This window comes from Strix aluco, chromosome 5 (genome assembly GCF_031877795.1).
Source record: "Strix aluco isolate bStrAlu1 chromosome 5, bStrAlu1.hap1, whole genome shotgun sequence".
Classification (NCBI taxonomy): domain Eukaryota; kingdom Metazoa; phylum Chordata; class Aves; order Strigiformes; family Strigidae; genus Strix; species Strix aluco.
In genome coordinates this window covers 66,620,144-66,742,482 of record NC_133935.1, presented here as the reverse complement: position 1 = coordinate 66,742,482, position 122,339 = coordinate 66,620,144, and the positions used below count along the sequence as shown (strand labels likewise).

Sequence of the window (122,339 nt, the reverse complement as noted above, 5' to 3'; positions counted from 1 at the left end):
GAGCAGTTTCTTGCAGGCTGCTTGGAAAGGGACTAAGAGTTCTTTCTCTTACTATGCAGTCTATGATTACTTGCTCTAAGCAACAGTCACTTGCTCTGTTTATAAATTTAGTTTCTCCATCAAGTCCTGAGGTAACACTCCTCCAGTTTCCATAGAAATTACTGATGTCACTCGCTTATTAAGTTTTCTTCTCTCTTACTGTTTCTGGTATTTCTTAGCACACCTCTGTCACCTTTGAACAAAGTGGTTAGTAGCACTGTTCTAACAGAATACGCCTTCTATGCAGGACAGTGTTTCAGTTCAGACAGTTTCTGTAATACCTGTTATTAAGTTCAGCAGGCAACAATCTCATTGTTATTTACTTTATTTGACAGTAAGCTTTTTTAAAAATCATGTCTAAACTAGGACAATCTACCATTTCTACATAATTTGTATCCTGGAATTACAGTGTTCATTTGTTGTTTTCATTATGTCAGGTTACAGAACCCCCCTTAGACTAACATTCCTGCTAAAAGCTGGGCAGTATAATAGACCCATGTCATGTTTTTTAAAAACTATCATTTATGTAGAAGCATCAATGCATGTGAACTTTACATGGGCACTAGCTCTTAGGCTCCTGCTCAAATGGGACTCTCATTCTAGATAGACATTCTTACAAATAATTCCTTGACAACAGATTTCTTTTATTCCTTGTTCCTCACTACACCTTACCTATATTTTAATCAACACTTGTGTTGATGTTTTGATTACTTCATCCCTGAAGAACAGATGGTAGCAAATGATATATTATCCTGCTTCTACCAATGTTCCCTCCATCTTAAGAATAAAGACTCTTAATACAAAGTGCCTCCTTTTACCCTTTGGTAATATAGACACTTTGTGCCCTAAAGCTTTCCTAAAGCACTGGTCAATGATATAGAAAACTCTAAACATTTCTCAGTCCAAGAAGGTTTGAGTCCAAATCATGCACATTTCAGGATGGTAGCCTGGTTGCTCAGTTTTTTTTAATAAAATGCAGAGATAGACCCTAGAGTACAGAGCAAAATCCAGTATTTCCCATTCTCCATTTTCTCTTTGGTCAAGCCTGATCTCTGGACCATCAGCCCAGGTCCCTTCTCCTTAATTGCTCTCTGGCTTCACAAATTTTGCATGCTTGGCTACACACTTGGCCCATTTCAAGACAGACCACTAATATAATTCCACTGTTGCTCAAGTGTGTTCAAGGAGCATTACATGGAAATAAAAGTCAGGACAAGTGTATCACCAGACATACCTAAGCAGGCAGACATGGATTTTGTGACTTGTTGTGTAGGAGTTTAGGCACAGAACTCCACACAGATTTCTACCTTGACTACATATTTACTGACTCTATTGAAAGAAACATGTCAGTTCCTAGGCTGGAAGGCATATCCCTGTCACATGCATACTGGAGAAGTCCCAGCCTTACAATAGCCACATTCACACTACGTTTTTCAAGAGTATCCTGTGGCGCAGCACTACATACTTTCATGTCTCACCAACACAGGCACACGTATCTTATTATTATTATTCCAGCTGTCTGGAAATGAAGGGCCATGGCTGGCACAGTCCCATGGCTCCTCTTTTAACTGAGTGTGCAGTCGTACTGCCTGCACCAGGCAACAGACATCTTGCCTCAGGGTCACTCACATCAACCACAGGACAGCTGAGTGTTTACAACTTAACAGCTTCTTGTCATGTTAGGCAAGCTCTGGAGCACAGCCGTGTAGGGTGCTACTGTCATCATAACAAAATATTCACAATGATTCAGAACTACTTGGGAACTGCACTTTTCCTGGAGTGTGCCTATATCTCCTGTCAAGAGTGAGCCTGCGTGGCCAGGGCAGGTACTCAGCGAGGGTACCAGCAGAGCTCATAAGTTGCACAGAGCCACAAAACAGATTGGTGAAACAGGAGCTGCCCAGCGCTCCTGTATCCAGCTTGTTACTGCTTTATTGTCCAAAAACAATTGCTCCTTATTTCATCTACATGATCCAAGGGGACCCTCACTCTCTTCCCCCACCCCATCCCTTTCCTACAAGAGTGACAAGTATTCAGCAACAATGACAAACATTACAGTAGGTAGCACCTTAGGAGCATTGCCTACAACCTGTAGAAGCCATTGAAACACACACAGAACTGCAGGTAGAAGCTGGAAATCTCATTAATGCAGAAGTCTTCACTACAAAGGGTGAAAAAAATGCTCAGTGGGATGCAAAAACTCTGCTATTTCACTTGGCTTTTGCTGTACTATAAGCAGGCACTTATAGCTAGGCCCAGCGCTGATGAGATTACACAGTTTTTGCAATTATCCTACAATTATTCTGGGCCCCTTTGGAAAATGCAACTTTCAAAATATGGCCTTAAGCAGCAGCAGGTCAGGTGCACCAGACACCTAGGAATTAAATCCTATGTATGCAACTACTATTAAAATCACATATACTGTATCGAGGCAGCAATATCCCGTTAACTGAATTACTTCCAGGAAGAACTACTAGCCATAGTATTGTGTCCAGTGATATTGCTTCCCTGCTAAAGCAAGGCAGTTTCTCCTGTGAGTAATCAAGAGTTCCTCCTTGTATCTACTTCTCCTCTCACCACCCACAGTGCCAGGAAAAAGGCAGGAAAGGATGAAGCACCCCTGGAAGGTTGTCCCTTCCCTCAACCTTTCTCCCTCCAATACAAATATCCACATTAACAAACTTGTCTGCTGAGTACTCTCAGTGGAGTGCTCTGACCTGACAGATTCATTGCTGCTCCTCTGGACTAGTATCAGCAGTGTGATATTCACTAATACACTTTTTCACTTAGTACAATCAGGATCACTCTCATAGACAATTCAGGATCATTCTCATAGATGATGACATCTAATCGGCATGTGGTTTTTTTCCTCTGTCTGATAACTTTAGTTTTAGTTTCTTCTGTCCCAATTGCTCTGCTGCTTTTTGGATACTTGTTTTAATATCGAAACTGCATTTAGTTTATGTTTTTCCTTTATATTTTTTCTGAATCTTCCCTTTTTGAGGAAAGGATAATGCAAGGGTATGACAAAAGTGAGAACATCTGCTTGATAGGTAGACATAACTTTGGAGAGGCAAAAACCTGGACTTGGTAGCTGTTAAGAAGGGGAAAACAAGAGAAACATGAGCATTTTAGACATCTGAGAGGAGCCTGTGGGGCTACACAAACTCAGTAAAGATTGTGCAGTGGAAGGGGATCAGGGGGAATAGACAGAAAGGAGCCAATTGCATCTAAACAGCATCCAGTCAGTATGCATATGACCAAGCTCTGAGCTTGATGGGCCCAGTCTGTCCTATCTTCTTACTGAATCCTTTCTTAACCATCTCTCCATCATCTCACTCTACCCTGGGTGTGGAAATGCCAGCAAGGATGAGGTGCCAGCGCTTGGAGGGGCAGGCAGGACTGCAGTCGGTGCCAGGAAGCAGAGTCAGCCCCAGGGTGCAGGCAACCCTGGCCAGTGGCATCAGCAGCTGGAGCAGGTGGAGGTCTTGCCCACAGCCACTGGAGTGGGAACAGTGCATGTCCTAAAAAAGCAGCTACTGTGGGGACGGACATGAGTTAGTGGTGGTACGTCTGGGAAAATGTATTTAAGAAAGGGCAAAACGCTGCATAGCAGTGAGGAGTGCAGACAAAAGTGTAAGAAACAGCAGCCCTGTGACCATCAAGGTCTGCACTGGAGCAGAGACTCCCCTGCAGCCCGTGGAGAGACCACAGCAGAGCAGGTATCCACACTGCAGCCCGTGGAGAGGACCATGGTGGAGCAGCTATTTCCCTGCAGCTCATGAAGAGGGAAGGAAAGAGAGGAACCACTGTGTACCAACCATACCATTGCCATCCTCCCTGCACCACTTAGGATTGGGTAGAGGAATTGGGACTGAAAGAATAAAGTTCAGCCTGGGACAGGAGGGGAGGAAATGTGTTGTTTTAAGGTTTGTTTCTCACTACCTGAATCTATTTTAATTGGCAGTAAATTCATTTTCTCAAAGTCAAGTCTGTTTTTCCTGTGACAGTAACTGGTGAGCAACCTCCCTGTCTTTACTGAGATGCAAGAGCTTTCTTATCCTGTTTTATCCCCCTGTCCCACTGAGGAGAGGAGTGAGCAGCTAGAGTTCGGCCCTTAGCTAAAGTTAACCCACCACAGGTGTCAGACAGGCAGGGGGTCCATGCTGGTATTTGAGATGATCTGCAAGCGTAAGGGCACCTGTGAGATGACTGTGTGTGTGTTTGCTAACACACATCAAGCTGGACCAACTGGCAAGTAGTACACCTGTGAAGCAGGTAAGAGGACTTGGGATCTGGGCAGGAGTAGTAGACAGAGAAGCCACGCTGATGCTCAAGGGATCTGTGAATGTCCATGTGAACAGAGTGAGTGGTGGGTGGGTGTTCTTTGACTAGTGAGCTTCAATCCTGATGAGCTGAAGAGGACGAGAGGACTTGGCTGTCTGCACTTACATTGAGTTCTGGCAGTACTATATGAGGGTGCTGTTGAAGGCAGTGCCTCCTCATGGCAGCGTGTGTAGCCAGCCGTGTCAGTGTCCCCTGTGTGTGTGACTCCGGGACACATGCTCAGCCTTGCTGCTGGTTGAACCTGCAAACAGAAAAAGAGCAGCTGCGCCCATCAGCCTGGGACAGAGACCTCCGGGCCTCAGGACAGCCCAGGCTGGGCTCTGGCAGCCAGGCAGGAGGTTCCCCCATCCCCAGAGCTGCTGGAGGGGCAGCCCCTTATAACACATCCCTTAACAGACATTTAGCACAATCAATAGTTTGAACTGGTATGTATACAATTGTCTGCATGAAGTTTTTTTACTTACGAAGGGATCACCAGTTGATGGGTGTTTTCATCCCCACAGAATTTGTGAACTGTTACCATTCTTTTCCAACCAGATCTGTTTATAGAAACAGCCTCAGGTATGAGTTGGGTAAAACAAGCTGAGCAACTCACTACAAAAAGGACATTGAATTACTCAAGCGTGTCCAAAGGGCAACGAAGCTGGTGAAGGGTCTGGAGGACAGGTCTTACAAAGAGCGGCTGAGGGAACTGGGGTTGTTTAGTCTGGAGAAGAGGAGGCTGAGGGGAGACCTCATCACCCTCTACAACTACCTGAAAGGAGGTTGCAGAAAGCTGGGGATGAGCCTCTTTAGTCAAGTAATAAGTGATAGGACAAGAGGTAATGGCCTCAAGTTGCACCAGGGAAGGTTTAGACTGGATATTAGGAAGTATTTCTTTACAGAACAGGTTGTTAGGCATTGGAATGGGCTGCCCAGGGCAGTGGTGGAGTCCCCATCCCTGGAGGTGTTTAAGAGTTGGGCTGACGTAGCGCTGAGGGATCTGGTGTAGTTGAGAACTGTCAGTGTTAGGTTAATGGTTGGACTGGATGATCTTCAAGGTCTTTTCCAACCTAGATGATTCTGTGAACTCTTGCAGCTGAAGGGGCAGTGCTGCTCTCCCTCCGCACACTCCCAGCAGCACTAGTCTGACACTTCAGTAAGATGACTGAACTCTTTAAGCTTGCAAAAAAGCGCAATTGCCTGTATTCTGAGCTTTCCATACATAGAAAATTGACTACAAATTACTGACTCATAGATCTATCAGTTTTGGCACTAACAATGCTGCCAAATATGTAAGGGTTCTGTTTAAAACATTACAGGTTAGTTGTTAATGACAAATCATGTTCTTCTACAGCATTTTATTAAAGTCTTGCACAGTTCTACAGTTCTATTTATTAAAAAAAAAAAAAAACCCAACCAAACAAAAAAACCCCCAAAAAACCCCCAACCCACTCAGAAATAAACAGACCCCACATTTTTTTCAAAGACCAAAGTGCTCTGAATGATTTCAGATATATGGACAGAAAATAGTTCTATCACTTATCACCTTGTTCATCTTTTCTGGATTGGGGCAAGCATTCATAGATAAATATTTTTATATTTATCTATGTATTTGCAATATAGCTGAGCAAAACAAGCTGCAGCATTTACTTATTCTCTCCCACTTGAAAATATTTCCAGATACATTTATTCCGCTTATTACTCTGTATACCTTCAGAGAGGAAAAAAGAAGCCATGAACCCTCATTTCAGTTGGATTCTACTTGAAACTCAGCTTGAAAATACTTGTTATAGAGATGCACAGTATATATAGGCCATCATCATCCAAGTATAAGCGAGTGCTCTTAAGACTTTCAATGGGCTGTAGCTGCTTAAACTGCAAATTAGGCACTTTTTCCTCAGAAAGGAATCTGAATCCAACTTCAGATTGGGCTACTAGGGCTCTCTATATAGCGCATACAAAGCATGCAGAGGTTGAGAAGAGGGTCCAGAATTGCAAGCATCCTGAGCAGAACTGCCTAGTGCTAGACTATGGGGAAATGCTAACAAGAGGCTGTGCTTAAACCCTTTGCCCCCTCAAGAGTTCATGACTGCAAAGACATATTTGTTCACTTTTCAAACACTGCAGTTCTCTTAAAAGGCAATTATATCTTCTCTTAAGGCACTTAAACATTGGAAAGAAAAATAAAGCAGGGAATTTTGCATTAATAGTGATTGGATTAAAACCAAATCACGTACAAATGATATCAAAGCAAAGACTAGATACATATACAATCCACAGCAGCTTCCACTTTTACATGATACATCTATTTCAGCCCATTCATCTATGAACTGACAGCTCAGAGACAGGAGATACAAGTTGAAAATGCCTCCAAGCTGAGAACAACACTGGCTCCAAGGGCTCAGCCTCTCAGGTGAGTGCGCTGATTCCCAGGCTAGTACATAAAACACGGGCATCAGCACTTTATTTAAAGCAGTCACAGCCACTTTTTAAATGGGACCTGGACAAAACAGTGCATTAAACATGTTCCTGGAACAAGGCTTTTAGGTAGACCACCACCTAGACTCTTGAGGAAAGCTAACTTTCAACTGGTATTAGGAGACTGCCTTAAAAGAAAAAGCTGGAAAGACTGGAGCCATCTAGAAAAGTGAGGAAGCAAAGGGTGGATATGATACAGATGTACAATAAACTAGACAAATCAACTTAAGACTTATACTGTATTATTAGCATTATACTCACAAAAATGACACTTTAAAAAGCTCATGAACTTTAAAAAGTTCATATTTACTAAATAGGTACTAGCTGATATTTTAGAAAACTCATGTAAAGGCCAGTTAAAAGAATGCATTCTTTGAAAGGGAAGACATGCATGATCTGTTTTCCAGAAGTTTGCATCTTCTTCCACTTTGCTTTTATGAATAGGTGAGAAAAGTTTTGGATCTGGAATATTCTGTGTAGATTGTACAGGACACCTGGGGAAATTGGTGTGCCCAAAGGATTTTGTCTGTACATATTTTACTTTACTTTTTTCTCCAGTTGAGAACTCTCATACATTACAATGAACATTTTTAATTTTTCCATATCAACATTTTGTTTGCCATCATCTAAAGGTACCATTGACTCTCTTTGCTTTCAGCAGCTGGTTGAAAGACTCTTTAGGTACCCTTGATTCTGTAACATTAACATTAGTGGTGGGAACAGCCTTCTATCTTGAGATCTGTAACATTAATTGAAGATGGACTGCAAGTAGTCTGGAGAAAAACAGATCAGTGACAGATTCAAAATATTAAATACTGTATAGTCTCATCCACTAACTCTAAATGCTATCAGACAATTTGGAAAAACCACAAAATTAAGAACACGAGTATATAATGAACACAAAATAAAGCAAAAAACCCTGTATCAGCTTTCTTATTAAACTATTGTTAATTAATCCTACCAACCCCTCTGGACATATTTGTCTGTACGTTGCATCTTTTCTTAGGCCTAGTAGGTAAGTTTTCAACAACTGGTTGTTACCTTTGGTACTGGTCTGGTAATGTGTCCATGACAATGGGACTTAAATCTTTTCTTTAGCTTCGCAAACACAACTGTAATGAAAATAGTAAAAACAACTCCTGTCAACATATAGTATACTCAGTTGTGCAAACTGAATACAACTAAATTCTACTTTTAAATAAATCAAATGCAGGCATAAAACAAATACCAAAAATGTAATAAAATTAGTAACATCCTCAGTAAGATTCAAAAGCACAGAAAAAGTATTTTATTTCTTCCATTGTAACAAAGATTGTTGGGCTGAACTACACATTACAGAGTTCCCAAATAACTGATTCACTTGAAGTCATTGTCATGAGACCTGTATAATGCTGGAAGAAGGAATCTGTCAAGTTTCACATGAAGTCATGGGAATGTTCTCTTACATACACAACTGACTTCTTAAACACTGTTTTAAACTGAAGGTACTTATAGCACTAAAATATTTCTTAGAGTTTAAAGCAATTTCCAGAATGAGCTCTCCTTGACCAGAATGTAATGCTATATCCTCCATACCCATTTCCAGAGAAATTAATTTTTTTCTGTATCCTTGCTTTTTTCAATTGTTTTAGTATTGGGAACAACCTTGTTTGTATCTTCTTGTACTTGCATACATAAATTTGCTGTGACTGGGGCTGAAGGAAATTTGGTTGGACTGGTGTTGACTTCAGTCACCCATTGCTTAAAGACCTGGCCAAGAATAAAGTCTGCCCCATTTGACTCAAAACTGTTCTTCTTTGGTTCAAAAATATCTTGAGTCATCTTCATGGTATATCAACCTTTCTGTTTTAAAAATGAGATTTGAATTATAATAGGAACTTGGGAACCTTACTATGCTTTTCTAATACTTCTTCCTCCATTACTACTGTAACTACTATAAGTAAACGTGTACAGCTGTGTAAGAGGCTGCCACAACAAGAAATTCAAATTGCAGCCATTTAGGTTACATCAGTGGGAAAACAAAACAAAACAAACAACAGTATTTGTCCCTTTAAAAAGATATTCACTACAAGCTAATCCTTAGCTACTTTTGGAAACAAAACAAAATATAACATTGAAGTGCTAAGGCTTGGACAACCTGCCCAAGCCAGAGTTAACCTATAGATGAATCCTGTATATTTTATAACTGACAACCATTGTGCCAGTAGGTATTGTACTAAGTTATAACAAACCACCTGTTCTGATGTAAAAAGTGGAAGTATTGAAGCCTGAACAACAGGCCCTGAGCCAAATCTGCTAACTCAGTATGTAGTCATTAGTGAAATACGTATGGAAGATGTAGCTGTCTTGAATGTATCTTTATCTTTCTTTTGTGTGGATAACAGGGTCATGGAGACAGTTGTCTGGCCCTGTGACCAGATGTGTGACCTTGCTCATAATCCAATTAGATAAGCAGGGAAACTCCTTTAGCTTCTCCCTTGAGCCCTGGCCAGGCTCTGGGAGAATCTAATGTGAGATTGAAACCAGATATTTCTGCTTAAAACAAAGGTGCCAGCTATTCTGGCTTGCTGATTTTTAGTATATAAGGCTGGACCTGTTTGCAGTGACTTTGGATGCCTCACCTACGGGTGGACGCACCGCGTAGGATTTCCCACTTGCTGGGACAGGCTCTCCAAATCCTCGCTGTAACCAGGGCTCCCCAGTGACTGCGGATCTGGATGATGGTAACGTATGCAAGTGGTGATGTAATCTCTCTCATGTAGTAATGATTTGATGCATTACCCTGTATTTTCCTATTTGTTTAAGTGCACTATTCTGTCTTTTCTTTTCTGTATGTTTTCTGTATTACTCTGTTACATTATTTAGCTATGCCCAGTAAAATACGCCTACTGTTTTCACTCTGATGTCCGAGTTTAATTGGTATCCTTAACCAGCAAAACAAACATTACTCAAGAAATACCTTTATCTGGGTCTACATCTCTCTTGTTGATCTTTTCTTTGGCCTCCTGTGGTATTCTACTGCTGGCATTTAAACAACACACGAAGAAGCATACAGAAGCTGCTGTATTCCAGAAGTCCGCTAAAATAAATCTCATTATTGTAAGTTCTGTTTCACTAAATCTAATCGATCTATTAATAACTGTAAAGGAATTCCACTGCCTCCTTGCCCTCTGGAAATTAGACTCTGGTAAATCAATCCTTTGACTAACTCTCAACCTAGTATTGAAAAACATTCAGTTTGGGTAGTAGTCTGGCACCAGCCTCCTTACTCTGAGGCATTTCTCTAAACTATATAAAGCTCTAAAATTAAAACCCTGCCAAGTTTTTCTTCCTTATGTCATCAAACATTCATTTATTTGAAATACATTTTAAGAGACAGAATGCTATTCACATGCCACTTAAAAAACTTTAACATTCACTTTAAAAGTTCTATATGTGTGGGTTTACACATTTGGAAGACAGTAAATCCATGCCCATTCTTTCTGAACTGTTGCATAATCTCTTTGGGTTTATACTTAACAATCCTTCTAATGATAAGGAGGAAATTAGACTCTGGTGAAGTCCTATGAAACAACCCATTATTCTGAGTGGAAGTAAAAAAGGGAGGGATTTCTTTTAGAGACTGTATACACCTCCTAAGATCGTCCCATGCACTGTGGCCATTTTCCACTTCAACAACAGTGAAAAATTAGCAGCAATATGCTTCCCCTAACCCTTTTCATGGTGCAAAATCAGCACTGGTGACTCCGGCCAAGGTTTTAAAAAACATCAGCTGCTTCAGCAATCCAGTTGGCTGATGGATGAAGTTTCAGAAATGCCTAAGGCAAAAGTACACACTCTGTAAATTAGGTATTCAGTGCAGTACATACCCCGTCAAACTCTTTGACCTTATAACTGCTCTGTGTACTGCTTACGCATAGTCAGGTATCATGGAGGTTCTTTAGTACATGATATCAGTAAAATAAGACTATTTTAAATTAGCTACTCAATTATAAAACCAAAACACTTGTTTTCCCTGTGATGACAATTATTTGAAGTATCTGTCATGCAAGCAATACCCTTCAGTGGCAAGAAATCTCTTATTCTGAAAATGTTAAAAAGGAAGGCCTTGTCTTCAGAGGATGAAGATATTTTCAGCTTTAGCACATGTGAGCAGCATAGCTTTTAGAAAAGTAAGAAAAAAAAAAAATGTATGTACTTTTCAAATAAACAGCAGGCTATGACTAAGACCCACTAGCTAATCCATCTCAAAGGCATTGTAAAAATCACAACAGGCATGGAACTTGTGCAACTCAATAAAAGAAGCTCACTCCTCATGAAATAGAAAGAAAATGTTGCCTCTTTAAGGCCAAACTCTTTAGTTATGCAAATTATGATGAAATCTAAAGTTAGATAGCTGAATGACTAAGGATCTCACCTTTCTGAAAGATTCTAAGGATAAAGAAGGTATTTTGAGGATTAACATTTTTGTTTTCTCCAATACCATGGTAAGAGAATTACACTGGATTTATCAGCATATCTAAAACAGTAGATTTTGCTTATACGTATCTTCTTGCAGGAGTGAAGATACACAATGAAACAGCAGAAAGTGTCTATGTTTGATGTAGCAGGGTTTCGAGTTTTCTGAACCCAACTCAACACAGTATTTTAGCACATTTTCTAATGGTAATGGTTTAGAGCTACGCATGGCTTTTTTATATGCTAAGGCACTTTAGTAGATATGGGCAAGTGTTCAGTACATTCCTGCATTACATTGTAGGTACATAAAAATATTCCTGGTTAAATAGTCAAAGGATGAAAAGACTTACCTATAAAAATCTCACTTTTCATATTCCATGCAAATACCCTAAGAGTGGGGAAATAGGGTAGGCAGATTGGCTTGAGTGTACCAGTGTAAGTTTCTCAAATTTAGAGTCCAGTCTTAAAACAAATAAATACACACACACACACGTATATACACATTTGTTCTGACTTCGCCACCACGTCATAGTACCCAGAATGAGACAGAATATATATTGACACACACAAGAATTGAAATGTGTGTTTTTATTAAGTATGCAATTCCACTAAAAGGATCCTATTTCATGCTCTGATGATATGATACAGATTATCCAATTCTAGCTGCTTGCTACTGCAAAAGAAAGGCATAGTCCTGCTACTCCTGCTTCCTTCAATCTCAGCCTTGCTCATCAGACTACCTGCCAACATGATTAAATTTGTTGACCTGTCAGAAAACTAATCCATCCCAATAAACTGAACAGCTTCCTTTGGGTCAGCTAGCGAGTTAGCTCAGAAACACAAGAGCCTACAGAACAAGACAGTAATGCATGTCTGGAACCAAGTGTGGGAGAGGTAAGGAAGGATGTGAAACTGCTTCTTCTGTAAGAGAGCCTGATTCCCATACAATAATTAAAAGCTGTAACCGCAAGATTCCCCAGCATAATAGGCCTTCCTAAGAGACAGAGCAGTTTATTAAAAGATACTCCCTACCTTATTCTACTACCTAATACATTCTTAATTCAAATAATCCTTTTCCTTATGCGCAATCAACCAGTTTTAATTCAGAAAAGAATCTAGTTAATTAGCTAAGTATTTAAGACCTACTGCTTTCTAATTGTTAACATGAATGCTTTGATTATTCAGTAGTAAATCACCTGTAGTATGGAGTCTTCCCACCTAACTTTAAGATTATCTAAAAGCTGAGGATTCACATTATGTCTGAACCAAAATAACAGCTTATTTCTCTTCTCTCCTCCCTTCCTGGCTCTTTCCCCTTCATATTCAGTCGCACAATTTCACTCTTCCCTCTGCCATTGCACAGACTCTGGCACCCATTTCATCAAAACTGAATTAATTCAATTATTTCAAGAAGAAAAAACAAAAACCTATTATTTGCTGCATTAGTGAGTTAAACAAGCCTACCCTGAAATAAAATTAATACCTAAATTGAGTCAAGGTAAACAAAGGGCAGTGGTGCAGGGCAGGGAATGCAAACTGGGGAAGGGGAGGACATCAAGTAGAACACAGGTTTAATTTTTAGTCCAGCAGTTAACTCGGTCCAAACCATCTCATGAAACTGCAGTCTCAGTATGTAACTGATCTCCTTTGACTCCCTACCTAGCGAACAGCAGAAGACAAAATCTGAAGTCCTCTGAAGGTCCTTTTCTCCCACTTCACCACCTAGAGACAGAGCCTAATTTCCAAACCTGGGTACTAAAATGGAAGTAACCCAATAAGTTTGAAGTTATGATCAAAAGCCATAATGCAGTGCTGAGGCAAGTCCCAGAGCTAGGAGGCCTCAGCCTCCTGACACCTAACTGCCACTTATACTGTGCAGGTGATTCAGTTAAAGCACTTTGCACATACAGCAACTTAGCTGGATGTTGGCATGCTTTCTCAGAAAAACAAGTCCTAAGCCAAGAAAAGATTTAAAGCTAAACAAAATCTAACCCCTATAATTCCATTATTTATAGCTGCTCTCCTCTGCCATTGTTACTTAAACAGTTATTGAGATATTAAAATTGCAAATTACTTCTCAAGCACCTAAATTATTATCTTCTATCTGAAGCCAACAGTAGAGCCAACTTTAAATTCTGAAGCCAAATCCAAAGAAGTTATTTGAAATCTCACCATACATATTAACATACTTCATTTTATGCAAAAACATGTAACTGGGCATCTAGTTTAGGAACATTTGAGACATTTATGCAATATTTACATTCATGTTCAAATACAAAAAGCTGATATAAATATTTTAAAAAACCCTTGTGCCTATGACAATTACAGCTATAAATAAGAATAAGCAGATAACTTTCCATCTCTACCTTCTTTCCAAAGATTAATTATGAATACGTTATGAGCTTCGCAAAATGTGAAGTTTCACAAGGACCTTATTAATAGTTTTATGTGCATGGGTTCCATACTCATGTAAAGTTCTGGCTGCTGACCAGGCCTGCATAGTAAAACTGAATACATTGATACTTCTGTTAGGACTTTTAACTTCTTACCTCACTGGTGATCAAGTTTACAAAAAAATTGATCTTTTTCTACAAATCCTAGGAGCACTGGTAATTGTCATCTGCAACTTGGAGACCATGTGATTTCAGCAACCTACTTTAGCTGTGAAGGAGCCAGTTTTCCCATAATAATTCAACATCTGGTTAGAATGCAAGTATGGCAGTTACTAGTGTCCTTTCTTACAGTCAAGAACAGAGAGACATCTTCATTTCTTATCATCCTAGAGTGATATAAAAAGAGAATTTGTATTATCATCGTATAGATTTAAACCTTGGAAATTACTAAGTATATCAATATTAGGCTGGAAAGAGTTTTACACACTATTTCTGTATAAAGTCACAGAAAGGATGAACTACTGCACTTAGTCAGAAGAACATGTTTTTCCATGGAATGCTAGACCATCTTTATAACATACCTTCAGAGCTCTGGTATACGGGGCACTCGTTCTGGAGTGCAGAGCAGTCAATGCTGGCAGAAGACATGTTCACCTTGGCAGATGCAGGATGCCAAGATTATTCACATATAGGTACACACTTATAAAGACAGCCCAAATCTAGGCCACACACAAATCCCACCTGCCTTTGAGCCATACAACTCTAGAATGCTCTAAAAAAAATATCCTAAGGCACTCATCAAGCTACCATATTACTCATGTTAGACTCATATTACTCTCACAAAGCCAGTCACGGAAAGTAGCAAACATCTGGGCTAAGTGTAGGCCCAAGCATACCCAAAGGACTCAAACCATCTCTCCTCCTGACTCCTCAGAAGTTCTTAAGCTCCCTCAAAACCGGCACCTGAGCAGCAGTTTATGTTTACATATTGTGACTATGGAACAAGCTCAAGCTAATTTTTTAAATACAATATAGTCCACTGTACTGTCTATATATTGTCTGTACTGGCAGAGGAAGTCTTTTGGTTCTGCCTGCTCTCCAGGCACAATAAATCTTCACTTCTGGAAAATATACAAAGAACTGCATTCTCCCATTGTGGACAATAGGGAGACTGACACTGGCTTCTGCAAATATATAATAAGACAAGACATGAGCCACAAATGCTGATTTGGGTGGCACTTAAAATCAGCTCACTGCTTAACTGCTGCAAATTAGGCACAAATTTCTCCATCACTACTAGCTCTGTACTTACCCATACAATTCAATCTGATATGTAATACTTGATTCAACACAGGCTCCACATCCTTTTTATATTTATATATGACTCATTTACTACAAAATTACATGTTGAACTTATACAGTGCTAAGATCTTTCCAGCATAAACGAGTATTTACTGGCATCATTTTCTGCTAGCCTTCAGGCAAATATGTGCTCTGTGTCATGTGTCTCATTCTCAGCAAAATTTGGCCCATTGTGACTGTATAGCAACAAAAAAATAAATTTTACAACAGGCAGAAAATTAAAGAAAGAGTTGTCATGACAGATATTACAGGTAATGAAGATATACTTCAAAACAGAAAACCAATAGACAGGTATATAATCTTACCATTAAAGCATGAATGTAATCTGAATTGTTAACATAAATTGCCTCTTACCACAAGGTATTTTTGTTTCCTTAAAAAAAAAAAAAAACCACAGTCACGTATCGATGTTATGTTAGCATTTTAAAATCTTGTGGCAGGTACACCCAGCCAGTGAAAATAAGGCTTCTTGGTTGCTGAAGTGTAGCAACTATTGATTGCCCTTGTTCTCAGGGCTTCACGGTAGTTGGGGCCTTTGGCCAACGGGAGCTGCTATTGACTACAGATCAGATTCGGCCTGGGTATAAATGGAGTCCCCTGGGGGGGCCATTTGGAGTCAGTCTGTCCATCACCCCTCGAGGACTCTCCCCTTGGATCTGGATGCTGTCCAAGGAAACTCCTTGAGGTTACACAGGTCGGGACACTGCCCTAAGAAGTTCCTCAAGGTTGAGAGCCCTCACTTGTTAGGTAAGTGACAGAGTGAGTGATAGGTGAGTGATAGAGGGTTGTCATTAAACCCTGGGAAGTGATAGGATGTTTTGGGTTGTCAGTAAATCCTAGAAGTGATAGAGCGTTTTGGGTTGTTGTTAAACCCTAGGAAGTTGTTTTGTCTTATTCTCACGGATATTTAAACCTGTAACTGAATGGTTGCAGAGGGCTAGTTAATTGTGTTGATAATAAATTTTTAATTCTTAGTTGTTATTTGTTTATTTGAGAGCCTTCGTAAGAAATCTACTGGGGAAATTTGGGAACACAGTAAGGGCAACCCCAGAGGATTAAGAAATAGGCAAGAGACTGACAGTTCCTAAGACACTGTACAACAGCAGCTATGTGTCCAGGTTAGTTCCAAGTATCTCTGAGCATAGACAAAACTGATTATGCTGCTCTGAGTATGAGGAACCAAGCTGCTCTCATCATAGAGATGGAATGGTGATGCCCAAGCCTTGGTTAGATGGGTATGTCACTCATCAGCTGCTTGAGGGCAGAGAAAATAATCACTACTGTGAAAGGAACTACCATCACCTGCAGGCAAGGACCCCAAATACATCAGTCATTTAGAGAGGGCAAAGATATGGTATTCTATGGCTCTGGAAAAAACAGACAGGCCATGAGGTCAGTTGCCACTCAGAGGTCTGCTGCCCTATATACATCTGCCTGCTTTGCCTATGATTAGAACTAGCACAATTTAGCTCTGAAAAAGATACTTTGTATTTTGTTTTTCTTAAGACTCTCTCTCCACATCAAAATACAAAAAAGTTATACTGAAGGAAGAGACTGAGTTCTTTAACTTTTGAGGTTCAAGTTGCAAGGTTTTACTTCTAAATCAAGCTAGAAATAATACATTTTACATACACATAGTGTTCAGTCCCATGGTTTTCCCACAGACGGTATGCAGATTAATTTCTTTGCACAGAACAACTATCAAAAAATCTTCTCTAAGGGAGGCAGATGTTTAGCAACACTCATTTATTACCACTGACCTTCCCAGACATCTTTCCAAACAGGTGAAGACACACGCTATGTCCAGCCCATCATAGTTTTGCTTCCCAGCAGCTACCATGGAATAGTGATGAGGGGCTAAACTACTTTCTCTCTGTTCTGCTCCTTTTGTCACTTGTACCTTCTGTTTTCCAAACAAGACCACTTGAAATCAAGGTCTTTCAATTAGAAGTGCCAAACAAGCAAACTATATTTAATCACTGTGCGGATTCGGAAGGAGTCCCTGCAAGAAAATGGACGTGTGAGCAATCCTGCATATGAGCAAGACTGGCAAAGCCTCAGCTTCGGCAAGGATGTGACAAGGGACTGACCCTGAAAGAATGAGGAAGAACCCAGGAAGATAAACAATTCAGGGTGGGTTTGGGCGGAGAAGGAAGTTTGTACAATGTTGATGTGGCAGCTTCCATCCAATCAGAAGAAAGCTTAAGGTGCATGTGCAAAGCTAACTGTCCAATCAGAAAGAATTATACCATGTGATTATATCATGTGATTCTCAGCTGCATTATAAAAGGCTTGCTCCACCATAATAAAATTGGCATTGCTTAATCACTGTGTGATCGTTTGCATGTCTGTATCTCCCGCAAATCACTTTGTGCCAATCATGGCTATGAGTGAACAGATTTTCTCATCCACATCAGAGAGGCTGGTGAGGCACCCTACCATTCTTCCCAGGATCTTCACAACAACTACAATACAGACCATCCTTACCATCCTGCAAAGCCACTTGTACAAGGAAACATTTTCTCCACTCTTTTTCCTTAAATGTATATGAATTACTGGGTACAATCCACAGATGCTAAAGACTTTCTTTTTCTAAAATTAGAATCATCAGTCATAGAATGGTTTGGGTTGGAAGGTACCTTTAAAGATCATCTAGTTCCAAATTAGGTTGCTGAAATCCCCATATATCATTAAAGAAAAAAAAAAACCAAAAACAATTATTTACAAATTATTAAAAAATATTTTAAAACACTGTTAAAATTGTTAATAAAATTATTAAAAAGTGTTCACAAAAATCCTCTTAAAAAAAGAAAAAAGATAAAAAGAAGGGAAAAAAAAGCATATTCACACTTTTCCAACCTTTTTGTAGACATTCTATACTTTTAAGAACTTAAAGCTCAGAGAAACTGGAGTTATTAGCAAATATGGGGTTTTTGCAATTAAAAGTAAATGAATTACCAAACATACTTACCTTAATTGCCTTTCTAGAAATCTTGCCAAATTGTATTTGTCTGGTTTTGGGGTAGAAGGTAGTTCTTGGGCATTTATTTGGTTTAGCCCTATAGAATGAAAGAAGTAAAAACAACTATAATCCAAGCAGCCATAAATAAAAGCACTATCAGAAAATTTTCTCTCATTTCTGTACTAAGGACTACAACTATCTATTTAGTCAGTTTTACTACTTACATTAATACTGGCATACTGAAAGGCTTAGAGATCTGTAATTTTTCAGATTTGATACAAAACACTTCTACCTGAATTCTGAAGCTGCTGACTACTGTTAAGCAGGGAAGAACATAAACCCTGTGATGAATTACTTTTATAAGATCTGATTTTGTCTAGACTAAATTGTCTAATAATAAAAAAAAAATTAAATTTCTCAAATTCAGATGTATATACTGATTTTGTTATCATCACATATCCCCACAACTATATAATAACATTAATAACATTAGAATGTAAATAAAGCAACACTGCAAAAATGCAACACAATGTCCTGAGTTTATTATGGGCTTACATAAACCAACTTTTCTTCCTAAAGCAGATGAAAATTAGATGACCTGGTGTGGTGGTTTGACCTTGGCTAAATGCCAGGTACTTACCAAGTCGCTCTATCACTTCCCACCCTTCCCCCTTTTTTCTCAGCAGGGCAAAAAGGGGAAAGAAAATAAGATAGGAAAAAAACAACCCTTGTGGGTAAAAAAAAAAAAGCAGTTTTAATGTAAGCAAAGCAAAGCAAAGGTCCATGCGCAGAAGCAGAAAGAAAACAGATTTATTCTCTACTTCCCATGAACAGGCGATGTCGGGCCTTCTCAGGAAGCAGGGCTCCGATACCCGTAGTAGTTGCCTTGGAGGACCAAGGGTGACCCCACCCCCTTCCTCCTTTCTCCCAGCTTTATACTGAGCAGACGTCATATGGTATGGAATATCCCTTTGGTCAGTTCGGGTCAGCTGTCCTGGTTGTGTCCCCTCCCAAGATCTTGCCCACCCTGTCCCACTGTGGGGGGGGAAATGTCGGAAAGAGCCCTGGTGCTGTGTAAGCACTACTCAGCAGTAGCCACACCAGTGTGCTATCAACACCCTGCCAGCTCCCAACATAAAACACAGCACCATGAGGGCTGCTACAGGGGAAAACCAATTCCGGCTCAGCCAGACCCAGTACACCTGGAAAAAGAAATGCATTTAAAGGCAAGTTCTTAGGAAACAATTTCTCTAATATGAACTGCAATGCATATAATTTACCTTTTTTTTCACCAGACCACACCTACAAGTGCAACTAAGTACTTTAAACATGTTTTTCCTTCGATTTTATCAATAAAAAATATTAATTTTATCTGATTTGGTTTTCTGCTATGCCCACAATACTTTTCAGTCATGGCTGCTTAAAGGAATAATGCTAATGAGTGAATTAGAAGTTATCCTTACCTAAAGAGCTGTAGTGCATTTAGGATTCATACCAGTAGAAAGAACACAACCTGAAGCTCCTTATCCTGCCCACTTGTTCTCAAACGTGTGAAGACCCCACCTGCCAATGAGCCTTGATGGCACAAAATAAGATTTAAATACTAAATCCTTTTCAGTGCAGGCAATCACAGGTGACAGTAAACAGATCCAATTGCCTCTGCGGAGAATAATGTTATAACGATGCTACTAACTGAAAACACATTGCCAAAACCTTCTTGGATTATTTACCACAAGGTCTACTTCATTCTGGTGATCATAATTTTTTTAGGCTCTAGTTTGTTGAGGGGTCTCTTATACTCCATGACATTTCCATGATTAAGTCCTAGTGTATCATTATTGGGACAGACTTCATTTTAGAGACAAATACTCTGTGATTAGATATGAGATCTATGGATCAGATTATGAACAGAATAGATACTGAAGTATTGAGTCATGATACACACAAAAAATGGAGGTTAACACACAAGAGATGCTGCGCATAAGGACATCAGCAGTTCCTAGAACAGAAAGTAACCCTTAACCATCTGGAAGGACTGAAATAAAAACTACTTCCCAGCTATTGAAATTTCAGCTGAGGTCAGCAGAGTAAGATTTCAGATTTTAGACTGTATTAACACCAGGAACAAACAAGAAATAAGTTGAGTCACAGAAAGATGGAAAGCTGCTTCTCACCATGTTTTCCTTTCTCACCAAATCTAGGAAAAGCCTTTCCTTGAAAAGCATGGACCAGCAAAGGACAGTGAACATGGGGAAGTCTGGAAAGACTGGCAGAGTGGCAACTGTTAACAAAGTGATGCTTATGTAGCCCTCAACAGGAAGTCTAGGATAGAGTTTGAAAACGTTGTAAGCGGCAACAATGCTGGCTTAAGATAACACCCTCATCTGTTGTCCTGTGCTGTAGCATCTCAATCCTTCAGTTGAACTGAGGGTGTGGATCCACATTGTAAAGTGAATAAGGAAACCAATGCAGCTTTAAAACTTCTTCAGAACAAAGAGTCATTTTGTGTGATTTGAGTGATTTGGGGTTTTTTAGGCAGAACAGTTTGAAGCATCACAGGTGTCCTGGTGGAACTCAGTGCAGTAGTAGCCAGTATGGAGTAGGTTGAAATGTTAATGCTATCTTTTTTCCTTCCCATTTCAGTCTTGAACTTCAGTGTTTATATAATGCAGATAAAATCATTCTGATTTTATGTAACTTTTTATATAAATCAGATGTTGGAAAGAACATAAAAATAAATACAAAAACTCCAAGATGAACCATATTGAAAAAAATGAGACTCTTTCCATAGACTTCAGCAGAAATGGGTAAATGAGCAGCAGAAGAACATGAATAATCTAAACCAGGACTGCTGGCAAAGAGTACATATCCTCAGAACTGAGCCTGAGTCAAGGCCTCTGTCTAGAAAAATAAGCTCCAGAGTAGTTGATATTAATCCTGTTTATTTGTTAAATGGCGAGCCTGGGAATAACCAAGAACAACTCACAATACCTGCACTGTCAATGGGGGCCAGTAGGAAAGACAGGCTACACCCCCTACTGACAGTGTAGAGGTACAGAGGTAGGAGGTGTGGAGGTAGGAGGCACTCCATGGTGCTGGTGGCACTTCTGAAAACAAGCAATGTTGGGGCAACCTCCAGCAACTCAGCCCCTGCAGAAGCATTTGGTCTCTTGTAGCTGCTGGAAAGCAGAGCTGGCATACAGGAACACATCTCCAAGTTCCTTCTGGATGCCCACTCTGATGGCATAAAGCACAAAACCATGCAATACAGAACAGCAAATCATCATATGCACACAGTGCTTTAACACTGTTGCTTTCCCCTTCCAAGAACACACAGGTGGTAAGAACCCCTACAAACTCTGGATATCTGGATATCAGTTTCCATGGTTCACAATAAACAGAGGAGAAAAGAACAGGACCTGTTTAAACCTAAACACTCTGCTTTTGTTTGAGGAAATGGCCACTACCAAGCATTTATATAAAAGGTGTTTCTTGGATTAGGAGCTACATCAGATTTTAAAAATGGAGTCAGCTAGGGCAAAAATAGTTCAAAAAAATTAGCAGTTCTATATTTTTTCTTCAGAAACAGTTTATCTTTACAGGACAGAGAAGAATAAACCGTTCAGTAAAGAGGTTATAACTTTTCAATGAATGAAACAGAAAGGTTAAGGAGGAAATAAATTTTAAAAAAAATACTCTGAGCAAAACTCCAGTAAGCATTATATAAAGGTATTTTATACCTGTAGACTTTTCCTATCTTGAAAAAGGAAGTATGAAAAGCAATTTTTACTTATATCTGACGGTCATAACTTGATATTAATAAAATACTGATTAGCAAGTAATTGGCCAATACACACTGTTTTCACAGGCATTTCCTTCTTCATTGCTTAAAGCTAGCAGGCATGGGGTTTTTTTTGCACGAATCTGAGTCATCATAACACATTCAGCTCTATCATTGTTATTTCACTCCTTGGCTGTTTTCCCTATAAATATAGGGGCAGGAAAACAGTTTACTGTGAAATATCTCATATTAGCATTAGACAGGTAACATGAGATAAGGGGGGAAAAAATAATCCAAAACTCATCTTTTGAAGATACTTTATCTAAGATACTACTATTCATAAAATGGATGATACTAATATTTTCTTCTGACTGTCCATTTCTCCCTGAGGGACTCCCCACAAACAAAAGTACTTCTAACATTTGAAAAAACAGGAAATCATTATAAAACCAAATCAGTTGCCAGGGAAGCCTGACTACTCCAGTTTCTGAAACTAATTTAGATTTTATTATTTTGATCTCATGGATTCTCTTTAGAAACATAAGACCCAAATCACAAAACATGCGATTTTTTATTTGAGAAACTCCTTTAACTCCAACTATAATTGGCAGTGATCTACACACAAATGGATTACATGGTCACTCTGAAGTGTAATTCCTGGTACAGATCATGTACAAGTCTATGCTTTCAAATGGGGAATAGAGAAGGAGCATATGACCAAGGCAAAACATCGTCAAGGAATGTGATGGGGAGAGACAAGGGAAGTACTAACAAAAGACAAATGTTCTGTTGATCTACCTCCAGTGAGGTAGAAGTCCAATTCTACCTCCAGTTGGTATAAAGTCATATCCAAGATCTTAAGGAGGGCCACTATGAGTTTGCAGTGTGCTAAGCTGGCTAACTAAATCAGCAGGAAACTATTCATTTTTTTAACTGATAGATAGATTTTTCTGCCAGTTTAATAAGATACTAGCCACAGCTATCATAAGGGAAGAGGCCAGAGGAGACAATCCCTTTCAGCACTGAAATCAGCTCATTCACCTTGTAAAAATCTCCCCTTTCAGCTGCTGGAGATGAATGGAAGGAAAGATCTGAAAAACTCTTATCAACTCGAAACTATCCATGCAGAACATACATGTACATATAAAAACACACATGCACAATCCATTTAACATAGAGACATTTCTGGATTTAGAGAGGTCTGTATTCCTGTTGTGGGGTAGGCAGTGTACCACTTCTTCCAGATCTCTTATTCTAGTTGAGCACCAAAGGTACTTTAAGCACAGGTTCATAACAGGAGCTTAGGTCCAATGAAACTACAGACATACTGCTTTTCTATCCATAACTAGGCACATGTCTTAACGGAAAAACAGTAGATAGAAACACCAAAGGTGAGGCTTGATGAATTGGATCCTAACTGCAGTTTTCCTCCTCACCTGTCTGTTCTTATAAGGCAGGTTACTACTAAAAACAAACAAACAAAAATACATACCGATAGTCAGGTGTGTGTTCTTGTTCCTGGTGAGATGCTACAAGAAATTTGCCTGTAGGAGCAGAGAGGATTAAAAAATGCTCTTAAAACTGCAGTTTTCCCCTTCTGTTTTCCTAGCTTTTCCTAGCTAAATTGGTAGCTGAGGAAGGAGTTTTGCAACAGATGCACACAATTTTATTTATTTCAGAAGATGTTTCAGCCACATTTCTTTGTTTATTTTACCTAGGGCTACTTCTTTTTTTCTGTTAAGCTAGGACCCTAACTTCTCATCTAAACTAAGCAGCAGCCCATGGCATTAATCCTACTGAAACCCAGCAAAGCAGAAACCCTTGAAACATGGCACATACACTTGCTGTTATCTCACCAAGCTGACCCCAGAGGGATATGATTTTTGTTCCTTCTTACCAGCTGTGGTGTGGAAACGGATCATCTACCAGCACACCCTAATTAAAGCTACAAGCAATCAAGATTTACTTTGTGTCAAAAAACAACACACAAACTCCCTTGTCAAAGAGGGCTGACAGGGGGTGTTGCTTTGAATTACAAAAGCATTTATCCACAGAGTGAGATGTACAGCAAAGCTTTCTCTGCCTGAGAAAGGATATTTTCATGTCAGCAGCCAGTCCTACGTTAATTCTGGTTTTAAAAGCCTGCCTCTTACCTCCATGATTGCATGGGATGAGAACATTCAACCTCCAGAGCAGTATCCATTGTGGGGTACCTAGTTTACTAGGTGTGCAGAGAAAAGTCCTGGCATCTGGCAGATTGTGCAGTCCCCACTGTGCTGAACAGGGCAGGAAGGGAGCCATCGCCAGGCAGGGAGCCCGGGGGTGTTCATCTTCACTGGAAAGCAGAATCTATGGCTGGTAGTTCTATGACAACCTTTTTTTTTATTCCCATCTATTCCAATCCAAATTCTAACATAATCATTCTGTTTAGCCTGTTTAGTTTTCCTCTTTCTTTTTGATGAATGCAAGTTTCTTCACCTCTTATTAAAATACTTTAGTTCCCCAAAAGAAAGGTAAATATCCCCTATTATATCCTGTCATTAGGTTCTTCCAAGACACTCCTGACAGCAAAACAAAAATCAGTACCTGTTTAAAAGGTTCTTACTGTCTGGGGGAAAGCACCTCAAACCATATGACTCCAAAGAAAGTCAAAGTCCTTCAGCACCTTGTTAGTATAAGCATTTTGTGGAAAGGAAATTCCTTCAGATGTGAAACTTCCCATTAATTTCTTTTCCAACCAAGGTCAGTAATAGAAGTAGTATCTACTTATATCGAACTTTCTGGATAACTAAAGCCAAACATCATTTAACAGAAAAGATACAGATGATCTCTTGAAGATACAAATTCAGTTAAACAAAGGCAAGTGTGTTACCAGAGAAAAAAGAAAGCAAACCGTTAAGATGCATTCTACATATGACTCTATCTTTTCACTTTACAGTGATTCATGAAGAACTTCTACACTACCTACAGTCTTTGTCCAGTTTCAATCCATGTGTGACATTTAGAAAACTGGATTTTTATTTTTAGGTAGAATTGTCACTATTTCTTTGCTACTTAAAAAAAAATAGTGTACAATCATAAACTAACTTGTTCTATTTATAAGAATAGTAAGATTGTAGAAGATATATTATTATTTATCTGCCTTGTCGAGAGAATGTTCACACAAGTACCACCAGTAGGGGCATGAGATTTGGCAATATTTGAGAAGTGGCAGCTGCATCCTCTGGTTGTTGATGGACCAAAACCACACACAATATTTTAGGTGAACGGAGAGGCTGCTGTACACATGCTCTTAAGAAGCACTGCTCTATACTTGAAAGAGTATTCTCTATGTATTAAAATACAATAATAATTGTCAGCTTTTCCAAAAATAAAACATGCTAGCATACCTGAAGAGCTCTGCACTGCACACACCTTTCTCTCTCTTTATTTCCCATCCCCAAAAGCAAAGCAGTAAGCCTTGCAGCATGCTCTCAGCCACTATCACCCTAGTTACATGAAAAAGCCTATTAACATGGAAATTCTTAGTGTTCAAAATCTATACGATCATACACATAATCCAGCTAAGAGGAAAAGGCAATCTGTATGGGGGATATCCCTTGTTTGAGGGCAGCTAGGTTCTGTAAGTTTTAAAGATAGTTAAGAAAATAAATAAATGAAAAGTAATATACCTAAAAATACATTTTCATATGTGAAAAAACTCTTTTAATATCAGTAGTATCTCCTGTTATTTGGCTGATTGTTTCTGGTTTGAGGGGTTTTTTGGCTAGTAGATTTTGTGCCTGGTCACTCAGAAAAAGCCCCTTCCCCCTTTCACAGTCCAGAAATGGAAGTTTAATGGGAAAGAATATTCTGTTTTCACCTCTCCAATTAGAATGTCAGTCCACATTCTTGAGTTTACACATAATAAAGACTTTTATTTATATAAAAGCAATGAGATGCAAACCAACTTTACAACTCCTACAAAAGTGAAGTATAAGCAAAAATATCAATTATGACTTGTACTCATAACTTTACAAAAGCATTTATCAGTTACACTGACTGCATAACTGCAGTTATAACAATCTCTTGCAAATATATGAAGCCTACTACATATTGTCATATTTTACTTTGCCATCAGTATAAATCCATGTGACTCATTACCTTTTTTCTACAGCTATCTTCTAAAGCAACACTAGAATACAGATACCAACAGAAGAGACAAGATGCGTTAAAAATATTATCAGTGTATTTCAAAATTATTAGAGAGACACACTATTTACTGTGTTATTCCTTGGCTCCTACTGCTGTAACTATATTGCTGTTTATAAACTGAAAAGTTTTTAAGCCTTAATTCAAACAGTTGATTTGTATTGGACTGTACTGTATTGGCTGCATTTGCAGAATCCAAACTACTGAGCCATCTGCACCACAACTGCTTTCCAGGCTTTGTCTTTGTCAAAATCCTTTAAGGTATTATTGGAAACCTAAAAGTAAACAAATTTCAGACAAATGGAAACACGAAACAATGCTCTGTTTAAAAACTGAAGTTCAATCAAGTAAATATCTGAGAGAAGCTATGAGAGTGTAAACACGAATAGTTACAGAGTTATTAAAATATTCTATACACTGTAAATTCGTATAGTTTTCTTTATTGTATAGTATACATTTATGATATAAAATATAATAGTGTAAATTGTATAATACTTGAGACATTTTGGTTAAAGAAACTTGTTCAAATCCCTATTTTAAGCATGTTACTTAGGACATTTTTTCAAGATTTTTGCTAAATTGTGACTGAAAGGCCTAGCACCTGTATCTCTAAACCAACCGAAGCAAGATTTATCTACATACATGCAAGCAAACTAAGGTCTTGCCTAAGAACACAGACTTCTGAGAAGCCAAAGGGATCTGCAACTTTACCTGTAATATTATTCATGTGTTTAAATACTAACAGGTAAGCAAAAAGGTGTTGCTTTTCTGGACAAAGTGTTCCTTTTAGTATTTAACTGGCACCCAATTTCTCAGTGACTCACAAATTAGGAATACTTCAGAAAATAAGCAACCTATGCCAAATGCCCTCAGCAGCCTGAGGGGACATAAATCCACAGCTTCCACTTTCCATACCAGCTGTATAATGACTTGACTGAATTTCAGTCCCTGCTCCCAGTGCTTTCCATCCAGGGCTGTTTCAATGCAGATGCTCTTTCTAGAGCAGGGACTGAATTCAGCACTCTCTAGTGCCAGGCCATGCAGTAAGCATCCAGCTAACGTGAGTTATTCTCTCCTAGTCTTTAAGGATACAGCACTTTGCTCTGTACAGCAGAAGTGAGGGAAGTCTAAGTGCTTCAGTGCTGTGCTATGAAATGGATGTAGTTAACCCACACAGGCTGAAGAAAGCTGGGTTCCCCCGGTCCCTGAAATACCACTCTAGCCCTAAATGATTATATGAAAAGTGGTAACAGTAATACTGGCACCACCATGTTCTAAAAAAATGTATGTGATAAATATGTATCTGAAAGGATAGCTCGAACATGTAAGTACAGGAGGGAAATGGAAGGGAATATCAATTCTGATCTTTATCACCAACTTTGGTAGTGCAGTTAGGACATGGAAAGACCTGGGATGCCAGGCACCCCTCTTTGCGCACTACCAGCACATGTAGCCACTCACTCAGCTTGCCCGTTTTTGGTCCTATGCTTCAGGTTCTTAACTCTTCCCATTCTAAGTTTAGGGAATTTAAGAAAACTAACTTGGTTTAGTATATTCACTCCCCCACAGTAGGCCTTGGAAAAGTACAACTATATCAAGTACTCTCATTCCACAGCCCAAAACTTCTGCTCGCATTGAAAGGGTTAAATCCATTCCTTTCTTAATAGATGGCTATCTCATTATGAGAACATGGTCATGCAAGGCCCATCATCTTTTCTATAACTTCATTCTGACATAGAAATAGCAATTATGGATCTGCATCTTGTGCAGTAGAACTATCATTTTATCTTAGTACAATGACGAACCTCATCTGTAGTTGGGAGCCCATACTACAAATGTAAACAAAAGGGAGCTTTAACCTTACAACTGTTTTTCTCTTAACAGGACTTGTCACAGATTTACAGATATTGCGTCTGTCATGCCCCAGTTATCATTTAACCAGCAAAATATTATCTCTTTTTTACAAAATTCACCAGTGCATTAACATCTTCACAGTCTTACAGAGCAGCTTTTAATTGTGATCTGAATTAAGTAACATGAAACATTACCAAAACAATCTAAAATAACAGATTTTTAAATTTTATAATGGGTATAAATACCTACCTCTGTTGTTTTGTATTCCTGTTTCTTAACCTGTGATGCTGTCCATGACGAATCATGTAGTTTCATTTTTGTCTTGTAATTTACACACTGTATTACAGTTCCAATAGTAAGGCATGCCTGAATTAGCAGCATCAACATCAGAAGCAAGAGGAGTACATCATAAGATTGCTGAAAATAGAGACATGAATATGTTAACTACCAGAATAAAATATTTTCTGCCATTCCCACCCCCATATTCTTGAGATTTGTATCTAGATTTCATTTTTTAACTCAAATTATAATTTACAGTTTATTTCAGCATAAAGCTTCAATTAAAATTTGAGTGCCTGAGTTTACTCAAAGTAGAACAGATCAATAATTTTTAACAAAATGTTAATTTGCCAAATGATCTTTTCCTCTAGAAATAGAACAAAATTGAGGAAACCATCCTCCAAAATATAGAACCTCACTGCTGATTGGACTTGTCTGGCAATCACTGAACTATTGCCTGAACCTGGTTACCATGGCTGGACCTGCCTTGTTTTTCTTTTTTTGGTTACTGTAGGACTGCACCCCTTGCCAATGAGGTCACTGTCCTTGTCTGCCTTGCTGTCACCTTCTGCGCCCTTGTTCACCCTCCTTTGCAAAGCGGGCCACTCTTGCTGCATCCAGACACAAAGTAGTGTAAGAATGTAAGAAATGCTTGGCAAGGTCACACCAACTGTCTACAGTTCAGTCTTCTGTCTCCAACATGTGCAACAGAAGCTACTTAAAGCTGTGACCACTTCCTGAGGTCCAACCATACACTATGCTCCTCCAGTATCAGAATAGGATCACATACTCAAAAGCTGGTTTTACAGTCATTAAGATCTCAGTTTGATAAACATTTTCCCTCTCTTCTTCTGAAATTACAAAACTGCTTAAGGACTAGTGGGTACTAAGAGTCAAGACTCTTACTGACACTATTTTAATCCCCATAAATGGTGAACATCATCTCGGATTGCTAAACACTTTGACGGTAAAGCCCTAGAAAGCTCTTCAGCAATGCACTGGTAACACTTCATATTGAAATGTTTTAAGATTTGTAAATTTTTCTTCTCTGCCCCAATCCAGGCTTTGAATGAATCCAGGTATAAGCTTACAATCCCAACTGTTGGTAGACATCCTAAGAAACAGAAAAATGTATTCTTCAACTAAACCTAGAATCTTTAATATATATACTACAAATTTATAAAAACCTCAAGGAGTCCAGCATATTACATATTATTTTTACTGATTTTTTAGAATAATACCCCATTTTTTAAAACTATAATTCCAGGGCAGCAATAGATTTAACATACGTAAAATTGTGTAATTAGTTAAATAAGATTTTTTGAGTAATTTCTATAACATTTTATTCAATCTTTATAACGCAGTACCATGTCTGCATTGTCAAGTGTGTTGCTACTGTAATAGATAGATGTTAATTTTTCAATTGCATACAAATACATACTTTAACAGCAGGTGGGTAATTTTTAAAGATGTCAACAACTTGCATGATACTGAAGGATAAGTATGCAGAAGCAGTGAACAATAACGGAGAGGTAACACTGCTAATGGCAATCAGGACCTCAACCTAAAAAATAAGATAATAAATGTTAAATAAGAATAAAAACAAGTTAACACTTTGGTTTGTGAATTCTATCTCCTTGAAGCAAGCATAACAGAAGTGTGTAAAAGTGTATAAGATTACACATATGAGACAAATATTAACAGCCATCCACATTGCATGGAGGTACAGAAGCAAGCTTTGAATAAATTAAGCTTCCTAGCCAAAACTGTTGTTTTGTAATTCATTTTCCATTTAATATGGGTGATGGGTATTTTGTTTGATTTTAAAAGCCCTTTTCATAGGCAGACGGAGGAAGCAATACCCAATTTTGAGAGCCAGTACAGAAGTATCATTTATTCTTCAGTTTGTATGAAATAATGAGAATTAACAGCAGGTATTACAGATTTACAGCCTAAAATAACTATGCAAATAAATTTGACTGCTTTGAGGCAAATTTATTGACACACAATAGCAGACGAGTTTCCATTCAAATATCATCCCTACAGGATAAAATTCTGACTTCAGTTGTGGTCACGTATCATTACTAACTTAAATATGGTTGCATGACTATAACTTAGAACAGATGTTTTAAGGAGGCTTCACTACACATCTGGGACAGTCAAGGAATAAATACACTCTACTGAATATTCTTAGTCCTTGTTGCTAGTCATGCAGATGAGGAATTTGTTTTAAATAGGTTCTAGGTCCAGCAGCCTACACACCTAACTGTCTTCTTTCAGAAATCACAGCTCATAATGAAAGCAGAATGGAACAGAAGGGACCTCAGCTCAGGACCATGAAAGCAGTTCTGGGCACACCATATGAGATACGTCGTTTTCCTACAGTAATATCCATTCCCAAGGAACCAGTAACAAACAGTCCTTTCAATTCTTTTCTAGAATTGGTGGAATTAAGTCTCCAAAGGACCTACTGGATTTCTCTTCAGGAATATCAGCTTACAAACATGCTACATATTTCTGTTATATTTTGTAGAAGTAACTAAAAACAAGTAGTGCCCACTATCACAGGCAGGCTTACTTAGTATTATTCCACTCTAATGACAAAATCCAAGAATTTTACACACTTACCAGACATTTACTTGGATATTCAGCAGCTACATGACTTGCAATAGCACTGGGAAAGCACTAAACAAAAAAGTATAACAAAATAAATATTTACCTACTTGAAAATTACAAAAGTTACAATTGAGTTACAGTGATTCCCACTAGTCATGGATCACATCCTACATTTCCTGAAAAGGTAAAACTGTATAGACTTATTATGACAGTATTAGGAATCAATTAGTCAAATAGAGATAAAACTAATCTTCATTTAACTTGCATTTAATGAGTATCATGTATTAAACCTACATATACTGAAATATTGACACTTCTACATAAAAATCTAATGGACCCTACTGAACTTCATGAATTCTAAATGCTGAAAAACTTGTTTATAATCCTTTTCCACTTCATGCTGAGGGATTTTCCAGACATAGGAGCCATATATAAACCTAATGTTCATTGTCTTCTTTCTCAACTGGTTCAGTTCATGGCAAGCAGGGTAGCACAGCACCCTTTAGGAATCCACTGCTCCTAGGTACAGGTTGTTATTAGTGCCAAGGGTTACCCATCACAGTCTCAGGCTTTTAAGACAGTTAAGGCTGACAGGCTAAAGATGATATTCTAAGGATTCTACCACGATGCAACTAAACTCAACTTTCTATTTTGCAGCCTGACACATCCTAAAACCTAGGATTTGACTGACAAAACACTTCACTTGCAATACCCTTGTTTTATTACTCATTTCCATTTTACTGAACTGAGGACTGAAAATGTATCAGAACATTTTATAAGAATCAAAGTATTGTAAATCAAAATAGAACAAATACATTACACAAATAAGTATATTGAAGCACTAATTCATTTGCTAAGCAGCAATTGCGAATAAGTATTAGGGCCAAATAAATATTCCAGTACAGAGGGAGAAAATGAAAAAAAAAAAAAAACACCACGAAATTTTTAAAAAATCAAAGACATTGTTTTGAAAGAGTACCTTCATTTTGCACTACTTACAGCAACTAAGATCCAAAAGAATGTTACTGAAAGATATGGACCTGAGACTAGAACATCCATATTCAAAGCAATTATTCCACCAAATACTGATGAAATTCCAATAATCACTTCAACTACCTAAATCAAAGAAGAGCACACAAATTATTAACAGTGCATTTGAACACCAAATTTCCTATTTGCATATAGAAAGGAATTCACTGAAAGGAAAAAATGCATTTATGGTATTAGCTAAGCATAAAGTCAATGTTTTTCAGTTCTCTATGGCAAAACTTCAGCTGGCTTGAGTGAAAACAAGATCAGCCTCATTATACATATTTATGCTTTCATTTATTAGCTCCACTGAACAACCGTTAATTATACACTATTTATCCTTAAGTCATTAAGTAGTCTTCTTCCTATTATGCATGGCAGCTATTATTTGTCTTGCAATATTCTAAAAGCAAACATTTTAAGATATATCTCCATTTCTGTCTTTATTCTTTCAGGTCTTACCAACACTGATTTCTTCCTGGCTTTAAAGAAACTTAGCACTTCTTAGATGAAAGAACAAATTGATTTAATGAAATAAAACACTTTTCTTACTGAGTATGACTTCAGAATTCGAGTAGGAAAGCTGACATTGCTCAAAATGATGGTACTGTCATATGCAGTATTCTAGAAGGGAATAAAAAATCATGATCAAAAAACCACAGAAAGCAATACAGTCCTTTCTAATATAAGGTACAACCCGTTACAGATCCTGACAGTGGCATGCAATGTCTGGTTGGCCCACCAGAGCTGACAGTAACACCAGTGTCAGAACACATCAATCACATTAAAAACAAATGAGGTAGTCCCAGATTAGCTGTTATACAACCACTGTTCAACAATGAAATATGGTCATCTTGACTCCCCTTTCCACCTTCAAAATACATACTTTCTTCCTGAGCCTTCAGATTTTGCTGATGTTGATAAACAGTAACTGAAGGAGGACAGTACACTACACAACTTTATCTAGCAAGAAATACTTCCACTGGAACACAAAATGGCACAGCACGTTTGTTTTATTATTACTTAAAAGTACTACTGTTGTAGAAAAATGAGGGTAGGATTTGGGAGAGCACTTGTGACTAAAACAAATTTTACCTATAGTCAGATACCACCAAATTGTCATACATGATGAATACTTTCTCCGCCTTAGGCTTCAAAAGGCACTGCCTGCATACATACAAGTCACAGTATTCTAATGTTTCATATGTCATTAAGGTTTGTTCTACAAAACAGAAAGAAAATATTTTCCATGCCTGTTCATAAGATATTCAAACAACCCTGTGCTGTATTATTGCAACAGGTCATTTTGCAAGAAGGTCCACTGCACTCAAAGATAGAAGAGGCTATTACTGTTTAGTACGTTACTTTTATTTATTGTTCAAATCTAGTTTTACCATGTAATTTTGAAGTTACATACTGGAGTCACTAGTTACTTGCCAACATATGTAATACAGGAAAAATTGAACATTTTAACACAAAAAAAAAAAAAAAAAAGGACATTTTTAATCCTTAAGGGAGGGTACATACTTTGTTTCTCGTACAGCAGTCTTCAGTAGACCTAGCTGAAATGATCACAGTAGTTGCCATGAAGATTTCCAGCAGAATAAGTAGAATCAAGTTGAAATTTATCTGTCAGTAAAATCCCAGATATAAATGAGTTACATCTTTCATATTAAAAGGGGGTGGGGGTGGGATCTAGCAGGATCCAGCAGGCTATTTTCTGTGACACTGAGACATATCTGTTAATTAGGTACCTTGTTAAGCGTTTTCTTGGTTCTTGATGAATTTCTAGGACAACACTTATCTACATAATATTCAGAATACCTAATCTGAGAAAGAAATATTTATTTCATTTATGGGAATATTCCACCTGAAGATTTTATCACTGTATTCCAGAAGAGCACTTAATGACAAGGGGGCAATTGCTGGGTACGTTTGCATTTTGCAGGACCTTCCACGTGTAGAACACTGCAGCAAAGCATGGAAGATTCACAGAAACAGAAAGAGGACAAACAAGAGCAAGGCTGACTAGCCCAAGGGCTAAAGCAGTCCACTGCAGAGGGAAGAAAGGCCACAGGCTCCCAACCCCTATGCTGCAATCCAAACGGTGCAATACAACATCTAATGCTGGATGAAAACACAACCCAAAGAACTGGGCTGAGAATCTTAGCTCTGTGCTCTACCTAGTGCTAACAGAGTGCTGCTGAACACTCTTCCTGCTTTCATAGCTCTTGCAGGTCTAACAGACTACATTATTGTGCAAAAACATGGATGCTGCCATTCCTCCTGCCACTGCTCATCTTCAAGAGATAAATTAGTGAACGTAATAATTAACATTTCTCCTTGGTTCCTTATTATCTCATGAAAAGAGGTAAATACATACTCTACATGGGCTGAATAATTTTCTAGAGGCAGGCAAGTTAGGCAGAGTGGATCTTCCTCTCTTGCCTTCCAAAGCACCATGTTTTTCCACCAGCAGCCGAAGAAAACATTTGGTGGTTAGGTCAGGCCATTGGGCAAAGTACCAAAAGTTTAGGGAGAACTGACTCCATTCAGAACCTATACAATTATAGCAGACCATTCACTGCTTAATAACTTAGGACAGAATTATATTGTTCCCTCATGTCAGACCTGCTTTGCTGATGATCAAATCTCAGTTTTTCTCTCACACATATCTTGCAGCACACGTTTTTTGAAAGAGATCATAGGTGGCAGATTTAAGAGGCTTTTTGGGGCACTAAAATTCATCCTTCTCAGGAAATCATAATTGGAACTATGTGCCTTGCAGTACACAACAGACTGTACAGTTGTACTAGAGCCACAAACAGCAATAAATGTCCTAAGGGTAAGTTTCTAGGGAAAGAGTTAGCATGAAGAATAAAGATATTATTTGGCAAAAGAAGAGGTGTCAAACATGTGGCCTGCAGAACAATTTAATCCAGCCTGTAAATTCCCATTATTTGGATGTGTTTTGACACATAGGGTTGGTACTGACATGGGCTGGCAAGGCCACGCTATACAGTGCAGTGCCAAACAGACATACAAGTTTGAGTCCTGAAGCACTGTAACTACACTGATGGACTAGCTCATTTAGTGCTAGGTATAAGAAGTAAATAACAAAAAATGGAAAAGTAACAGTAAATAACTTAGATTTTTTAATGTAACTTTTATCTTTCCAGTATGCTTTTTCTGATATGACATGTCTAGAATATCAGGTAGAGCCTTCCACTGACAAAATTAGTTCAATACCCCTAAACCAAAGTAAAAATATCTCATCTCCAGTTTTGGAGTGTAGGTGGTTTTCTTGGTTTTATTTTTTAAACAGAAATACAGCTAAAGATAGAAATAAATATCTTTTTATACCATCTGTAACAATGGAAAATTCAATGTTAGATTTCTAAGCACTAAAGAACATTCTCTCTACAACTACCACTGTACATAAAATCTATCACCAGATGCAGAGAACTAAGCTGTGTCCCTAATCCTCTTCCTTGACTAAGGAACATGCAAGTGCAACTGGGTAGAAAGCAGTAGATTAGCACAACCTTAATACAATTTGCTCTAAACCTGCACCAGCTATTAAAAATGTGGCTCACTGAAACTGTATGACAGGGCTGAATCAATTTAAAGATAAAATAATTTAAAGCTGAATATAGTTGCTTAAATGCATACTTTTAACATGATTTAAGATATCCTCCAGATGTTTCAAGACATCTGCACAGGTCTGACAAATGACAGAAGACCATAAGGAAACTGATGCCCTCTTGGACCAGATGCTGGAGCAAGGCAGGACAAGCCAGCACAAACCTAATGGAGACAGACGCTTATGGTTAGGCAACCAAATCAAGCACTTACACTCCAGTATCCGTGTGCACCCATGTCGCCTAAGCTTCCACTACTGTCACTGAGGACCTAGTCTATACAGAAAGGACAGGGAACCCCAAAAGCTACTGGGACAACTAGTCACTTACTGAGACAGGGTTCAATTATACTAGCTGCTAGTGCCGTTTGAAATATTCAAGCATATTGAACATGCCTGCATGAATGGAATGTATGACACAGGACTGGGAGACTCTCACCCATCCAGAGTAGAAGCAGCAGTCAGGCAGAATATCATAGAATCATAGAACAATTTGGGGTGGAAAGGACCTTAAAGATCATCTAGTTCCAGCCCCCCTGCCATGGGCAGGGACACCTTTCACCGGATCAGGTTGCTCAAAGCCCCGTCCAACCTTGCCTTGAACACTCCAGGGAGGGGGCATCCACAGCTTCTCTGGGCAACCTGTTCCAGTGTCTCACCACCTTCACAGTAAGGAATTTCTTCCTTATGTCCAATCTAAATCTGCCCTCTTTCAGTTTAAAACTGTTACCCCTCATCCTATCACTACATTTCCTGATAAAGAGTCCCTGCCCATCTTTCCTGTAGGCCCCCTTTAAGTACTGGAAGGCCACTATAAAGTCTCCCTGGAGCCTTCTCTTCTCCAGGCTGAACACCCCCAACTCTCTCAGCGTGTCCTCACAGGGGAGGTGCTCCAGCCCCTAATCATCTTTGTGGCCTCCTCTAGGCCCACTCAAGCAGGTCCATGTCCTCCATATGTTGGGGGCCTCAGAGCTGGACACAGAGCTCCAGGTGGGGTCTCATGAGAGAGGAGTAGATGGGGAGGATCCCCTCCCTTGACCTGCTGGCCACACATCTCTTGATGCAGCCCAGGATACAGTTGGCTTTCTGGGCTGCGAGCGCACATTGCTGGCTCATAGTCAAGTTTTCCATCCACTAATACCCCCAAGTCCTTCTCCGCAGGGCTGCATTCAATCCACTCATCGCCCAGGCTGTATTTGTGCTTGGGATTGCCCCAAACCATGTGCAGGACCTTGCATTTGGCCTTGTTAAACGTCATGAGGTTTGCACAGTACCACCTCTCAAGTCTGTCCAGGTCCCTCTGGATGGCACATCCCTTCCCTCCAGCGTGTCAACCGCACCACAGCACTTTTAAAATAAGAGATGTCTAAGTTCAGGCCTGAGTTCAGATTCCTGCCTTAGCCATCTACACCAAGGATTGTATTGAAGGGTCCCAGTGAGTGGATCAACTCAACTGTAATGGAGGTACAGACACTCAACTTGCAAGGAGACAATAAATGTATGTACTCAGTTTGGAGTTAATATCAATCCTGTTCAAGATCTGAATGCTTTCAGTTACAGTGGCCAGCACGCACGAGGTTCCACTCATTTTTGTCCATCAGGCTTCCTACTCTGAAAGCTGGGAAAAACAGAGTGGCAGCAGTGGCAGTTTGCATCTTTTACACATCACATCCTTCTTGTTGGTAGTATACCAACTACAGACCTGCACCCTGCTGGAGTGGTGTCACACAGTCACAGTCTAGGATGTGGCTTGTATCTTGCATTCTATTTATATATCTAAAGTAATTTTGTAGTTATCCATCAATACAAGTAACACTAATGAAGAATTACCCAGGTCCTTAATAAAGCAGGGGAGGGGGGCAGGGGGGGAGTTTAAATGTGAATTGTCTTAATTGGATAAACTTACCCTTTTTTATGAGTCTTACTGCTTTTAAACTACTGGCAGTGATTTCACATCAGACCTAGTATTATTTTCTTGTGCAGTTTCCCACGGGGAGGGAAAATAAATATGATGATGAAAGAACAGTTAAAGAGATGGTATTCTACATTTTCTTTGTACCACATGGATAATGGAGAACAGCTGGCAATGAGCTGCCAGACAGTAAGACTGTGTCACTGAAACAGCATCCTTCAAAGAGGAGAGCAAGTCAGCACTACAAATAAGTCTTAAGACAGAAAGGTTCAAAAAAGCTTCAGAGCCAGCTCTGCACACACAGTTATCCTCACTTACCTTTATTCAGTGATCAATGACATAGTATGGACATGCAGTAGGCAAGTGAAAAAAATTAAAACAACATAACCAAGAATGCCTTGTGGATATTATTATAGATAATTAACATTTGGCAAAAAAGAGAATTTGCCTTGTTATAAATTTAAAGTTTGTCACTTACACTTTTCAAGTCTAATATAACCTCTTTTTTCAAATGGTTTAATCTGCTTTGAAAATACAAAAATTGTGAATATTTAATAATAGAAAATTCAAATTTTTATGCAATCAAAAAACTATTCACTTCAAAAGTATACAACTAAATTTAAGCTCTTACACACAGGGACAGCTCAAAGCTTCTTGAGAGCATAAGAAAAATTGATTTTGTCACACTGGGGCCCATTACAAAATAACTATTTATTGTGGTGGCAAAATGAGTCCCTTGGGCCCACCTTTCCTGAGCAGACATAGCGCTCCACTGTCCTGACAGCACTGTGATCCTGTCTACCAGGGTAAAGGGAATGCAAAGGGACTGGTAGTCTCCAGTCACGCTTCTCTGATGTTTTCTCTCAGAATGCTTGGACTAGTTTCTAATATTTGAACTCTCTACCAAGAAAGAAAGGGAAAAGGGAAAAGGCAGTACCCCCGTGTCTTGCATTTAATTCATTCAGACCCAACAGCCTAAGACACTTGAGGGGGCAAATGCATGAGGGAACTGCCACATTATCAATAAGCTAGCAAAGGCTGTGCAACGAATTGACTGGTATAAACTCTCCTGAGATACACACAGAGCCCAGGGGGCCATGACATTGTCCCATCAAACACAAAGCAAAACTGACTACATCTAAAGCCAGTACTGCTTGAATTCAAGTGATCTGACTGACCAGAGTACTAAATCTCCACAGCTCAAATTGACTACAGTACTCCATCTCTCTGAAAATTAGGCCAGCTGCACACAGATGTGAAGCTAGACTTAGTGAATTAATTTTAAAAGCAGGTTTGTAAGTATTGGCCTAATATACTGCACTTTCTAAGGGGAAGTAAGCACAGTTCATTTAAAAGTTCAACATCTATGAAACCTGGAGCAAACCACATGTTATTAAAATAGCATAGATAACTCCAAAGCAAACTCTATCTCGGCACTATTTTTCTGTTGGCAAAGTCTTTTGTTACTAACAATTCAGATCTGCTACATTATTATAGGGAGCCATTATTACTGCTGAGCTCTTAGTATCACAACAGTTGATATGACAGTGGCAAAAGAACTGAATAGCACATGAGAGCAGTCATTAACCTTTATACAAAATGTGTGATATAGTTGTATTGAGTACTGCTATTCTGTGATGCTCTATTATGAATATTCATCAGTAGTAACAATAATACCTATCACTGTGTTATTTACTCACACATGTAATATTCTTGTGTAGTACAAAAGTACAGAGATCTCAGAATGTTTTACCATAGCAAAAAAAACCAAAACTACCCTGTAGTTCTACTGTTGGGCTCTGACTACCACAGACAGATGTCAAAAGGTTGTGACTCAAATCCAGTGAACTTTACCCAGCATCAAATATGTGTGCTTCAAATGATGTAACTCCTGCATTCTCTTTGTTGATGATGTATAAGAAAAATGTTCCTCAAAAGCTTCTTTCCTGGTGGCCTCACAAGCAAAACTATCCATTAAAGCAGATCCAGGAAAGGATTATGCTTAATCTGATGATGAAATGTCCTAGAAGCAGCACTGTTTGGGACATCTTCTCATTTCGGTACAATTCAACCCTAAAAACTGACTAATCTACAGATGAGCTACTAATTTATTTTCAATTTTCTTTTCTGACCATGCTCTTTCACAAAAAAACCCCAAAACCAACAGAACTTGCTACAGTCAAGAGAAAAATAAAATCAGTTGATCAAACTGAATCACATTTGAAGATCTCATTCATGTTTTTGAACTTTGAATACAAGAAGATGGGAAAGTCGTTTCCATATTAATCTCCTCTAAGTTAGCTGTACCGTGCATCTTTCAGCCAAATAAGTTTTCATCGCTGATGTCAATTTTCCAGTCTTGTCTTAGTAAAGTTACTGCTAGATGGTCTCTCCTCACAGACTAAGTAAGAATACTGGGATATTGACAAGGTAATTACATGTGATTTCCATGCACCTCACCCCCACTTTTTTTTTAACAAAGATAAATGTAGCATTAATTAATAAATGTTTTAGTAACTTACATTTATAGCTGATGGATTGAGGACAAGTTTGCATCCAAACCAAATTAAACATGTTGTTGTAACAGCAAATGTAGAGACAAACAGAATCTGAAAATTGGGTATCTGAAAAACAGTTTTAGAATGGGTTTCTCTCTCATTTTAACCAAAAGGGGGAAAAAATATAATTTCCAATAAAATCTTATACTTACCACATTAATTTTATTCCTCGCTATAGCAAAGCTCACAACTGCTGATGGAATACACTGGGAAAATTAAAAGAGAAGACTAGTGGGATATTCTGCACAAAGAAATTTATATATATTTCTATACATGTATTTTATTTGGTCTGAATTCATATTTCAGTTGACTTAGACAAACAGAAGATCAGAAACTCTGAGGAAATTCTGTTGGTTTAAATATGCCTTCCACATCCCTCAGTTTTGACTAGCTACCCAGCACAATGTGATGAGTAAAGAAAAGAAAGAAAGTCTTTCATGAGGCATTTCATGCCTTTGTTAGTTTAAATTAACTCTAGAAGGCCTGAGATCCTTGAGCAGGAAAAGAAAAACACTGCTACTCCCAAACTGGGCCTCCACATTCTTTTAAACAGTCATGGTTGTGTAAGCTAAAATCTGGCCAGTCTCAACACCGTTCTGAAGAACTTTGTAAAAACTGATCTGATGAGTCAAATTACACTTCAAGAATTGTGCCTGGGATCTCCACTACATTCACTAGGAACTGTGTTTCTGTACTGAAGGGCAGAGCTAAACGGAAAAATCATGCATAAGTGAAAAGCTTCACAAAGTAATTTCTCTATCCCTTAGCTGTTCCCCACCACAATAGACATGGTACCATTACAGATCCAATTCTATTTTCACAAACACATAATGTTACAACATACTACTAAGCAAAATAAAAAGATACTCAACTAAGGGTTTTTTTTGAAGTTTCCATGTTAAATAATGAATCATGTCACAAATGCTGCATTTCTTTACTAATTATCTTTTGACACATCTGAACACTGATGGCTTAACAATGGAACTACTATAACTAGATTACTATTGACATCTAAAATTCTTGGCAGCACTTCCTTAACACCTGTAGTTAACATAATTAACATAATTAAAACATCCTTTTATGTCCTGGATACCCTAGAGTCTCTAGAACATTACAGGACTATGTTTAGGCAACTGAATCCTACTACTAGTTGTAGGAGTCTGGGCCGCGCTGGGAGAAAGTTAGTGCAGACAGAAGAATGCAAGGACGAAGACAAGGCCAGCAAAATAAGGCTGGCAAAAACACACAAGATAGCAGATAAGTGAGAAACACCTGTGGTCAGCAAAAGCACACAAGTCTGAGCAAAACAGGGTATGAGATAAGGGAGTTTTGGCAAGTTTTGGGCTTTACGTGCTAATTGCAATTAACCAATGCAAATGCTTGTAGAGGTGCGTGAACAGCGCGTGTAGATGACCTGTAGCCTATTAGAAGATAGATGAGTGCGTGTATGGAACTTAGTAGAATATAAATGTAACCAGGATTGGAATAAAAAAAAGATGGACGACCTGATCATCACATTGGTGTTGCGTCGTTTCTGTTCCCGCATGGAGAAATAAGGAGCCCGGCTAATGGTGACTCCGACAACTAGTCAAGTTGGTTAAAAAAGTCTAGAGAGCAATTCAGCTCAAGCTAAACTAGACACTTAGTGGTCAGGCACCTATACAGCTCTTTAGGCTCTTCCCACTATATTGACTCCGTTACCTGTAGTAGGAGCTGTAACACCTTACTCACATACACATACCCAAATGTACACATCTTTACCCACAGCAAGCCATTCAAACCCAATGTGATAACCTTCTGCATCTACCAGATCTTTGGTAATTCTCAATTCATACAAAGTTCAAAGAGACAAGATTTGGAACAGAAAAAGAGACATCTCTGTAACTAACACTAATGTTGCAGAGAGTAACACATCAGTGAAGTTAACTTCAAAAACTGCTTCAACTTACACTAACACCTCTAGCAGAAACATAAGTGACAACTCATTCACAGAACAAATCCTGGGACTTGTTTGTTTAAAGTAAAGCATGAGTCTTGCACCTAACTTAAAACAAATCTGCAAGTCAAGTTGTGAACATAACAATGACAGAACAGAATCTTGCCATGAACAAAGCAAGTACATCAGAGTCATCTTACGCACATAGCTCTGAAGTGTAGATTATGTATATATAATCTTATTATATAACCAACAAAAAAAATTTGAGTCCCTAAAAATATAGTAAAAAATACTGGACTTTGGAAATGTCAGACATCTTTAATGTGTATTTTACTAATAAAATAGTAATATTCAAGAGAATGTTAGTCTGCTTCAGTACTTGGATATTAAGGCAAAATAAACTGAAAGAGTAATACTTTGAAATACGATCTGAAATATATTCTGATACCTTTTAGCCAGGAAATTCCCCAAGTACTTAACAATGCAAATTTTCTTAAAATGGAGCACAGAAAATATGTTCATGCAGATAACTACTGCACACCAGTGGTGAGCTGGTTAACAAAAATAGTAGCACAAACCAGTTGTCTTTATGACAATCATTATTCCCTTAACCCTGGGATGAAAATCCATTTAATGAACTGTTAAACAGAATTAAATCTTCCATGAAGAAAGTTAGTAGTAAAAAGACAGACAGAATAAAAGACAATAAACCCACAAAAATTATTTACTGTTGATTTTGTTCTCAAACAGCCACAGCAAATAATTAAGAATGCTTACTGAACCTGCTGCACAACGTAAATAATCCATTTCAGATGGAAAAATATTTCCCAGATATAGTGAAAATCCAGAAGTAATAAGGAGGCAAGTCTGCAAAGCAACAAATAAGATAAATTAACATGAATAAAACTATTTTTAAAAAGCAACTAGTCAGATAGAAATCAGTAATTCCTTTCAAATTAAGCTACTGATGAACATTTAACAATGTGAATAATTTTGAAGAAAAATATCAAAACATGGTGAGTTCTGAAGGAGATGTTTTGCTGGTTACCAAGACTCAATACTGAACAATATAATCATGTCTGAAACAAGCATTGTGCCCTGACTGGGCAAACACCTAACAAAATGCTCAAAAGGTAATTGCAGCACTTAGTGCTAAAAATGTTACAGAAACCCCAACTAAGCCTCTATTTTGCATTCTCTGCTTGGCTCCACCAAAATTCATTATGCATATCAGCAGCTGGGCAATTATCAACTAGAATACAGTAACAAAAATAATATTAGGATACACTGATGAAGATTCTTCCACCTATATTGCTGCCTCCCTCCAATCTCTTTCTGCTGTGGTCCAGTGGCACACCCATAAATGTTCAACTCCTCCCGTTCCCTTCTTAACTATTCTGTTTATTTCATAATTATCGAAGTTACACTCTCAGAAATAAATGATTAGTGTATTCTACTAACATTTTTTCTTTTTGCTTGTCGTTCCTTAGTGGGCATTTCTTTGAAGGGGCTGGGGAAGATGAGAGACAGAATGACTCTTCTGTTTTATTGGGGCCTTTTTTTCATGATATAAAATTACAGGGGTCTTTAAAAAGTCCTTGTCAAAAAATGACAGAAAATAAGGATAGCGTATGTATGTATAAGCACACACACAGAGGATTCTGGCGGACTGGAAGACCAGTATTTATAGAACACAGCTTGAAATTGTGCTTGAAGGATATTGAAACATTCCTGCACAAGAACAGCCCATACTAGCAGTCACTCTGATGTCACTACAGTTTGCAACAGCTACATGAAGTAGACAGCGCTGTTCACTGTGACTTCTGTTGCTCAGCATACAGACTTTCCTTTCTGGACACTGCCTTTCAAAGGGGTTGAGAGAAATTAACCACTACAATATTTGGGAGAAAAATCTAATCGGAATTTATTGGATTAGTTTAACAAAACTGAATTTTCATTTATCCATAAAAACCATGCTTCTTGATAATATGACTTCAGGAAATGAGCATTAACCGTTAGTATCTCCAATCATTCACAACAACTCAGTAAAAGGGAAAAATCTAACTGAAGACAGTTGTTCTTTTTGACAATTAAGTTTGATAAAATTTAATGCAAAGAAAGCCAGTTCTTCTTTTGCTCTCTTTTTATGTAACAGTACATCTGAAAGGAAATCCAAGTTTTTCAAATTGTCAGAAAGGAAAAAATGTTCAGCTGTTTCCATGAAAATAAGGCAGTTCTTTTACTCACTGTGCAAAAACAAGTAATTACCATATTAACAGTGAAACATTTTAGCTCTTAATAAAAATTACTCTTCAAAACACACAAGCTGGCAGAAAAAGAAAAGATCAAATTCTAATTGCTATAATGAATTTTAATTAACTTGGCTCAGAACATGAAGAAGCATATGATGTAAGTGCAAGAGCAGTGTCCTATGATTCCAGCAGTGACACAAAAAGTCAAATCAACACGACGTTCATGTAAGAAACACAAGTATATACCTCACTACCTGAAGAGTCTACCAAATAACTATATGACTATTGAACCCTGAAAAATTAATGTGGCAATTAAGTACCGTACAAATTTTTCATGCCAAAATGCTATCATGCCAAGTAAAGTACTCTGAACAGTTAAAAATATGTTAAAAGGATGTACATGGTCAGGATACTTTACATCCTTTACCAAAAAGCAGTGCTTATACATATATATGGGTTGATATTTACCACTACCACACTCATTCTGTTTATGCTATATGATTAATATTAAAGAGAAAAATCAGTCTTCATACAGCATCTTTGATTAGTGCAGAATTACCCACAGAACCATTAGTCAATTAAGTGTTACACTCTAAATTTGCTAAACATGTTCCTTTCTGTACAAATATTTATATTCAATACTATCAGTGATGAAATTCTGAGTTCCCAAATGATGTGAAACAGAACAGATTACTCGGCACTGAGACCTCACCTACATTTTAAAATTTTGTATCATTTAAAGTACTTACTCCCATCAGCAAAGAAAAGATCCATGTTCTGTAACTAAAGCAAGGATGCAGCCTCTTTGATAGCTGAAGGTCACTGGATTTGATATCTGGTATATAATTTCCATTCTCTTGTTTTCCCCTCTCCAAAGTTGGCATCCTGTCATAGCTAAATTCTTCTCTGTAACCTTCTTCCCTGGTCATAACACTTCACAAAGGCAATTAAATAATAATAATGGAAATGCAAATGATGAAGAAAGACCAAGAATATAATTTAGTTCCTTCACATACTCAGATCAGTGCTCAGCTAGGTTTTTGTCTATTTAAGCTAAAATAAATAAAAGCATATTTAGTAACAAGCTGTATTTACATTTCAAAATATGTAAGCATTCTAACAACTCACTTGTGTACAATAAGTTACATCCTATAGCCACAGTTCATAATAATACAGTATAAATACCAACAAAATGAAAGTTTGTGTATCTATGATACCTCAATAGACTTATTTCAAGATCTAAGAACCATTTTTGGAGGTGTCTAGTATGGGGGTAACTTTATAACCAAAGCTTTTTTCTTTTTTTTTTTTAACTCTAGGACAGAAAATATATTTAACATATTTAGATATTAGCTTCTATTTGATTTTAACACTTCTTATCAGGTATCTAAAATGACAGACTTCACTACGAGTACGATGACCTCATATACTCACAATAACTCAGCTACAGCAAACTGTTTCTAATTTACCCAGGATGAACCATTTCTCTTGTTCACTTAGCCCTTTTTTGTTCATCTCACTGCTTGCCAACCTGTTCAAATACCTTGAGAAGTATCTTATATTAGAATTAAGTTACTGCATATTTTTCAACAGTTAAAAACCTTCATGCTTACCTTCAACTGAAAAGTTAACTGTCAGTTTAAAACAGTCTTGTGAACACAGCTGCCTGTACACTTTGTGATATTCTCACCGTTCAGTGAGTCATGCCGTCTTTGAAAAGTTCTCCCTTACACTTTGGCTTTCAACAACATCTATTCAGATATGGAACAAAAGCACAGCAAAAACTTCAGTTAAGCCAGGGAACAGGAAAATGCCTCCTGAATTTTAATTAACAGAACACACTGGAAAATGACTGTACTACATTCTCATAGGGCTGCTTCCAAATCAGACCAACAAATTAAAAAAGTTTCAAGTCTCTTTTATTTGCGTACTGCCCCTTACTTGGTATCTTAACTAAAACCTTCCTTATAGTTTAGCAGTTTTAGTTTTTATAATAGCCAGTGATAATGATATTCAACATTCCAGTTCTTATTTCAAAAGAGTGTAAGCTACTTACAATGCAGCATTCCCCTAGAATAAACTACAGATAAAAATTCAAGTATTCAAGTATCCCAACAAGTTGGGAGGTTAGAAAGTTTGAAGTTAGAAATCTATCAAGAATTCTATCTTCACTGTATAACTCTTTTTTATCTTTTTCTACTAACCCTAGTTTTCTAGAGAGTTCAGATAAACCCTGCACACTTCAATCATGCTGACATTCATACTTACAGAACACCATGACTAAACAACATATTTTAAATGTAGCAGGCAGTAGTGACATGCAATGGCCAGCATACATTGGATCCAGTCCTCCTGCTTATTAGGCACTAAAAAAAAAAAAAAAAAGAATGCTTTTATCTTGAAGATGTTGGCACCTTGACAGCTACAGCAATGACAGGGTCTTTTGTCTAAACTTTAAACACTCTTGTAACCAAGACACAATTAAATCTTCAGTATTCTGAAGGGCATCACCTTTAAAGTATGCTCGAAAAACTTTAGCACAGCACTACTTCTCAATTTGTACGGACTGTAGACTTTGCTCTTCTCATAATGTCAGCCAATACTGAAAGAATATTAAAATGTTACAATTGTTTTAATAGACTGAAACATGGAAATTAATACACCATACACAGCACTAAAGACAGCTGTAAACTGTGTGAGAAAAGGGGCAAAAAAGAGACTGTGTAGCCAAACAAAACTGTCTTAAGTAATTAAGCCCTTCTGTTCCTCTGTTCACAGAAGAAACAGTATGCAAATATTTCCATTATGTGTAACTTTTCAAAGACTATGGATTAATGGAAAATGGGCAATACTTCACATTTTTCAATGAATGCTAGGTACTGGTTTGCTCTAACACAATTACCATAGATATAAAACAGGATCATATTTTATCCCTTTTGACCAATTTAGGGAGATCAACTTATTTTTTACACAAAATTGGTGAGCTATTCAGGTATTTATTTGATCTAATCTCTCTGAATAAAAATAATTTGTAAGTCCTGTGCCACTGAACAGAGCAGAGCTCAAACTCTAGAAATTTTTGGTCAGAATTCCAAGTGTTTCAGCCAGTATTGTACCTGAAAGTTCCTTCTCTCAAGTGTGGCACTACAGTGTTTTCTCTGGTTATGGTGAAATTCCTTCTGCCCCTTTCCTGTGCGCTTGCCATTTTCCTTTCTGCACAGAGGTTCACGCAATTACTGTATCATCTGATTTGGCATCAGTGTCAACAAAAAACACTTAAACTTCACAGTTTAGTTTCTACTCTAAAAATTTTCTGGGGCCCTTATTTTAGGTTCCCTTCACTTCATGTTCTCAGTTCCATAAAAAGTCTTAGGTCATCTTTGTGTATACACAACCACAAGGCAAAATCTGGTAGCCAGAGCCCAAGCCACAGGCCAAGACCTTATAATGCTAGGTAACGTGCAAAGGTGCTGTACAGAGATTCCTCCTAATTATAAAGATTGCATAGGAAACTGCTGGTTTTGGCTGGGATAGAGTTAATTTTCTTCGTAGCAGATAGTATGGGGTGTGGTTTGGATTTGTGCTGAAAACAGTGTTGATAACACAGGGATGTTTTCATTACTGCTGAGCAGTGCTTACACAGAGTCAAGGCTTTTTCTGGCTCTCACCCCACCCCACCAGCGAGGAGGCTGGGGGTGCACAAGAAGTTTGGAGGGGACACAGCTGGGACAGCTGACCCCAACTGACCAAAGGGATATTCCATACCATATGACATCATGGTCAGCATATAAAGGTGGGGGAAGAAGAAGAAAGGGGGGGATGTTCAGAGTGATGGCATTTGTCTTCCCAAGTAACCATGCATGATGGAGTGCTGCTTTCCTGGAGATGGCTGAACACCTGCCTGCTGATGGGAAGTGGTGAATGAAGTCCTTGTTTTGCTTTGCTTGTGTGTGTGGCTTTTGCTTTACTTATTAAACTGTCTTTATCTCAATCCATGAGCTTTCTCACTTTTACTCTTCCAATCCTCTCCCCCACCCCACCAGGGAGGGGGTGAGTGAGTGAGCGGCTGGGTGGTGCTTAGTTGCCGACTGGGGCTAAAGCACAACAGAAGCCTACACAAAGACTGCAGGAAACATAACAATGCCAACAGAACGTTACAGGCTTCTGAAAAGAATTTACAAATTAAGTGGTTTTATTCTACGTTAGGCCAAAAGATGTCAAGGGATGACAATCAAATCAAATCAGGAGAGACTATGAAGAACTACTTACTTCCACCACTGAAATGACCACTGAACTGCCTGAAGCAGCTACAGCAGGTCATTTGTCAGGGCTGTGCCATGCGAGCATCCCCCCCAGTAACCACAAAAAATAAAAAACAGATTGACAATTATAACTGATCTGCCACAGGCTAATATGATAAGAAGGTACATACACTTGTCGTAGTCCTACTTTTGTATCAGTGATTAATAAAAAAGCATTCTGTCCTGGACCAGTATCCCTAGCACTGAACCCAGGCTCACACCCATGTTCCCAAATCTAAACACAAAAATACACAGCACCTGAAGCTTTGGTGAATTTTGTGTTTACCATGCTGACCAACGCTTCCTTTTTCTGATGAGTTTTTATTAGCTACACTACTTATGCATTCTTTCACGCAGTATTTATTACACTATTTTAGCTCATTACCTGTATTCCTTGTTCAATATTTTCAGCTCTTTTAAAATCAGCTCTTTGAAGTATTTTGCTTCTCAGTCCCAAGACACGAGCTGATTCCTTAATCCTTGTTTCCCCAGCTCATGTCTTGGGGCATGTACTGAATCAAGAGCAAAACATAGGCCCAAAGCTTCAAAGGGATATCTTGCTCCCCTAGTGTACTATAAACTTCTTTGGGTTTAGTCCTTCACATCAATCATCATCTGAAGAGTTTAAACAGGTTCAATCAGTATGTATACTATCCACTGCATGCTATTAAAATACAAAGTACTTCTAGTTTTATGCATTTTAAAGCATATCCATCCTTTTCTGCCTAGGCCATTTTCTTGCAGTAAGATTTCTGAGAAGCACAGCCTGGGAAGGCTGTTATAAACTACAGGATTTTCAGACAGGAATTTATGCATGTATAACTACTCCCCTCCCTACTCCAGAAAAACAATTTCTTCACCTGTCACGTTTCTGCCAACCAACACTCCTCTGCCTGCACTCCACAGGAAAGTGAAAGAAAACAGTAGTTACAGTGGTTTTAAATCAGCGTATCCAAAAGTGGAAGCTGCCACTCCCTCAGCACTCCTCTAAAAAGATCACGTACTACAGACACGCACACACATTTCTCCTCCCAAGAGCATCACCTCAGCTACTTCAGAGCAAGACACTGGAACCTGTATGTAATTACTGGCAACCAGAATTTCTTCTGGTCTAAGAACTGTATAGAACTCTATAAAAATGTTAAACAATCTGCAATGCACTTCTAGTCATTCTTTGCCTAAAGAATGCTGAGCTAACCATACAAAAATAAAAGGTTGCCAAAGACAACTGCTACTCTAGTCTCAGAATCTAATCACAGACTATGCTGTTTTTCTACAACAGGCATAAAGCAGTTTCCCATAAAAGTATACAGTGCTCTACCCAACTTGCTGAAACCATCTCCTTTAACAGTCTTACACAGCAGTTCCCATTGAAATTACTGCAATGCTGAGCTCATCAACTCAAAAACTATGCTTTGTGAAACAGTGTTTATTAAACAAAATTTAATGGGGGCTTATACAAGATACCTAAAGTGCATTGCGTGAAGAGAACTGGTAAAAATATCAACTATGGAAATGGTAAGCAACAGTCAGAAAAATTTTATCTCTAGAACCACAGCAGCTCTTACATCAATGCTATTAAGACAAAAATACTTATTTTTTCTGTTAACCCAGTTTATAATGTTCTAGAGTCTATGCTATCATTTTGAAACCGGCTGCTGCTGAGATTATAGCAATTCACCAACATGTCACTTGCATGTGCATACTCTCCCACGCACTCCATTGCACCGCACTGGACAGACTCCAGGGCTGACTTATGTCCGGTGCCACAGAAGCGCTGGGAGCCCTCAGCCCAGGTGAGCTGGCAGCCGGCTGCGGGTGTTGCCTGCTCAGAACGCCTTGCTTACAGACACCAGAATACCTGTCATACACTATGACCACAATTCCAGACAGCATCACCAGCAACCAACAGGCTTCACGCACCCCTCTGCTTTAAGCTTTCTGCGGTAACCACACGACACCACCTTTACAGAATCACAGAATCATCTAGGTTGGAAAAGACCTTGAAGATCATCTAGTCCAACCATTAACCTAACACTGACCGTTCTCAGCTACACCATATCCCTCAGCGCTATGTCAACCCCACTCTTAAACACCTCCAGGGATGGGGACTCCACCACTGCCCTGGGCAGCCCATTCCAATGCCTAACAACCTGTTCTGTAAAGAAATACTTCCTAATATCTAGTCTAAACCTTCCCTGGTGCAACTTGAGGCCATTACCTCTTGTCCTATTGCTCATTACTTGGTTAAAGAGACTCATCCCCAGCTCTCTGCAACATCCTTTCAGGTAGTTGTAGAGGGTGATGAGGTCTCCCCTCAGCCTCCTCTTCTCCAGACTAAACTACCCCAGTTCCCTCAGCCGCTCCTCCTACGACATGTGCTCCAGACCCTTCACCAGCTTTGTTGCCCTTCTCTGGACACGCTCGAGTAATTCAACGTCCTTTTTGTAGTGAGGGGCCCAAAACTGAACACAGTAATCGAGGTGTGGCCTCACCAGTGCCGGGTACAGTGCCGAGTACTTTAATGCCTCTGCAACCCCTGAGGTCCTGAAACCCTACTGAAGGAGATCCTCTCACCCTCCTTTCTGCCAGCGGTCCCACCGCTCGGCCCTACCAGGAGGTGGCCCTCTGCCGCCTGTGGTGAGGAGCCAGCGCGCCCGCCCCAGGGCAGCAGGATGACACCGCCCCGGCTCCGTCCCCTCGCAGCCGGGGGAAAGGCGCCTCGCGGCGGGGCGGGGCGGGCAGCCCCTCAGCGCGCGCGCACCGCCCCTGAGAGAAAGCGCGAGGCAGCCGCGAGCGAGGGAAGTGGGCTGCTACCGCTTACGTCACGTGACGTCACGCTCGAGGCGCGCGAACTGCGACGCGACTCCCCCAGCGCAGTGCCGGGCGATGCCGGGAGAAACCGCTCGCGCCGCGCCGCGCCGCGCCACGCCACGCCACGCCCTCCAGCCTGCGCGCCCGCAGCGGAAAGGCTGCATGGCCCCGCAACACCTCCTCTCAACACCTCCTCTCGCCAGCCCAATGGCACGTGGCGTGGGCTCTTTCACGTGACCAGGAGTGAGCGGCGTGATTGGCTGGCGGCGTCGTGGGGGGCTTGAAACGCAGCTGTAGGAGCGTGCGCTGAGGAGGGGGTGCGTTGAGGGCTGCTGTAGGATGCTCGGCCTCTTTTCCAAGGTGCTCTCCTACTTCTGGAGACGTGCAGATGATGAGGAAGGAGAGGATGAGAGATGGGCGACCGCAGGTAGGAGCTCCTGGGCCTACTGTGGGTTTGCAGGGCCTGTGTGCAGCTTCAGAGCCCTGAGGATGTTCGTGGCCTCTTTTCCCATGTGAGTGGGGCTGAGTGATAGACCTGTTTCCTTTAAAAGGAAATTGGGAAAAGAAGACACCTTTCTTTGACTACAGAGCACATGAGAGTGTACCAAGCAGTGTTTTTTTGTTATGCTCCTGGAGTAGGTCAGGTAACTGTTGCTGCTTAGTGTATGGAGTGAGGTGTAAGAGGAGCATTGTGGTGGTGGGTGATGGATGCTTTGGGCTTTCCCTTGCACTACTATCTTAAAACTTCATTTTTCTTGGACTGTAGGTGTGATTAGCTTTGATGTTTTGAGGCTCCAAAATAGTGTACATTTAAGACAATTTTAGTAGCATTATTCAATGTAGCAAAAAGTACTTTTTCATATTTATGAATAAAGAAAACAAAAAAGATTACTTACTGTATTATGGTCTTGATTTTGAGTGTAGCCAATAATGTGTTAGAAATCTAAACCAGCATACTTCAGTCCAACTTTAAGCCTGAAGTTGTAGTGCAGTGCTGTTTTGTGAAAGTTTGTGTGATATAAGTTGATACTACTTCTAATCCAAAAGACATCAAACTCCTAGGTCTCCAGAGAAACATCACCACATCTCGGTTCAGAAGTGTATTAACTGTAATATTATATAAACAAATTTGAAGGATTAACTTATATCACTTGTTTACTTTTCCTGCTTTTCAGAATAGACATCTTAAATGTATTGGATTCCCCATGCAAACAATATTGAGTACTTTCTTTTGCTCTGGAAAAACTTGAAAATAGTTGTTGGCCCGGAGCTTTTGGGAGAAGTAGTTTTGCCTGCAGGTATTTTTTATCTCAAGTTTTCCAACAATATACATATTATATGTACTTGGGTGCTGGATTCTGCACCTGAATGGGGTAATCCTGGCTTGGCTGAACAGAGAGCTTTGGCTGGAACTAAGGATAAAAATGAGAGTTTATGACCTTCAGAAGAAGGGGCAGGCAACTCAGGAGGACTACAAGGATGTTGTGATGTTATGCAGGGAGAAAATTAGAAGGTCCAAAGCCCAACTAGAACTTAAATCTGGCTACTGCCATAAAAGACAATAAAAAATATGTTGGCAACAAAAGGCAGACTAAGGAGAATTTCCATCCTTTATTGGCTGTGGTGGGGGAAACAGTGACAAAGGATGCGGAAAAGGCTGAGAAACTTAATGCCTTCTTCACCTCAGTCTTTAATAGTAAGACCAGTTGTTGTTGGCGTACTCAGCCCCCCTGAGCTGGAAGACAGTGACAGGGAGCCAAATGAAGCTACTGTAATCCAAGGGGAAATGGTTGGCAACCTGCTACACCACTTAAGACACACACAAGTCTATGGGATCCACCCAAGGGTACTGAGGGAGCTGACAGAAGTGTTCAAGCCACTTTCAATCATCTATCAGCAGTCCTGGCTAACCAGGGAGGTCCCAGTTGACTGGAGGTTAGCAAATGTGATGCCCATCTACAAGAAGGGACAGCAGGAGGATCTAGGGAACTACAGGCCTGTCAGTCTGACCTCAGTGCTGGGGAACGTTATGGAGCAGATCATCTTGAGTGTTATCACACAGCAAGTACAGGACAACCAGGTGATCAGGCCCAGTCAGCATAGGTTTATGAAAGGCAGGTCCTGCTTGACAAACCTGATCTCCTTCTATGACAAGGTGACCTGCTTAGTGGATGAGGGAAAGGCTGTGGATATTGTCTGCCCAGACTTTAGTAAAGCCTTTGACACCATTTCCCACAGCATTCTCCTGGAGAAACTGGTGCTCATGGCGTGGACAGGCGTACTCTTTGCTGGGTAAAAGATTGGCTGGATGGCCGGACCCAAAGAGTGGTTTTGAATGGAGTTAAATCCAGCTGGTGGCCCGTCACAAGTGGTGTTCCCCAGGGCTCAGTATTGGCACCAGGTCTGCTTAATATATTTATCAGTGATCTGGATGAGGGAATTGAGTGCACCCTCAGTAAGTTTGCAGATGACACCAAGTTGGGCAAGAGAGTTGATTTGCCTGAGGGTAGGAAGGCTCCACAGAGGGATCTTGTGGCTCTGAGACTGGTGTTACCATCAGGGCTTTGAATTTTTCAATCATGGGTTAGTATACAGGATGCCAGACCTTATGGCATCAGAAGGGATGCACCTGTCCCAGAGGGGGAAAAGGATCTTGGGGCAGGAGTTAGCTGGGCTCATTGACAGAGCTTTAAACTAGATTTGAAGGGGGAAGGGGACAAAACTGGAACTTCCAGACATAAGCCCCAGGGTAGATTACCACAGTTTGTGGGCTGTTGTGCCAGTGACGACCCTCACCCTGCTATCCCAGTGGAGGCAAGGAATGGAGACATGCAGCGCAACAAAAATGCAAGGGATATTGATGGATCAGTAACCGTGGTAACACCTGTGAAAGGTCAGGCCAGACTTAGGATCTCTAAATGCGAAAAGGTGCTGGGGACATCAGCCCATCTGAAGTGCATGTATACCAACGCACACAGTGTGGGTAACAAACAGGAGGAGCTTGAAGCCATGATGCAACAGGAAAATTACGATGTAGTGGCTATCACAGAAACATGGTGGGATGTCTCCCATGACTGGAGTGCGCCAGTTGATGGCTACAAGCTCTTTAGAAGGGACAGACAAGGAAGCAGAGGTGGTGGGGTGGCGCTGTATGTTAGGGACTGTTATGATTGCCTTGAGCACAAGTGTAGTGAAGACAGGGTGGAGTGTCTTTGCATTAGAATCAGGGGGAAGGCCAACAGGGCAGATGTTGTAGTGGGAGTCTACTATAGGCCACCCAACCAGGACAGAAAGGTAGATGAAATGTTCTATAGGCATTTAGGAGAAATCTCACGATCGCTTGCCCTTGTTCTTGTGAGAGACTTTAACTTCCCAGACATCTGCTGGAAATACAACACAGCAGAGCGGGACCAGTCCCGGAGATTCCTGGAATGTGTGGAAGATAACTTCCTGACACAGCTGGTGAGTGAACCGACCAGAAAAGGTGCCCTGCTGGACCTCCTCTTTGTGAACAGAGAAGGACTGGTGGATGATGTGGCAGTTGGAGGCCAACTAGGGCACAGCAATCATGAAATAAGAGTTCTCTATTCATAGAGAGGCCAGGAGAGGGGGCAGCAGAACTGACATCCTGGACTTCCAAAGGGCTGACTTTAACTTGTTTAGACACCTTCTTGACAGAATCCCTTGGGAGACAGTCCTGAAGGGAATAGGGGTCCAGGAAGGCTGGACACTCTTTAAGAAGGAATTGTTAATGGCTCAGGAGCAGGCCGTCCCCAGGTGGTGTAAGAGAAGCTGCTGCTAGAGAAGGCCACCCTGGCTGAACAGGGAGCTTTGGCTGCAACTCAGGGAGAAAAGGAGAGTTTACGGCCTTTGGAAGAAGGGGCTGGTGACTCACAATGATTACAAAGATGCTGTGAGGGTATGCAGGGTGGAAATCAGGAGGTCTAAAGCCCAGCTAGAAATTAATCTGGCTTCAGCAAAGATAACAAGAAATGTTTCTATAAGTATGTCAACAGAAAAAGAAAGACCAGGAGAGCCTCCATCCCCTGCTAGACCAGGGAGGAAACATGGCGGCGAGTGATGAGGAAAAGGCTGAGATGCTTAATGCCTTCTTGCCTCAGTCTTTAATAGCAAGACTAGTTGTACTGAGGGAATCCAGCCTCCTCAGCCAGAAGACAGACTGGGAGAACAACCTCCCAACAATCCAGGAGGAGACAGTCAGTGACCTACTGTATCACATAGACATACACAAGTCTATGGAACCGGATGGGATACACCCAAGGATGCTGAAGGAGCTGGCTGGGCTGCTCGCCAAGCCACTTTCCATCATTTACCAGCAGTCCTGGCTGACCGGGGAGGTCCTGACAGATTGGAAACTGGCCAATGTGATGCCCATATATAAGAAGGGTCAGAAGGATGATCCAGGAAATTACAGGCCTGTCAGCTTGACTTCGGTGCCCAGGAAACTGATGGAGCAGCTCATCCTGAGTACCATCATACAAGTGTGGGACAACCAGATGATCAGACCCAGTCAGCATGGGTTTATGAAAGGCAGGTCCTGCTTGACAAACCTGATCTCCTTCTACGACAGGGCGACCTGCTTATTGGATGAGGGAAAGGCTGTGGATGTTGTTTACCTTGACTTTAGTAAGGCCTTTGACACCATTTCCCACAGCATTCTCCTGGCGAAACTGGCTGCTCATGGCTTGGATGGGCATATGCTCTGCTGGGTAAAAAACTGGCTGGATTGCTGGGCCCAAAGACTTGTGGTGAATGGAGTTAAATCCGGTTGGTGGCCGGTCATGAGTGGTGTCCCCCAGGGCTCGGTTTTGGGGCCACTCCTATTTAACATCTTTATTGATGATCTAGATGAGGGAATCGAGTGCACCCTCAGTAAGTTTGCAGACGACACCAAGTTGGGTGGGAGTGTTGATCTGCTCGAGGGTAGGGAGGCTCTGCAGAGAGATCTGGACAGGCTGGAGCAATGGGCTAAGGCCAGCTGTGTGAGTTTCAATAAGGCCAAATGCCGGGTGCTGCACTTCAGCCACAACAACCCCCAGCAGCGCTACAGGCTTGGGGAGGAGTGGCTGGAGAGCTGCCAGTCAGAGAGGGACCTGGGGGTGTTGATTGACAGCCGGCTGAACATGAGCCAGCAGTGTGCCCAGGTGGCCAAGAAGGCCAATGGTATCCTGGCTTGCATCAGAAATAGCATGGCCAGCAGGACTAGGAGTTGATTGTCCCAGTGTACTTGGCACTGGGGAGGTGGCACCTCAAGTACTGTGTTCACTTTTGGACTCCTCACTGCGAGAAAAACATTGAGGTGCTGCAGCGTGTCCCAAAGAAGGGCAACGAAGCTGGTGAAGTCTAGAGTGCAAGTCTTATGAGGAGTGGCTGAGGGAACTGGAGTTGTTTAGCCTGGAGAGAAGATTCTCAGCGCAGGCCTTATCAGTCTCTGCAACTAGGTTGCAGCGAGGTTGGTGTCGGTCTCTTCTCCCATGTAACAGGTGATAGGACAAGAGAAAATGGCCTCAAGTTGCACTAGGGAAGTTTAGATTGGATATTAGGAAAAATTTCTTCACTGAAAGGTTTGTCAAGCATTGGAACAGTCTTCCCAGGGAAGTGGTTGAGTCCCCATCCCTGAAGGTATTTAAAAGATGTGTAGATGTGGTACTTAGCAACATGGTTTGGTGGGACTTGGTAGTGTTAGGTTTATGATTGAACTTGATGATCTTAAAGGTCTTTTCCAATGTAAATGATTCTATGGTTATACATACAAATTGGGGCATGAGAGGCTGGAGAGCAGCCCCACAGAAGGAGATCTGGGGGTTTGGGTTGATGGCAAGCTGAGTATCAGTCAACAGTGTGCCCTGGCAGCAAAAAGGGCCAACTGTGTCCTGGGGTGCATCAAGCACAGCACAGCTAGACGGTCGAGGGAGGTGATTGTCCCACTCTACACTGCACTGGTGAGGCCCCACCTCGAGTACTGTGTGCAGTTTTGAGTGCCTTGGTATAAGAAGGACATCAAACTATTAGAGTGTGTCCAGAGGAGGGTGTCCCAAGATGGTGGAAGGTCTCAAGGGCAAGACTTATGAGAAGCGGCTGAGGCCACTTGGTTTGTTCAGCTTGGAGAAGAGAAGGCTGAGGGGTGACCTCGTCGAAGTTTACAACTTCCTTAAGTGGGGCAGTGGAGGGGGATGTGCTGCTCTTCTCTCTCTGGGGACCAGTGATAGGACACAAGGAAATGGAATGAGGCTGAGTCAGGGGAAGTTCAGATGGGACATTGGGAAAAGGTTCTTCACTGGGAGGGTGGTCAGTCACTGGAACAGGCTCCCTAGGGAAGTGGTCACGGCACCAAGCCGGCCAGAGTTTAAGGAGTGTCTGGTTGATGCTCTTAGTCATATGGTTCAGTTTCAGGTAGTCTGGGAGTCTAGAGGAGCTGGAAGTTGGACTTGATGATCCTTATGGGTCCCTTCCAACTCATAATTTTTTTCATGCAACTTAAAGAATGTTGGTTTTACAATGTAGTTTTTATTTAACTAGCTTTCTTAATTGGTTGAAACCATAACTTGCCATAAGACTTCAAGATTTAAATGTGAAACTAATTAGTTGGCAACTGTATTTTTAGTTGAACAAGAGAATGACATTTTCATAGAAGGAATAGCAGGTTTGATTGCATTCATTACTTGTTGCATAGTTCTATAAACAAGCGATTTGTTCTTATGTCAACACTTTTCCTCTGGATGCAGGTGATAAAGAATTAAAAACGGTACAAGGAGTAGTGACAAGACTTTGCCATGATTACGGGATGATAGATGACATGATAATCTTCACAAAGGATGCTGTTAAAAAAAATATGCTGTTGACTGTTGGACAGGAAGTTACTGCCACTGTTGAAGAGGATAAAACATCGGGTGGCTTGAAGGCCATTAAGGTAAGAGGTGAAGATAAATAGTAGCCTCACTTTCTCTGTAAATCCCTTGAGACTTTCTTTTGGAGGTTACTATAGTTTTAGCCTCTCGAATTTTACAAAAAAAGAGAAATTGTCAGCCCTTCACCTAGTGGGGCTAAATTGTTTTTGGTTTTTTATTATAGTTTATTCAATCTTCTTTAAAGTGTTGTTCCTTTAATAATGATTCTTTGAGTATAGGTCTAGATGTAGTGAATATGAAACTGTTGGTTGAGATAATTGCATTAGAATTTGTTTAATCGTACCTAGTTCAAATCTCTGTGTATTAACTTCTTTTGAGCTTCAAAGTCAATTTTATGTCACTGTTATATGAATGGATAAGAAAATAAAAACAGGGGCTGCAAGTTTTACTTTTTTACACAGAAATGGATAAGAACGTAAATTTCAAAACTTCCTGTTGTAAAAAATCACAACTTAATGTCATGTCGAGTTATAAAAATGGAGATTTCAGTAGCTTTCTTGCTTAAGACTTTATTTGCAAACCTACTTCAAGCTTGATTATACATTGTCATAGCTTTACAGTAAAGTTATAATCATATGGGGTCCACTCTCAGGTGCCTGAGATAATCTAGCGAAGAAGCTGAGTCAAGTGGCCCTTCTCCATTTAGATATTATGTAAATAATGGTGCTTCGAAGACTGGCAGCAGTGCAGAAACAGTTGATAACTGTGTAGTAGAGAACCCATCTTCTTGGCTTGTATCTGCTTGGTTTAGCTGCATTACACTTGAAGTACAGCACTAGACTGGTGTACTTCATGTAATAAACTCACCCTGACCAAAAGTCTGAGCCAAAGCTTAAGCTACTTGTACAGAGGAAATCACAGTGTAACTAGTTTAAAAGTTAACTTGAGTTTTCTAGTAAAGGGATGTTTTATGATTAAGCATCTTATCAGCTCATACTGTCTCTAAAGAATAAAATCAACAACCGTGGTGGCTTCAGAGATCATGTTTCAGATAATAAGAAGGTAATGATTAGCCAAAGTATTCTAATGTTTCTAGTAATCTTAGTAGTAGAGTTCTGATACGCAGGTTTAATAAGAGTGTAACTTACCAGATAGAAGAATTTGTCATTACTGTGTTAAATTAGCAAGTGATACATAAACTGGGGAAAGGAGGTCAAAATCCTGCATTCACTAGCATAGTGTTTTTGATTCTTCATGCCTTTCTGTTATGCACCATCCTGATTTTGGTACTTAAGAGACATTTTAGTCAGCTGCCAGCAGTGTCCAGACACAACCAGCTGTCATAGGGAAGTGAGTTTGTACTATTTTGACACATTCAGTAATTCTGTTGATACCAAGTGGCATATATATTAATGGAGTGAATTATAGTTAATAACTGAGGCTGCTAGTATCTCTGTGGTGATGTAGTGGACACTTTTCAGAATTAGTCTGTTGACCAGTCCTGAACCTGTTCATACTAATGCTAAGTAGAGGCATACCTTTAAAAATACTTTCATCTGTCACCATGGAATTACTTCTTATTTATATTTCTTTTCCGTAGTCATGGCTCTCCTCTTGATGATAAACTTGAGCAGTTGAAGCTTCACTGGATTTTCTGTGCACTCTTTGGGAAAAGACTTTCATGGCTTTTAAGTAAGGCCCTGAATATCAGCAGAGGCATTGACATGTCTATGGAAAGCAAGGTTGTGTGGTGTACTCTTTCTTGCTCCCTATTCCCCCTGAAATTTGAGGATTTGATCCATATGTTTTAATTTTCCAGGTGTCTGAAGGTCAGGCTTACTCAAACTACTGAGCACTTGAAAATCCAGGGGGTCATGTACATGTGCAGAGGCATCTACATGTATCTGTGATGTGCAGGACATGTAACTGCTGGAGGCTCATTGCTGCATAAAACATCTAATTAAGACTGGGAGAAGGATGCATGTTTTGGAGGGCATGTGTTGTATGTACATGAAGCTCATATACACATCTATAACTGGAAGTATGATAGAAATTGTAACACTGCCTGTTGGTGATACTTAGGTTTTGAAGAGCTGCACTTAAGGCCAGTCGAGTCTCTGTAAAGGATGACCAGATACCATCGTGGGCTGCGTTGTGAGTGACCACATGAACAGTTTAGTCCAGTACAGTTCCCCTCACTGTAACGGTCTTCCTCTGAGTATGACTGTGTGGATGAAGGTTTGTCTTTGCCATGAGAAAGAGTTGCCTCCTGTAAAACACGTTAGTACAGGTGTTAGTCTAGAAGGTTACTTTGGTTTATTATATTTCTCAACTTTTTGGCCTCAAACTTGAAAATCTGACTAGGATTCAAAGCTCTAACTTCAGCCACTATAGCTGTTAATCTTAGGAAAAGCTCTTTATCTAATTAACCTATAAATAGGAAACCAATGCAAAGATGCTGAATGCCTGCTGAAAGCCTTTTTTAATCATTATTTGTCAATAATAAATATGCTTTTCATTTGAACATGATAATAGTCCATGAGATGTACACCAGGCTAATGGGGAAGACAAGTTCTCTGTGTGAGATAATGAGTTGCACATAACAAGCTCCTCCCTAGAGGCTGAATTTGAGCTTAAAATAAATGCATACCTCTGAGAATTTTTTTCCTTTAAGGGTTGAATTGGCAGTAACTGTACTGTGTCTGATAAAATGAAGTTGACTAGAAATGTGACTTCTCAAGTACGAGTAGACAGAAAATAAAAATACTAGAAGACTAACTTGATTTGTGGTTTACTCTGTAATGTTTGGGGGGAGTTCTTTGTGAAAATTGTGCCTCCAAGAAGTGCACCACACAGGTAGCAATAGCATTTAACAAGTGTAGAATTCTTCGTAATATTTTGAAGGGTGTGACTATAGGGCTGTTTTCCATCTGTGCACAAATGCTGATCTATAAGAGAAAGATGGCACTGTACAGAGCCTTTTGTCAGTGTATTAATTTTTTCATGTTATACATGAAGAAAATACTTTTCAGAGTTTCTAATATTTGTGTGGAAGTAAAAACACTACAGCTAATTTTTTTCCTCTTCTATCCAGTTGTGGCTTTTAGTTACACTCTTGTCTGCATTATTCTAGTTTTCCACTCAGTTTCTTTATTCTGGTTGTGAATTTACGAATACTTAGCTTTCTGAAATAAGCTGTTAATGATCTGACTTGTACATTTACATTACAGTTCATGGAAAAAGTTGTCCATGGGCATTTCATTCATTGTATTTGTTTAATCACTGCAGAGATACCTTGCACACTTTATTCATGCTTTCCTACAACCTTATCCTCATAAGCCTAAATAGTTTCTCTACATACCATTTGGAGTCAGCAGTTCTTGCTCAATGGTCATATGTGCTTCTGTCCAGTGGTATGGACATTGTTACTGGCCCTGACAGTCCTTGTAGAGAGCAGGGAAGCTCTGAAGAACAAGTGTTTGAACTGCAGAGTGGAGACTTCTGAACCTGTGATGGTGGTGGCCCTTTGGCACCAAGGAAGAGCACTTGCAGTTTTAGGAGCTCTAGTAATTAAGACCAGAGATGCTATATCTTACCCAAAAATAGCTGTGGTGGAAAAATGGTTTCTGCACATCAACAGTTTGTAGCTTGTGTTCTGCAGAGGGCTGTTTAAAAGAGTAAACTTACACTTGAGGTGGTGATATGGAGAGTCTGTAAGAAGCAGCTCTTTAGGGTTTTTTAGTCAAAGTGTTAAAGAATAACTGAGGGGCAGTCTGAAATACATACGGTGTTTATAAATAGCATCTTGAAAACATTTTTTTTTTTTGCTTTCTGAAATAGTGATGTTCTAGATCCACTTGTGTACAATCAGATTGCTGGGGAGGAGTCTTCTTGTCAATATGAAGACAATTCTGAAGTAGATCTAAAGCATGGGAAGCATGAGAAAGATTGGACAAATCAACATGTAATTACAGTAGTTGTCAGTGTTGCAGCATACAGCAGACTTAAAAGAGAAGTTACTGGCTGTTTGCTACTCATGGTTTTTGTGTACAAAAATGAACAAGTTCATATACAGTGAGTATAGAATTGTCTAATAAGGAGTTTGACTTCCATAAGCAGTTGAAACTCTGATATTTATTGTAGTAATATGTTTAACATATAATTGTGAGTATCAGCTGTTTGAATGTTGTGGTTTTTTGTATTAACAGGTAGATGCTGTCCAGAATACGTGGGAAGACTCCAATTCTGCTTGTGATGCTTCTGAACTAAATATGAAAATATTAATTGGCAGTATTACCTCTCTCTCTAAGGATGGTGGCTATATTAATCAGAATACTTTTTTTGCAATGGAAGATGTCTGTGACGGTGTGTAGGGCCTTTCTTGTTTGCTCTTTCTTAACTTTTTTATATGTACAATAGAAATATCTTCTGATAAACTCGCAGTCAACATCCCAAATAAGTTCTAATACAGCGTATGGAGTGAAACAAACAGGCATTTGGGTGAAGAAAGCTACCTTTCATTCTCACTGAGTGTAACTTGCATGCAGTCACGTAAGCATGGATTTCACGTAAGCAAATGTAGTTTTCTACTAGCATCTCTTACGTAGTTTGTCATAACCTACTGGGGGAAGAACTGCAAAGAGAAGTCTGAACTTGGTGGATCTCAATAATGCAGTGTTCTGGCTGGTCATTTTATTTAACTGAAACTGGTTCTGTATGGGAGTAATACAAATGTCATCAGTAGCAATTAAACTTGACAAATGTTCTGTTTTACATAGGTTTCAAACCTTGTGAAGGTGACTGGGTGCAAGCAAAATATTTTATCAACCCAACAACGTGGAACAGTGAAGCAGTTGCTGTAAAGCCTTTGAGATATAAGCGAGTAGACAAGGTAAATGTTCTGCACATTGTTTTTGTCAAGAGGAATTTTGTGTGAAGGGAGATTTTGTAGGTGGTTTTAAGTTGCTAATATTGGTAGATCTTCTGTAACACATCTTTAATTAAAAGATACAACATATCAACTAATCCATTTCGAGGATTATTTCTAAAATAACAAAGCTTTTTGAAAAAGCATACACATTTTGGTTGGAACGAGAAGAAACTTATTTCCTGGCTATCAATTGCTGATTTGGATGTTTATTGTTGCTTCAGTTACACTGGTTGCAATGAGGATTTGTGGATTTTCAAACTTTTTTAAAGTAGTAATGACTGGAATGTATTATGTTAACTTTAATTTATCCAAGTGTTTTGACTTAAAATCAACCATTCCACCTTTTTTATTTTAATGATGATGAAAATATTTGTTCCCTCTAGGAATACATATATTAGGTTTATATTTTATTGTATTTGCTTTAACTGTATATATTGAATAATAACTGCATGTCAAGTATAGGAAAAAAATTTCTTCTCTTGTGACTGCTAGTATTGAACTATAAATTAGGTAAGTTGGTAAGTCACAAGACAGGTAACGTGTGTACTGTAGTATGCACTTAGGTGGAACCTAATGCTTATCTTTTAAATCTAAAGACAAGCACAGAGATTCTAGGTTAGAGCTGTATGAATAACAAACTTCAGAATGCAGCTCTGTTGATGCTAAAATGGCTGTTGCAGGAAAAAATTATGCAATGGTAGTATGCTTGTTATCTTAAGCAGATAATATCAAGTAACACTGAATAACAAACTGTTACAGGTTCGCATTTCCAGCATCTGTGGAAGAAGTGGTACAGTAGATGAGAGTATATTTTTCACTTTGGATTCATTGAGACTTCCTGATGGCTATTCACCTTGTAGACATGATCTAGTGAACACAGTTGTGGTGGAGAGCAATCAGTCATGTTATATTTGGAGAGCTCTCTGCTTGGTGCCAGTCAGCCTGGATAGGTAATATTCATTCTTTCATTCACTTTCCACTCTTAACTACTAGAGATGAATTGTAATTTCACATCTTAAATTTTGTTGGATCTATTAAGTGAGAAGTATTGTGAATTCTTCACTAGTTGACTAAAAGGCATGATAGATCATTAGTAAGATCAGAGTGTGGTATATTTTGGTCCTTGCTTTTTCACCTTCCTTTCCAGAAGGTGAGGATATCTATGCTTACTACAGAAGTAAAACTAGTAGGAGCTGAGCTCAGGGATATTGCTAGCCAAGGAAGGAATTCTGTATGGTTTTATTAGAAAAATGCCAAGCTCATGCTCTTACCTCGTGTTTCCTCTATTCTGTGCTCTTCTAGTGAGATCTTTACAATTTGAAAACCATTCTCAGCAAAACTGATGTAAAATGGATGTTTCTTTAATCCATTTTGCTTAAGTTGTAGTGATTCTTCAGATATCTGTCCTAAGTGGAATAGCTTAATGATCTCAATACTAGATTCATTAGGCTTGCAAATATCAAACTGGAAGGTTCTGCAGGCATGTCAGATGACATATGTGGTGTGAGAAGGATCTGGACAGATTGCAGAAAAAGTTGAAAAAAGTAGATGATGTTCAGTATGGAGAAAAAGCAAAATTTTGTGAAATAATCAACTACACAAATGTAGAATGGGCAACAGCTAGCCAGTAGAAGTTCTGCAGCAAAGGCCTGGAATTTGATTTGTGAGTTCAAGTGTCTGTCCTGTGAAAAACAAATAAAAACTGCCCAGATGTATATAAATAGGGCTATTACCTGTAAAATCTGTCACTCTCAGTGCTAACAAGGCTTTGGTAGGATTACAGAATCTGATTCTGCAAGTCAAAAATAAGCTGTCAACCAATTGGAAAGTCCAAAGGAGAGCAGAACGGATGTTCAGATACCTCTCAAACATAGTCTTTGGGAGAACTTGCCTTGTTCAATCTCTAGGAAATACAGCAGTACATGTATCTTCAAAAGAACTATGAAGAATGGAAGAAACTGTTTTCACTGGAGATAATGGATATAATAGATTTAAACTGTACCTAGATGGAGCTTGAAGTGTTTACATCTCCTTGCACAACAGTACAATTTGCTTATTTTTTCAGTTGGGCCTATTTTTAATGATGGATTTTATACAAAAAATTCTTACTAAAGCCAAGTTACAAAAGTAGAGCTTAGGGTTGTTTTCTCAGTTTTGGTGTATTTCCTACCGTATCAAAAAATTGAGGTAGCTTAAGCTGCAATGGGAGACATCTAGTGGGCTTTGCTAGTAAATTGGTATAGCTGATAAAGAACAGATGCAGTCATTTTCTACTTTATTGTATTAGATAACTAAGGAATACTTAGGGTGTGTAAATATTGGTGAAATTATTTGAAAAATTTCCATGTGATTTTTAGTGCCAATTTATGTAACTGAATAGTTTCTTAATCATGGGATAGAAACAATTTTTTTAATGGTTTCTACAGGCAGCTGAGACTGAGAGGTTAGAGTTATGGTCACTGTCTCAGGGAAGAACATGGGACTTCGATTTCATAGGCATTTTTCATCAGTAGTATGTGTGATGGTGGTTTTTAAGAGTGCTTCTTGGTTTTCAGTGTTTTTCAATTTCTTCTTCAGTTTGCTGCTTTGAGATTGTAGCAGTAAGCTGAAGACGTAAGAGCTTGGGGTACATGTTGAAACACTTCCAGTGTAGTTATTTTACCTCTTGAGCTCCAGTGCTAATCCAGGACTCACTAAGGAGCTGCTTTTTGTGGTGTCTTGGTTCAGCTCCCGAAGAGATCCGTAACAGCTCCAGTCACGCTTTGATTCAGCTCTTCAGCAAAGATTAGCTAGCTCCTTAACCATTTTAACCTTGTATCCGAAGTTTTATGCTGGTTTATTGTGCTGCTGACAAAAGGCTTGTTGTTTTTAATTTGCTGCTTAAATTAGTAAAGGTAGTCTCATTGGAAGTATAAATAACTGAGAAAAAGTGAACCCTCTCAGCTGTTACTCTCTAAATGCTGTGACTGTGCTCTGGTATAGTGATTCTTAAACTTAACACTGAATAAAAAATATTTGCTGAGTCTATGTTTCGAAATCACTAGCTAAAATTATTTTTACAGACAATCTCACTCTAATGGAGTCAATCTGGATGAGCCTTATGAAAACTTAATGGGAGACAAAGGAGGGTTGGAAGTATCAAGAATGACTAATTTTGGAACTCTGAAGCGGGGGGAATCTAACAGAATGATCATTTGGATAGAGTAAGCCTTTCTGATTGTTCTAAGCTTTCTTACTTTCCATCACTCCGTTGTCTGTAAACCTGTCTTTAACACAGAAATCTCTCACAGTTGAGCCTTGTGGTTCATGGTCTTCAAGTAACCCCCAAATACTATAGAATTAAAGAGAATTTCATATTGAATTTGATGTCTTCAGGACAGTCTTTTTTATTGAGCATATATCTTGTAGATAGTGCTTTGAGACTCCCAGTCCTATGTCTCTTCTCAGTCTTAAAATCCTTTCTGGAGTGAGGATTAAAGTAAATGCTTTTACTTGTGTGTCTGATTTAAACTGCAGATATGCTGCCATCTTCAAATTTTAGAACGAGAGGACTGTTGCATACTCATGTGTTAAAAGCAGACCAGATTTTTTTTCTTAATTGTTTATTTTTTGGTTCATTAGTTCTCCAGCATCTGGGTTAAAAAATATGTCAGTGTATACTTGAGGGTGGCTTTGGTTTGGTGTTTTTCTCTTGTTTTCTGGTTTGGTTGGGGTTTTTTCCACATCTGGGCATAGAGGCTCAAATGAAGTCACACCTGAATATCCTCTATTTGTTATGAGCTCTTTCCTAAGAGTTAGTTACCCAATCATAAATTTTAAGATACCATAGCTTTTTTTATACACAGTATTTCTGTATGTTTCATATGGTAGTTGATATGACCTAGAAATATTAACATTTAGCAGAGGTTCTAGTCCTCTTGAGTTAGAAGCAGCAGTGCAATTTCTTTCTGACAGCAGTTATGAAATAATGGCAAACTAACCTGCTACAGACAGTTGTATTTGACTCTAGGTAAAATTAAGCTTCCCAAGAACATTAACTAGGAATTTAATTATGTAATTAATTACATAACTACTTCTAGGAATAAAGGGAGTGTACCACAGTCCTTAATCAGCTGCAGATTAGCTGGATGGGTGAAAGACAAGCAATTCAGTTTTCAGATTCCTCAAAACTATGAGAACAGTCCAGAAGTGTATCTGTCATCTTTTCCAATAAATCAAGAAGATGTTTCAAAAGCTGCAATTAATTCATATAACGACCGTGGAGGAACAACATATGAGTCATTGAATAACACATCCATTATGAAGAATGGAGTCATTCCAGGTACAGTGAAATGTTAACATTTGAATACTGAGTGTTAACTCCTCAGACAACCTCTAGGTTTGTTTGAGAAGACTTGCCTATGCTAGCCATAGCAATTATGGTAACAGAATTTATTGTAATCTGTTTACTACAGAAGAAATTAATTCTCAGGATACAAATTTATCAAGGACAAAAGAAAACTCTTCCTTGCTGAAAGATGAAGATCTGCATAATAGAGAAAATGAGCAAAGACATGTGGAACAACCAATAAAGCATGCCAGTATTACTGGAGAAATTGTCATACCACCAGGTGGAAAAACATTCATAGTGATCATATGCACAGCTGTGTAAGTATTTATTTTCATTGGTTCTGACTGTTACAATGGAAACAAGTCATAAAAATTGACTTCATAGAATCATAGAATACCAGGTTGGAAGGGACTTCAAGGACCATCTGGCCCAACCTTTCTTGGCAAAAGCACGGTCCAGACAAGATGGCCCATTACCCTGTCCAGCTGAATCTTAAAAGTGTCCAGTGTTGGGGAATCCACCACTTCCCTGGGGAGATTATTCCAGTGGCTGATTGTTCTTATTGTGAAAAATTCTCCTCCTGTGTCCAGTTGGAATCTCCCCAGGATTAACATGTACCCATTACACCTCATCTTTTCTGTGTGACTCCTTGTAAAAAGGGCGTCTCCATCCTCTTTGTAGCCACACTTTAAATACTGGAACATGGTGGTAAGGTCTTCCCTAAGCCTTCTCTTCTCAAAGCTGAACAAACCCAGTTCTCTCAGCCTTTCCTCATGTGACAGGCTTCCCAGTCCTTTGGCCATCTTTGCGGCCCTTCTCTGGACCCTCTCCAACCTGTCCACAGCTTTTTTGTATAGTGGGAACCAAAACTGAACACAGTATTCCAGGTGTGGCCTGACAAACGCTGAGTAGAGTTGAATAATGACTTCTTTATCTCTTAATAGTTCCCTTATTCTCTGAATATTCTCATAATAGTTCCCTTATTCTGGGCAGAATTCTCTCTGGTGTACAATAAAGCAAGCCAGTACATATTAGCAAATGATGTGGAAACCTATATTAGACCTTGAAAGTAGTTAGCATTTTAATACTTGATTCTGATTTTTGTTGAAAGAAAATACAGTGGGAGTAGATAACTTCTCTTAAAAAAGCATAGTAAGGTGAAGATAATGACTACAGCTGGTTATATTCTTTTCAGGAAGCCCATTGCTCCATGAGCACTAGAGCTAGTGTAGATTTCCTGGGAATTTTTGTGTTATGTCTGATATGTTTCTTTCAGTCTGAGTACCCTGACGTCATATTCATGTTGCTACATGACTTGATCTCAGACTTCCCTGTTGTGTGATATTCAATGCAGGTTATGTATGCTGAAATAAAAAAGAAAAGCGCGTTCTTCCTTAAAGGTGTAACTTATAGAGGAAGTGTTTTGCAGATCTTAGAAAACTCTTGAAAAACAAAGTACTTGAAATACTGTAGAAAATATTTTGTGGATTTAGTTAAGAATAAAAAGTGGCTTTGTGTGAACTCTTTCAGAATTCAAGTAGGAAGCTCATGATGGAAAGCTTATTTTCATGTACTTTCCAGTTACTTCTAGCTGTAGCTCTACAAATGTGTACCACTACCATTGATTCTTATGATTATAATTTAAAACTTGGACAGGGGAAAAAAAGTCAAATGGCTTCATTCATCAAAGTAACACTGCATTAACTTTCACACTACTTCTGTTAAGATTTGAAATAGTGAGACAAGGGATAGAAATTTTCTTAGGAGGATGATTTAGCTGCAATTTGAAAGATAAGCTGCAGGCATGGCCTGCCTTTGTGGTAAAAGATGGGTAGAAAGAACAATTTAGGTTTCACTGTAGATCTAAATGCCACAAAGTCTGAGAATCTTCTAATAATTCAGAACAATCCACACAAAATTCCATAGGAGGTTGCAGCATGAAGGTAACAAGCGCTTGCTGGCCACTGCAGAGACCATAGAGACTGCAAATTTAGACCATAAATCTGGACAGTTCAGTGTCTGCACAGAGTTCGTGTATCAGAGAATACCAGGTTATAGCTTCAACCTGAGAAGGTAGTGACAGTTGACATGAAAAAGTGGTACCCCTGCCAAAGAAGTAGTAAACTGGAATCCTTCAGGGATGCATTTATTTCAGGCACATGGTAACAGTGTTGGACTCTAGTTAGTGCTGAGGAGAGAATTGGGCTCTGGGTAGTGCTAGGATGAGTTCCTTAAGGGATTTCAGAGCAGATGGTGTCTGTTAGATCTTTTGTCTTAAGTTCCTTAGAAACCAGTCTGAAGAAACTGTTCCCTCTTTTTTTTTTTATTACTCCTCTGTCACTCCTCAAGCACCATTTACACATATAAAGTGCATATTTCAGAAATAAAGGAGCTTTCCTACTTTCTCCACTTGATGTGTTTACAGTTAGGGTTCGGTTCTGAGTAGCCTTAAGCAAGGTGGAGGAAAGCTGTTGCTACAAACAGTGAAGGTATATGCTACAAGTTCTTCTAGAAATGTTTGGCTAATCTTTTTCACTAATAGTAATTCCAAGATATTTCTTGTGACAGAAGTATTAATTCTGTACCTAGTATGTTGAGGGGAGGGATTTTACTCTTTACCCAAGCTTTTTATGGAATTGGGGTTTTGAGATTTTTACTCTTTTCCTCTCCCCCAATTATTCATGATACCTAGATTGAATTCAGGGTGGGGAGTATGAAGAATTACCTCAAGTTAGCAGTTCTTACATGTTACTGAAATGAGAATCTACAGTTTTATTTTAAAAAATACTTACGGCTGGGGGAAATAAAGTGTGAACATGATGGTTTTAAGAACATAACTTCTGCTTACTTGAAGAAATCCTGGGTACAGTAAAGAACTCCTGTTGCTTGGTTTTTCTGACTTTACTGTTGGACGCTACATTGAAGCCACTGTAACAAATGAAGAAGAATTACTAATAGCACCTGTGGAACCATTTTCTCCAAGAAAGCCTAAAATTACTGCAGAACCTCAGCCAAGGAAGACAACAGTGTTTGCCCCTAAATACAGGAGGTACTGTCAATCAGAGAAAAAAAAAACACTTACCTAATACTGCTTTATTTGGTATTGCTGTATCTGTTCTGTAATGCTGACAAAGAAAATGTGAAACTGTGAGAGTCTGTACATGTTTATATAAGTATGTTATAAACAAGATAATTGTGGACATTACTGATAGAAGAAATAGTTTCAGTAATGACTGCTTGATTTCTTTGTAGATCTGTCAAGCAGGAGCTCTTTCTACTATATAATGTGATAAACAAGATGAAATACTGTTGCATAGTAATTTACAAGTAACAATTGTGTTAGTAGGAAAAAAGATGGAAAATTGGAAATAGCTTTCTGAGAGTTAGCTTCTTAACTCCTCAAGCAACTTAGACATCTGTATCTGATAAATGTTTCCCATCTTTCATTCAGAACTTTTCTTTTGCAAATAAGCTTCTATTATATTTACAGTATTTGATTAGTTATAAAAATACCCCTAAACTGAAAAAGCAGACACCCAGTGCTTTCAAATAATCTGTAACTGGAACACTTCTCTATCTTCTCAGTATAGCAGACTTCTCAATTGTCACTTTGAATGAATCATTGTGTCTGTCGTGTGTGTGTGTGTTGGTTTTATAGCCTTGATGATGTGGCATGTTAACTAGCTGTTTTTCACATAGGTAATTTGAGAAAGCTAAATGGTATGTCATACATTTTTTGTTTTAGAAATCACAGAAAGTTGCCAAGCTTTCTCCCGCATTATACCGTACCAGATGAGCTAAGAAAATGTGTGGAGCAGAACTTAGACATACTGACCTTTCAGCCTCTCCTAGCAGAGGTATGCAAGTATACGTTTATATAAGAAAATATATTTTATGTGTGTTTCTTCAAGCTGGCCTTAATTTAGCAAAAATGTGTAGCCCTTAGTGTAAAAGAAGATGTTTTAATACTGTTACCAAGTAGACTTAAGACTTTAGTCTGTACCCAGTAACTTTTGTGGGTTTCAATATGTCACAGAATTCTAGCTTACAAGAGTGCCAAAGAGTAAATGTGAAAAACTGAAAAGGGAGTAGAAGTATACTGGGAGGCAGGGGGGGAGGGATATTACAGAACCCTAACAAAGATTCCTCTTCACTCTCACTTTTTAGGCATCATTGGAAAGGGTTTTGGGGGATGTCAAAACAGTAGTCCAGAAGTTGTTTCATAGCAAATGAAAGCAGAAATTCTTAAGTTATACCAGAGGATTCTTTTCTCGTTGTTCAACACTTCTTTTTAAAATCTTCAAACTTAATTCACTACGGCTTCTTGAAATTCTTCCTGCAAGTATAGTGACTTTGGAATATGTTAAAAAAAAAAAAATAAAACAAAAACAAACAAAACCCCCCTGAGGTCTAAGAAGAATATTAGTGATTACTTCTCCAAAACTTTGTCCTGATTTCTGGTAGGACATTGCTGCAACTCACTTTTTTTTCCCCCTAACTTTTTAAGGACTTAAACTGAGGCTGTTACTTAATTTTTCAAAAATGTAAAAGGCTATACTGTCTGCTTTCTAAACAGCTCACACAAAATCTGAGATCACAGTGTTAAGACAGCAGGTTAGCGATCCTCTCTCAAAGAGGATAAAACTCTGTACTGTTTGAAATAATTTTATACTGAAAGCCTGCCATTAACAGTAACTTTTTTTAATCACACCTTAAGTTGTGTCTGGTACTGGTGATTGAAGTCTGCTCCACAAAGCACTGCTCATTTGCCTTGTATTTGAGTGGGAAGATACCAAATAGAAAGCATTCTGTGCTATCAGTCATTGTTTAGATAGAGCTTCGTGCTGTTGGAGAATACCTTGAGAGTGAGATGGGAGAAAGCTCCAAGGGAGAAAGTTCAGGTTCTTTGAGTCTGCCATAAGTTGTGTAATCATCAGCCAGGGCCAAGACTGACATGACTCTTATCTCTTCACCCATCTCTGCCCAGTTCGCTTAGATTTTATGATTTCTGGGATTGCTGAGCACAGAATTCAGTTTGTAGGCTGCCCCTGAATTCAGATGTTGAAACTGCCATTGTAGGAGGGAGAGACTTAGTTAACTCTTTATCTGACTGGCTATTGCATCTGAGTGCCAAGGACTATACTAATTCTGCTTTAACTGCTGGGGGAGTTTAAAATAGTAGCTAGTGTATAGATACGTGTGTTAGGTGCCTTAATTGGCAACCCAGTTGCTGTGCAGTCTGTCTTAGGAGGTGTTTTGTATAATGTTAAGAATAGTGGGTTCCATATCTTAGTGTAAAAATTACAATAATGTATACTTTTCTTGGTTTTCAGCATCTTAATCTAGATAATTATAAAGCAAACTTTTCTACTCTCTTGTGGCTTGAAGAGATCCATGCAGAAATGGAGATCAAAGACTTTAACATGAGTGGGGTTACTTTGAAAAGGAATGGGAATTTGTTAGTGTTGGAAGTGCCAGGAGTGGAAGAGGGCAGACCTCGCCTGGTTACAGGTAGTAATTAATGTGAGATAAAGCCAAACAGCATATTTATCAATATTTTCAGTACAATACAGACTCCATTGCTTATTCATTTGTTTAAAGAAGTCTCTCACATACTTGAACACAAAGTTATTAATCTAGGTTACTAGACAGGTGAACTGCACTGTTAGTGTCTCAGTGTGAGTCTTACAGTGGCTGCTGTCTGAAGCAGCATTGCATGTGTCTGTTCTTATGCATGTTCCAATACTTTAGGATTTTTCATATACAAAAATTGGTGGGGCTTTCAGAAAAAGATAAACTCTGCAATGTAATAATAACTTAAAAGACAGTAAGTGTATAAAAAACTGAGAAAGTAGACAAAATTTAATTCAGAACGTCAAATAATGTAATATACAAGATACTGTTTTCAGGAGGTGTTATCTGATAGTGTCTATATTAGGTGCCTTTTAAAATGTAATGTACAACTGCATATGGCATTTCAGAACAGGTACTCAGATACAGCAACTTTGCTGAAGTTAGTTAACATCTAGCATCCTGCAAATTCTTAGTTTAACCATGCCAGAGAGGAGGAAATTAAGTGCTGCTGCAAGAATTTTACTATTCCTTGTAACAGTAACTTTTAACTTTGTTTACAATTAGGTGATAAGGTGATACTGAGAAGTCAGGTCTACTCTGAGCATATAATAGAGTACGTTGCCTATATTACTGAGGTAAGCAGGGTGTATCTTCTGTTGAAAATACTGTGATCCACAGATTTTGAAGGGGAAGCTGGGAATTCATGGAGTTACAGACTAGTTTAACCTGACTTTTGGGAAGCTAGGTTTGTTTTATCTACATTCTGAGTGGTGATTTTGTATTTTTATTGTATTTTTTGAAGACTTTGGCTTCTCTATTCTTTCTAGATTATAATCTTTACCTGCTCTGAAAGCCCTCATAACATAATCTAGATATCCAATATGTTGATAGGTAAATCTAGGTGTTCTGTTTGGAGGTGGCGGGGGGGTGTCAGTGCTCTGAGATGCTTCTTTGTGTTTAAAGCACTAAACCTTCCATCAGTAAACTGACTTTTATCTTCACAACAGATATGTAATGAAGATGTTACTCTTAAATTTAATGCAGACTTTGAACAGGCTTATGACTTGGAACCCATGGATGTGGAATTTGTTCATTGCAGGTATTTTTATAAGCTTGCAAAAAGCTGCATTTAATTGTTCCTCTAGTAAAATGACTATTAAAATATATGTGACTGTCAGTTGGTTGTTTTGGTGGATACAGACGGAAGGACATAATTAACATCTTACCAATTCTTTCACCCTCAACACACCTTTGCCACTACATTTATTGGTAAAAGACTGCAACTGTAGTCACGATGTATAAACAATTCTTGTCTTAAGCCTCTCTAAATGATTGCACCATTGCCAGGCAGTGAAATGGTGGGGAGGATGAGGTGGGGTGTTTTGGTTTGGGGAGGGGTTTCTTGGGTTTTTTTAAGAAAAAAAAAAAAATCAATGTGGCTGCAAGACTATGCAAAAAAAAAAGTCTGCTGACTTGTTAAGAATTGTTAACCTTGTTAACCACCCATCCTTTTATACTTTTGTTTTATTCATGGGATGTTATCTATATACAGTTGTTTAATCTTCTGTGTAAAATCAGCTTTGCGGAGAACTTCCTTGAAAGACTGTCTAAGTCTGGAACACCAGGCCACCTTTGTCTCATTGAAGAGCTAGAGAATATATGTATCAATGTTATTTGCAGCAAAACTGTTGATTAGCACTTCTGCAGCATATTTCTCAGTAGGTGCTTCTTTTAAAAAAAAAAAAGTGGTTTTATATAAAACTCTTATATGCACTGGTGCAGAGTAAAAAATACCAGATACCTTGTAGGTTTATGCTGTTGTAGTTTATGGAGATGTAAGCTTCTACTTTAATCTACAAATTAATGTTCTGATAACAGGATTACTAGCAGGCGATGCCAGTTGGCAGTTGAGCAAGCTGTCTACCTGGGTGAAAAAGGTACACTTCAGTTGACTTAAGCTGTCTAGAGGAGTTTGTGGGGAGTCTTGAGTTTTATATTGCTTTCACATCAGGGCATAGTGAGAAGAATGCATTGCTGTTTGTTCTTGGGGGAGTTTTCTGTAAATTTTTTTTTTTTCAAAAACAACTCTGAATGTAGGTGTCATCAGAATGACTTCATCTGTTGGTCATCACAGGGGAGAGGCGTGGAAACAAACTTTTGTGAATTGTTTGAGCCAATAAGGATGGTATATAACATACTGTTGTAATAATAGCAAGTGAAATGGCAGTGTTTTGTGTTACCCTATAATTTATTAAAAAGCACTGAGTTTCTGTTTTATGGTTGAGTAGAAGAATCCATATGAACTTCACACAAGTCTTTACCACTTTTATGTTAGTTCTGATAAACCAGTTTTGGCAACTCAGAGCAAGCTGATGTATCAGCAGTAATGTTAATCAGCGAAATGTGCAAAGTCTTTGTGTGGCTTTCAAATTTCTCTTTCTCTTTTTCCTCTAAATTTGAAGTGTTATTTCCAGAAAGGCTTGTCTTACAATCACCACAAGCTATCAACACCCAGAATACTACCAAGTATTGTGTTGTTGATGATGGACCTGAACAATGTTCCCAGCAGGGAAGTAAGGTATCTATTCTGTAATTGTTCCTTAAACTGCTGAATACCATTCAGATTGGTAACAGATATTTTTAGAAAGGAATTGTATAGCAGACTATCAAAGCATCAAAGTCATGTTCTGCTGCTTTCTGATGACAGAAGTTTTTGTTTACTGCCTGGGGATAGGGGATTTTACGATGACATACTATTAAGCTAATACTCCCCTCTCAACTGGAAAGTGTTTATAAAAAAACAGTATGGTTATAATTGGAATTGTCGGATTTGCCTTAGACTAGTTTTCATAGCTACTATTGAGTAAATACTTAAGTCCTGTCACTGTGGCAGGAAATAATTTTATGGTAGAAGGTAATTATCATATTCTGAGTAGATTTATCCAGGCTTCTTAACTGCTAGTTAAATTATATGAAGAAAATCTTTCTTAGAAAAGACTTCAGAAAGTTACCTAGTCCTCCTTCCTATTTGAAGCAGGACTGTCACTGCCACTAAATCAGGTCAGCTTGGGGGCAGATGGGAGGTGTTTCGGGGTAGGAGCCTCTGCATAACCTGTGCTTCACCACCTTTCCACTCAAGATTTTTTCCTAATTCACAGTATGAATCTTCCATCTGCAACTTGTGGATGTGGACCCTTCTTATATCATATGTGACTACAAAGAAGAGTTTATGTCTTTTTTTTTTTTGGTACCTCTGATTTAAGCCATCATGAGCTATTAGACTGCCTCTTCACCTTCACATGACCAGACTGAAAATTCAAGCTGTCTCATACTCTCCAGTTCATAACAAGAACATGATACTGGCTCATACACAGTTCTGGCATCCACAGTAACCCATGATCCTAAAAATTACTACTGAGGATTGCTACTCAGCCAGTATGTTCTCAGCCTGTCTTGGTTCACACAGTTATTCAATCCCAGGTGTGGAGCTTTCCACTTCTCCTCACTGAGCTCTCTGTTGGTTCTGTTGCCAAGTTTCTCATGGTCCCTCTGAACTGAAGATGTACCATCAGGCATTTGACGTATGACTTCTGATTTTGTGTTGTCTGCAAATTTGTCGAGGGTGTTATTTGGTCTCATCCTAGTCATTGATGAAGATACTGAATAATATTGGTCCCAACAACAACCCTGGGTTTCTTAGCTTTTGACCAGCTTCCAGCTGAGTATCAAACTATTGATTAATACTCTTTGAGCCCAGTATTTCAGTCACTTTTCAACTCATCTAACTGTTGATCTAGCTAATATGTCTTCAGGCTACAAATAAGAATGATATGATAAGTAAACCATTTCAAAAGTCTTGCTGAGGTCAAGGAGTGTTACAATGACTGCTTTTCTTTTGTCCATGTAATAGTCTCTTCATTACAGAGGAAAATCAGGTTGGTCATGAAAGATCTGCCCCTTGGTTTAGCCATGTTGGCTATTCCTGGTCACCTTTTTTCCAATCATGTGAAGGATGTGGAATCCAGAAGGGTGTGCTCCGTGATATTCTCAGGGACTATGGTGAAGCTGACAAGCTGTAGTTCCCTGGGTCTTCCTTGTCTGTCTTAAATTGGAGCAACATTAGCTTTTGCATGCTGTCAGAGACATTCCCTGGCTTGTCCTGATTATGTTTTTATTGTAGATAATAGGCAGCAGTGTGCACAAGCATATCAGCGTGGTGAATGACATCTACCCTATGTAGTGTCTCTAAGCATTTTGCAGCATGGTCCTTCCCTTCTGTTACTTTTCCATTTCCTTCCCATACTGTTACTTTACACAAGTCTGGAGGGCTGCATGTGAGGCAGAAAAGACATTTGAGTTCTTTCCCATATCATCCATCAATAAACTGTCTTCTTTTACCCATCTGTGAGCCTCTGTGATCCTTGAACTGTCCCTCTTCCACCACCACATTTGCTAAATCCCTTTTTATTACTCTGTTCTTAACACATTTTAGCTTCAGCTGTACTTTGATCTCTTTGACCTTCCTGATTTTGTCCAACTGTCCAAGCAGTGTTTTTATATTTTGCCTGTCCTTGTTTGCGCTTGTAATAAGCTTTTTATAAACTCATCAATAAGCTACAAGCTTAGCTAAGCAGGCCTTTTATTGAAATTCCCGATGATCTTGTGGAATGGGGTGGTTTGTTTACGATCTCTCAGTAAGCAACTTAGCTCTCCTGGACACCTTTTTCCCCACATGGTAGCTTCCCAGAGGATTTTGTCTGGTGATTTCTTACAGAAACTGAGGTTTGCTCTAGAAGGGCCAGAGTTCTGACTTTGCTGCTTTACCTTCTTAGCCTTCATCTAGTCTTACAATCTCTGCAACAAAAGCTGGTATATGGACACATGCTCTTTCCTGTATATGAGCAACAAGTCTAGTAGAGTGTTATTTCTGATCAGTATGTCAGCCATTTACATCAGGAAGCTGTCACCAACTCAAGTCTAGGAATTCTAGACATTTCCTGGGTGAATTGCAACAGGTGTGTAAATGACTGACATCTCATGGAAGCTGCATAACCTGTGATCAGGACACTGATGCCCATTGTTTTGTCAGAAGTCTCATCCATGTTGTCTTCCTTCTGGTGGAGACTTGTTACAGACCACCAGACAATATTGCTGCTGTTCTATCCTCCTGTGGTAACGACTCAGACACATCTCTAGTTTTGCAATTAATAACGTGCAATCAAGGAGCTCCTGCACACAGACCCAGAGCTGTGCTGGTGAGAGCAGCAGCACTGCCAGTTATTGTTCTGCAAGATGCCTGCTTCTTCTGGGGCCTTTCTGTTTGACTCGAAGGATGGTGGAGAACATCACCTGGGTACCTCATGCTTACCCCAGAGCTGTATGATCCTCCCCTTGATCTATTCAAGGTGTCACTAGTACCCACATGGGTAAGTAGCAAAGGGAGTAGTCAGGACTAGATGAGTCTTGTGGTCCTTCCATGACGTCATGGCTCTGGGGAAGCAGCAAACACCTCTGTCCTGTACAAGGAGTAATCAACCTCTTATCACTCATCACTTCACTGGATTAGGATCAGTAGTAGGATGATTGAAGCATCTGGTCCAGAACCTTGCAAACACTACGTTCCCCACAAGCAGTTTTCTCCCGTGCTGCAATCTGAAAGTGATATCATGCTTAGTGGTATGGAATGTGAATGTTAGCTTTTGTGGAAGGAAACAAGTTATTCACCCATGGCTTCAAAATCCTCATCTGAGCCTGCAAAGCCAAACTTTTAGAAATCTTAAGGTGGGAATTCCTACCACCTTATTCTCCTACTCTCTTTCTGTCTTCACAGTAGATATTCTATTTAATGTGATAATGCTATTTGATGGGAAAATGAAACCTAGCAACTTCAAAAGTGTTAGTGAAGATAGTTGCCTGTCATCTTAATGTTATAAATGAATTTATCTTCACTTGCTGTTTTCAGGTCAAAAAACTGCAGAACAAACAGGCGAAATGCATGGCATCAAGGGAAATGAACATAACAGATGTGATGAGAGTAGCTGCACAAACAAGCCAATGTGGTATACTTTAATACTTTATATTCAAGTATAGACAGTTCAGGATTGTAAACACGTCAGTAAACCAGGGCTAAAATACCTTTTAGATATCCTTGTGCTCTGTCCTTTAAAGACAAATTCTAGAACAGTACTAGCAGGAAGTTTCATTGGAATCTTTCTCTGTATTACTTAAATGTTTATCTCCAGTTCATAGAATCACAGAATGGTTTGGGCTGGAAGGAACCTTAAAGGGGTCACCTTCTACTAGAGCAGGTTGCTCAAAGCCACATCCAACCTGGCCTTGAACACTTCCAGGGAGGGGGCAGCAAACATCTAGTGATATATTCTGTACTCAGTAAACTATCATTTCCCAGTCATTTACTGGTAAATTTTTGGTCACGTTCAAAGTTTCCAATTTGTTACTGGGATGCTGTGTCTCATACTTGGGATAGCTACTTTACCAAAGATGATAAAACTTTAGAAAAGTTTTCAGAAAGCCCAGGTCATTCCTATGCTTTTCTGAAAAGTATGACCTTTAAATGTCAGTGTACTTAATTGACAAATCAGGTGATTTTATCACTTTGTAGCAATAGGATGCCTAAAGAAATATGGAATGGATTACCTAGAATGCACTTCTGTCCAAGGGTTAGTAAGATTCTGCTGTGGAAAGCTAAAGCTAGACTAATTCAGACAGGATTAAGAAAAAAATTTCAGTAGTCGTGACTTGCTACTGGTCATCTAGTACTCATACTATCCCTGAAGTACCAGTTACTGAAAGTTACTGAAATTTTGCTGTTCTAGGACAGAAAAGCGAGCTTGATGCTAAAATGGAGTTTTTACATGTTAGTGGGTTATGTAATCATAGTTCTTTTCTGGCTTTGAATTTTATTAATTTTATACAATACACCTCTGAAATATGCTTCTGAAATATTAATGGCTTATTTTCTACATGCTATTCTATGAAATAAGAATTCTTGAGAAATTCATTTGTTCTTACCACATAAGGAAAATGAAAAATTTTTGAAGCATAATGTGAATTGCAATTGCTTTAATCTGCATATGTTAAAAATATTTATGTGGAGTTTTAATATATGCTTATCTTGATTATAGTGGGTGAAACTGTGACACTTAAACAGGGAGCTGGAGAATTTTTCAATCCTATGCTGAATGAGCAACAGAAGCTGGCAGTGAAAAGGATACTGAGTGGCGAATGTCGTCCAACACCTTATGTTCTCTTTGGACCACCAGGAACTGGAAAAACGTTAACAGTAATTGAAGCTATTTTACAGGTAATGGTGGATGACAAATCAGTCATATCTAATCTTTTCAGTGTTGGAACTCTTACAGTCATTCAGTAAGTACTGCAATATTTTTTTCCCAAGCAGTTTTCAAAATACTCTTTTTAAGATCATTTTCTATAGCTCTATGAAAGAGGAAAGATCTTGATATGGATTTAACTAAGTTCCTGAATGGCTTATTTTCAGTCCTTCTTGTCTTTAAAGCTGTAGTGAACAGTATCTAACTTGTGATTCTAGTAGTGTGTAATATATTCATGAAGCACAGGTATACATTAATATGATAACCATTAGTAATTCCCCTGTCAGTACACTCAGTTTGAGAGTACTTAGTCCTGACTGTCAAGACTGGTGTTGTTGAACTGCAAAAAGATGGATAAATATAATGTGTATGCAAAACTCCTAAGGATTCTGTATTCAGTGAAATAAAACGAGCATGTTTGAGCTATTGCTACTTCTCTAAATAACCTGGTTTTTCAATGTCCATCTTCTTTAATGTAGATATATTATACTCTACCAGATAGTCGAATTTTGGTTTGTGCACCATCAAATGCTGCAACAGATCTGATTTGCTTGCGGCTGCATCAAAGCAGTCTGTTAAAACCAGGAACTATGGTCCGAGTTAATGCTAGCCTCAGGTCAGAAGAGGTAAGTATTATAGATACCTGCCAGTTAATATTTCCATTTTAATATTTTGATCTTAAAATACTGATTTAATAATGTAACTGCCAGCGCTTATTAGGCTGGTTAGGCTTGTTTAGGATCCAGAGTATGAACGTATTACTTCAGCTTTTCCAGAAGATTAACTGGAAAATGTTGATCATAGTCCTTAATTTGATTGTATGAGCATAGAATCTTAACCTCTTTCCTGCAGTACTTGACTCCATAAGCAGCACATAATGTATCGGTGGGACTTTCAATGTAGCAAAATGCTTTGACTTACAAAGCAATCCTAAAATCTGTTACTGAAGACAAGTCTTTGTCTCCAAATTAAGACTACTTACAAGAAAAGTAAGCAAGTAGGATTGTCATGTTTATGCAGTACATGCACAGTGTGTGTGTGCATTTTATATATGTGTATATATTTATATACATATGTATGTATATGAAGCATCCATATGTTCAATTTTGATCCTTACAATAAAGAAAACGCAGAAGTCTTGCATATATACTACTTTGTTTAGGCAAATTAATGAAGAATTCATTTCAGTGTATGAATGGGTCTAAATCTAAGTGTTTTGCTATGCTTCTAGAATAGTTTTCAGTGGGCTTTTTTATTCAAATTAAAAAGTTTAGTTTGAGTGGCATTTTGTTTTACAAAATACCTTTTTGTTTCTGCAGCAAATTGATGACATGGTGAAACCTTACTGCAAAGATGGTGATGATATTCAGAAAGCATCATGGTTCAGGATAATAATTACCACATGCAGCACTGCAGGACTGTTTTATCAAACAGAAATACGGTAGAGCACTATAGATAGGAATATCACTGAGATAGATGGATGCTACAAAACCCAGAGCTTTTAGATACCCTCTGTACTATAACTTGAGCTGTTTTAATACAGCCGATTGCATGTGCCTCTTTTGAAATTGTCTTCCTAGCAAACCACTTGGTTTTAGTAATGTTTCAGCAGAGACTTTCTTCATGGTAAATTTAAGAATTATCTTGAATAATGTTAACAGCTTTTGACACAACTTCTCCTCCACTACCAGTGGGAGCCTTGAAAATTATATTGCTGTTGACAGTCATTTTAGCTCAAAATGATTGTTATACTAAAAATTATATTGTATTTGGTTTTTATCAAGTCACCTTTACTAAACAACCACCATGTCAAGCGCTGTTAATTAACGATTTCTCTGATTTTGATTTTAACTTTGTAAAAGGACCCTCTGAAGCCTAACTGGCTTGGGTTGTTCAGTAGAAGCAAAGTCTGTGGATTGTCTTTGCTACACCAAGTGCATTGTTCTAATTAAATAGCTGAAGGAAGTTGAGAACAAAGAAAGCTTTTCTAATTGTCTTAACTTTGGTATAAACAATACTTTAATTAAACTAGATAACCAGTGGTTGTGTATATCAGATTACGTAAGTGAAATCAAAGATGACGGATTAAAGTTACCGTGTTGTTTTTTGCATAGTCCATGTTGAAAATATCCATCTTTGCTCTGTGTGTGTGTGTGTGGAGTTGCCTGGCATGCTTGATAAGGAAGTTAACAGAATTGCTGAGGTCAACCACAGGGTGGCAGAATGAACTAATCTGAAAACAGCCCTGTTTTGGGTTCATGTTATTTAATTCTAGGCTTGGACACTTCACTCATGTGATTCTGGATGAGGCAGGGCAAGCAAGTGAACCAGAGAGCCTGATTCCTCTTGGGTTGATTTCAGAAGCTAATGGACAGGTAGTTGTCTTAGCATCATTTACTGAGAGGAAAAAAGTTTTGATTTACTGTTTTAATTTTTGTGAATGATGTAGAATGCAAGCAGCCATTTCTTGGTAATGAGTATGGAGTTCTGAGTACTTGAAATTAATCCTACTCATCCACAATATCCATTTCCCATGCTTAAACGAGTTGTTTTCCATCTAAAACAAATCTGTATTGGTAGGACAGAATTCAGTGTGTGGAAGATGTCAAAATAAAAATATGCTTTCTTAGTTTAAGACAACAATGTACTTCTGTCCTGGGCCTAACCCTTCTTCACAAACACAGTAGATGTTTGGAGGAAAGCAAAATGCTTGATATAAATTGACCTTGGAATTCTGAAATGTGTATGTTATTGAAACTACTTTTTTAATAACTGTTTTACTACAAGATGGATTTTTTTTAATTGCTTATACAGATAGTTCTTGTTGGAGATCCAAAGCAGTTAGGGCCAGTAATAAAATCTAAAATTGCACTGAGTTTTGGATTAAATATGTCCTTGCTGGAAAGACTGACATCAAGAGAGATATATCTGAGAGATGAGGATGCTTTTGGTGCCTGTGGAGCATATAATCCTTTGTTGGTGAGTAAAACTACAATTTTAATTACTTTTTTTCATCAAAATCAGAAAAGGAGAAACTGTGGTTCCTGCTGTTTCTTTAACACCTTTTTGCTCCCTGATGCCTAGTGATAAGTCTAGTTTGAGAATTAGTTCTCTAGGAAAGCTTGATTATTTTGAACATATACTCTGAATAGCAAGGATGCTGAGCCCCTCCAGCATGTTAAACCCTTCTTTGAAGGAGTTATCTATTCTTAAGCAAAATGAGTCCAATATGGTGCACAAAGCAGAATTCTAAATAACAGCTTCAAATTCCCTTCCATCTCCATTGTCCACATTTACCATAACTTCATAATTTAATTTTCCACAAATGACCAAGTACAACTTCTACTTTTAAGACAAAGGAAACAAACTTAAAAGCAAACAAAGCTTAACAAAGCCTCTTCTTTAAACATAAAGATTAATTTTGAAAATATCATATTTCAGGAAGGGAAAAAAGACACTGTGCCTGTTTCTTTATCACCTCTTCCTCTCAAGGACAGCTTCCCAAAACTCTTGTATGGTGCAGTACCTAAAGTCTATGTTAAGTGGCAGAGGTAGCACTGTACATAAACAAGCACAGATGTTTCAGCTGCTTTAAATTATTGTCTGAATCTGAAATATAGGGCTAAAGTTAAACTTATTGAGATGTCTTTCCATTCTCATGGTAATATACTTTGAAGAATTAAACTGAGAACAAAAGATGACTGTATGACCATGTAAGCAGAGGAGAGAACAAATCTGATGGCAGACTTTAAGGGGAAAAAGTGGGGGTATTTGGCCCTAGGCTTTAGGTTGGGTTCAGCCTACTGAAAAATCTGTCATGCTTCCTCCTAAAATCTTTCATTGTTGTGTTCCTTATACAATGCTTAAGGAGAATTGGCTTAGTGAGAGGGCTTTAAGGATACCAATGGACTTGAGTAGCATATGTTAGTCTTTTTATAGGACATATTTTTTTCTAGCTGGTTATTACTGACTGGAATGCTTCCTTAAGGCGATTCTTTCATTTAAAGACAAATCCATTTCTGGTTTCTCAGGCCAGCTTCTATCAGCTGTTCTGATGCTCCTTTTCTGCCTGTCAAGACTGCCTCAAAAAAACAGGTTACATCCATGGAAACCCCGTTAAAAGAACCTGACTCTCTTAAAAAAAGAGAATGCGCCTATAGAGCAAATGTTTGAAGAAACTGGAGAATGAATTCATCTATCATGTACATGCAGTTCTTTTTTTTTCTTTTTTCCTTTGGAGAGGAAGGAGATGGTCCTTCAAAAAACTACTTTTATTTGGTATTTACTTTCAGAAAATCACACCTGCAGTTTTTGCCTTTAATACAGTTCTTTGGCAGCTTTAGAAAAGCTAGGTGCTAGAGGATGGTAATGTAGTATCTGCTTGGAAGCTGTGTACTGTGAAGTGTGATGTATAATTATCTGTTTTGAGTTACAGATTTTGTGTTTTGGTTTTGCAGATCACAAAACTTGTAAAGAACTACAGGTCACATTCTGCATTGCTTGCCTTGCCATCTAAATTGTTTTATCATAAGGAGCTAGAAGTTTGTGCAGACCCTTCAGCAGTGACTTCTTTGTTGCACTGGGGGAAATTGCCCAGGAAGGGATTTCCATTAATTTTTCATGGAATAAGGGTATGTAAAATGTTTGTGTAGTGAGAGTATGAATAAGAAAGCCTGATAGAAGTTTGTTGATGTTGTAGATGAGTTTTCTTTAGAATGAATTGTAGAAGGGATATGAAAAAAGAATGAACTTTCTTTTGCAAGTAATATGACTTCCTGACCATCTGGTTTCAGAAACAACTACTGAAGTCAAATGTTTGCTAAGAACTTGGACAGCTGCCCATTGAATTGTATTGTGGAGGCATTTTGATACGAATTTAAATTCATAGCACATTGACCAAGATGGAGCTACAATCACTGCCTTTAGATTGCTTTTGATGAGAGTTTGCTACATAAGAATGAATACAAGCCTCTAAAACTAGAGAATTATTAAGACTTAAATAGGCAGGGGAAAAAATAGTACTTTGGGAAAAAAGGTTTTCTTCAGTCTTCTGAGAAGTTACTCAAAACTGATAATATTTACTGCTTGGAGAGGCTTGGTTGTGAGCTCTTCTGCCTTGCACAAAAGCAAGATACCACCTTGGTAATACCTACTATTCTGAGTTGAGACTTTAACTCATTTGTTGCATGCTTGAAGTACTGTTGTCATATAAAATCTTCAGCTTAAAAAAACAGTATAAAATGTTAGGTGGTGCTTGTTCATTGGAATGCATATGTAGTGAAGAAGAGAAATTGTATGTAACGTTACATCATTTTTTTTGCATTTAGGATGTATAAGAATAATCTGTTAATAAATATGTAGTCACTTCTACACCAGGTCTTCATCTTCTCATTTCCTTTCCCCTAATACAGGGCAATGAAACACGTGAAGGTCACAGTCCTTCATGGTTTAATCCAACTGAAGCAGTTCAAGTAATGCAGTACTGTTGCCACCTTGCTAAAAATGAAAATGCTGCAGTGTCAGTGACTGATATTGGAGTGATTACACCATATCGTAAACAGGTGTAACAGATGTCTAAGAACATCAAAGTTGCTGTACTTCATCTTGTGACTTTAGATTGTGGCTGTGGTTTGTTAAAGCAGGGAAGCATACCTCAAAACTTCACTGATGTGTGTTTTATTACACAGTGTATTATCAATCATTAATGATGTTTCCACTGAAATCTAAACCTAAAGACAGCAGTAATGACATTCTACTTTCTTTAGTTTTAAAAATCAGGAAACGATTAAGGAGAAATCTGCTTGCAGTTTTGGAGACAGAAGCAGATTTTTTTTTAGTTGTTGGGAATAAAGAGTGCGAGTCAAGAATTTATTATCCAACAGCTGGAACAGCAATCTAATTCTGGCACTTGCTGCACTGAGTGGAACAAAAGGGAAATGCAGTGAAGTAGGTGGCATGTCACCTTGTTATGGCTTTGAGGAAACTAGAGGAATTGGGACTTCTTAGCTGTTCCGTAGTCAGACACGGAATTTTGTGCTGCTGTTTAAACCTCTAGAGAATGTGGAATGTCAGCTTCAAATGCTGTGGTTTATTTTTAAAACTATTTATATTCAATTCTTTAGTATGCAATGTTTGCTTTCATTTTAAAAAGAAGATTAAATCTCCCTTCATTTCCAGAGGATGCTCTGGACACTGTGCCTATTGTTTTTCTTGATGTTCACATCTTGGTATTCATGGCCTTCCATGCCTGGGGTGGGGGGAAACACTGTGAGGTGTGTGGAAAAGGCCACCACCTTTTGAAGAAATCTAACTAGCAAATTAGAGCTCTGCCTGTACTGATCCTACTGGTCAGGTGTATGCACCTGCCTGTGTTTATAGTTACTACTTATTTTTTCAACTATTTATTGATGTGACTGAACCTCTTGTACTCCCTAAAACACATCATTTAATGATTGTCCTTCATCTGCCTATGATGTAAGACATACAATAGTAATATCCACTTCAAAAAAGTCACCTTGTATTGCAGGAATGCTTGTTAGAAAGTAGTCAGTGACTGTAATCCTCGGCTTAGCCAGGTGTGATTTCTTTCTTGGTGAATTTCTTGGAGCTCTTAAGGTATAGTCTCCAAGCAGCTTTTAGGAGATAGTAATATACTGATCCCACATATACCAGCATTCCAGTGTGTGAGACTACTTATTCTTTCTCTTTTGCGGAGGGTACTTAAGGTCACATCACACTTCTGTCTTTCACTCTGCATGATGCAGCTGGCAAGCAAAGGTAGAATCTCTGCACAGTTCTCTTGAGGGGCTGGGGGAAGCTGCTTGCCCTACCACAGCTGTGGTTTGGGATATAATGCACATTGGAGGAGGAGGGTTTATAGCTCCATTTTCTTCTCATTAAGATCTAGATTATTAAAAATCTGTTGATTTCTGGTTTTAAATGATGGTAGTGAGTACTTCTTCTAAGTTGTGTAATAAGTGTGATATTTCTTAGGAGAAGTTACTGGTTTATTTTAAAACCTTACTAGTGGATGATGGCTAAACTTGGTGTAGGCATTCCCTGTGACATTGCATACTTGTATATATAGTATGTTTTCAGTTTTGAAGTAATCCACTCTCAAATGTGAAAATAAATTCCTTCAAACACTTTTTTTGGTAGGTGGAAAAAATTAGATTTCTTCTAAGAAGTATTGATTTGGCAGACATCAGAGTTGGCACAGTTGAAGAGTTTCAAGGGCAGGAGTACACAGTTATCATCTTGTCAACAGTACGTATATTTATTGTGGTCCTGTGGACAGTTTTTGTATGTGTCTAGTTCTCTATTTCCTTTTTGATACAGGGCTTTTAAAAATAAAAATTAAAAATTTAAAAGCTATATTTTTGTCAGTCTGTCACAGTATTTGAAAACAGAATAATCCATGCTATGTTTCTACTTCAGTACACTAGTCACAGGCCATCATTTTAACAGTACATCACCTTGATTCAGAGTTGGTTTTGCTTGACTACATCTATGTAATTATGAAGGTATAGGGGCATAAACTGCATCACTACAGATTTTTAGATAACCATGAAAATACAGAGGTATTTGGTTTCATTCTTTGCAATAAATGGGACTTTCAGAAAAGTGCCGACAAAAGGGAGCATTCGGGAAATGTGGGAAGATGCATGTGTTTGGAAAGATGATGTTTGTGCCTTTGAGCCTTGCATTTGATAGAGGGGGAAGGAGAGGAGAGGGTTGTGTCAGAGTACTGGGAGGGAGTTGCTGTTGTTATTTGGAAGCTGGCAGCCCTTGTCTGTCACCTTCTTTTTGCAAACTTGATGACCTGTTTGCTTCATCAGATGCCTGTTTTTTCTGAAAGATCTCAGTGCATGTTATCTGCAGGTGACAGACAAAGATGTAGTCATAGTTTTCAGGCAGTTTAGAGTGTGGGAATCCTGTCTGTAGCAGCTGAGATATCAGGCTTCAGAAGACTGAGGTTGAGCTGAGGTTAGATGCAGGCATATGCCAGTTCCCCCTCTCTAAATGCTCCAGTGCATATGTATCCCTGGTATTTGAATTCACATGAAAGCCGCATGAAATGAACACAGCAGCTTCTTTAGGGTCTACTTTTCTGCCCTTTATCTTCTCAGGCATGTAAGATTGTTGACTGGGGCTCTTGACAGGAGACTTTTCGTTGTACTATGAAGGAGAAATCAGTGTGGAGCGGAGAAGTGTAAGCAGCAGCTTATAGCTACTGAAGCTTTTTGCAGACAGCTTCTTGCTACCAGAATATGTGATACCAATCCTTTACCTTCTGAAACAACATCCATCAAACGCACACTCTTGTAGGCACACTGAACTCCTGGGCAGAAGTAAAAATCTGTGCTGGATCAGTGGAAGAGACAGTTGGGAAACTTTAGGGAAAGGCTAACTTAATACTTTGAATCAGCAAGTGATATAAGATCAGTGTACATGATTGTATTTGAGGGTTTAGACTTTTCTGGTGGGTATTATGGGCCCTAGATAGTTGTATTTCTACAGTGTAGAATTCAGTTCAGAACACAAAAGAAGTCTGCATATGCTTGCTTTTTTCCAGATGGTAATGTGGTTTTGGTGCAGTAAGTCTCTAAAATAAAAAATTCAAGTGTTTGGAATGTGGAGCTCCAGAAGGGTTTGTGACCTGGGATCCCTCAGGGCTGGGCTGGTCAAGAATGTACAGTACAGGCAGAGCCTGTATAAGTCTGAGTAATGGCATATAAGGCAAACTGATCAAAGGAGGAAGTATAGGCCAGGAATTTGTAGCTGAAGATATGACCAGTACTGGACTACTTCTAACAGGAGTACATAGGATTTCCAGGAGAGAGGAGGATAAAATAGCTGTGTAAACAACCAGAACACTGGAAAGCAACCTGAATGTGGGGTGGAGGAACAGCTGGTTTTTGGGGAGTCTTTTGTGGTTTGGGCAAAGAGTTTGTGGGATTTTTCTGGCTTGTTTTTTCCCGAGGGCAGTGGTACTATGGTTACTTCCTTTGTTCTGTGTCATACCATAGCTTTTCAATCCACCATTGTATCTCAAGCTAGTTCGAGGTATGTACTATGGTCCTATTTATAAGAACTCATTCTTTAGGTCATGAAATTTTTTTTAATCAAAGATGGGTTCAAATATAGATAAAATAGATGGAGGTGAAAATGTAATAAGCAGTAGTTATAGCATGTTGCTTTGGCTGTTTTTTCTAAGTTAAATCAAAGCACACCGGGACTACTGAAGAAGGCTTGCAGAAACAGACTGAATTGCCATTCCAACTATCAGAATTAGAATACCAGCAGCTCTAGCATTTCTTAGACTGAAAAGGTAAAATCACTAGTTTTTAGGAAGCAGTTTTGGTATCTTGGGTTTCAAATTACAGTGGATAGTCCTGATGCTAAAATAAAACTAGTACACCATTCTCTTGAAATTGCTGAAGTTGCATTAGCAGCCTGTTGGAGAATACACCTGTGGGAAGGCCAATGGTGGGAAATAGCTAGCTCCCTGAAATTTGGATTATGAAGTTAACTTGTACATTGATGATGCTGAGCTGTGGGTTGCTGCAGTAAGCAAATATTATGTTAAAGTTACACTATGGCTAGGTAAGTTGCTTTCTCATTACTCTATTTCTAAAATTATCCATAATTAATTTTAGGTGCGATCTCATGAAGACTTACTTGGTGATGACAAATGCTGCTTGGGCTTTCTCTCTAACCCAAGGAGATTTAATGTAGCAATTACTAGAGCAAAAGCTTTACTGATTGTCGTGGGAAATCCTCATGTTCTTGTGAAAGTAAGTTTTGGTTTTATATCTTTAATTGCATGTGGTATTTGCTACAGGAAATGAAAATTGGGGTTTTAATCTGATGTGAGGGAATATCAAATTATGTTAAGAACTGGTACATTGTCCTCAGCCTGCCTTCGGGAATATCTGAATTCTGTAGGTTCTTATGAGTATGGACAGTTCAGGCACCCACACAGCAGACTTCCAAGCACAGAGGTAATGCTGATCTGCACCTATGGGCTTCTACCTCCTTTTTCTCCCTAGAAGAGGTCAGAACCTCCATGCAGAAGTTCTCCAGCAGCCTGCAAGTCCAGTAAACACGTGTTGAATAACCTTAGGCAGTCAGATTCTTCACAAAATGCAGTTGCTTCACTTTTGAAATGGAGGGTGGTAGAAGTGATTGTTCCCAATTTATGTAACAGCCTCATCTTGAACCCATATATGGTCCTTCCATAGGAATAAGGTGAGCTTTTCTTAATATCTGATAAGATGTTATGTCTGACTTTCTGGATAAGAAGGAAAGCAGTATTACAGAAATGGTCTGAATAGAAAGTTTAGTCTCCCCGCACCTATGTGCAACAAATGTAACTTATGCGGCTGTAGGTATCTTCCTCCCACGTTAATCCATTCTTGCACAATTTGTAGAGTTCTGCTTCTGGAAGAGGTCCTCTTAAATCTCCTGCGTTCATATGCCATGTTAATTTGTTTGAAAACTCACTTCACAGATCATTTAAATTAAACATTAATTTTCTCTTGTAGGATCCCTGTTTTTGTGCACTGTTGGAATACAGTCTAATGAATAGAGTTTATGTAGGTTGTGACCTGCCTTCGGAGCTGGAATGCCTGCAGAAGTGAGTGTCTGGTCTTCACTTTAACCTTGCTAGATATGGATCAGTTTACAGTGTTTTTAAAGATAGTATCATTTGAAAGATTGATAAATACAACAACCTGTGATTATCATAGTAGATTTGATTTTTGCATTCTTAAGTACTGTAAACATAACATGTAACGTAACCATATTTTCTCCCACCCCATAGGAGTCTGAGCATTAAATATTAAGTAAGAGCTGTCATTGACTTTGGTATTTTACATATCCCCAAATGATCCATTATGTATTTGACCATAAGGATTTGGGCGTGGGGGGTTTCAGGGGAAATGTTTAAGGTGACTTTACTGTAATTAAATTTGCTTGAAGATTGATTTAAACATGGCTCTTCTAGTAACACATAATATGTTGTTAAATGGGTGTTATCTACTAGATGAAACCTCTTTTTCCTTAATCAAAATTGTTGTTCATGGAAAAGTAACCAAACTTTTTTCTTTTTCCTTTAATTGACAGGTGTGACTAGTTTGCATTCAGTCCTCATCTGTTCTGAAACTAAGAATACTTAACAGTCCTGAGGAAATCCAGCACCTTTTGCCCTCAGAGAAAGGCACATGTTTTGAAATGGTTAGAAGTTACTCCAAACAAGATTTTTAATACTTTAAGAAGCGAAAAAGTTGAAATTTAACATTATTAAACAGTAGTGGCAACTTATTTGCTTTTTTGTTTAAAATGCATATGATGATATGCCTCCGCATAGAACAGTATGCTTGAATCTATAACAGTATGCCTGAATCCTCCAAGCTTCAGAACAAAAATATCATTGAACTCTTATGTTAGCTTTACCTTATTCTGTATTTTTTCAGCTTCTCAGTTTTCTCAGACTTCTGTAGTGCCTCCTAAAACTAGACCATCCCAAGGACATGTCTTGTAATTTTGTTGTGGGAGTGTTAACGGTAATACATGAACAATGTGAACTGGAATGATACATGAATATCTCCACTTGACTGATGTTGAGTATCTTAAGCCAAGCATGTGTAAAAACCCTGCTTCCAGTTTTTAAGGCCTTTTGTGTATACAGCTGAGATCACACAGGATTTTCTTGGTTTTCCACTGCAGTCCAGCTATGTGCTGTGGTGTATGTTAGAACAATGTCTGAAATGGTGGGTTAAAAGAAAGAAAATTAAAACCACAGTTTGTGTTTCTTCAAGTACACTGTAGAATAAAGTATCTTGTTTTATTTTGACAAAGTTAAAAATAACTGATGGGTTAGAAGTATTCCTGCAGTCAGCTTCATTGGGCACTGTGCTGTGCCCTTAAACAGTGTTTTTTTTTCTTGTCCTCTCCTTGGTGATGAAGTCTTGCCACACAACACTTTAGAAATAGCTGGACAACTTGCCAGTGCGTTTAGGAACTGCCAGTACAACAAGATGGCTTTTTGTACAGACAGAAGTATTTTGGATAGGACTGTAGCCTACAGAGAAACAAACAAAGGGGAAAAAAGATATCAGGCTTTTGTTTGCTTGTTTAGTCTGCTCATCACTTCCATTCCTGGTCTGCCCTGTACTTATTTCCTCTGCAACACACAATATGTAGATACCATGTTTGCCATCTTATAAGTTACAGTAAAACATCAAAGCCAGATGCTACATAAGGGTACACTGTATGGTGACACATAGTGTGGTGAACCCAGAATTACCTCTCTCAAACTGTCCTGTGTGAGTGTGTCCCATCTGAGTCACAGCACTCCAGACTATTCAGCCCAGCCTCCTCAGCACAGTACTGTGCTGCTTAAACTGTGTTCACTCATGACAGGCCAGAATAGAAGGTTGGTGTTGCTGAAAATACCAGCACCGGTGATGCCCTGCCAATATTCTACATCAAATTCAGGGAGTTGTTTAACTAAGAATCTGTCCTAGTTGCCTGTTGAAAGAGTCTTGCTTCGGGATTGTGTTGTGCCATACCACATCTCTCAAACCACTGTTCAGACGTACCCCTGCTCAGACTTCCTGCCAACCTCATTCTTTGTCAGTATACTCATGCTCTCTTCAGAGAACAGTGAAGAGATCACAGTGGAGATGGATGATGATTACTGTATCACAAGATCTAATTCAGAACTTTTAGCATAGCAAAGTAGCAGACGATTGGTTATACTGTGATACTTAATAGGTACATGTTTAATAATTTTTAACTGTAAAGTTTGGATGTTGACATCAGTTTACTTTTGTGGAAACTACTTGATTTATTTTTGAACATTGTGCTTTTATTACTCAGCAGAAGTCAAATGATAAATGCCTATATATGGTGTTTATTTTTCTAGAAGAGTTCTTAGTCTAAAGGGCAAGTACACATTTTTGAGGGAAGAAAAAAAAAAAATCTTTCACCCAGCAACTACATTTTGCCAGTGGAGAAACTCATATTCTTTTCACTGATAACTGTTCTTACTGTAACTCATATCGTCCACAACTAAAATGGGAAAACCTTTTCCCTGAGTTACTAAGAATAGTGTCTGACAGTCTTAAGTGCTTTCAGAGAAGTGCTTATGCTTCACCTTTCTTTCTGCCTACCCAGCTGCTACTGAAAACTTTGTTTGAAGAGAGACATACCCATTAGAATTGTGCAGGATTAAGTAGAGTTTGCAACTTTAGAACAGTTTCTTCTGGCACCTTGATGTGCTGGCAGAGCTGGTTGTTCCAGAGGTCTTAACTTCAATATTCTAGTCATCTCTCTCATGAAGTCATAGGGCCTGATGAGCTAGAATGAGGAAAATGGGAGAAAACAGCGTTCTCACTATTGGTTAAAATCATCTTTCATTTTTATGGTGACAAAAATTTACATAAATTTTTTTGGAGATATGCAAAAAAAGAGGATCAGCCACTGCATGCAGAAGTAGCAATGACAGAGACAGTTGAGAGTCAGTCTCTTTCTTTTAGAGACAGTCAAACAAAGTGTTGCTTTGCATGAAAACCCTGTTCCAGTTATTCAGTTCTGTTTACAGGAACAGTCTTTTCCCAGAAAAAGACTTTGGCATGGCAGTTTCTGATTTATTAATTCCTTGCCTTACTAAGAAATTACAGAAGCCAGACAGGTGGCTTCCACCATGTCTTGAGGAGCATGTCAGAGAACACAGGAACACTATTACAAATTCCTCTTTCTCCTCTTCCCTCTAAATATTGTATTAGCCATTATGGGCTTAAGAAGAGCAAGAGACTGAGAAAGAGGTAGTCTGTAAAGCAGACAATTCCTGAGCTATTTAACACAAACAGTTAAGTATTAAAATTTAAAAAATACCTTTAAAAATCCAGTGAAGCCATTGGAAAAGCCCAGTGGTCTCAACCTTGCAGTGGTCCCAACAGCTGGATTCTCTGCCATGGCAGCAAGAGTTCCCTTAATGGATGGTCTTTACTTTTTGAAAGATGTACCTTAACTTGTAGGTGGCTGCATTTAGATCACAAGTAAAAGTATGCAGCAGTTGTACTAGTATTTCAGAATATGAACACTTTGTTAGAGTGGCAATCCCTTATATCATTTATTATAGTCTTCCACTGACTATTTTTAATGTTTTTACGTTCCCCTTGGATTGCTGTTGTTCATCTGTCCACACTGGTGCAGTGTATGTAGGTCAGGTCACAGTCAATCACTGATAGATGCAGGAGTTGCTGGGCAAGAATTTTTATATGTTTCATTTGTTATTTCTGCTAGTTCCACATTTTTTTCATAACAGCTGTTTAACTGCACTTTATCTAATAAAAGTTACATCCCTACCAACTACGTAGTAACATTTTGAAGATCAAACTGTGGGCCTCTGACATGAGCCTAATTATTTCAAGTCATACCAGCTCAGTAGTCCAGGACACGAGCAGGCCGGATGCTGCCCAGTGCCATGCTGATCAGGCCTCACAGATATGCTGTGAGTGTTTTTCCAGATAATGGGGAGTGGGAGCCCTGTTAATTGTGTCTATCCTTCATCCTTCTGAAAAATGGCCAGTCTGCACCCAAAGGGAAAAAAAAAAAATATGAGGCTGTAATTACAACCTGTATTCAACACCACCTGTGATCGTGTTTTTTCCCATGGGGCCCATTATTCCAGTAAGGACATTAGATCAGTGTGGAGCAAGAAATAGAATTCAGAGTGTGCAGGCAACTTCACCTTCTATTTACTGTCTTCTGCAACCTTGACTTGACAATGTTGAAAGTAAAGTTTATAGACTTTTGAAAGTTTATGAAAGTTTAATAGATTTTTCTTCTTTAAATAAAATAGCTTCAAGGTGTCAAGGAGTATTGTGCTGCATGTTTTGGAGCTCAGATACCAGAATAATGAATATTCTAAGTCTTAATAAGAAACAGAGTCTTTTAAAAAGCAATATTGGTTTTTTGAAACTAACAAAAGAGAATGTCAGCATTCATTCACAGATTCAGAAACAATTCCTTTGTCTCAGTTTTACCAGGCTTGTTAAATTATATATTCTGATTATTTAAACAATTGGCTTTTTTATAGTAGTAATGGTAAGGAAAATTGCAATATGTCTCTAAGCTGTGGGGAAGGGAGTTCTTCCAGCACATGGTGAAGAGTGGGAGTGTAAAATAATCCTTTTAAACTGCTTAAATTTCCTTACAGCCTTAAGTGTCGTTATGTTTCACTATCTCTTTAAAGATATTTCAGTGCCGGCTTCTTGAGAATTGTTCTAGAAGAGCAAAAGGAAACACTTCCAGTGCAGTGTCTCACAGAAGTACAGTAAGTGGGAAGGTGATGTGCTGTAGCAGGACAGAAGTCAAACTGCAGACCGTGGAATTAACAATTGTATGTAAATAGAGGACAAAGTGCTGTTGAAATGTTAAATCTGGAAAGGCTTGGAATTTTTCCAAAAGGCATAAATGAATAGTTCTGGTCTAGAACTAATAGGTCTTTTAAGGAATACTAACGTCAAGGAAGAAAAAATTAGGAGCCAGAAGAGACTATAGGTAGTGAAAGAATACAGTCAACAAAGGCAAAATGGGGAAACCATTTTTAGTTTAAAAAGAATAAACATAAACACACAGAAACAAAAAAAAAGCCCACAAGAATTAGTCACTTTTCTCACCTTTACTTGTTTTTCTTCAACGCTCTTCATATGTGACTTCTCTTCCTCTTGCCTAACTGGAAGGTGCAGATGACGTGGAAGTGCGAGAACTGAACAGGAGATTCCTCTCTGTCATCTGCTAACATCAGTGCCTGAGAGCTGTGCTTCAGCTAGATTGTCTAGGCTACCTCTCTAGCTGATGGAGAGAAATGACTCTGGAAAGTGGTTTACTTCATCCGAAGATGTGCCTAGAATATGCAGATGAATCCCTGAAGGTGCCTGTCCCTTTCCACTGACTGAAGAGGGAGCCTAGAAGCTGAGACAAGCCAAGTTCTGGATAACTGAAGCTGGGTGAGGGGAAATGGGTCCTAGCTGCTTGCCTCCTTTTCCTGGAAGCACAGGAGAGCCTTTCTCCTAGAAGGTATTAAAAAGCAGTTTCTGAGATAGCTGAGAGGGCATATGACAGTGTTGGGAAAATGACACAATTGGAATTTAAATTTTTTTCTTTTGCTGAGAATGTAAAAGTTGCTGATGTAGAGGTAAACTGGTTTACATCTGTGGAATACAGTAGCACAAAATGAAATGTTTCAGTGATTGCTAGCTACTGAAAAGCTGCATTAGTAAAATAATTCTGAGTCATGATGGCAGAGCTCAGTACATCGTAACATGAGGAAGTATGTTAATGTGAGGTATTACATGCAATTGATAATCAAACTAGTCTCATAACAGCAGTGATCACATGGAGAATAAAATAAGGCCTATTTAAGTACAGTCTTACTAGGTTTGTGAATAAATTTAAATTTACAAAAACCTGGTGCCAAAGACCTTGGTTTACTAATAAATGCAGAGAGCTATTCATTGTGACAGCACTCCTCAAATAACAACACCCACGGTGCAAGTCCAAGAGACTTGCATGAATTATCTTAGGTTGCTTTAAAATGAATGAACAGTTCAAGTGTGTGTGATGCAAAATAAACATGGGAGTTCAGCAGCTGTTCAAATATATACCCTTCCTAATGGGAAATAACATTCCCATGTAGAGAAGTCCTCGACAGAACTTGGGTCCTTTTTCATTTGCTTTTGGTATGCTTTAATATGATAGAATTCAGTTGCCATCTTCAAGGAAAATACAGCTGCTTTTCTTTTTACACTTTGGAGTACACACAATGTAAAAGGTAAAATATGTAAATACTGTGGTTCATCGTTCGCTCCTTGTAGTTCTTTCAGCTGGGAAAAAAGTGCTTCCAAACTATCAAAAGTAAGGGAAGGTGAGAAGTAGTGGAAGTTCAGAGTAGAAAAGATAGCAGAGATGAATAAAGAAGGTGAATAATAGAGAAATATTTCCATGTGCACTCTCCTTGCGGGCAGCTATCCGGGAGTAGTGTTGAACCTGCACGTGGGTATCTGAAGGTGCAGGTGATGCTGTTCCAGAAGGTGGCTGAGGGAACTGGGTGCATTGTGCTTTGTGGCTTCTCAGTTCCTTCATAAAACCTTACAGGTGATAGTGCAGGGAGGAGGTCCATGAAACATATCCTATGTGTCAGGTTTTAGCATGCTTGGGCACATCTTTAGTGGCATACAGTAAATCTGGGGTCCAAAAACCACTTTGCTTCAATAAAAGCTGGGGTATTTGGCTGCTTTTTTGTGAACAGAAAGCTATCCCTTAATGTGCCTTTTAGTACAATGATGCTTAGCAGAAGTTTTCATAAGCAATCCGTATATTCCTAATAATGTGTCTGAAAAGCAACAAAATGTGTCCCTGTACGAATACCGGGAAGATGATCCCCAACACTGTCAACCTGGTGGGTGACCACTATCACAATATTTGAGTGTGTTTAGAGGAGTCAGAGCAACCAGAGCAGCCCTGCTCATGTGTGACCGTCCAATGAAACCACAGTTAATGTCTCAACCATCTGGTAAAGAACTTTGGCAAAGGAAACTGTTTCTGTGGAAAGGCCGGGGCTGTGCAGGTGATGGCAGGGAGGCGCGGTGAGAGGAGAGGGTCCTGGAGAGGTGGGACCACACTTTTCAGAGGCTGAACTTCCCTATCCTGAGTGACTCTGTGAACCACCGATAGAGAAGCCGTTTTCACGAAAGGTCAAACAACAGTCACACCCGCAAGGAGGGGGGAGTAACTCCCCAATGACCCCCGAGCCCACCGACTCATTTCCAGAAGAATCTGAAGGTACAAACTGCGCATGTGCTAAAAGCAAGGAGAACTCTAGAAGTATAAACTGCGCATGATGCCTAATTAGTCTAACGAGTCCAAGTGCCCACATGGAGGAGGGGCAAGGAATTATAAAAGGGCACAAGTCAAAGCCCCAGGTGGCTGCACCCCACCAGAACTGGACCCCTGGGCTGGCTGGACCAACGATGGAACCAGGACTGGTGAAATCTTCCTTTTTGTCTCTCTCTCCTTACCTCTCTTCCCTTTTCCCTCCCATTTTTACTCTGTATGCCCACATATAAGGCAAGGCTTGTTCGGGCATGTCTAAGGCTTGTCTGAGCATGTTTAAGACTTATCAGGGTATGTTATAAGATCTGCCACTAGTCGGTGTAAGTTTAATGCCTGTTGCAGAGGATGCAAAGACCACTGATAAAGTTTCATGCCAATTATCTGTTGTGAGCGAATAAAAATTGAGTTGTGTGAATTGAAGAATCCCTGGTGTTGTTTCACCTTAATCCTGACCCAGGAATCGGTGAATCTGAGTCATCGTCCTGAGAAATTGATAGTGTAAGGGGCAAAGGGGAAGCAGGGTTGTCCCTAATAGCGAGACTTGATAAGCAACTACATGTACCATGTTGACCATAAGACAAAAATGTGATCCAAAGGAAAAGCCCTAATGCTGCAACCTTTGTTATTTCAGTCGGTCCTCTTCAGCAGGGTGTCCCCGGGGTGAGATGTGTGTCCCCGGGGCGAGGGAGGGTGGCAGGGCTGCAGCCCACAGCACAGCCGGGCAGAGCAGCAGTTGCCTGAGCAAGGTGCAGTGACTGCAGCACTGAAGGATCTGCCCTGGGCACAGAGCAGGCGGGCAAGAGCAGAGCACCACCCGTACAAATCCCCGGCAGCAGGGGGGGTGGAGGGGAGAGGCACAAAAACATGCACATTGTCAGTGCTGAGAATATTTACTGGGAAGTCAAGGGCCTTGTGGTGGTTTCCATTCTGTTGCTAACAGCCGTGCCCTGGAGCAAGGAAGAGAACAAGATAACGAGGACAGAAGGGTAATGAAAATTTCCCTCTTGGCGTCCCTTAAATTAATGAGAAACAACACAGATGGGATAAGTGAGGCAGAAGAAGAAATCCAGCATAAACGTTCCCTGTAGAGTGCCTAAAATGAAGACATCCTTTGTGTGGAATAGGACAGCAACCAAAAGGCATTTTCACCTCTATTGTTTCTGTTTTGGGGAGAGTGCTCTGAAGACTCTTCAGGTCTTGCTATAGAAAAGGACAGTGACAGTAACTATCAGCCCTGTAACCCTCCAGATGAGTATCTCCATCCTTGAAATAGCATGCTGGTTTTCACGAGCGCCCTGCCTCTGCCTCCGGCCTGGCAGCCTGTGCTGGAGCGGGCAGAGCCAATCAAGCTCAGCACATGCTGTACTGCCTCACGCTGGCAGGTGATGCAATTCATCTGACCTGTCCAAATTTCCATAGCCTTGAGGTTGTGCTGCAGTTGCCTGGCTTAAGACTTGACGTTTGTCAGATGTAGCGATTTTTAAATTCAGTCCCAAGAAAGGGCTAGTAAATAGTGTGCAATGGACTTTCTCTTCTCAGGCTGTTCATTAACTTTACTGAAGCCACCACCCATTTTTAAAAGCAATTTGTTTATCAGTCTTTAGTCAGATTTCCTCATCTGGTATAATACTACCGAGTTTTTAAGTGTACTAGGTACCGCTAACTAGGTAATAAGTCATCCTAAATACATTCCAGGTGGATGTCACCATTTGCACTGAAAATGGTAACTGTAATATTACCCCTTTGTACTTCAGCATGTCCAGAAATTAAGCCTTAAAATGATTGTGTGCTATAAGCTTATGTGGCCTTTATAGTAGTGCCCTGTATGTGAATCTCATTTGTGTGTGGAGTCATTGCTACCATCACAGAAAAATCTAGCAATAGAAAATTTAAAGAACAGATTTTTTAAAAAGTGACTCATTGCAGAAGTACACATGGAAAGAAACAGATTACCAAAAAAAGCAGAATTCATTTTTACATAATTTGTTAATAATAGAAAAAAATATATTTGTTACAGGCAGATTAATGCTGTCATTTGTAAATTGCTGTGTAATCTTTATCCAGATTAAATTGCAGATCTGCCCGGGATTGAAGTTAACAAGATTTGGTCTGGACACAAAAGCCAATCTTTATTGTCCTGCTGCCTGCTTGTAGTGATATCCTGATGTTAACATTGTTCATCAGCAGAAGTGTTAACAGTTCAAGGTAGCTTTCCCTTACGGTTTTCATCCTTATGTCCTAGTGTTTGCGTCACTCTGTGTATAGCCAGGCAGAAGCAGAGTGCTACCTTTAGTCATAATGTACTAAGGAAGGACTAACACTTAATGAACAAGAATTGGCCTTGCATGCACCGTACGTGAAGCTGTGGTAGTGAACAGTCTGGTGACAGTGGTTTGAAATGCGTGTTAATGTGGTCTCAAACATGTTCCTTTTATAAGTGATGTTTCAGACATTTTAAGAGTAAATTATTCAAAGAACCAGCTGGAAATTAATCCTTACCTCACACAGTAGGCACATTTAAAAAAATATCTTGAAGACAATGAAGAGCTTTAAAAGCATGTTCCCCTCTCTCTTCTGTTCGTCCTCAGTGCATCCTGGAGATCCTATTTCCCACAAAGTAAAATTACGTTTGAGATCCTGGAGCAACTGTGTTCCAAAAATGTCTATTTTAGTAATTCCTTGTGTAAAAGGAATTTGCCCTTTCCAGGTTTTTATAACGGGAGTTTTTGCATTGTACTTCTGGCTGGAAACACGTAGCAATTGTAATCCACAAACCTGAGGTAGCAGGTATCTGTATTCAGACAAAATTCCAAATAAAAGTTGCATCGGCAAGCTTTAGGCTGAATGACAGAACAACTCCTCAAGGGATTATCTGGTGTGATCTGAAGATAGGGCCTAGACACAAAGAAGTAAATTCATTCATGTGAGCAATGCCATTGAAATTCAGGCATTTTCCTAGGTGCTAAGCACTCCATGCATGAAGAATAATGTAATTTAAACTTGTGAGTAACTTCATGGACTTCTCAGACTTTTTGAACATGCTTTGAGAAGCAAAGGAAAACTGTAGATCTATTTATTTCAAGAGTTTCAACTTTTTTTTTTCCACTTCTCCTTTTTGTGCAGTAGGTTAGGGATGTACGCAGAAAGCCTCATGGTATTTGAGGAAGATGTTGACTCAGTGTCCTGAGTGTCTGAATGTAAATGTAGACAACTAATGGTATGTTAAAAGTGTGAACAAACCCACAGCTTCCATGCAGTCAGACCTGTGGGGCTGTCAGTTTACTTAACTCATTTTAAAGACTGGGAATTACAGAACTGGTTAAGAACATGAGAAATTAAATTGTCCCAGTTTCCAGTTAAAGGTTATCCCAAACATTCCCTTTTTAAAAGTATCTGTGTACTGTTTCCATCTTACTGATCATTTTTGATGAAAAACAACTGCTCTATGTAATGCAGATACAAGCTCTGTATAAGGACATCATCCACTCTCCGCTGACTGCAAAGGAAGGAATCCCATTAAAGGCTCGGGAGGTAATAGAACTAAAAAAAAAAAAAAAAAAAAAAAAAATCAGGAAGTATATTGTCTTTATATCAGTGTGTATTTGCATGCATTGGGGCTGAAAATCTTCAAATGATGACCTTCTGTCAGTACTCATCGAATCTCTCCCCTTTTAACAGAATATTACAGATTTCATGTGAATTTTGGATCAGCTGCCTGCGTATTTCGTGGTAGATGTATGCAGTGTAATAATCCATTAACAGCTGAGCAGTTCCATTAGCACAGATGGAATGAGACAGGTACCTCAGCAATTATTCCACCTCACTGACATCATTGCGCCAGCAGTGCCTCTCCCTCTCCCTAGCAAAGTAAGAAATGACTGCACACCCTCTGCAGTCCCTCAGACTGATCAAATCTATTGCGTTTAAAGAAACTGCGTAGCCCAATTTAACTCCCACTGCCAGCAGTTTCATGTTATGTAGTTTAGACTTTGGCACAGTCACTCCTGCTTTCCACTGGGTGACGCAGAGCACGGTTTACACAGGCACCTTGTTTCTTTCTTCAGATAAAGAATGTTAAAGATTGTTGCCACTATGACATTCCTTTAATAATTTTTTCCAGTTTCATTTCTATTACTAATCAAAAATATGTATTTATCTTACATTCAGGTAAGAAAACACATTGTGATCTAATATTGCAAAGACTAATTTTGCTTTTGTGTCTTTAGGATCATGATGAACAACTAACAGCTCACAGACACTAAGCTGAACGCCTGAAGGGCAACATCAGATTTTCTGCAGACATTACCTGTCTTACTTGACTGTTTTTTACTTGACTTTTTCTTCTAATGTGAAAATGTCATTATATACTAATTTAATTCTGCTCCAGCAGAAGCTTTACTGAATAACCTAAGCCTATACACTTTTTCCATCAAATATCTATGCTGTTTTTATTGTCATACACCTAGAAGCTTGTGAATCAGCATGGAAGTTATTCATATGCTGTAATTTTCTGTATCAAAAAGTTAACAAGGACATATTTAATGTCTTATAAATGCCTTCAGAAAGTCTATTACATCAAGTAATTATTTCAGAGTTTATTAACCAAATAGGTAATTCTGTCCAAATGTATTTGATGCCATTTGCTTCAGATGTGGATTTCTGGGTTCATGGTGTAACACGTGGTCTTCTCTTCAGCCTCTCGGCAAAATGCATCAGTTGCTAAGAACCTACGGAGACGTTACAGCACTGTGCAGAGCTGGGAAGCCTTTGGCTCCTGCCAGCAGACAGTATTACATGATCTGATGTTAGCCGGGTTAGGAAGAAGCCACATCCATTCCACAGCCTTCGTACTGGGGCAGCGTCTGCCCTTACCTTGCTGATTGGCATTAGTTATGATACTCTATACAGCATGTTCTCTCCAGTTTCTCCGCAGGGCAGACTACATGGCCTGTAGTTCCACGTGTCATGGCACTCACCCATCTTAATTATGGGTAAAATGGTAGGTTTTTTCCAGACTAAATAAAACATCTGGGTTCAAGCAGTTGTTTAAGTTCAAAATTATTCAGATTATTTTTAATTAACTCCTTAATAAACTGTCTGCAGACTAACTAATTCCCTTAATTTGGTGGGGTTTTTTTCACATGAATAGTTATTTAACAGGCTGTAGTAGATGATGATGGAATATAAAGTATTTCCCCTTTACTGCAATATATTAATTTTATCTTCCTGCTACTTTCCAAAGGAAATGCTAATTTAGTGTAACTCCATCTGCATCATGACTGACAGCTTTACCCTCCCTGCCCACTATCTGATCTGTTCAGCTGTTAGGGTTTCATCTGTTCCCAGTTTATATAAGGAACTTCACCACTAGTCTTTATGCCCACAAACAAAGGGGGGTTGATCAATAACTTTAGCTTATAACTTTAGCAGTAGGGGCTTATGTCAAAATCAGTATTTTATAATATAAATCCAGCATAATGGGAAATTATTCAACCACTGATATTCTCTATTCAGAGGTCAGTAGCTCAGTGCAGTCAAGGTAATATTGAACACCCCCACATTATTACACCTAGATTGCAGCAGCACCCAGCAGGAGCTCGGCCAGACTGGAGCCCGCTTGTGTGAAGCGGTGTACAAATGCAGACAATTTACAAACACGTGTGCAGTGGCTTAGCCTTACTAATGTGAATATTTCTACTTTTTTTATTATGTCTGACTGTACAGGACAATAAAATTAAGAAAGCGCATCAGGGTTTACAGAACCAGGGACACAACCAGCAGCAGCACATGCAGGTTTGCCAAAACTAACAGAACAGCACATGAATTAAAATTGTTTTGCCCAAGGCTACATTAGTTACATTCGTCGGATTACATGAAAAAACTGTTATGTTGATAGATGAGAATCCAGCTCTTCGGGAGATGTGTTGCATGTAATCTTGCCTTAATAGCTCTTAGGGGTGACATCACTTACAAAGCAAAATGTTTGCAGCCAGGAACGGAGGGACATGATTTGCAGCAGCTATACAGCACTTACACCTCAGTAGCTCTCAAAGGCATAGTTTCTTTCTGGGTTTGGGCATCTTTCCAGATGTAATAGATGTGAAATGCTACCTCTGTAACATAAGGCTGTTGGAAGGGACCTCTGTAGATCAACTAGTCCATCCCCACTGCTCTGAGCCTGTCCAAGAGGGTCAGGTTGCTCAGGGCCATGTACAGCCAAGTTTTTAATAGGTCCAAGGATGGAGAGTCCACAGCTTCTCTGGGCAACCTCTTCCAGTGTTTGACCACCATTACAATAACTTTTTTCCTTACACCTAATTAGAATCGTTATTGTTCAAACCTGTGTCCTTCTCATAGGAAGGTGAAGATAAAAATGTTTCTTCAATAAACTTCTGAAATAAGACAAATAAAGCCAAATTAAAAAATTAAATTTGTCTAAACTGTCTGAAGCAAGCAGAAATTCTTTACAACATACCTAGGAGGATCTGTTTGCAATTTTGTCCTTTACTGGAGGACAGATAATTACTGTCTCTGGAACAAGACATTACTTCAATTTTTATTGAAGTATTACTTCAAACCTTTACCAGTTTAGCTTGCTTTGTGATAATGTTAGGCATCAAATTTGCTTGCACACCATTTTAACATTAAGTCCATAGAACTACTCAGAGGATGTAAATGACAGAAAATATATTTATTATTCATGTTTTTAACTGTAGTTTTACTTAGTTCGAGGGCATGAGAAGCTAGGATACTTCAGATGGATAGGCCAAAATTCTAGATAACACAGATGCAGACAGCGAAAACGACAGTCACACTAACGACCCTGCCTGGCATTGCCCAGCACTCCAGTTTCCTGGGGAACTAGTTCCTGTTCCTCCTCAGCCCAGGCAGGTTTCTTGCCTTTGTCCCACCCTACAGCTAAGCTACTAAGCCCTGTGAAGAGCTGGGACAAGGCTACTGGGTAAACTAGAAGGACTTCACTGTTGCTTGCTTCTAAGCATTGGGCAGTTCAGTTGCAGTGATGGTTCAGACCCAGCTGCTGGACATCCTGAAGAAAAGACTATTGGACATGTGCAGATCAGATGAGGACACTGAGTTTGCAGATGCAAACATGGTGTTGTGGCACGCTAGCACGCAGCAAACCTGACTTATTCAGGAGATACAGACTGAGCAGGTAATAGGCACGGTGTGCATGCAGAAGTTGTGAGGAGTCTCATCTGTGCCAGCTTTCATGTGCTTCTGTCAGGGAAATCACAGGAACGCAGCAGCCCTACCGCAGGGTGGGGTGCAGATGCCACCTACTGCTGCTGGACTCCAGCTGGTTCTGACGGGTAAAAACATGTTTTCACTGTGCTACCTAAGGCAGTATCTGTGGCACCGATACTGATCATTGCTGTTGAGAATTGACTCTATTTCTCACATACATTTGGACTCTAATTTTTTTCAGAAATGCTGCAAGAATTTTTTCCCTTCTCAGCTCTTTACTTCAGTCACTTCTAAATCTCTGAGCTGGAACTAAGCCAAAATATTCATGTATATGCTACAGTCAAAGCTCATTCAAAGGGGAAAAGATGATTATGAGTTCTTGAATATTAAAAACAGATGATTTTTCTATTTTAGCTCATTCTCTTTGTTGCTATATTATTATTAAAAACAGCTTTATTATTAACTAGGCAAAGCACTGGGTTTATTTGGAGTTTTTGTCCAATCTTCTTGTTCCAGAAATTTATGTTTTGGCATCCATGAGAAAATATGCCCATGTCTGGAAATAAATGCCAGGAAATCTCCATTTCACAGAATCACAGAATCGTCTAGGTTGGAAAAGACCTTGAAGATCATCCAGTCCAACGATTGACCTAACACTGACAGTTCCCAACTACACCATATCCCTCAGCGCTAAGTCAACTTTACTCTTAAACACCTCCAGGGATGGGGACTCCACCACCTCCCTGGGCAGCCCATTCCAACGTCTAACCACCCGTTCTGTAAAGAAATGATTCCTAATATCCAGTCTAAACCTTCCCTGGTGCAATTTGAGGCCATTCCCTCTTGTCCTATCACTTGTTACTTGGTTAAAGAGACTCATCTCCAGCTCTCTGCAACCTCCATTCAGGTAGTTGTAGAGGGCGATGAGGTCTCCCCTCAGCCTCCTCTTCCCCAGACTAAACAACCCCAGTTCCCTCAGCCGCTCCTCGTACGACATGTGCTCCAGACCCTTCACCAGCTTCGTTGCCCTTCTCTGGACACACTCGAGTAATTCAATGTCCTTTTTGTAGTGAGGGGCCCAAAACTGAACACAGTAATCGAGGTGCAGCCTCACCAGTGCCGAGTACAGGGGTAAGATCACTTCCCTGACCCTGCTGGCCACGCTATTTCTGATGCAAGCCACGATGCCATTGGCCTTCTTGGCCACCTGGGCACACTGCTGGCTCATGTTCAGCCGGCTGTCAATCAACACCCCCAGGTCCCTCTCTGACTGGCAGCTCTCCAGCCACTCCTCCCCAAGCCTGTAGCACTGCTGGGGGTTGTTGTGGCTGAAGTGCAGCACCCGACATTTGGCCTTATTGAAACTCCTACAGTTGGCCTTAGCCCATCGCTCCAGCCTGTCCAGATCTCTCTGCAGAGCCTCCCTACCCTCGAGCAGATCAACACTCCCACCCAACTTGGTGTCGTCTGCAAACTTACTGACGGTGCATTCGATCCCCTCATCTAGATCATCAATAAAGATATTAAAGAGAAGTGGCCCCAAAACCGAGCCCTGGGGGACACCACTCGTGACCGGCCACCAACCGGATTTAATTTTGTATGAGCCCATTTGCAAACATTAGACAGCAAAAGCCACTGAAGATTGTATTCTGGTTCTGCAGTACCTTTTCTGTGATATTTTCTTCTAACAGAAGAATGTCACCAGCTGAAGTCTTCTTGATACTAAGTCCTTTCAGTATCTGGTTCAGTTTACATGGGAACATCTCTTCAGGATAGGCCGATGCCCAAATTCATACCCAGCAACATCTGCCAAAAGATTGCCTGACCCCCATAACTCAATGTACAAAAATTAATTGACCTTACGAGGCAGGTACATATTAAGAAGTATCCACATGTCTGCACATGTGGATGCCAAGCTTGAGACAGGTAAACTTCCTTCACTCCCACACATGCCGCCTTGCCTAACAGGCTCCAGTCAAGAGTTACCAGTGCTCATGCTGTGCATAATGGTCTTATGGCAGTTGGCAGGGGCAAATCCACCCTCTCCATGGGAATGCAGAGCTGTTCCCAGGAGGACAATTCCCTGTGGTGCATTGTGAGACTTGCTTTTTCTTAGCAGGCTCAAGGGCAGAAGTTGGGTTAGTCTGCCAAGGCATATGGCTTTGCAGGGCCTGCACACTGTTTGGTTCTGTGTTTACTGGCAGTTGTGGTTTGGGACACCAGATCAGAGAGACAGTTCATCATTATACGAAGGCATTGAGTATGGAGACTGAGCACAGAGCATACGATAAATCTGGCAAACAGGATGAATGCTGCATTCTCATCCATCAACACTTGAGGAGCAGCAGAACAAGACGCAGCATGGTAGGTGGGATTATACTGCCTTGCTGACATGGGATGACCAGTAACGGCTCCACAATGTCTGGAGGATGTCATGGCTGTAAGGGAGGTACTCCAGTCCTTCAGGGCCATGGTACATGACTGAAGAAATCCATTCAAGTACTGAAACGAGCTCTCAGCAATTTTACTTAGCAGTCCAGTACATTCAGAAAATTAAGGGTAGGGCTGGCCTGTGCATGTGGAACACAAAAGCAAAATGGCACTGGCTTGACAATCACCTGGATGTCAAGATTGTAAAACCATGTACGTACGGCCGTGACTTGCCTTTGTCACAGTCTGTAACTGGAAAACTAGAGGCAAATATTTTTTTGTGGAGCAGGACCTACATACTGGTGAATCGCTTAACCAAACAGTGTGCCCTCATAAGAACTACTGACTTAAGGTTAAAGCAGGCAACAGAAATTAGGGATGCCATATGTGCTCAAATTCATGCCACGCCTGACAATTCTAATGAGTAATTACTCACTGCAAAGCATGTGCTGTTTTGTGGATTGTGAACTGTTGTTAGACATGTTGTACTGATAGCTTACAGATTTTAAAGTGCTTCTTTTGCCTTTTGGGGTGGTTTTTTTTGAGTGCTCCTGGGAGGAGGGCACTGTTAATCTTTATGGAGTATTATGTGCCTAATTAATTGTAAGGACTTAGGCAGCTGAGGGCTTTTATTTTCCTTTACAGAATAAAATATCAATTAAAATGTAAATCTCTGTGATCCTGGCTTGGGGACATGGGGATCCCCATAACTGAACTGTGTAGATTACTCACTGTTTTCAAATACATTAATAATAATATGTTGGCACAGCTGCTCCTTCTCATTTCCTTACAGTTAAATGGACAATACCAAGTGTTAAACAATGACCTGTATTAATTTTGCCAATATGTGCAAGGGAGTTAAAATAGTTGTGTAGTTAGAACAGCTGAATGATGATGACAGTTAATGGTCCCTATCAAAAAGACTGCAACCTGCATGAACAAAAACTGATGAAAAATGCAGGAGTTTCACTTACCTCCTTGCCTCTCCTCATTTCCCTTCCCCTTCACGTCTTTACTTGGACATGTGATGCAATGCTGGCTAGAGACTACCTGGATGAGAACTCTTTCTCCCCTTCATTTGCTTGAGCTGTCCATCTCCCTGGAATCATCTTCACTCTGTGGCAGCAAAAATGGAAAGGCCAGATTAACTCCCTCTTAAGCATATGTAAAGGAATCTTTGCAGTGAAAGGCACGTGCATCTCTCCAGAACAAGACACAGAGGTCTGACCCACGCTGCAGGGAGAGGGGAGCTGTGGACTCATAACCCTGTACAGAATCACAGACCCATGAGAAAACAGGCTGGAAGTTGCTTAGGGTGGTTGTGAACCAGAGTTACTGTCCCTCACCTCAACTCTCTTCTTATTCCACAAGCCCATGCAGAGTTCACTGCTCTGTTCCTCCTGCATTTCTGTATCTCCTGGATCATGGCCTCTCTCTTTTGCCTCCACTGCTCTCTTCCTAAACTCCCTCCAAGGTAGCAGCAGTATGCTCAGCCTTCTGGCAGCACAGGTTATCTTGCAGATCTCAGAGCTCCATGCAGAAGCCACCCAGCTAGAATTCCTTAACAAACATGCAAGACAAGGAATCCCTCCAATGCTACCTCTGTATGTCAAGATGTAGGGTTAAAACCTTCCTTCCTCTTAATATACCATTTATTTGAAGGCTGATGCACAGAAATAGCAAGACAGCAACTGAGCATAACTGAATGCTTTGAGCAACTGTAAAATTACAACATTAGCATTGTCCTTTATTTTTCATTAAAGAACATTCTGACATCCTGTAGCAGAGGAGACAATGTGATATCCTAGGGGTTGAAGCACTTCCCTGGGAAGAGAAAAATCTGAGCCTTAGGCCCTCCTCAGCCTGAAGAATTTGGATCAGTGTTCTCCATCTGTCCTCTCCATCCGTCCTGTGGAAGCAGAGCCAATGTGCAGCAGAGAGAGCAGGATTCATGGGACCAGGGAGAGGGGACAAGCAATAGGGACCTGTGTGTAGCACAGCAAGATGAGGACTCCCAGCAGTTTATGAGTCCTGGAGAGATCTGTTCCTTACTCCAAATGACATTTATGTACTTTAGCTTATGATGCTCAAACAAGAAGGACTACCAGCAGAAATCAGGGCTCTTAGCCCTTCAGTTAGGGTTTAATGAAAAAAAGCCATCATCATCTCATCTGCACTTTCTTGTTCATTTGCATTACGAGTTTACTCCAACTTTAAATGCTCCTCGCTACACTGAACTGGAATTATGACGGCCTTCCATGTGATACTTAATACCACAGCCTGGCAGGATGAAGCCTTTACATTGCAAGCTTCAGAGTGGAATTTGAAAGAATGTTGCTGATTGCAATCTGTACTGAGCAAAGCAGTTAAGCATGTGCTTTGCTTTCTTTTGTCAGAATTTGAAATTTTGAAACAAGAGACTAACACAAGAAACAAGCTGTCTTCTGGCAACAGAAAGGCACAAGTATAAAGACACCACCAACTCAATACACAATACATTTATGTCTTTAGTCTCCTCTGAAGTAATACAAACTGCCAAAATTAAATTAAAATTAATTTTTATTTTTTAAGATGGTGTTTTCTTTGTTTTTTCTCCCTTGGTGTTAGTTTCTGTACTTCGGTGGGCTCTGTCGGAATGTCTCTTCAGTCTGACATTGGTAATTTCATCTTCAGGTCCCATGCACTATCATGCCCAGCCTTTCTAATACTGTATGCATTTCCTGCCACGAGCAAACTGTATGCAACTGCAGTCTCTGCTCCTGAAGCATTTCAGCACCATGTCTCACTATCTTCAGCCACAGTACTGAGCCCCCACAAACCATCCACATCTGGACTCCATGTAGCCTTTGGGCTTGCACCACTGTAAGCTCTCTTGACTCCACAATGATCAATGCCACAATGACATTAGAATAAAAGCACTAGGTCAATGCTGCAAAAAGCCCCACATCACAGGACACAAAAGTACTCCCTGCTTTGTTTTCTTGGTTGTTGTGGATAACTAGTTGGGAAGTCTTCAGGAAACTGGTTTTAGGTTCTTGCATATAAAATAGCTTTTAAAATAATGATCATAGTATATTATGTGCCTGACTTCTCCTTTAGATTGGAGACCTAAGAAGTAACCGACTAACAATTATGATGTTTATTGATTAATCAACACACCTCTAAAAGACTGATAATACTTTAACTGTATAATGAACAAATGTCTAATATTAGCAATAGTCATTCACAACTGTATCACTACAAACATAACAGTTCTGAGTTACAATTATATTGCCTGTTACTAGTCATAGTAATTCACAATTATATTACTCTAAATCATATAAATCGCATGCAAGCTCTATCACATTACAGTTCTATTGCCTTCCCTTCTCACCTAGTATTAGGGCACAAGCCCACCCCTTCTCACCCCACCCTTGCACACCACGTCTTTTGGAGATGGACCTGATGAGGTCCAGCAGGTTGTCCCAAGGGTGTTGTCCAGCATCCTGGGGGGCCTTGGGGCCACAGGTCAACTTTACCACTGAAGGTGTCCACAATTCTGTGACCAGAATATCCCACCCTTCTTTGTTCTCCACTGGATTATACCTAATTCCTATTAATTATTTCCTGTTTTTCTCCTATTTAATTGTTTTAATTCCTAGTGTTTATTTTCCTGAGCCCAGCTTTTCACTAACCCTGCACCTCCCTTTCTCTGCCTAGACTCCTCCCAGAAATATGTGACCTATTTAATGACCTGCCTCTAATTATTTTTTCCTCATTGGTCCCAATTCTGCTACATCTACACCCAAATTTGGTGTTTCTAATGCTGGTATCTGAGCAGTTTTGATACAATGTGATATTGTTCGTACTGTTATCTAGATAGTCCCAAGACTCCCTTCAGACCCTTTCTTTCAAATTGGTTACACTTCATCTATACCATATGCTTTTTGGACAGAATTTTGTTATCTTACTTTAGCCTTGACATCCCTACTAACTCTACTTAAGCCAAGAAGTTTCTTGTTTTATGCAGAGACAGCCTGCATGCCAGAGCAACAGAATAACCCATTTTGTGCTCACGTAGTCTCTTTGCCCTTGAACAGCTTCAGTCGCCCTCCGGGTTCCCATGGTGGCGTTAGCTGGTTTTGAAGCCCAGTGTTTGAGCAGGGCCTCTTACTCACAGCATGGCCCTGCATATGCCAGTGTTTCCACCCAAGTGCATCATGCATGTGGCAAGCAGACGGTGCAGAACTCACTAAAAGAACGTCTTGCTAGTTCAAAGCCTTAGCACAAGAGAATGCAAGGAAGAAAGGACTTAAAGAAAGCAGCAGAAATCAGTCTCCTACAGCCTGCACTGCTGACACGGTGGCAGACGACAGCAGTGGGAAAGAGCCCAGGCCACATCATGTCTTCCTGCAGCAATCTCTTCCTTCCTCTGCGCAGCAGAGAGAAACTGAAGTACAAGCAAAAAGGAAAGCAAGCAGCTGGCCAGCCCAGCACCCTGCTGTCACTGGCCAGGCCTGTAGGGCCAGCATGAGCACTCCTGCCACCTGCACAAGCCTCTTTTGCTTGACTGTGTTACCAACACCGAGCAGACAGGAAAGGGAAAGGGACCTGGAATCAGTACACCTCCAAGCATTTTAATGAGGCTGTTGTATAATCTCCTCATACCTCCTCACTTCATCTGAATGGAAGGGACCAAAATTTGCTTTTGATTACTCACTTCTGCTTGAGAAATAATATACAGCACAGTTAGCAGAGACTTTTAAGGTCCAGTTGAATAGGATTCCCCAGTGAACTGCAGGACTGGAATGACAAGAGACATAAAAAAGAGTAGGTCTAAAGAAAACATTGGACCAATATTTGTCAAAGGTGGTCATCTGACTAACAGGGATGAAGAAAAAGCAGAAGCATTCAATGAATTTTTTTCTTGCCTCAGTCTTTAATGATACTGATAGACCTTAGGCTGCCCAGTTCCAAGTCAGAGGATGACAGGTGTGGGAACAGTGACTTTCCATTTGTGGACACTGAAACTGTAAGGGACCAGCTGTATCAGCTGAATGCTCACAAGCCTGCGGGGCCTGATGGGGTTCATCCCAGAGTTCTGAAGGAGCTAGCGGATCTTATGGCAGGACCCCTCTCGATCATCTACCAAAGGTCTTGGGAGGCTGGGGTGGTCCCTGCTGATTGGAAGCCAGCCAGTGTTATTCCAGTCTACAAAAAGGGTGTGAGGGAAGACCCAGGGAACTACTGACCTCTTAGTCTAACCTCAGTTCCCAGAAATATTGTGGAGAAGATCATACTGGGTACTATTGAAAGGCATTTAAAGAACAATGCAATCATCAGGCACAGTCAACATGGGTGCACAAAGGGGAAGTCCTGTTCAACTAATCTGACATCCTTCTATGACAAGGTCACCCGCCCAGTGGATCAAGGGAAGGTGGTGGATGTAGTTTTCTGGATTTTAGTAAGTCTTTTGATACTGTCCCTCACAGCATCCTTCTGGGCAAGTTGTCCAACCATGGGATTGGTGGGTTTATGGTGCGCTGGGTGAAGGACTGGCTGAAGGGCAGGGCTGAAAGGGTTGTGGTGGATGGGACTACCCCTGGGGGGTGACCAGTCACCAGCGGTGTTCCTCACGGCTCAATTCCAGGGCCAGCTCTATTTAATACATTTATCAATGATCTGCATGCAGGAGTTGAATGCACCATTAACAAGTTTTGCTGATGATACCAAACTGGGAGGTGCTGTTGACTTTTCTTGAGGGATGAGACACCTTGCAGAGGCATCTAGACAGATTGGAGCATTAGGCAATGATTAATAGGATGAAATTTAACAAGTCCAAGTACTGGATTCTGCACCTGGGATGGAGTAATACCAGGCACAAGTATAAACTGGGAGAGGAGTGTCTGGAGAGCCGCCCTGCAGAAAGGGCTCTGGGGGTGCTGGTCAACAGCAGGCTCGATATGAGTCAGCAGTGTGTCCCGGCAGCCAAGAGGGCAAACTGCATCCTGGGGTGCATCACATACATTATAACCAACTGGTCAAAAGAGGTGATTATCCCGCTGTATCTAGCAATGATGCGACCTCAGATGTTGTATTTCTACACACCACAATTTAAGAAGGATGTGAAGGTCCTTGAATGTGTCCAGACAAGGGCAACAAAGTTGGTGAAAGGGCTGGAAGGCATGTCCCATGGGGAGCAGCTGAGGACTTTGGGTTTGTCTAGACCGTTGGACTAGATGATTGTTGTAGGTCCCTTCCATCTGAAATAGTCTATTCTATTCTAAACAATCCCAGAAGAGATCCATTAGCAAGGAGACGTGCATTTCTGCAAAAAAAAACCTTCACCGGTGTCAGCAACAGCATCACATCTTACTGTTAAGAGTCACTTTTGCTTGACAGGGAGCACAGAGCCTCCTCTTACTGCCAAAGCTTCATCTCGGTGCCAGCAGCCGCAGCCAGGCTGCATTGCCAGTTGCCACTTTTCACTATCATCTGGCATCTCACTTCACTTTACTGCCAAAACCCTCACCTCAGTGCTAAGACCCACTGTCACAGCTTGCTGCCATCTGCCAATTCCCATTGCCAACCCTACACAGCCTCGTCTCGCTGGGTGCATCTGCAAAGGCATGACTGCTCTCACCAAAGGCATGACTGTGGCTCACGCAGACAGACAGCAGTGCCTGCAGAGCTGTGGCAGCACTAACTGCAGACCTAGCCCAGCGAGAGCATCCGTGCAACCATGGGCGTGGCTGGTCTGTGCAAGGGCCACACTTCCCCAAGACACTGCTCAGTGAGGGATGAGATTCCCAAGGTGGGCTTATGGGGTAAAGGCTACATGGATTAGAGTCACAGCCTTGGCTGAAGGCAAGAAATGCCCCCCAGCTGCTTCCCGGTCCTTCTGCTCCTCGACAGTGTTATCAGGAAAGCTGCATCCTTTCCATAAAGACATCCTGGGGGTCTGCGTGAAGGATTCATGGTAGCACGACTCATGTTAAAACCACCAGATTAAAAGGCAGCAATTCCCAAGTCACTAGGAACTGACAAGGACAAGGACAGCATGCAGTCGCCCTTGGGGAAATGGCTAAGCTGGGACAAGCTGTAATGTAAGAGACAGTGAGTGGGATTAACGTGTAAACTCTGGACACCTACAATGTGGAAATGATTCATCTCATTTTGAAGAGGACATCTGCATTTGGTCACATGAACTGCACCGTTAACATTCAGTTATTTCTCCTCCTACATGATTCAGGAATAGCACTCTGCAATATCTAGCTCAGATGCCTTCATGTTTTAACAGATAAATCCTACCCTGCATCTAGAGGTAGCATGCCCTCTGCTTAGAAGGCAAATTCTAGGTGCTAGAGGTCTCTCTGGTAGAATTTGCAATCAGTCTCTCAATTTTACTCATTTGCTTTTAAATTGCTGAACTTTCAGAACTTCAGAAAACAAGGTTTTAAAAAGCCACACACTTTACCTTCAAGAATATATTCTATATGATAACACCAGATGATTTATTTAAACTCTCTAAAAATAACACTCCTTTTTTGATCTTTTGTTAGAATTAATCAGAATTCACTCCCGTGACTTTCCACTTTGATCTGTAAATCAATTTCTGACCCTACCAGCAGCTTGTGAAATATTTATTAGCACAGGATTATTATCACAGCCTGATTATTGTCTAGATTATCCAGCAGCATACATGCCAGCATGTTATTGCTGAGAAACTTGGCTATGGTGTTTGTCTGTAAATTATGACAGTAATTTTCTGTGTCCCAGTCTCTGCCCTGCTACAGATTTATGTTTACCCACATGTTTTGGTCTGACAGTACCATTCCATCTTGACTGTCTCTTTGGCTTTCTATACTGACATAATCTTGCCAAGCAAGATTACAAAATCAATATGATTAAATTGAGTAATGGTATTATAATGAAGCAAGCTTCAAAAGATAAATTTTAATTACTCATGGATATCATATTTATTGTAAAAACAGAATGTCTGATTTATGGTTATTTTTCTATGCCAGTAGGTCTCCTTGCATATTAAATGTGGAACAAGATATAAATTAGGGGGAAGATATAATAGATGTCTACAAAAGTGTACGTGTCATGGAAAAGATGGATAGGGATTGATCCAAATACCTTCCCATAACTAGGGCCCATCAAATTAAATTAGATTTGAAACAAAAAGGACAAGGTGGTTTTGACACAAACAGGTTGTAAGCCTGTGGAATTCCTTAACAAAAGAGGCTGTGGATGCCAGAAATTTGCACAGTCCCAACAGGAGACCATAAAAAATACTCTGAGAAGAGACCTTTTAGGGGTTATTACACCATCACAAGCTCAGGAAATTCCCTGAACATAGTTGGAAGCTGGGACAGTGTCAGGGAAAAGGCATCAACACAGGTTGCTTCATTTTTATGCTTCCTTAACTGTCCAGTTACAGCCACACTTGGAGATATAACAAGAGACTAGATGGACCCAGGATAGCTGTTCCTATGTTCTAGATGTTTGTAGGTGCTTACACCGAGCTTCCTCAGAAATGGTTACTAGAGACTGGCATTACTTCCTCATGGGAAAATATGAGGAAGCATCTAGAGTCAGCATCTAGATAGCAGACAAGTGGTAAGGGCCTAGGCAGGGGAAGATAGGAGGAGAAATACCACAGGAAGCCTCTGAAAACAAAAAGCAAGCAGCTTGTTTTGAATTTAGTAACTGGATGGGCAAAAGAGAGAATTCAAAAAGGAGATGACAGTGAGGATTAGGAAAACGGTCTTTCAGCAACATTCTCAATGAACAGGACAAGACTGTCAACAGCAGAGAAAAACTGGGTGAAACGATTAGGATGTTGAAAGTCTGTAAAAACAAAAGTTTTGCAGAAGATTAGCTGTACTGCCTCAGGCTGTCAGACCACCTTGCTCAATATCATCCCTCTGGCAGCAGCCAGAGGTTTGTTGCTGGAGTGGAAAGCCTGTATATTAGGGCCTGATAAAATACACATGTAGCCCAAATACTATGGCGAGAGAATTTGGTGCATCCGTCCCTCACTGTGGGTCAGAAGGATTGTTGGGGCCTGAGGCCTGACCCAGCAACTGTCCCCTCTTCTCCTCATGTGTGGGAACGACACTGCCTGTACTCCATTCCCAAGTTCATTGCACCAGGCTCCTCACTGCTTTGCCTCCTACCTTGCCCTGCCTGCTCTCCCACCTGGGATACAGCTGAGCTACATCGCCAGTACCCACTGTACCCGGACAAGGGCGTGAGAAGACGGTACCTCCCCTCCCTGCCTTCTGCCCATGAGGCAGATACTGCGTGTTGGTCCTTAGAGAGGACTGAGGCCACAGAGCCTATGGAGGGTGAGGAGGAAGGAAAAAGAAACAAGTGATGGTGACAGCTTCAGGTTTAGGCTCTCCTGCCTTCTCATCCTCAGGACCCTTCAGGAGCATGTGGCACTGACACTTTTGTGTCTACCGCCTGGGATCCTTCATCAGGGCTATTGCCATCAGGACATCCCTCTTGCCTTGCTCATCATATTACCGCCTGGATGGAAGGACCCCTGCCAACAAGTATTATTTAAAGCTTGCACCCAATATTTAAAATTGAATAACAAGCAGGACAATCATATTGTTCACAGTGACTGGGGAAAGGGAAATTTCAAGGCAAAGATGAAAATCTCTGCCTTACTCATGCTGCGTTGCAGATGACAACTGCAAATCTTCGAGACAAATGTCAGCGATATTTGTTTAAGCGTATCCCTGGTTTTCATCTAAGTACTGCTAAATATAAAATCCATAAACAACTTGAGAAGGAGGAATTGTGACCTGAAGCTTTTGTCTGAATGCCATAGCTGCTGGCTATGATGCAGCACGTATGTCCTCCTTTGATTCTGTGTGGTCTAGCTTTTTCCCAGAGAGTCATAATATGTTCTCTATTTCCAGCTTGTTCCAGAGATGGACAGCAAAGTCTGGTCACCTCTGTGAAGATACAGGCCTGAGCCCCATTAGGCTGAGGCAAGCTGAAAGCTGTCCTCTGCATTTCTGGCAAGCTCTCTACCCCTTGGGCTGTTTTATCAGGCGTGACTAACACCACAGAGCTTTAAAAAGCAAGCAGCTGGAAGGGTTTCTAACGGGAGCACCTAAATCCTGACGTGCCCGAAGGCTGAAGACCTTCAGGGCACAGCCCGCTCGGGTGAGGGTCTCCCTTTCCCTCACCACTACCCCCTGCTTCTGACAGCCACTGGGCTGCGGGAAGCGCCGCCGCACCCGGGCCTGAGCTCCGTTGTGTGCGCTGGGGGCGGCCTGGGGGAAGGAGAGGAGAGGGGAGCCCGGCCCTTCTCCTGCCGGGGTCGTCCGTCCCCGCTGCCTCCAGGTTCCCTCTAGGGCCTCCCGCTCCGCTCCGCTCCCCACCTCCTCCTCCTCCTTGCCCCCCACCCCCCCGCCTCCGCGCCCCTCAGCGGGCGGCAGCTGCCGCCGCGCCCGCCCGGCCCCGCGCGCCCCCAGAGCCGGGCCGGCGCATGCGCGCGGGCGCCGCGCGGTGGCTCCTGCAGGGACGCGGCCGCCGTCGCCGCCCGGGGCCGCCGCCGCAACGTGTTGCGCGCTGCAGCCCGCATGTGTCGTGCCCGTACCGGCTGCCTGCGGCCGCGCCCGGCCGCCCTGCTGCGGCTGCTGCTCCCGGCTCGGCAGGCTCCAGCTGCTCGCTTTAAAACCTTAAAGGACCTCTGCGTTCCCGCATTTCATTCCGGTGCGGCTCTCGCCTCCTCCTCCTCCTCCCCACGACTGCTGCAAGCCCCTTCTTGAATTGCTCTGCACGTTACTGCTGCTTGGTGCAGGCGGGCATTTCCATGCAAGCGCCAGCCACCCGCTGCAATAACAAGCATCAACCCATCATTCGCCTCCCGCTCCGAAGCCGGAGCGATTTTATCACTTGTGGAGGTGCAGGGACCTTTTTCCGGCAGGAAGGTCCAGTGTAAGTTTATTTGCGGCTTCCGCTGTTATTTACAAGTCATCGGTTTTGCTCACCATCCCCTGGGAACCGAGGGAACCGAAGTTGCCAGGTAAATGCCCTCTTCCTTGTCTGCAACACTTCAAGGGAGGGAGCTCCAATCTGTCTTGCTGCATGACTGCTTCGCCGCTATTGTACAGCATGAATTGCAAAGCGGAGGCAGCGTTTAATTGCACAGCTGTCACCGGGCGGCTCTCTTCGTTGCCCGCCTCTCGTGACATTTCTCTGCACGGCTCTGGGGAGAGGAAGGTTGCCTCGAACCGCACGGCTGCCGCCGCGCTGCTGCTGGGGTTGCGGCTGCCCGGCCGCATCCTCAGTCCGGCCCGTTTGCACCGCTCTCCCCAGGGCTGCGGGGGGTGGGCGGGGGGACGCCCCCGGCGGGAGGCCAGGGGTAGCGGCGGGCGGCCAGGGGTAGCGGCGGGCCCCGCAGGGTCAGCGTCCCGCCGGCCCAAACATGGTGCCGCTGCGGCAGAGGGGCCCGGCCGCGGCCCCGCCGTTACCACTGTCGGTGTTGTCCCCGCAGGCCGGGCGGGCGCCGCCCGCAGCCAGCCCGCCGCAGCGCGCCGCCCGTCCCCGCGGAGGCCCGGCGGCGTGAGGCCGCCCGCCGCCGCCGCTTATGCAACACATCATCGATAACCACCCCGACATGGCCACCGCGCTGCTGGCGGGCGAGAAGCTGAAGGAGCTCATCCTGCCGGGGCAGCAGGATGACAAGGCGGGCGCGCTGGCGGCTCTGCTCCTGCAGCTGAAGCTGGAGCTGCCCTTCGACCGCGTGGTCACCATCGGCACCGTCCTCATCCCCATCCTCCTCGTCACCCTCGTCTTCACCAAGAACTTCGCCGGTAAGGACGGCGGGACAGCGGCGCGGGCGGGACGGGGCAGGGCCGGGCCGGGCCCTAATGGCTGCTGAGCGGGGCCGTGGCGCTGAGACGGCGGCTGCTGCCCCTCGCCTTGGCGCCTGGGCGGGCGAGGGCAGCGGCGTCGCGGCGGCGGCCGCTCCCTGACAGTCACCTGTGCCGGGGAGGCGGCCGCCGCCCCTCGCCTTGGCACCTCGGCCCGCGAGGGCAGCGGCATCGTGGCGGCGGCCGCTCCCCAGAGGCCGCCGGCGCTGAGGGGCAGCGGCTGCCTCTCGCCTGAGCGGGCGGGTGAGCACCTTTCCCGCGGGTGGGCAGGGGGCCGCAGCCGCCCCGCCCCGGGCCGGGCCGGGCCGCTGAGCGGCGGGCAGCAACGGCGCCGGGAGGCGTCTGCCGCCCTGCTGCAGCTGAGAGCTGGTGTGGGTGGCACAGAGGGTGGTTTTATGTTCCTTGAGGTGGATCGTGGGCAGGTCCTGAGCTGGACCCTGGCTGACTTCAGCCACTTGTCCTGACGCTAATTCGGCCGTCTACAACACGAGTGTTTAACTGCCCTGCTAGGGAGGGGCAGATGCTCTCATGGAGACCGATAACAATACATGGAGACACATGCACCCTGTGCTTTGCCATATTGTGATAGTGGAAGTCATTGGGGTCTGTATCTGTCGAGGGCCTACATCTTGCATACAGCCAGTAACAGTTTAAAAAGCCACTGTGGAGTCCTTCCAGTCTAGGAAGGTCAAGTTTTGACGAACCTTGAAAATTACTGACCCGGTAAACTGTTATGACACCTTTCGCGCCATTAGTGTGTATGTAAACGTTGTTTTACTTTCTGAAGTACAGGCTTGGTGAGTGTAGCTGCCAGTGCATGACTGCTTTTAAGGTCCCCTCAAGATCCACGTGAAATTAATTATAAGCACTTTAATATACAGGACTGACCTGGCAGTCTGTAGCTTGTGAGGTTAATGGGAATTGGCTGTATTCAATCAGTCTAAGCATACCAGAATCAGGCTCTTGCTTTTCACACTGCTTTGGGATTGACTTCCAACATTTATGTATCCTTAGTACTTGTTTTTGTTCTGAGATAAAGTTAAATTACCTAGAATAACTGCTTGCAAATGGATTTTTGAGATTTTTCTTAATTATAGTTAAAACTTTTTCAGTCTACCTCATTTTTTAAACATACAGTTATATAGTTCAAGATCATCAGCCAGTTAATGAAAAGAGCCTCATTTTTTGGATGGTCATCTGGAAGTATCTCAGACTGTATTTTCAGGGCATGCTGAGCTTGCTAAACATCTGAAAACTGGCTCTTCATAGCAACTGAAAGGCAGGATTCAGGGTCACCTTTGGTGATCCTCTGTAGAATGCAAAAGTTTGGGGATCCCTTCCTCTGGTTTGTAGAGAAGTCAGCTAATAAACAGGCAATCCCAGAGAAGCTAATGAGACTGCATACCTATGTATGTGCCTTCCTACTCTTTGAGATGTACAGGTTTGAACCTCAGCATGCCTGAAGATAACCATGGGTGCAGGAAAGGTCATGCCCCTTCATGTGTGTTCCTTTACATTGTGCAAGTTTCCCATCAGAAGTCCGCTGATGACTCTGCTTGTGCAGATAGCAGTAACTTGTTCTGTATGAACAAATCCTCTGAGACTGCAGATTGCAGAGGAAGCCTCAAGTCTAAGAGGCTCAGATTAATACAGTGGATGTCCCTCTGCAAGTCTAAACTGTGGTCCGCACAAGTATGTGGAAGAGAAGGGGTCTACTGAATTTCTGCATTTGAGTTTATTTTATGCTGTGGAGGACATGTTCTCCATGGTTGTGTTCCAAATTTGTTTTTCAGAAGTAACAAAAACAGTATCATTTGTGTCTGCTTACAGACTGTGTATGCTCATTTGATCCAGTAAGATAAGGGCAGTAACCTATTGTGTCCTGCCAGGGCAAAGCTTACAAGGCAACACAGAAAACATCCTTATGTCTTTGGAAAAATGTGGGACAACACTATTCTGTCATATGATGTCATGTGTTTGTTCAGACGGCCTGCAGTTAGAAAAATAATATGAGAAAAAGGAAAAAATTAAAGATACAAGGGAATGTAATACAAACACTGTAAGGGTCTGATGAAACTAAATAGATTCCTTTTTGGAGTGGAGTTGAAGAGCTCAGGATTAGTGGATTTAGTTCTTCTTCCACAGAGTTCAAGAGCAAAACTTACATTAATTTTAATGTGACCTGAATCACATGTTACTGTGTTAACAAAACAATATTTACTCAACTTCTTTACCAAGTCAAGCTTGTCTGGAGACACTGACCCTGGTAATAACAACAATCTAGGTGGATACATGCTTACTACTGATTCTGCAGTTTGTGTTATATTTCACCTATGCGCTGCCACTGATCTTGAAAAAAATCTAATCTCATTTGCTTGCTTTGGATACTGTTCCCTGTGTGCAATTTAAATAATAGGTGTGAAAGTACAAACTTTGCTGTTGAAATTGAGTAAGGCTCCTGCTGCCCCTTGGTTGTGAATATCATAGTAGCTTCTGAAATTTTGCTTTGGGCCCTTGTGTGCTTATCTGATACTTACCATTATTCCTCATTCTGTTAATGATATCCAGTGCAAGCCATGGAAGGCTACCATCATGCCACTAAACTGAGAACAACCCTATTTCCCGGGGTCCATACGATCTTATTTAATCAGTGTTGATAAAGCTCTTGGAACAGT

At 40.3% G+C, this 122,339-nt stretch overlaps 3 protein-coding genes and 1 long non-coding RNA gene across 12 annotated transcripts in view; 2 read left to right on the top strand and 2 right to left on the bottom strand.

The window, feature by feature from the left end:
- Positions 1-25,690: 25,690 nt before the first annotated feature.
- MLC1 (modulator of VRAC current 1) lies at positions 25,691-45,806 on the bottom strand. 2 transcript variants are annotated; one of them, XM_074825491.1, is made up of 12 exons: positions 45,683-45,806; positions 44,819-45,002; positions 42,595-42,684; positions 40,034-40,087; positions 39,846-39,947; positions 33,299-33,400; positions 32,324-32,395; positions 31,742-31,858; positions 30,755-30,811; positions 29,568-29,690; positions 28,097-28,264; positions 25,691-26,268 (listed from the first exon to the last, which is right to left on the bottom strand). In XM_074825491.1, exons 2-12 carry the CDS (start codon positions 44,996-44,998, stop codon positions 26,194-26,196), a joined length of 1,140 nt encoding a protein of 379 aa, XP_074681592.1. In that variant the 5' UTR covers positions 44,999-45,002; positions 45,683-45,806; the 3' UTR covers positions 25,691-26,193. The 2 variants fall into 2 exon arrangements, with proteins under 2 accessions (XP_074681592.1, XP_074681593.1); XM_074825492.1 differs by lacking the exons at positions 39,846-39,947; positions 40,034-40,087.
- A 5,717-nt stretch (positions 45,807-51,523) lies between these two features.
- Positions 51,524-90,882, top strand: MOV10L1 (Mov10 like RNA helicase 1). 2 transcript variants are annotated; one of them, XM_074825487.1, is made up of 26 exons: positions 51,524-51,611; positions 57,931-58,115; positions 62,262-62,418; positions 62,832-62,944; positions 63,743-63,933; positions 66,046-66,186; positions 67,063-67,304; positions 67,438-67,630; positions 70,168-70,362; positions 71,059-71,170; positions 72,647-72,824; positions 73,452-73,522; positions 73,895-73,986; positions 74,766-74,824; positions 75,350-75,465; positions 78,850-78,880; positions 80,033-80,211; positions 80,719-80,865; positions 81,559-81,680; positions 82,515-82,614; positions 83,054-83,218; positions 84,697-84,870; positions 85,651-85,800; positions 87,398-87,505; positions 89,899-90,036; positions 90,787-90,882. In XM_074825487.1, the coding sequence occupies exons 1-26, from the start codon at positions 51,524-51,526 to the stop codon at positions 90,880-90,882; spliced, it is 3,543 nt and encodes a 1,180-aa protein (XP_074681588.1). The 2 variants fall into 2 exon arrangements, with proteins under 2 accessions (XP_074681588.1, XP_074681587.1); XM_074825486.1 differs by having other exon boundaries at positions 78,850-78,946.
- A 2,690-nt stretch (positions 90,883-93,572) lies between these two features.
- On the bottom strand, positions 93,573-108,770 carry LOC141924703 (uncharacterized). The gene is made up of 3 exons (XR_012623643.1): positions 108,757-108,770; positions 100,646-100,749; positions 93,573-93,604 (listed from the first exon to the last, which is right to left on the bottom strand). It is a non-coding gene; the product is annotated as an uncharacterized LOC141924703 (long non-coding RNA).
- Positions 108,771-118,283: 9,513 nt separating this feature from the next.
- PANX2 (pannexin 2) overlaps positions 118,284-122,339 on the top strand; it is a 25,193-nt gene continuing 21,137 nt past the window's right edge. For 3 of the 7 annotated variants that reach the window (XM_074827690.1, XM_074827689.1, XM_074827692.1), the window contains exons 1-2: positions 118,284-118,814; positions 119,286-119,604. In XM_074827690.1, coding sequence (XP_074683791.1) covers positions 119,379-119,604 — 226 coding nt within the window. In that variant the 5' untranslated portion in view covers positions 118,284-118,814; positions 119,286-119,378. Of the gene's footprint in view, positions 118,815-119,285; positions 119,605-122,339 lie in introns of those variants that run through there. The other 4 variants (XM_074827693.1, XM_074827694.1, XM_074827695.1 and 1 more) reach the window with 4 other exon arrangements.

Bases quoted from the DNA above. Each gene is read 5' to 3' on its own strand.
- MLC1 (XM_074825491.1), bottom strand. From the start codon at position 44,998: ATGACCAGGGAAGAAGGTTACAGAGAAGAATTTAGCTATGACAGGATG. The intron at 32,396-33,298 runs GTATGTACCCTC...ATTCCCTTCTAG, and splicing joins ACTGCTGTACGAGAAACAAA to AATACTGCATATGACAGTAC. The intron at 28,265-29,567 runs GTATGTATTTGT...CTCTATTTTCAG, and splicing joins ATTACCCACCTGCTGTTAAA to CAATCTTATGATGTACTCCT.
- MOV10L1 (XM_074825486.1), top strand. From the start codon at position 51,524: ATGCTCGGCCTCTTTTCCAAGGTGCTCTCCTACTTCTGGAGACGTGCA. The intron at 70,363-71,058 runs GTACTGTCAATC...TTTTTGTTTTAG, and splicing joins TTTGCCCCTAAATACAGGAG to AAATCACAGAAAGTTGCCAA. The intron at 72,825-73,451 runs GTAGTAATTAAT...GTTTACAATTAG, and splicing joins CAGACCTCGCCTGGTTACAG to GTGATAAGGTGATACTGAGA.